The following is a 144,179-nucleotide window of genomic DNA, read 5'->3' on the forward strand; positions in this document are numbered from 1 at the left end:
TCTAGATCTAATATTTTTAAATATACCAGAAATTTTATAGATAAGTGTAATCGATGATTTCTTGAAGCTTGCGGATCGCGGTTATAAAAGAATCCTGATTTTTTTTCCGGAGCACTATCACCTCTGCATGGTCAGTGAATCTCTGACCCTACCCAGAAGAAATAAACACTTTATACAATTCAAAATTTTCCTGTTATGTGATCCCAGAGTAACGGCACTCCAAGAGACCTGGAAAATATATCAATGCAAGAGAAGTTCAATAAATGGTTTGTAATCTACTCAGTGACTTTACATTTTGGAGAAATCTTACAAAATTACATATTTGTAAAATTACATATAAACTGCAGGAAATTCTTGGTTTGCAGTTTTTGGGAAAACTTAATTTCTTGCAAGATCTGTGCTATCTTCTTGCTGTTACACCTGTCTTTTTATGTGTTATAAGCAAGTTCGCACCATTTTGTTAATATGCAGTGATATTTACAGAAGTCACAGTAATTTGTTTTTAATATGCAGAATACATAAGATAAAAGAACACGTGTATCAATTTTTAAAATAACTAAAATGCAAAAAGAGATTGGTCTTGTGGGAAAGAAGAAATTTTTCTTAATTTAAAACAAAGAAACAAAATTGAAAACACTTTATTATGGAAAGACAAAATTTAGAAATCTTGAATTTTAACAAGATTGCGTCAAGCTTCTGTAAATAAGAAAAGTAATTTATAACAAAATAGTTCTTTATTTTGTTACTTCATCCTGCTATGTGATTAAAGAATAGGAAGATCTACTTTTGTCACCATTTTATGTGCATCTCAGGAGAATTAACACAATAGAAATTTTTTTGTAGTTAATGGAGAAGAAATTCAAGGTAAGCCTTCCAATTAAAGTTTCGACAGAGGAGAAGTGAGTACAAAATTATTAATTATCATAAAAGCATTGAAGGGAGTATTGTGAATAATGAATAGGATTTTTTTTTTAAGAACTAAATATGGACTTTTTTTTTGCATCGATGCATCAAACCATAAGGTGTGCAAAAGTTTTTAGCAGAATTGTTTACAAAATACTGTTTTCTTCACAATGAAGACAAATATTTTTTATAGATTTTGAGATGAACGTTAAATAAACTTTTTGCTGAGAAATACAGAAGACTTTCTGACTATCCTGATACTGAAAAATGTTTGAATCGACCGTTTGTATAACTCGTCAATCGTATGCTGCCAATCCCCTGTTATCTGCGTTGTAAAGATTATGGAGAAATTATGCGTAGAACTCTAGAGGTAACGGCAAAAGCTAATAGTTCAGAATTAGGAGTCGAAGTTGAAAAATGTGTGCAGCCCAAGGTTTAACTTTTCACCTTTATATTATTAAAGAGTAAGTACCAGGGGTGATTGTGAGTCCAAGTCAAAATTCCGGAAAATTTCCTGAATTTGAAAAAAAAAAGTTTAAATTGAAAAGAATTTAAACAAGGTTTTTTTTCTCCTTTTTCTCAATATTTCTTAGTTTACTAAAATTATATTTAAAATTTTACACATACTTATACCATTTACACATACCTATGATGACTTGGAGAACTAATTAAAATTTACAAATATGTCTTTTTTTTTTTTGAGTTTATGATTATAACAACTATTTAGTGATAAAAAAATGAATATTAATCATGAATATAAGCTTATAAAGTATCTCTGTAGCTCTCCCTTACAAACAAATTAAATAAACTGTGTTTTTAAGTTCCACCTTTAAAAATTTTATTTCCGGAAACTTAAGTGATCAATGATTTTTTGAAACGTCTGGACTTTCGATCTCCGGAAACTTCCGGATCACTGTTAGCGAAAAATCCGGAAATCAGGATTTTTTCCGGAGCACAATCAGCCCTGAAGTACTTTTGTTTCATTATACTTTGTTTTTGCAGTAATCATCTTAAAATATGTGACATGTTTTTTTTCTTTAAGTTATATAGGTTTAATTTCCAGTTTTTTTGTTATTCGACTTACTCATTAGACCAGATAGTCGTGAGTCTACTGTTTCGGGAAATTATTAAAATTATAAATGATGTATTATAATAAATGTATGAGGCAAAAAAGGCTTTTGCTATAAATTGAAGCAAAATCTAATAAATCTAAAAAAAATTATACTAATTTCATTAAGCAAGTTTCTTCTACATTTTCCGATGAATAAAACAGGCTTTTTACCCTATTCTATGACTATCCTGCATTTCTATTTCATTGTTTTTTGAGAATGTTTAATCAAAAGTTGATAAAAATCAATAATAGACTGGAGATATAAGATGACAGTGACTTTACTTACATCAACATGATCGAAAGAATTAATCTAGTCACTTTTACTTGCAACAATTTTGAAGTGACTTGTTCTAAATACATGCAAACAATTGAACATTTTTAGTGTCTCTTTATACTTCAGCAGAACAAGAGTAAAAAACTTGTGGTGCATCATTATCATACAATAAACCCTTCATTTAAAATTTCAAAATAAAATGACGGATGAATGTGTCAAACTAAAAAACTGACTTCCAAATCAATAAAAGTGAGACAAGCAAAACATATATTTTTTTAACAATTTAGTTCTTAAACACTACAAAAATGATAATTAGTGAAGCAGGAAAAAATCAATAGCCTTACAAAAATGATAATCATTTTAAAAACCTGAGTAGCACATGATTCAATAAAAAACAAATTATAAACAACATTAACAAAATAAGCATTTAGCACCAGTCATTCAAAACACATAAACAATAACTTTTGCAAATTAACATTAAAAAAATTACTATATACAATAAATATTTAGTTCAAATTACTGTAAACTAAAATTTATAATTTTCATAGTTCACATTTTATTAAAACTAAAGCAGAACAGTTCTAGTAAATTTCTAATTCTTAGTCAAATATACTGAAAATAAAAACTTAATATTCAGTAGTTGAAGCAATTCTTTAAGAATGTAAGCATTAACAGCCATCAGGTCATTGCAAAAGTTTGTGTCTGATTTTAAAAAATGTTAATATGGGTAATGTCGATCCTTTGCTTAGCTAGGTTGCTTTTACTTGAAGATGTATTTTATTCCAGTAACATAGAATACTGATAAAATAGATCAATTTATGGGTAAAACTAATATTTAAAAATGAACATAGAAGAAAACTGAGAAAGTTCAAGGTGAAGTTCATCCTAGTTGTTACATGATTGGTGGGACTCTGCTTTGTTCATTTTGAGCTAATATAACCTGGTGAAACAATCCAAGGCAGCTATTCAAGAGAAACGCCTGGTCCTGGCAGTGTAACCTTCAGTTATGCAAAACTACATGTTACAACAGATGCTAAGAAAAATGCATTAGTTGAAATGGGAAATTTTTCAACACACACCATCTTCAGGTCAATCTTTTATTTTTTAAAAGTGGTAAAAATTTAAAACCTTAAGATGAACAGAAGCAAGTCAGGACTTAGTCCGTAGAAAAGACATGTTTCCTTTTCAAAAATGCGAGATATATTCTTGAATAGTTAAGTTATATTGTTTAAATTTTGTAAGTTTGAAAACTATTGATAGATCAGGCATGAACTTAATACAATGACTTGATACTTTTACAAAGTTACTTACATCTAACAAACTTCTCATTTGTAAAAAAAAATGAAAATAAAAAGAAATATATTCCTTTACCGAAACGGAACATATTAAATCCCTGTTTGATCATTCCAATCAACCAAACATACACCATGTTGTGCATAGGAACAAAAACGCAATTGCTAAGCTCTGGTAAAAATAATGCAACAGCATTTACTGCATTACAATGAAATAAATAAATCACCGGTGAAATAAATTTACATAAATTACAGGTATGTGATGAATAAAATGAAACATTTCAAAATAACCACTGATGGAAAGCTAAATGCTAACATAAAGGATAAGAATAATAATTTTATTATTGGTCTAATTTAATATCTTAACTTACAATCATTTTTAGCCTTCTGGCAACATTAGAGTGATCCAAAGAAAATTAAGTAAAGATTTTCCAGTGAAATAATGATTTTTTCAGTAATTTAACATTACTTTAAACATTATTAAAAATTCTAATGGTTTATTTTGTTGAATATAACCCTCAAAGTATCATTAAAGTACTTATATACTCGTTACTAAGAAAGTCTCATTTTCTGTAGATAACAATAACATTTTACCAGAAAAAAATACACGTCAGAAGGGCCTTTATTGATGCTGGCTTAATTAAATATAATTCATCAAAAATTAACAGGAGAAAACAAATAATTATTGATATAGGTGGATGTTGAAAAAGTCTTTTTTAACAAAATTTTTAAAGCTTATAAAAACTATGATAAATATTTAAAACATTTAAAAAAAATTATGTTTCAGTTTTGTATTTAGAAATGGGCCACGTCACTGTTTCGATAACCAAGCTTAGTTCTCTCCCCCTTTCTACTTTAGGCCTTGGTCAAAAAATCTATAGTTTGAAACCTACACAAATCAGAAATTTGTCATTATTTGCTTCAGAAAATTTCTTTAGCACTTGCATTATACCATACTTATCAGGTCTTTTATAGAGGGTGTACTTTAACTGCCCATAATATGTATTCTTAAAATTTTTGTGAAAAATAAAGTTGAACATATGCGCATAAATTATATGCTTATAGTTAAATAAGGATAAACCAAAAAGCACCATCAAAATCTAATGAATTACTGCACAGGAATGCCAGACTGAAACCTGTTAGATGAATCTAAGAGGTGTTGAAAAGCAATCATTACATACACTTACAAGTTTAATCACATAAACAAGCTGGTCTTGATATTTTTCTGCGTACCTTCCTTACTGCACAAGCGATTGAACAGATAACATTATTGGTTTGTGAGATAAACTACAAACCACTTTCTTAATACATAGAACAGTAAAATTTTAAGAGCTCTGTAATGAATGACAATACAAGTGTCAACCTATGTCTCGTCACTACAAATCGAATGTGTAGCCATTTTATAGTCAAATAGAATTAATCGTCAATTTCTATTCCAACTAGCTAGGTAATTAAATTTTAACTGTTATAGCAGTTACTGTTAAACAATTAGCTATTGCTTTAAAAACAAATTTTTACTAGACTAAAGTATTTTATTATAACTGCTTTTTCTAGGAAGAGGGTTCAGATGAAAACAACCAAACAATGTTCAACAATGCTTAAGAAAAAAACCGTGGCAGAGAGTTTTTTTTTTAAAACATAAAAAATCATTTGCAAAAGAAATTTTCTATTAGAAAATTAGCAGACATAACCAATAACAAGAATCAATATAAAAAAAACCTAACAAATAATGTAAACACGCATCCTTATTGAAATAAATATATTTCCAAATTGGAGCAGAATGATGTATCTAATGGTTTGCGTTCTTTGGTGTTAAATGTAAATTATTTAACAATATTTTACGGAAAGGGGATGAAGGCGTTCATAGCCAGAGTTATGGGGGTTTTTTTTTGGAACTCTAGAGATTTTAGAATGTTGTGGCTATTTGTAATATGTTAACAAAACATAAGTATTTAGAAAATATAGGTATCACTTTTAACCACTCTGTTCATAACGATTCCATCATAAATTCATATTGTTGATTCTTCGTTATTTATTTATTTTTAAGATTTCAAATTTCGATATTACTAATATGATATTCTTACGGCACACAAACTTCCAATTAGGGGTAATACTTCTTGAAGCGCTTGAAAAGAAAAAGAAGTTTTGCGATTTCATGACTGGTAGACACCCTAGTGTATCTATATAAAGCTGTTGGAACTAACTTCAGGTGTCTGCTCATGCATATTTAATCACGACATAAACTGCATACACCAGATGACATCAAAACTTAGATAATTCTGCTAGTTTAAGTAAGATACCCATCATCTAGAACTACGGACTTTTCAAACTCTTGAGCAGTCCAGACTTTTGATGATGGAATAATATAATTAAAATTCAATGTTCTTACCTATTTTAAAAAATACTATTAATATTTTAAGGAAGATTTATAATTTAGAACTACTTTATTGAAGATAAATGATATTTAAAAATTTACACAGATTCTTCGAACATTTTGAAATTTGTTTTAACACTAGAATGACTGATATTTTTAGCTACCTATAACGACCATTGCAGTAATTTTGATCGCAATAAGAAAAAAAGCATAAGTAATTTATTTTCAGTTCAAATACCATTATAAAAAGTTAGGTTATTTTTAATAATTTTAACATTACACAGTATATTTAAAGATATTTTCAATAAATAAAAAATTACATTCGATTCAGGAAAAATAATAACACTATTATAAAGTTACATACCATTTTAGATATTAACAAATGATTTGAAATAAAAGTTATTAATTAAAATTTCTTAGCACATCCTGACAAATAAGTTTTAGAAAAGTCGGGAAGGCAAAGCTCAATTTAGAAATGACAAAGCTCAAAATAAAGGACTTTGCAGGAACTTGTGAAAAGTTACATGCTTTTTAAAAATTGGCAAACTTGAGAAAATTAAAGTTGACAAAACGAAAATCAGCTTTATTCTAGATATCTTTTGTGCTGTTTACAATCGGCTTATTTGTATAGTACATATCCATGCTAAAAACTTATGCGCTAAGAAAATTGACCTTTTCAGGGAGACTTAGGTATATAAATTTTGTTAACTTTTATGGTTGCGTGATTTTTTTTTATTTACAATGATACATAATAATTTTTTGATCCAGTACTAAAATTAAAGCTGAAGGTTTGCTACTTGGTGGGATTTCTCTATCATTTACCCGTATTGAAAGTACTTTTGCCCATAAAGAGTGAACAAGTCTTTAGGATGTAAAAAAATTTCTGTTGTGGCATATCTTTCGTACAAACGGACAGCGTATTTACCAACCTACATCTGAAGTTGTCTTTTTCTAGATATATCAAATTGTACAAAAAATATTTGGTCTTAAGTTCCATAGCCAGCCAGAAATTTAATTCAAATTTTAGTCTTATTCCCAAGTACTGAATAAACTTTTAATGGCAAGAGCTGCTTATTGAAACCAATTAGTTATCCCTGTTATAAAAAAATTAGAACTTTTCACAAAAATTTACTCTCTCTCAGACAAGTAAAGTCATTTCTAAGCAGTTTGCAAGCTTATATCTCTCACAGAAATCTGAATAGAAATATTTGCCAAACGTGTAAACAATTGGAGGGGTTGGAGAGCAGCAGCAAGTTAACGAGGGGTTTCTTTTGTAAAAAAAATCATAAAATGAAGATCTATTCAGCTAGTTCTTGAATGAAATAAAGATAAGCAATGGAGGAGAAACATTGTACTAAATCCACATAATACACTTAACTCTTTCCATTGCGGTCCTTTTGATCACAAATGGTTGTTCTAGATATATATATTATCACTTTTTGTGCTCATTCTATATTTACCAAAATTTTATTTTATTGCTTTTGAAGATCTCAAAAGGTTAGGAAAAGTCACAAGTCAAGTAAGCTGGTATCATTATTTTAGGATATAGTTGGCCAAAGTTAGGCCCTACCTTGTATCAAGTCTTTAAAAAAAAAAAACTTAGAATTATTCAGTAGACTTAGTAGGAACCGTTTAAGTAGCTCAAAACTAATAAAATATCTAAATTTAGTACTTCAAAGTAGAAAAAGGTTTGTCTGATATCAAGCTGTTAAATTACACTTAATTGCTGTCTTTTACTATGAGCACAAACAGGATTTTATAAACCCCCTTAAACTTAAAAGCTAAATTACTGAACTTTTTGATGTGACTTATTACTGTTTTACCTTAAACCACTTCAAAAATAATTTTTTTTAAGTCCCGAAGAAAAATATAATTTTATTAGTCGATTTATCTGCTTTTAAAATACCTGTTTTTTTTTTATATGCTGTGACCTTATTACATTGAAAGACCATTATTATAAAAGGATATTTCCTCTAGAAATGTATAAATACTAAAATTGAGTAATTTTTAAATTATAAAAAAAAAAAATGAATGCAGTAAATGATCAAAGCATATGTTTGTATAAATAATTTGCCCAAAGAGTTTAAAAAAAACATTTTTTGATTTACCCTTAGTTATTACCATTTACCAAGCCTATATAAGGGATGATAAATAAAATTTCACCATACCCATGGACAGGAATATATTTACAGCAAAACAACAGTAAGTAGAAAACTCTTATGCGTAAAAGTAACTTGTTACCAAAACTTGTTACCAATTTTAAATATGGCAATAGTTTGAAGTCTAATAGGGGGAAAAGATCTTGAGTTTTCATTTAATAATAGATAAAGAAGAAGTAATTTTGATATTCAAAATTAAAATATATAAAGGTTATAGAATATTTAAATTGAATACAAATAGCATGTAATATCATTTGCACAAAACTTCATTAAGTCACACTTTTACACAAACCACCTATTATTTAACATGATTATTAAATAAATATCACATCAATAGAATGTCATTTCATTATATCCATAGATACTGTATGCAGGCCTGCCAACTTTTCTTGTTCCAAGAATGAATATTTCAAGCGCTATTGAAAAGATAATAGAAATACAACTTTACATAAAAATATTTTTATTAATTTGCCCCGACTTTAACATTTAACATACTATTATTTGAATAACTTGCATCAGTATAAATGATTTATTTATTTATGCGTAGTGGCGATCAAATTAATTTTAAATAGATTTAAATATTCAATAACTATAATGAAATTTATAAACTGTATTACAACTTTGAATATAAAAATGAAATATTACAGAATTTGTTGGCAGCTCTGTATTTATACGAAATATATCCTTAAACAAAGGTGTAAAGTTCTATGAGTGACAGATAATGCAGTTCAGATAATAGACAGATAATGGACATGATGCAGTTCAGTAATTGAAATTTCACAACATGCTTAAAATAATGCATGTCAAATTTATGAATCATACACTGGTAAAAGGTTACATTTTTCGTATTTTTAAATTTTGTTAATATTTTTTAATCATAAAATTATCCATCATACATGTTTAGATAATGATTATGCAAATTAATAGCCATTTTCAATTAATTTACCAACATTATTATGATTCTCTATTATGTCACATACCTAAAAACAATTTTAGCTGTCTGTGGACACATTAATCATTTTCCTAAATAATTAAAAATATTTGTCAAAAATTAAATAAATATCAATCTTTCTATTTAAACAAACCAGTTACAGAAATTTTAAATACTTAGTTTAAAAAAATTACAAATGCCATAACAGAAGTAGTCTACTATTTTACAATTGAAGAATTTCTCTGGGTAATGTAAAATAATATTAGAAAATAACTTAAGAAAATAGAATTAACAAAATACTTTACAGTAGAATCTTACGAAGTTTGGCATATAACTTGACTTAATCATATGTATTTTGGGTTAACAGCTAATTTAAAAGAACAACAGCCAGTGCAAATCAGGTGAAAAATGAAAACCATATGCTAGAATTTATAAAAAAGTTATACATAAAACTAATTTTATACAGGAGAACCTTGAATTGTGTTTAACCAGCTGAGCAAAATTTTTCTGGAGTATTTTCACCACATGTGACTGTACACCACTACAATTTGCGCATGCGGGAGCAGTTAACCATACAGTTTCTAAACCTTTGCACGTGCAGTACGAATGCTCCTTTAAGAATAAATGAGCTATTTTATTTGCCTGATATATGTTTTAAACTGTGGGATGTTATTAAAAAAAATAACCAGTCACAAGGTAAATCTATATTTTGATTTTAAATTAATTATTCCACATGAATAACAAATAAGTTATCTACATTTCAAAAGGGAAAATTCACTTTATATTGAACTACACAAATATTTCTAGAATAGATCATGCATCCAAGATTCTTCTACGTTTTCATGTAACGAATCACTTGATACTCAAAAATTTGTTTTGAAAAATTCAAACATGAAAGAAGATGGCACAGGAATGAGATACTTTATGAAGGGGACAGTTGTTGTATCTCTAAATACAATCATTAGACTTTTTACTGACAAAAAGTATCTCGACTTGTCTGGAAACTCTACACCATTTTCTTTTTAAAAAAATGAGGTACAAAAGTAATGTTTTAAGATTGCTGTTAAACAGAAAGATAACTAATATACTATATGTTTTATACTGTTCCACTGTACCTAATGCTACACACAGTTCAGATAATCAAGTATTCAATTTGTGCTCTTAAAATTTTAATTATACGAAATGGCAAGCAAACAGAACTAAAATGTGCTTTATGTATCCATGGGACACTTAGATCTCATTTGCTCTGTCCAAATATTTAAAAATAATAACATGACTATAAAATTAATTCTTTGACACTTGGAAGAAAAATCACATGTATTAAGTGATCTTTTTGTCTTATCAAATCAAATTTCTCAATCAAATCTGAAATGAAAGATATTTCTAATATGATTATCTTCTTAATATTTACTTCAAAGTTTTTCTTCTTTTTTTAAATGGATTAAACCCTGACTGCATCAAAGAAATTAATGCATTGTTTAAAACAATTGTGTAAGTGTTTGTGATAAAATTAAGGTGGCAGACCAAATTCTGAGACTAGAATATGAATTTCTTAGTTTTGAAACTTTTGATTTTGTTTATGCACTAAGGCATTAAATCTATTTCCTTAGAGGGTTATTAAAGGGTTGCACAATCTTTCGAGTTTAGAGCCACTTGCACAGCAGGTTGACTAACGAAGAAGGGTTGCACACAAATTTAGAAACAGTGATAACAAATATGGTAATTTTTAGTTAAACAATAGTGCACTAAGTGCTAATTTCTTTTATCAGTAAACTAAGTAATATATTTGTAGAGAATTAAATACTTTTATTAGAATTTATTTAAAAATGAAAAAAACTGATAATTTTTTTAAAAAAATTTCTTTTTATCAAAAATAGATTTATTAAAAAATAGAAACAATGCGGAAAAGAAATGGGTTACTTTTTTATCACATCAAACAATGCAAAAGTTCATTTAAAAATAAACTCTCAACAACAAAAAAACTGCTACACTCACAGTATGAAAGTATATAAGAAAAATTAATCACATATTTCAATGAGTAATGAAAATTCACATTAAATATTTCATTTGAAGAAATTTATGCAGTTCAAACAAAAACCAAACATTTTAATAAAACTATTATAGTACAAAATAAGATTCAATATTGATTTGGTATTATTTGGTGATTAAGGATCGTCAAAATTACATGGAAAAGCACAGAAATTGCAAAAAAAAGTTTATAATGAAACAGTTAAATTTATCCTCAAATCAGCATGAATAAAGTGCATTAATAAGTAATTATTTAAAATTTGCATGTTGTAATAAAAATATCAGTATTTTTAAAACCATGTGGAAATTCACAACAATAACTACTCAAAAAATGGTTGAAAAACAACTCGGATTTAAAATGAAATTGGCACAAATAAAGTTTGTCAAAAAGTGATTATTTAAATGTGCAGATTGAAACACTTGTGCCGTCATATCACAGTAAAAATGGGGAATTTTCAAATCCAAATGGAAAACTGTAGAAATAACTGCATAAAAAATCATTTAGATTTTTGATAAAATCGGCACAAAGAAAGTGTGTTAAACAGTGGTCAATTAAATGGCTGATTCATAACTTACAAGTGGAAATAAGGTATTAAATGTATCAGACAGCATAAATTTCAGTAGCAAAGCTTGTTAGTACTAAAAAATATCAGAGGTGTAGAATATTTTCAGAGCATAATGTTTCCCTAAATCAATTTATTCGATTTTAAATTTCCACAATAATTATAGTGCATTTTTTTAGTTACAATAAATGTTCCAAAATAGTTTTTCGAAAGTAAAGTCTGTAGATTGTTAAAAATTTTGTATAATAATTTCTTTTTTTAACTGTAAAATACAATTCTTGAATTAACTGGAAAAATTTTATAAAGGTATACATTATTTATTTACAACAAAAAAACTTTTTTGCAATTTTATTATTTAATTAGACTGATGATTTCCCTTGGCTGCCTGAGTTTCGTCCGAACCAAGTTTGCGCAATCGGACATATTCTGCACCTCTGAAAAATACTATTAGCAAAATCAGAATTCATACAAGCTTTTTAAAGCAGTATCACAACATATTTTGTGATGCAGAAAATTCAACATAATCATTGCTATGTAACTTGTGTTGATCATTGAATAATAAATATTAAATTTTTATAGCTTTATAAAAGTTTAAATACTCAAATACACAATTCTGGTAGTAATATTATCATAGTTAAAATATTGAGGGAAATAATAATAATCTTTTCCATGTGTTTACAAGCTCCTGTGGGCCAAACATCAGGCTGTGCATCCCTAAAGTAAATAAATGTGCAGTTGAACTTCTCTTTCATTCAAATCTTAAAGTAAGTGTCTTAAAAGATAACCTTTTTTTTTAAAATAAAAATTTATAAATTTGTTACAAATTTTTATCAGTTTGATTTGTTTACTAAAGTAGAGTTTCTAAATAATTAATTTAGGAAACATTATGCATTTCATTTACTGTTAATTATTAGACAGTTTAAGGATACTGCTCCATATTATTTAAAAATTAGAATAAAAAATAGTAATTAAATTATTTTAATTTGACTTTAAAGTAGTTTTATCAGTTAGCGCTAGCTATTTTTTGGCACATGCATTGAGAAGCAAAATTTTTAATAATCAGGACCAACATATTTCATATGATGTACTTAAAAAAAAGAAGAAATGAAAAATTGTGCTATGCGAATTATGCAACATTGCATGAAGGTCAAGGCTAGTAAAATCTTAAATTTTTGTGTGCTTAAACATCTTTAATAAAAACCTATGAATGTAAAAACAAAACATCTATTAAAAAGCTATGAATCATCTATAATTCATTTTGGGAAAAAATGACACTAATAACATATCTACAATAACACTGATATTTTAAGTATAAATCAAAAGAATTAAGTATTCTTAACAATGATGTATTGAGTGTTATTGTATTGTTCATTGACTATTTTGCATGAATTAGCATTGACTGAGTAAATGCAGAGTTATAAATTTAACAAAGGATATTATCAGAAGTATTTATTTTTTTATGGAACAGAAAATGGGGTGCTTTATTTTAAAAGAAAAATAAGAAAAACTAGGAAAGTAAAAAAAAAAAAAGCTACTTTTGTTTGATGAATTCTTTTTCATTGTTATATTACATAACATTAAAATCTTTTCCCTTTCTTCCTCTACCCTTTTGAGTCCTATCTGGCATTTTCATGTTTCTGTTAAAACAGGAGGTGCTAAATTGATATTTACATGCCTGGCCAAGCACGTAATGGTAAAAAAAGCATGCGACAATTTTTTACATGACACATGCAATATGATTTTCAGGCTCCGATAAAAACTACATGTATCTTTAAATTATCAATAATAATGTTTCTTTTAATTAAGAAACAAAATTCAAATAGTTTAGGGTTAACAACAAAGCTTGACAATAAACAAAGTTTGACAATTTATTTAAAATTAGTCTATAGAAGGTATTATGCCACCATAAAAAATAAACTGAATATAACGGCAATGTAAGTTTGATGACATAAGAAATTTAGTAAATCAGTTACTACAGATAATAAATAAATGAAACAAAAGCACTGAGCTGTCATTTTAAAGCACTGGAGTTCTATTCCATGTGGTGGCCTGACATTCATCCAGCTTCAAATCAATGGATACCAGCTTGTATGAGAAGTAATGGCGATTACTGCTCACAACATTGTCGCCCTCATGCAACTGGTAGCAAAATTGTGGAGCCTCAAGACATTACTTGCTCATAACTGGCTGTTGTGGGAATTTTTTTTTTTCAAAGTATGAAATTAAATGGAAAAAGGTTGTTATAATTACAAAGATCAGGAAAAAAATTATATTACATAGTATCTTTTTGATTATTTACACAATTATTAGATTGATATATAATGGATTAAACTTGCATTTTGAAATATTATATATTATATATAAAGACAGAGTAATTTCTTAAGCTTAATGGATTAATACATTTGTGTAAATAAATATATGAGGTATGATGTGTAAAAAAAAAAAAAGCAATATTACATAATTACACAAACAAGAATAAATTTTCTTAAAAAATGTTCTACTCATCTCCTTCATTTTAAAATTAGTTACAGATTTACAGCACACAAGGTTAAAAATATTATTCAAATTAAAGTGATCCAGACGTTCTATAAATAAGAACTAGAATCTAAGCAACTTTAAAAAACTTATTAATCCGATAAAAAATTATAAAATTTCGAGACCATTTATAGTTAAAAGCACTGATTTTTTGGCAAATAAATTTTTTAATTATAACATGCAGTTTAAAACCAATTCTAACAATAAGAATAATTATCATACAACAAAATTCCTTATAGTACATTTTAAATATACAAACAATCTTTAAAATTTTTTTTTATATAAAATGCAAAAGTTTTCAAGTGTCTCATAAAAAACAGTGTTACAATTTTACTATACACTCATGTATGGGCACACCTCAATGAAAAATGGATAATTTATACAGGTATGAAAATGCCAAAATGAAATGTTTAAGAGAGATTGGAGACTATCACTCCAGGTCGAGATTGAATGAGAGGAGCTTTTTTTATTATATGATGTTGAAATGAAATCATAGAAGTTTGATCTGGTTTGTGATTTAACATTATTTGACTTTCATTGACTAAGTCCAATAATTCTGGTGTAGGGTCATCTCTAAACATGTGATCCCCTTCTACATGTCTAATTGCTTCAACTATTGTTTCAAGATTCTGCCTAGATGTGCTAACTTTGTAAGATGTTTGTTGTGAGGCAATATTAAAGTCTACAGGAAAAGATTCTATGCTAATATCACTAGATGATAGTACAAGTCCTGGAATGGTATTATCCGAAATTGATAACTCATCTACACTTGGAAGTAGAACTGAGCTACTTTTGCCTGAAAGATCTTCTGGAACATCTAAATTGGATAATTCAGGACTTGAGCCTCTTGGAGACATTTCGTGAGAACTCTCAACATCCTGACTTGATATTGGACTGCCAAGTCCACTCTCCTGACCAAAGTTCAAACATTTGTCAATATCCTGAAATAAAAAGATCAGTTTGAGACAAATAAAGTAATTGGAATCAGGAATTTTATGACTTAATATACAGCTGATCATTTTGTCAAAAGTTTCGGCAAGATTGATCACAGCATAGTGTTGAAGAAAATCATGAGGATTTTCATGTTTTTAAATGGCTTAAGGAATAAAAAGCATGCTTGAAGTTTTGTATATTAATTAGATTATAAAACATTTCAACATGAAAATTGATAAAATAAGTACCTCAGTCACACTATGGTACTGTTCAGCTGCTTCATTATCAGTAGAATAAAGTCTAGATTCTAAGTTCCGAAGTTGTTGTTCCACAAGCACCCTCAATGTTCTCTCATGCTCAAGTTGAAGTCTCAATTCCATTATTTCTCTTTTCATATCATCACCTCCATTCTCACTTCTAGAAGGGCTAGAACTACCAATTCCTTCATCAATGCAATCTGCTATAAAAAAAAACATCAACTTTGTTGTAAGAAATGTAATATTACAAATGAAGGAGCTATCTGAATAGTTTTAGGAGAGCATCTTAAATATGCTTATACAGGGTATCTACTAGGTTCCCGGAAAAAAATCAGGACCCCTCAAAACATTTTCATGACTTTTTTAATAGCATTTTACTTCTTTACCAATGTTTCTTTATTTATAGAAATATCTATAGAGTACTAACCAGAAATACTGCAACTTTTATTGAGTGAAATGTTTACAACAGGCTTTTCTGAAGCACTCTACATTATTCAATTGTTATAAGGATAATAGAGTGCTAAGAAAGTTTCAAAACTGTATTATCCTTAGTTTTATGTAGTGGTCAAGCAAAAAATAAAAACGCTGAATAACTTTTGATCTCATGATTGGATCTTCACATTTTAGGACTCAATTTTAATGGTTCGAGAGGTTGGCCTCAAATATGCTAATTAATTGATGCAGAAGATATTAAGTTACAAAATCTGACACAAAAATGTACTTTCCTATACCTTAAATATGGGGGGTAGCCACAATCTGGAAAATATGGTCTCAATAGTTTAATCAGGAGAGCTGTACAAAGTTTGGACCCCTTAGTGTTAATTTTACCTTTTTGCGTCTTTCACTATATCTCAAGAAGTTTTTAAGCGAAATGAAAATTTTTTGCATACAATTATACAATTATTTAGAATTATAAAATTCTCCTAGGATAATTTCACGCAAAATATTACTTTTAGTAAATACTTATTTTTTATTATTTTATTTAAAAATAGTCAAAAAAATTTTGACTCGTAAGGTATGCAATTTTAAATGGCAATATACAAAATTTGAGGGCAATCGGTCGAATAGTTATTGAAAAATGTAATAGCAAAAACCGATTTAGATTCTAAATATCCGGTATCCGGCCAAATTAAAATCCGTTGCATCACTCATTTAGAATATTATCTAACTATTTAAAATTTTCCTCTTTACTTAAGACCATCTTATAATTAAAAGATGTCACGAGAAGACGAATAAAATTTTTTATAACTTGCATTATAAAAAATTTTTCCTTCCAAAACAAATCTGAACCATTATTTATAAAAACGTGTCTTTTTTTCCCTTTCAAATTCCGATAATTTTAGTATAATGTTTATACAATTGTCGGATTTCAAATTTGTGTAATTATGTTTTGGCACATTGAGTTCTCAACGATTCCATCGTACATACACCAGCAAATTTTAATTTCAGTTATCCATTTTAGACGTGCTTAGTTCGCAACAATTCTATTAAGAACTACGTTGTTTGATCATCGAATTGCCCCCCAACCATATCCAGTGTTATTTTTCCCTTCTAAATTTCGATATTATAAATATAATTATAATTTGCGAACTTTAGTTCATATAGTTTTTTTTCTTCTTCAAATTACGATGTTTTTAATAAGTTGTTATAAGTGCACGCAAGTTTCAAATATGAGAAACCCTTTTTTGATGCCCTCTATTCACACCATACATCCATGCTGTTTTTGAATAACTTTTTCTACAGTTCCATTTTGTTTTTTCCTCAATTTCCACAATTTTTCTGATTTTGATGCGTTCAATATATCATGATGCCTGAATTTTGAAGTCAGTTTTACGAGCTACGCTTTCAGCGAGACAGTCATAAAAACACATTTTTTCGATTGTTCTTCGGTGATTTCTACATGGTTTTTCAAATTTTGACATAATTAATGAAATATTGGCTGGAACATCAAAAAATCTATACTAAAATACAGAGGCAAAACAGCCCCGATATGAATAAATGTCGTTGTTCAATGTCCTCAAAATATAAACAAACATTTTTATCATCATGCACTAGAACCAATAAAAAATTTTACTCACAGCATTTCAGATAAGTTTACACTCTTTTATTCTTCTAAAAGGCAAGAAGATTAAGTTTCAGAATAGCTTGCTGGAAAAGGAAAAATGAAATTTCTTTGCTTTTTTCTAAAACATCTTCTTTCAATCAAATTGGTTGTATTTTATTCGTTGTATTTAAAAATCTTTAAAGAGTAGAAAAAATTTTAAATAAATTATGGAAATTCTAAAAACCATTATTTTTATTACAGTAGGGAACCGATTATCCGGAACGGTCGGGACCATCGCTATTCCGGATAACTGATTTTTCCGGTTTTCTGAATCGCTACAAAAAACCGTTTTTTTATTGTTAAACCCAACTAAAAAAAAAAAAAATTTGGAAATAATCTTAAAAATAAGAAAAAACGATAAAGTAATACACTAATGATTATTTCCAAAATGATGGTAAGGTAAACATCTTTAAAAAAAGAAAGAAAAATCGTAAAAACTTATGAGGAAAATTTTTTTTTTTTTAAAAATGGCGAGAAAATTTATCGAATTTCGTTCCGGTTTCTTGGTTTTCCGGTTTTCTGATTTCCGGATAACGGGTTCTGTACTGTACTTAGCTAATCATAATCTTGACTATGAAATCATAATAGTTGGCACCTCTGCTGTATATGTTTTGGAAAGGAGGAATGAGCATCTAACAGTCGCAAAAATGTGGTTATAAATGGTTAAGAACACACACTTGGCAATTTACATGTGACCTCATAAGGCCATGTGTAAACATTCCCTATACATACATACAAGTAAATAAAATAGTAAACAAAAACTTGCCAGGCTCTCGTTTTTTCCTTTTTGGTAAAGGAGATCCAGAACAACTACCATCACTGTCTTGAATATTAGATGGAGAGTGAAGCAATCTTCGTGAAAACTGGCTGTTTTGTTCTAAGAGTCTAGCCTTCTCTTGTTCCAATTGAAATACATAATCAGCTGTACTCTGAAGTATTGCTGCCTGAAATAACAGTTTAATCCACAAAATATTACAATTAAATAAAATAACTCTTAAGACATAAAAGATTTCTCAATTATTTTTAAATTATCTGTATGACAAATGAAACCCTTTTCCCTCAGCTGTACGGTGTGAAGAAAAAAAGCAAACCTTAATAACTTTTGATCTAATGATCATATTTTCATTACTAGAACTAAATCTTAATTGTTAGATGGTCTAACCTTAAATATGCAAATTAATTTGTGCAAACAATATTTTAAGTAACAAAATCAGGCATAAACACGTACTTTCTCTAAATCAACATACCTACCCCCCCCCTTTTTTTTACTGATTTCGATCCTTAACTGTAATAAGGAAATAATGGTTACAATAGCTGAGACAGGAGAGTGATGATAAATTAAGGTCCATTATTGTTAATTTTTCTTTTTGCGTATTTCACCAAATCTCTGGAACTAATGAAGCAAATCAAGGCATTTTTACACACAAGTAAAACTTGTTTATCCACATAATTTCATGTAAAAAATTATTTTTTATAATTTTTATTGTTTAATTCATTAATGATCAAAAAATTTTGAATTTTAAAGTAAAAGTTTACACCAATTTAATCTACATAATTTTAAATGATAAATTCTATAATTTGGAGTGAATCACTCTAAAAGTTAAAAATAGGATTTCATTGAGGATTGTGTGCTAGTGAAATTAACATTAGAGGCTCAGAATCTCAACCCCTCTCCTGCTTAAACTATAATAATCAAACTTGCTTATAACAATAACTAAGGGACCATAATATTTGCTCATTATAACCAAGTGGTTGTAAAGAATGGGAATAGGGGGGAAAAAATTCTAAAATACTTTATAAATTCTATATATTATACTTAGTTAATTTGCTATGAACTGTTTTTGTCTTCTTATTGCGCTATTGTTCTTCGGATAAGACTTCATTTGACACAGAAAAACAGCATTTGCACCCTTGCTTTTGAAAAGGATTCTTGTGTTCACTGGATATATATCACAATACTAATCTTCAGTTGTCTTACAAATATTAAAGAAATTTTTTAAGTGGTAAGGTGGGCTAGAGATATGGAAATAAGTATAAATTTTAAGAATCACAAAAATAAAGTTTGCTAAAACTGGGGTTTGCATGTTAAAAGCAAGATAAACTCCAATAGACTTAAAATTGTAATAACCAAATATTTTCTCCTTCATTGAAACTGGGTTCTCATTAAATCAGGGCTTGACTGTATGACCATATTTTCCAGATGCTGTAACATCTATTTTGAGGGTTAAAAATACATATACATCCAACAAGTTACATTTGTTTAGAGAAAGAAAGTTTTTGTGTCTGATTTTGTAACTGAAAATATTGTCTTAACTAATTAATTAGCGTATTTAAGGTTAGACCTTTAAACCATAATCCTCTAACATGAAAATAATGATCATTAAATCAAAATTTATTAAAAGTGAGTTTCTTACTCTACACAAAATTATACTAATCCGAGTATGGCATAAAAAAATATTTTCATGGCAAATAAAAAAAAAAAGTAAATTACAATGTGTTAAATTTAGAATTTTAATAATAAAATATTTATAACTATGACAGTGAAGTGTTTTCGAATTCTCCATCTAATTCATTATAAATCAGTAAGAAAAACTACCAACAGAAACAAACAACAATGACTGAGGACACAGGATAATATATTGTTTAGAATGACATCAAAGGCAATAATGATTAGCAAACATTTTTTTCTTTTGCTGAAAACAACACTATGCCAATTCAAAAGGAGTTTTAAATGTGAGTAACTTAATTTAATTGGAATTTTATATTCATTCAAAATGGTTTCATTTCAAAATAATTTTGAAAATGAAGTATATTGTTAACATGCATTCAGAGAATTGTAAAACAAAATCATAAAGGAAGTTAATACAACATTTTTCTTAACTTGAAAACAAATGAAAACCAGTTACTAGCATTTCACAAATGGGAGAATAAATTTTTCGAACAAGAAAAGTGTGATTCATAAATTTATCAAATCCCTTGAAAAGAATGTTTATGAGACTACATTACTTTAAACCGAACTAATTCATATGGTACAAATAAAGGTTTATTTCTGAATTAAAAAATCATTTTCCAATTCTTTTTTTTTTTTTTTTTTTAATCTAGCACATTTGATTTGACGCAACTTGATTTTTGTTTTATTTTCAGACAGGGCCCAAAAAAAATAAGCTATATTGCATAATTTTGTTATCACACGTGTTGGTGACATTTTGTGGGTATGAGAACACCCGACACTATTAATTAAGTTTTACTTTGCGTAATTGAACTCCAGAAAAATATAAACAATAGTTTGAAAATTAAATGAATAATATATATCCTAAAATTGACTATATTGCACTTACTGTATAACATATAATAATAAATATTTACCGATAAATGTAAATTATTAAATAAAAGCATTGAGAACTAAAGAATTTTTATACCATATCCACATTGTTAAATATGTAAAAAGGCCGGAAGAATTTTATAGAAGGGAGTTGCAATAAATAATTCTATAGTTAAGTACAAATACAATTTTTAAAAAATCAATTTGTCAATATGTTCACTTTTATTATTATTTTAACGATTTTTTATCAATCTTCCACTAATCTGATTTTGAGCAAAGTTCTGGCGATTTTTTGTAATTAGCCAATTTTTTCCTGAATTTCGTCATTTGCTGCTTGGAAATCAATCTTTTTCCATCTTTCCTGATTTTTTTTTTTTTTAATGTGAATAACTATTTTTTCTATAGCATTCCTTTGTTTAAATCTCCAATGCTTTAGGATTAAAGATTTACCCATATTTATATTTTTTTACAAATTTTCTATTTTTAAATTCATTTATGATTTTGGCAAGTTAAGAGTTGATTTTTTAGGTCAAATCTATCTAAAAGATCTACATGAGATGTATTTGTGAAAGATTTATTTAATTAAAAGCAAGCCATATTTATTAAATTAAATCAAATAGAATAAATAACTAAAAAATAATGCTTTTTATCAACAGACAAGCAAAAGTAAAAAGATAAATAAACAAACGACAAAAACGTTTAATTAAATTATCCTAAAATATAATACACAGCTGCCCGATAACGAAAAATGGAGGGAGAACTTCATAAAATAAAAGAACAACTTTTCAAAAACTAAGTCATCCTAAAAAAAATTTAAAAAATACATTAATAAAAATATTATACAAATAATCTGCATTTAATTAAATTTAAATCAACAGAAAAACGTTTAAAAATAGAATCATAAATAGATAGATAAATAAATAGAAAAATTTAAAGGACAATGGTAAAACGTGAAATCAATAAAAAAAATATCAAAAAGAATTATTGTAGTCAGCCAAATTATAATAAATTAGATAAAACCAAATTATAATTAACTGAAGATAACTTAAAATCACCCAAATTAACTAATATAAAACAAATTAATGATTAAAAAAAGCAATATATTTCCTACCTACTTAAAGAGAAAAATAGAAAACTGTGAAATACAATAACCTATTAATCAAATTAAATAAAAACAGAATTACCATTTCCAGACAGAAACGAAATGCTAACTTAAATTTAGAAACCAGGAGCCGCAGATATGTGATCAACTGAATTAATAATTATTAAAAAAAAAAATATTATGAAATTCATGAATAGGAAGAATTAATTTAGCTAGTACGAAATGTATTGCAAACGGAAAAAAAAGAGGAGAAAAAAACGAACTCAAAACGAAGTGGAATCAGAAATGTATCACTTGTAAAATAAGAAAGCTAAAAATACTGCCTGCTTTCAGTAATAAATAATTAATCTAATGCTTATGTATAAGCATTCTACTTTTATTTTTTTTACCAAATAAAAAAAAATATTATAAAAGCAGACGATTTCTAACGAAAGCAGATGTGATTCACATCAGGCAAAAGACTTGCTAATGATACCACCACCTCTGAGGAATCAGAATTCATTCAATTAAAAAAAAAATAGTGTTTCTCTGATCGATATAAAATAAATAAACATAGTAGATGATAAAAAAAAAACGTTTTGTTTCTAATAATTAATGTATTATTCAAAATTATAAAACACTAATTTGTCATAACAACTAAGGGATAATGAAAATTGAGAAGCATAAGTGTATTAGAAAAAAATCTTGCATGTCAATACTTTCAAGGAAGAAGTTTCAAGTTACTTAACTGGGATATCCAATTGACAACACTTCAGAAACGGTTAAGAATAACAGAATCTTGTTATTACACTTTAAGATGATCAGACCGGAAAAAAAAGTCTGTTTTTTTTTTTTAAATCCTCTACTGCACAAGCTCAAATTACGGTTGTAAACAGAAAAGTGAAATCTTGCAATTAGATAGGGTGTAAAATTCCCTAACAATTCCCAGTTTTGGGATAAAATGACGTTTTTTCCCGACAATTCTCTGAATTTTTTTCTTATCTTGTTTAAATGTGTGGTAGCAGAAACCCTAAAGTACGGCAATGGTTGCTGTTGATTACTACAGCATTTTTTCCCCTTTAACTATGTTGGGATTTATCCCATTTTTTTTTTATTATCATTGTATGAATTCAACTTAAATTTAAAGAAAATTTTTATGCGTAATATTCAAGGACCTTATGTTTGCCAATTTTTTTACTTGTTAGATTACGCAGAATTTTTAAAATTTGTCTGAGTGTGTTTAGATCACAGATAAATTTGGATTTACGAAGATAGTGTTGCAGATTCACTCCGTGAATTCTACTACTGGGGTAAAATGTTTTTTAAAGGAAAAAACTATTAAATAACAAAATGATTTTTGAAATAAAGAACTTGCCTTGCTTAGTTTTTCACCTTCACGATGAGGCAGTAAAGCACGAAGAGATTGAAAGCCCGCATTTATACTTTGCATTCTGCGTCTTTCATTACTGTTAGCAATTTCTCTTCTTATCCTCTTCTCCTGTTCTAATAAACTTTTAGGAGAAATTGGTCTGTTTCCTAACCTATAAAAATAACATACATATTTATGTATTTGGATAAAATTCAAATCAATCACTTAAAAAAGAGCGTTTCTTGAACTGAAATTATTTAAGTAATGACCAAGGATTCATAGAAAAAATACATGTCTTAATAAAAACACACAAACCAGGTGAATTACAAGACATCATGATGACATCAGCAACTAGTCTGGGTGATCGAAAGTTGATAATTATTGCACAAACCTTACACTTTTAGAGCTTATTTATAAAACTAGTTTACAAAAATTTGCAAACCATAACGTGTATATAATTTTGGATTGCCCTGGAGATAGTAAATCAATCTTAAAGATAGTTTTAAAAGATACAAAAAAATAAGAAATAACCGAATTTCAAAATAGTGTGGAAAATAATGGTCTGCGGTTCATGTAGATTGTAATCTTACATAGTGTAAATTATTCTTCTTTCAAACCAGTATCATAAGACAGGGTTCATACTTAATTTACGAAAAAAAAATTTTTTTTATTATTCAAAAGGACAATTTTAAAAAAATAAGTTACACAGCTACATCAGTTTAAAAAAAGTATTGATGAATAAAAAACTTCAACAAAATCTAAAAAGCGTGAAAAATTAAGATATGATTTTGATTCTAATCAGAATTCGACAGTACACATCTAGATGCATATTTTACACATCAGATTTCTGTTTCGCAATTGGAGAGAATTTTACTAGGAGAAAAAATACTCCATAAGTTTTTTTTTCCTCCGTAAAATTGTTAGTTATTTTATAATGTTAAAAGAGTCAATCGCTTTGAAAATCAGTAAGCATGTTTTTTCTTCATCCATCCATATTTGGTATTTTTGGCAATCCTTCCATGTTTGGCATTGTTGGGATACCGTTTACGTTAGACATATCCCTTTCCTATTCAACCCAACATTATCCTACTCAAGGAAATTTTCATAATTCAGTTGTGATATTAATTTTGAATATACTGTAAAATTGTTAAAATATATTATAAAAAAACATAAAAAAAATAATGTATTTTATTGATCTTCTAGAAACTCGTTCAACTTTTCCTGAAAATAGAACAAAAAAAATTGTAAATAACGCGCAAACTAATTTTTTGGATTAAATATTCAATCAATAAATTTAAGGCATTTATTTTGTACAATTAATGTTTGTTTTAATATAATTCGTGTTAGAAAACGGCAGTAATCAACAATCTGTTTTGAAGTTCACTCCTTTATATTAAAATTCACTCCTCAAAAATTTATAAAAGACTGAAATTACTGTCTAGACATTACTGTCTAGACATTACTGTCTAGTAGAGCTGCTGTCTATTAAAACAATTACCCAACATTATTCGGCCTATCGCCCCTCTGGATGCTGATAGCCACTTATCGTCCCCTTCCTAAATGTTGACTGCCACCTATCGCCCCCTTTCTCTTTTTTTTTTTTTTTTTTTTTGCTCAAAAAACCGCAAGTTGTCACTATAAGCATTGATTTAAAAAAAAATAAAGTTATCTTTTAACGTTTTTCGTTTCTTTAATTTTCCAAAAAGAACAGATATCTGAAGGAAAATAATTAAATCATGAGAAGATATATTTTTTAATTGGAATCTGGGAGAATTGAAAGCATTGATAATTAAAGTTTGAAAACTCTATTGTTCATCTTTACAATGACTACCTTTTGCTTTCAGTTAAATTTAAAGCATTAATGTTCATCAGAGGTTTGCTTTTAAGCAAATGTTCAACCTTTTCTTTATTATGAAAGGATCGGGAAAATAGATGATTTTTATTTATTTATTTATTTTGTTATTTATTTATTTTGTTATTTATTTATTTTTTAAATTCATAATTCTTCGTCTGAAATCAAAACGATTGGTTACGTATACATTTTCAATTTCGATATTCGCTAGCATTTTATCATTGTTTCTCGTCAGAGTACGTAACCTAAAAAAAGTCATGATTCTCCTGCTAATATTTTTACTAAACTATATTAAATAAAATGCAATAAAAATGTTTAGTTGTCCATTGAAAAAATGAATAGGCGCCATAAAAATTCTTCAACTTTGACAATAAATAACTCATAAACTAATGTTCTCTTATTTGAATAACATTAGGGGCATGGCCCTTTTCTCACTATTGCTCGCCAACCCTAGAAACTGCTATGTATATAATATCATCTATGTATAGTGTCCTAATTTTTCGAAAAATGTTCAGATTTTTTTCTTCTTTTGCCTACTAAAAAGCCTGATTTATGCAGAAAATATTATTTATACAGTACGGGATAATCAATGTGCCCTGTAGCAGAATTTTTTTGAGCTATCTGCGTCAATTCTCACTAATACCATTCTGAAAGATACTTTTAATAGTGAAAAATATAACTAAATTTAAGTAACAAAAGCGCTTAGTGTTCACAAAAACGTTAACAATAAATCATTGATATCAAACTTCATTGATAATAAATGTTTCATTAATAGAATGAAATGATAAATTAAGGAACGAAATATCTATTTTTTTAGAGCTTAAATAAAGATTACAATGTAACTTTTGAATTATAACTTTTTCATTATTCGTTTAATATCATTTTAATATTTTAATAATAATTAGTATATTTAAAATAATAATTACTATCAGTAAATATATTTCTGTTACACCCAGTTAATTTCACACATATTTATTTAAATACAAGGAATTCTAAAATTTATTATGTATCTAGCTTGTTCAGATAAAAATAATTTAAGTGGATCTGTCTTTACAATTCCTTAAGGTTTTGAGTTAGATAAAAAAAAAAAAACTTTCATATATTAAATTAGTTTCCAATAATAAATAATGATATTAACTTTTTTATTGCTAGTGGTATGAAGGGTGCATTGAAGTTAGATTCTACTTTACTCGTTCCCTATATTAAACAATGGAGATATGATTCTTAGATTACTCTTTATTTAGTCACTAATTAATATTTTGGACTGATTTTTTTTCCCCCGCTTCATTTCACGCTTTGAAATGTGCAATATTAAGCTTAGTTACAAAACTTTTAGTTTAAAAATTTTAAGCATTTTTAAAACTTTTTAAAGCTAACATGTTCTTTAAAAGATTGAAATTTAGAAGATAAATTTTAATTACAAGTTTATTTTAAGCATTTTTGGCTAAATTTTAGGAGGGATTAAAAATTTCAAGTAACTTTCTTTAACCTAAGATTAATATTTTAATTCATGGTGACTATATATTACGTAAATAGTAAAATAGTTTCACTTTGAGAAAAAATTAGTTTTTAAAATTTTAAGTCAAATATTTCATCAGAGTGGTATTTAGTTACAAGGTTCAAAATTTTATTCAAATCGCATAACTCCTTCATAACATCCCCGATCGACAGTGTATTAACAGTCTCCGTTTTACGTGTTTGGTAAACATGTGTGTGTGACACTTTCAGTGTGTTTTCAAAATAAATTTACAAAGCTACTAATTTTTCTACTGTTTTAAATTTTATTTTTAACTGAAACTAAATAGTACATAAAAAGAACTATAAACAGGAATACAGAAGTTGAAAATTACACTTGTAATGCTTATAAAAAAATTTCAATGCTTTATCAAAAATTTTTTAATCCTTTATTAAAATAGATGAAAACTTTCAACTAACATTTTTATGTTTTATTACGTTTATGTGTAAAGTTAAAGGATTAGTATACCGAAGAGCTCAATATTACACACACACAAACACAGGGGTCTGTCTAGATTTTTTTTAAAGATACTAATTTTGTGAAAATTTAGTCATAATTTGTGAAAATTAAAAATTATAGTAAAAAATCAACACAAAAATATGGTCATGTAAGAAAATATTTTCAAAAATTGACACTACATATAAAAATCTTTTTTGACCATTAAATTTCTATATATTTCCCCCCATATATATTCAAAAACAATTCTGCTATTGTAAAATTTTGGGTTGAAAATTGTATCCAAATTTCAAAATTCATAAAAATCATTGTCCATGTTTAAATTTCAACTTGAATTTAATAAAAACATGCCTATAACAGTACTAGTATTAAAAGTTATTTTAATTATGAGAACATTTTCATCTGGGTCATACAGAAAAAAGTTTCAAAGAAAAAAAAAAGGATCATAAAAAAAATGTCTGTTACATTAAATTTACAATAATGTTTAAGATTATGTTCGAATTTCGTCTTACTGTAAAGTTTATAGAGGGAGAGTCTCGTCGTTTCATTTTAAAAACACTCAGCAGGACAGGGAAAAAAAAAAAGCACGCTTTGATATGGCAGTAAGTGACCGGCTAGACTTACCACGTTGCACTATCTGACCAAACACGTGCTACCTTTTCGTAAAAGACAGCTGGCAGAAAAGCTCCTCTTTTCCATAGATTGCAACGAGAACGTGGTTTGCATGAGAACTCTTTTTTATTTGTGCAACTACTGCTAAACGGTAGTAAAATTTACCCTTGTGATATATATTGATAAAGCATGATATTAGTAAATAAAAACTAGGGATGTAACGAATTGAGTAGGTCGAATAGCAACATTCTTTCTGAAAAATATTTATAAATAATTTTTATATGAATATAAGTTTAGTCATTATTAAAAAATAATTAAAATTTAGCTGTATTCAGATGAAAAAAACTGACTAACAGCTATTAAAAAATAAAGTAGAAATAGAAAAAAAATTACCTCTTAATTCCCAAAACAAAACTTTAACGCTAAAAATAATATTATCCGGTAAAAAAAATTGTCTATAAAACATTAAAAGAGATAATGTTCATCAGAAACGCTTTTAAAAATGCAGCGTTATCATAAAAACGCCTATTAAAAAAAAACACAAAGATTATATACAAAAGTAAAACAAAAATCTATCTGAATTTTTGAAAGAAAATTTTAAAGCTAAACATTTCAGAATTGAATTCTAATAGAAACTATTTTAATTGCCGCGTCATAATAAAAACAAAAATCGTTCTTAATTTTTAAAGGAAAGACTCAACACTAAAAATCTTAACTTTAACTTTTTCACATTGCCGTATTTTAAGAAAAAAGTAACCGTAAAAGATTAACGCTCCTCTAAAAAATGCTGTCATAAAAAATAAAAAACGCCAATTGAAAGAAAAATAAATAAAAAAATCAGAAGAGTATCAGAAAAAAAATTATTCTTTGTTCTAAAATATAACTTTAACGTTAAGAATCAGTTTTCTTAGTTACTAGTTATCTGTCTTACCATACAAGAAATAAGAGACGGTGAAATAAAGTACATTTGAAACGTTGCGTTATAATGCATTGCTTTAGTTAAAACAGAAAAACAAGGGTGCGAAGCTAGATTTTTCAACAAAAATTAAGCACCTTGAGTACTTTTTAAGCACTCAAAAAATATTTTTAATCACTTTACGAAAAAAAAAATCATAATTAGGATCTGCGCAGCAATAAAAATTGTTTTTTTCTATCGTTTAAAGTTCTTAATTTATGAACATAAAATCAATAAAATTCAAAAACATTCACAAACTTCACATAATCAAGATAAAATAACTAGTTTCTGATAAATATGGCAGAGAAAATTGTGAAAATCATACATTTTTGAAATTTTGAACTACAATCGACACGGCAAAGAAAAAATCTCCTTCAAAAAGATAGAAAATTAAGAACTTTTTACAAACCCAGTATAAAATAAAGCACTTTTAAGAACTTTTAAAAACGCTACGCACCCTGAACAAGCAAAAATGAAACAAAACAAAAAAAAAGTTCTCAATTTTTAAAACATAAAGTGATAAAAAAAAACGATGAAGTAGACTTGTCTGAATATAATTAAAAAACAAGAAAAAAATCAGCACAGCAAAACTCATGGTTCAGTGTAAAGTAATCTAGTTTCAGTTCTTCAAATATTGCTTTTCCATGTGTCTTTCAGAAGTTAAGTTAACAAGTTTTAGAGCTTAATAAATATGTGTAAAAACTATTTCTAATAATGTAAAGAAAAAAAATAAGATTTCAGATTAAAATCCCCCCCCCCAAAAAAACTTCGTCGTAAAATAATTTTCCAAATAATACTTAACCGAATAGTCAGCAAAAGGGTCGAAACTAGAATAATTCATAACATTTCTGAAAACCAAGTTTTATTTTAAGAAGTTTCAGTCAAACTTCGGCAACTTAAAACATGAAAATATCTTATAAATCAAAATGCTTTATATAATTTGTAGTAGATAGTCACTGTTTTCGTCACTTTAACTGCAATATATTTTTTGCACTTAGCAGTATTAGACACCAGATGTGAATCATAATAACATAATAAATTTCAGCCGTATCTTTTTTTTTTTTTTTTAATAATGTATAGAAATTTTTTAAATTTCTAAAAATTTCAAAGAAAAGAAAAAATTTCAAACAGAAATAACGAATTCAGACTGTAAAATATAAAAAAAGTTTTTGAATATTCTAATCTTTATTTTGACTGTTGAAGAAATTAAGTAATATAGTTTATTTTTATCATAAGGTAAGGTTATAATACTTCTATAGTAACGAAATTTTTTTTCTTCACATCATCGAATATTAATAAATATATCTCATAATTTTTTTTCTTAAATAAATTCAGACATGTTCAGTAGAAAAGTAGTTAGAATATAGTAAAGGGGAAAAAATTTAAAGTAAAATACATATTATCTGAATTTATTAAACAAATTGTCGAAAGATTTCCTTAAAAATATTCAATTATTTGTTCATTATTATTATTTGCGAGTAAATTTAAAATTTTCAAATCGACCGTATTTCAATTTGAAACGTTCGTAGTAAGCGAGATTAAATTTGAAAAAAATTAAATTCATTTAACGAATTGCCATGAAAAAAATAATGATAACTCTGGGATTTAAACAGGTATTTCCTAAGGTGTATTTTATTAAAAAGATTATTATATGAAACACTTTCCAAACCAAATACTGAAGATAGAAAAATTATAAACAATCAATCCAACACATTTTTCTTAGCGAAAGAAGCCGGTTATGAACAAAACTTATTCACGCAGCCTGAGGTTGTTAGGCTATTGGCACGACGCCAAATTTCCCAGTATCTCTCAACTGAATTCGACTCGTGTTCAACATTTAGATATTACAGCATTATATCAAGCACCATAGGCGTAGCGTCGGGGGATGGGCACGTGTCTTCTCAATAATTTTCATAACTTCAGTATTTATTTGATTGCTGTTAAAAAAAAAAAAAAAACCCGAGAAAAACCTATTTTTATTTGATGAAAAAATTTAATAGTTTTAGATTATTAATATATAGTTTAATCAGAGCCGGCGGAAGACGTTTTCACGTCCCAGGCGATATTGCGACCGGCGCCTTTAACTCAGTTTTGGAAAGGAATCTGAATTAAAAAATATAGATATATTTTTCCCTTTGAATTGTTTCGGTGGTGTAGTCATAATGCTGTATAAAATTGCTTATTATATTTTAAATTATAATAATTCTAACAGAAAATTATAAAATCCATAAATCAACCCTAAATGTTGATTTAAGAAACAAATGTAAAAGATAAATAATGAATTCAATGTTAAAAGAAGTTTAATTGTTGAGAATATCACCTCAAGTATTCAAGAATCTATTATAAGAATAAATTTAATGAGCATAATCTTTTATGAGATAAAAACAGGGTCTTGCCGGGGCGAATCGGGCGTGATAAATAATAATATAAATTTTATGATGATTGTGTTGCATAATGTATTACATAAATATTTTATATAAAGGGAATTTTATGGTCATCAAAATAGAAAAACTGCAATATTTTCCAGTTATGATTGACATTAAATATGACTCATAATTTTGAACTAGTAATAAGCATTTCATTAATCAAAGATATTTAAAAGATTTTTTAATCAATTTAAAAAGGGAATTCTGCATAAAGTGAACATTTTAGAACAAAACTGATTTCTATAAATGAGGTTCGCTTTATTATGTACTAGTATTACTTATTTAAATATTCAAGCAAACGAAGCAAAAATTCTATTTCCATAGGGATTTTTTTAGGAAACTTACTAAATGTTAGGGAATTTTTTTAAATGTACAAAAACCAGGAGAAACTGGCAAAATCCAGTAGAGTTGGCAGCTATGTATACTATATCATTTTTTGTTCAAAACCTTGCCTGTAAATCAATGTCATGTGCCTGATCCAAACAGGAAAATACTATATATATTTTATTGATTTTACTACGAAATCAATAAATTACATTTATTTTTTCAATTGGCAGAAAATAAAATTTTATTAATTGTTTAATTTTATTACTCACCATTTTAATTAGTTGAAATTTAAGATATCATTTTAAAGATCATATTTATTTATTGTAGCAAAGCCACTGAGAGAATTTTGTATTAAATGGAATATGGGATATGATATATGGAATATTTTATGCGTAACATATGGAAGGACTAATTTTTTAAAAGAAAATTTATTTTGCTTTTAAAAATTAATCCATTTAAGAAATAACTTTATAAAAAATTAATGAAATAAACAATATTAGTTATTTTTTTTAATATCTGCTAGTTTTTATTAGTTAGGTATGGATATAAAATGGATATGGATATTAAAACTGTGATTTTTATTTATTACTTTTATTATTATTTTGATTTCATTGTTATGTATTTTAATTTTAGTTGTATATTTTATTTTTTATTAATTCAATTTTAAGTATTTTTATTCTTAATTATTGTTTTATAAGATTTTAATGGGAAGAACCAAGAGTGAAATGTTTATCCACTTAACACAAAGTAAATAAATTATTACTAAAAGTGGAATATCATTAGTAGTATTGACCTATTAATTTCACTGACGTATGCATATGCAAGTGGACATATTTTTTTCACAAAATTCATAAAATATACCAGTAATTTTAAAATATTTGTAAACACAGTGTAACTAGTGAGGAAAACAAAATAACAGTTAAATTAATAAAAAAACAGTTTGACTGCCTGATTAAACTTGTTTTCTAACAGTTGTCATTAATTTTCTATTTCCACCGGCAATCAAACAAGTTTTGTTATTTTCACCCACACCTTTTTCCGTAGTTATTCTACAGAGATTTTGTATTTTACTTGATTAAATATTAGTTTAGTTTAAAATATGTATTAGGGAATATCTCTTATTTGTTATTGTTTGTTGACTTATTACTAAGTATTCTATAATTCTGATCTAATTACTGACCAGGGCATGAGTAAAAGACACTGAAAAATGTTTGTTTGCAAGAGGTAACAGAGAGGTGTTGAAAGACGAATTTAAGAAATATCTCCAATCTCCATCAGGCAATCAAACTGGCTATGAGGATTTTTATACGGTCCTTTCCACTAGTGATTCGACAGAATTCGAAAGGATTTTATTTTCCTTTCCCTTAAAAATCAATTTGCGATCACTTACTTGTATACTTTTTATTCATTTTTGACAAAAATACAATTAGTACATGATGAACATAAACACCCCATGTATAAAAAACTTAACTTTTTTTTCACAAATTTTTTCTTCTTTGTTTTAGGGGTTTTTTTTTTTTCGAAACTTGAGTTTATACTCAGTCTTTAGAATCTTCAGAAACTATGATGTCTCAAGAAAAGCGCCATCTTATTTGTACAAACCTATGAAACAGCTGTCTTATTACGTTAATTTGTCAATATTAATAATTAATTTCGAAAGATAAAGTTTCAGGAATTACTAGTTATATGATATAGTTGTTAATAAACTTCACTTTGACTTTCATTTTGTTTTAATATAATTTTAGTGTGTGATGTGATTAATGTTAATCAAAATCAAATAATTGATTTTGCAGAGTTAAATATTTTTTTTATTTTAACAAATATCGAAGAAAAGAAACGCGATATATTTTCGCACTAAATATATTGTTCAATAATTTTTTTTTTAAAGTTATGAACACACTTTTAACATATGAAACACTTTACATTCCATTTTTAGATATCGGCTTCAATACTACATCTAGACCTGTGGATACCAACTGGAGGGCCAGCAAAGCCTTTTTTTTTTGTTACCCGCGAACTAAAATATATTAGTTGTCATTTTTTGAGGGGGGGGGGAGACAATTTTTGCAAAAAAATATATGTGGGTTTAAAATACTTTTCTTTCGTTAAAAAACCTAATTTCTTCATTTTTTTTAAAAAATTTAACAATATCAATATCTTAAAAATTTGATATCTGTTGCACATTAAAGTTATTGTAGCCATAATTCTTTAATATGTGATTAAATATTTTTAAAAATCTACTTCTTATTTTAATTTGTAATTCAATACTTATGTTTTGTACTACTTGTTAAAAATCTGACAGTAATATTTAATGCTCCTTCAAACATAAAAGAGTCCTATATAAAATTTTGATAAAGTTGCGGCCAGCCATTTGACTGGTGTTTTTAATTACGGCCCCCGGCCTCGTGTTAGTAGGAAACCCCTGATCTAGACAAATTAGGTACAGTTTCCGATGACTTTTTTTTTCTAAGTAATTGATCGGACTACTAATTTAAAAGTTAAGGTTTCGTGTACAAAAAGTACTGTTTTATATTTATCTGATTATGAATCTGCTATTGTTGTCTAAGTAAGTGAGATATAGTTTTCTATATTATTTTACCACGCCAAATCGGATGAGACCAAAATAAAGTCGATAGGATTAACTAAAAGTTATATAATTTTATGAAGAAAAAAAAAAGAGTATAATTTTGTAAGTATGCTTATTCACGCCACTGGCATTGCTAGAGAGACACGTAAGACATAGTTTCTTATTTTTTGTTTACGTTAACGTAAAGAAGGAACGAAACCTAATGTGGTCTTTGAAAGCTATTACAAACGCGTAATGGGTATAAATTAAAAATTGTACTTTGTACATACGAAATCTTTATAACGCCTAAACAATCATTTCTATCTTACTACTCACTTCACTCACCCACTCAAAATTGTTTTTCATAATATCACAATAACTTTTAATCCTTAAAAATGAACCGATTATTACATTCCGTTGTTATAAATTCTTTAAATATTTTTCGACAGATTATTTAGCAATAATGCGAAAAGTTAATACTTAATTATGATTTAGAATTTTTAGCAGCTATTTTGTACTAATTATTTTAGTTGCATATGTTCATTATACACAGGTTTATAACAATGTTAATGAAATTAATTGAACAATTTAGAATTACTTTTTAAAATGCAAGCGCCATTAAAACGGTAGATAAATGACTTCGTCATAAAATTCTGCTTAATAAAGTAATATTATGCAATTGCTTTATAATGAAAGAACAACAATTTTAGTTTTTAACTTTTTGAAGGGAAAAAAAAAAAGAATGAACTTTTTTCGCCTGTTTTTGGAGTTAGCGATTGAAGAATTTTTTATCTCATAAATATTAAGCCAATATTTTCCCCTTATAAATAAAAATCTATTTTGCGCCGAAAAGTATGACTTGAATTCAGTCACGTTTTTGGATTTTATCAATAGAAATTCCCTAAGTTTTACAGCAAAAACTTTTAAACTCTTTATCAAACTTTCCTTATTATTATTTTGAAAATAGTAAAAATAAATTACTATTAAAAGTAGGGAAGTAATTGAAGAAGGTCAAAGTTAAGGCATTAAAATCAATATTCCAAAAATGAAAAAAAAAACGCCCTGAAAATAATTTGTTATTTAATGATCGGATGTTCACGTTCTAGGACTCAATTTTAATGGCGCAAGAGGGTGACCTCAAATATGCTAATTAATTATAGCAGATGATATTTTAAGTTACGAAATCAGACACTAAAACGCACTTACTCTGAATAAACATACCTTTTTTTTTTTCCGGACAGATTCAGATTTTTTTATCCCCAGTATATAAAGGGCAGTTGCGAATTGGGCCAATAGTTTGATCAGGAGAGCGGTCCAAAGTTTGGACTCCCTTAATTTTAATTTCATTATTTTATTTTAATTAATTCTCTTAATATTATTTTTTGCCTATTCGAGAACTTTTAAGTGAATTGAAAACATTTTGCACACAATGTTTTAATGTGTTATTGTTGCTTTAGTTTAGAACTTCTTCGATTCCTTACAACTACGTATTGTTAGAGAGATTAACTTTTCACCTTACTAATAAAATTAAAAAGTTTAGAATTCTTAGCGAGTTCTTTATAAAAGCATTCAGTCAAAGAGGTTGTGTTTTAATTTATATCTTATTTAGAAAATATTATTTCTAAATAAGATATAAATTATTTTTTATTTTTACTTATTTAAACTTAAGTTCATATTATTCGATTCATATACAAATAAGAATCATTCAAAAATAAAAGTAATTTAACATTAAACAATAAGAGCTTATAATAATAAATCAAATAATCACTGTTTACTTTAATTAGAAAAAATTCTAATTATGTTCTGATAACTTACTTCTATTGACCGCTTTCCAGTGGAACAAAAAGTAATAGAACTGAACTGAATAGAAATGAACAATCTTAATAGAACTGAATTGACTTTTGTTCTGTTCAGGGTTGGCAGGTTTTTGACATGTGACAGTTTTTGACAGTTTAAACCATGGTTTAAACCGTCACGTCAAAAACCTCACTGTCAAAAATGTCAAAAACCTATATCCATATGTGAAATTTAATTAATACATAAAATGTATATATTTTTTATAAAGGATAGTGTTTCTAAATATGTTCTAGAAAAAATAAATTTGAAATTTTGAAGAAACACTTATATTTTGAATAGTAACCAAAATCTTGTACTTTTAAAAGCTCACATCTTTTGTAATATTATGTATTCATTTTCATGTGTTATTGAAAATCTGCAGTGATATTATTAAGAAATTTATTTATAACCAAATTTAGTGTATAGTATAGATTATACTAAAACTTAGACATTTTTAAAGATAAACATTAGCAGTTTTGTACATTAGACATCTTCTTTTAAAGAAAAATATTTTTAACATTCTTTTAAATCTTCTTAATAATCTTTTTAACATAAGACAATACAAATTTAAGTGCTTTCTGTTAAATATACAGAGTAGTTAGTGTCGATTTACAGTATAGCCTATTCATTTACTATGCTGAAAATTTAGTTTATCCAAATACTTGTGAATTTCATTTTGCTGAATACGATATAGTTTTGTTGAATATCTAAATATTCAGCTGTTGAATAATTACTTCTTGCTTTCAAGATATGCATTATTTGTATTCTTAATACAAGTGGAGAAAAAAAAATTAAGAGATAAAAATTGTTTTAAAATGATAAGTGTAATAATTATAAATAAATATAATAAACAATATGAATTATATTTATCATTATTCATAAATATAACTACTTTTAAATTCAAATTAACATACTGGATAATAAAGATATTCGGTATAACATTAAAATTTTTTTTTATACACTTGTATCAAGTTTGTATTTATACAACATAACTTGTAAGTTCCTTATAAATATTAGGTATATGTTCCTTATATGTCAAAAATGCATAGTAATAAACTTTTAATTTTCTTAAGTATCAAAAAGAAAAAAAAATTTTTTTTAAATATAAATATTTAAACAATTTTTGTGCAAAATTTTTCTGCACATGCATTTGAATATAAATTTCTTAGATTTTAAATCTATTATTTTACCTTAATTTTAATTAAAAAATATTTTAAAACCTGCTGATTACCTATAGTATAATTAAATTTCAATATAATGCATGGCAACTGTTGGTAGTTTTGAAGTTTATATATTTTCTTGGCAAACTTCAGTTTTTGACATTTTTGACGGTTTAAACCAGTATTATACCCTTGTCATGTCAAAAACCACTTTTGGACGTCAAAAACCCAACCCTGGTTCTGTTCAATTAAGGTATATTAATTAAGGTTCAATTAAAATGTATTTCATTTTTACTTCAAGTAGCAAATAACAAAACTCAGTCAAATTTTCAAGACAGAGTACAAGATAATATAAATAAATTCTTCAATGCAAATGAAATTTTTGTTTCAAATACTTTCAAAGTTAAAAATAATTTTTAATGTGCAGATTATTTTTAAGGACAAAATAGCCTGAATATTGGATAAAATTTTGTGTCTCTTTATAAAAATGAAAACTATATCGATAATCATCTTTCTTTTCTCCAATTAATTGAAATAAAAAATAATCTCAGCTAGAATCAGATCGAAAATTTAAAAAAGCTTATAGAGAAATTTAATCACTTCTGTAGTCAAAATCCTCGTTAACGTGTTTTCGATTCTCCGTCTACTTGTTTGTATACGGATATAAAGCCTTAAAGCACTCTTAATGTAAAATATCTTAAGGTGAACTCGAATTTCATTATTCATTGAAAAATTTTACTTTTAAGGTGAACAGAAAGTATCAGACATTCTATGATAACTGGTTCTAAGTGCATGGCTAAAATGTAATCAATCACAAAATTTACTTAGGATTTTTTTTTTCTTGTGTGGCAACATTAGCATGAATAAAACTAAACTGTATTTGTTGAAAAGATTACGAAATGAGCATATGCTATTTAGATAATATTTTTGAATTTTTTTTCTTCTTTTTTTCACTTTGCTTTCAAAAGACTAAAAATATATTCATGGTAAATACTATAAACTATTCTTTAATCTATTATGTATATATATATTATTAAAAACTATTATATAATTCATCATGTATATTCATAGAATAAAACCATTTTTTCATTAATAAATATTTCAGATTTATTCTTTAATACGTCTTATTATTTTTAAAAAGTACAACTTTTTAAAATAACGCATATATTTTATTGAACTAAAATTGAAAATTTTGTACAAGAGTACTTGCATTTGGATAGATCATTAATTATACTTGCTTTTAAGTCGTAACTAATTAGCAGAAAGAAATCAAATTTTCACGGACGAAAAAGTGACGTTTGCAAATTAATTAATTGAATTTCAGAAAAGTTCCTTTTAATTTGTAGCAATATGACTTAAGTTACAACTTTACCACTACGTGACTGAAAAGTCACTACTTTTATCTTTGCTTTGGCGCGTCAATAGTGTGCGCTTGATTTTTGTCGACAGGGAACGGTGTTTTTCGACTTTTGTCCGGTGCGCTTTGCCGTTACGTATGAATCGTTGACCGTGTAAAGCTATGCGCAGATGGCGCTGGGTGTTAAAATTTGTCGTAAGACTTCCGGGTTACTACTTCCGATTAATTTTTACGCCTGAAAAAAACGCGCCATCCAATATCATTATACTTGTAGCGTTTTCAAAATTTTTTTTAACGGCCGGCACTGAACTTATCTTTCTTCTCTATGGAAGGTGCCGGAGGTGTTGCTCATTTTGAGTTGCCTGGTGAGCAACTTGTGACCAAAGTGGCGGGCGCGAGCAACATTACCCACGCCACTGTCTCAGATACCTGTTCATTGAGTGGGCCACGTTCAAACACAAAGAGAAACATCCATGCCTTGAGCGGGATTCGAACCCCAGTCATTGGCTTCGCAGTCAGAATATTTTTTAAAACGATTGCGAAGCAAAGTTATGGTTAAGGCACTTTTAACTTAAAACAGCCAGTTGAAAGAAAAATGTGGCCAATGATCACCAGATAAATTTCCATGTCTTGCCCTTTAGCATTATTTTTAAAGCTTTTTTTAAAAAAAGAAATAACAGTAATCAATGTGATTTATAGGTTAATATTTAATCTAATAAATTCTATATTTTTCAAGGGTAAGGTTGATGAGTAAATGCAAACACTTTTAGGAATTTCCTACAATAGAAATTTTTTGTAAATTAATAATTTTTAGCTTTTCTACAAAAGAACTATTTCTACAACAGAACTTGTAATTTAATAATTCTTAGTTTTCAAAGGCACCTTGCGTTCAGAAACTTTTTTTGCCCATGCTAAAATGAGACAGCTATTTGAAAATTAATGTTGTCCAATTTTTAACCACCATCAGATGCTCACTAATTAAAATCTTTATTATGCCTTATTAAAAATAAATTCAGTTTCTTTTTGTATTAAAAAACTGTTTAACTCAAACTTTTAATACATAAATTCTTCCAGTTTAAATGTAAAAAAATAAAAAGAGATGAAGTTTTCGTACAATTCTTAGTTTTATTGCCAATGGGAATCTGTATTATTTCAAATATACACAAAACTGCTATTTTTAAATGTTTATAAAGAAATAATTTTCCACAAAAATATCTATGTTAAACAGAGCTGGCGTTCTGTTCGAAAGAAAGCTATTTCTTCCAGGGCAGAGGAAGAAACTGGACAAAATGGAAGAAACTAAAAATGACCATCAATAAAAGAGTCGGTTTGAGCATTCATACACTATTTGGTTATAAAAATACAGAAAAACTAGTTATTAGTTTTTTAGAGATTCTTAAAAAAAATTCCAGAATTTTTTCTGATTTTTAGTTCGTACTTATTTAAAAATGATATATTAAATAGCTCAAAAACGGTTAGCACTGAAACTTACTTTTATATTTATGCAGCAAATTTTTCTTTTTCATTTCATCATTCTATGAATTTTAAATATTTTTTAAATTGAAAAAATATATTGCATAGAATAACTAAGGCTCATTTATAATAAAATATCTATTGATTCAATAAATATAAAACAAATGTTTAATTTAGAACAATTAATTTATAAATACTAAATTGTATACTGCTTAATAAGGGCATAAATGTATATAATTATGAATAACAGCATTTTTTTATATACTAACGATGAATTTTTACATACATGCACTATTAAAAATACTATTACTTAGGTATTAAATGTTTATTTAGTTGTTAAGTGGAGTTGTAATAAGTATTCAAGATCTTTAGTTATTATATATTTTTTTTATCATTTTCACATATTTATGAGCAAAAGTGAATATTTTTGTATTCTTTATCAAAATATTAATCAATAGCTAAAAAGATCACTGGAAAAAAACTTTTTATTAGTTAAATTACTTTAAATGTGGGGCCTTAAATGTTATTTAACTTTTTATTTTGCTTAAACCAAAAACTAGTTTTTCCGGCTTATTTTTATTAATCCGGCTTCCTTTTTATTAAAAAAAAAATTCCAACACTTTAGTTACTAATGTAAAGATGAATTTAATGTCCCATGTGAAAAAGCATTTTAAGCTCAGAAATTTTAAAAGCCACTGCATAGCACAAAATAAGCTAAACAATAATAAAGATTAAAAATACCTCATCATTCACATATTTTTTAAATAAAATTGATTCAAACATTTTTTACCCCCAAAAAATTACTAAGAATTTAATAATGAATTATTTTAAAATGGGAGTGACTAATTTGGCATCTTTTAAAAATGTAATATGAATGTTACTGAAACTCTTTCTGGATTGCTGTTCCCAGTTAACAAATTTTCCTACGCTTGTTTTAACTAATAAGAACAAAATTAAGTCAAAACTTTAGTTAAATGGCTATAGATTCTCTCACTGGTTGCAACGCTATGAAGGAGAGTTAATGTAGAATTGCCAACTTTCTTAAGTAGCTACAAGTAATTTAAAGTACTCCGCAAAAAAAGAAAGAAAAAAAAAAAAAAAAGACATCACTCTCAATAACTTTTGCTTGAACGCTTAATAACTTTTGCTACTAAGTGTCAATCTCCGTGGATAGCGGTTAGCGAAAAAACCGGAAATTCGGACTTTTTGCAGAGCACAATCATCTCTAGATATTTGAATTACTGACACTCAAAATAGGGGGGTTAGAAAAAAATGTATCATAAATTGGGAGGATAGGAAGCTATATATATTTGGAGATAGTCCCAAAAAGCTGTCAAGCAATGGCGCTTTTGTAAATGGATTAAGTTAAGATAACCATAAAGTAATTCAAAAGAACAATAAATAATTTTTTCGTTGCCCAGCAACCAAGTTGAGACAATAAAAAAGAACGAAATAAAAACTGAAAGCTTTTCTTGCACATTTTATGATAGCTCAGAAAAATATCTCGAAGTTTCCAGGCAACAGACATTTTTTCTCTTTTTTACGGATTTCTAACTAAAACGTGAAAATTGTATTGTTTTAAAACTCCTTTAAAAATATTTAAATCGGTTGATAAATTGTTCATGATTTTCCAAGAAACTTTTATGTTACTTTATTTATGTTTTATATGTTATATGATGTTACTTATATGAGGATTCTTTCTTGAAGATCATTCATTCATTTATATGCGGATTTCATACTAAAATTAAATTTACCGTAACTCATTATAATTATATACAAAATAGTAAAACAAATCTTTTTTACAGCTTTGATCAAATATTCGTGGCAAAAAGTTCCAAGAAACAAAAAAAAAAATGTAGGTAGGGTATGGAAGAGATTATGATTATTGTGCATATTCACAAGGTTTTATATATAAATTACGATATTTCTTTTTTCTAACTATGACTGAAGAAATTTGTTGTTTTTACTCACGTCCCACTAGAGCTGCACAAAGGGCTATTAGCAATGGCCTGGGACACATCCCTGAAGATGATCTGAAAACACAACATCACAATTTTGATTTTCCGCAGAGGGGACGGCATGCCCTGCTTCGGTAGTCCGATTGGTGTACAAAGTAAAGCACTTTATGGTAGAACAGTTTATACAGAATTAATAGCACACACCGTCTGTCACTTTTGCAGTGGTCACACACACACACGCAGTCAGAGGTGCTTTACTTCGTTGTTCTAATGGCCATGTCTTAACGATCAGTCCACTACGGTACTTGTGAATGTTAGGTTTCATTTTAAAAACATTGATATATGTATGTTTAATAATAGTAATAATATAGTTAAGAAGTCGTAATAACATGATAATTAACATGTTGTAATAATATGCTGAGCATGGTATGATTTATTATTTTAAAAAATCATTCAGTTAAATATTTAAGTTAATGGTTTTCCATCCATAAAAATTATTTGCAAATAGCAGTTAATCAGTTTTACAGCTGTCATCGAGTGTTCGAGGCAAGAAAGTTTAAGGAAACGGGAAACTGAAAAAATAGTTATTCTAATGTGCATTCAAAAGGAAAAGGTTTTATATAATTTGCGATAATTCTTTTTTTTCTCCTTTTTTCTAGGACTGAAGAAGTTGGAGAATGTTAAGTGGCATTTTAAACATTAAAATATGTATGTTCAATAACAATATGCAGCATATTGTAGGATTTATTGTTTAAAAAATCACTTCATTCTGCTAATATTTAAGAATTTTCTTTGGATAAAGAAGATTTGCAAACAGCATCCAGATGTTTTGATATTAAAAACTTATTTTCACTAATTCATCATAAATTATTGCTCAACATGTTCTTCAATTACAATTAGCTACATTCCCCACCAACTATCGCTTCCATGATTTCTTTGTTTTTTCTTTAATTTCAAACTTGTTTTACAATTCTCATCATCACTACATATATCTGATACAATACTCTCCTGCAAACAGAGTTTGTAAGGTCTTTAAGAAACTCAAATGGTAACAGCAAAACTAAGAAAATGAAATGCATTTTAACTACAATGTTCAATTTAATTAATTCTAAATATCTGTTTTCAAAATTCTTCTATTTTTGAATTTAAAGATAACTTTTAAATCACAATATGGTGATACAATTCTCTATGCTAAACTCTGCCCCACGCTGCACTGCAGACTGTGACAGGACACAAAAAATCAATGTGGCAGTTATCAGTGATGAATTCATTCCCAAACTACAACCCTTTACAAGGAAATAAATTTAAATTGGACTTCAAAAACAACGAATTGCACTTAAGTTCAGAAGACATTGCAGTGTTTAAAACAAGAAATCCTATCAGTTCAGGAATTCTTTCTGAACAGGCTTCTTATCATGCCGGCTTTTCCAGGAACAACTTGTTAATAATAAAGCGAAAGTTCTAAGGGAAGGTGAAGTGTTGGCGACCTGTATTAACCAAAGCTATTGTTACAGCGAGAGTAGAGGTGAGTGGCAAGTGCAATGTTGTGAGATGTTAAGTGAAGACAGTTAACTAGTATTAAATTTAATCAATGCTTAATGTATACTGATAGCTCCGTAACATTATCAAACATAAAATAAGCCTTCTGAAACATTCATGAGTGAACTTCTTCAGGGTACAGAGTTAAATGGTGAACAGGAGAGTGTCGCAGAAAGATAATTAACTCAATTTAAAGACCTCTTTTCTATCTAAAGAAACAGGCAATTACACGGGGGACACCAGAAATTTTTATTAGATATTTAATTAATGATAAGCTAGGTGGGCTGAAGATTAGGACCCAAAGAACTGCAGGACCTGCTAAAATCTTAATACACTTTTCTTTTTTTTTCTGGTCAAAAACTGCAATATACATACACACACACAATGAAACCTCCAGGAAAGCCCACTTCTGCGTAGCGGCCTCCTCTATTTACTACCAGTTTTAGGAGACACAGAATTCTTTCCATAGACTTAGTGATGAAGAAAACCTTTAGGAGAGACCATTAAATCCTCCTCTAGTGACCGCACAAACCTTTGCACTAAATGCAGAAAAATGTCAAATATGGAAACACGAAAAAATATTTAAAAAAAAAAAAAATTGATTCGAAAGTATTCAAGATGTTTGCAGGGTTCATACTCTTTCTAAGAAAGTAAATTTCAGGAGTTTCTAAGGAGTTTTTCAGGAGTACAATACAATAAATTCAGGAGGTGCGAGGGAAAATTATATACTTTGTATAATTTTAATATAGCTATTTATAAAATTAAATTTACAACATTACAAAAAAAACCACAAAATAGTAAATTAATAAAAAAAGGATCTTAAAATATTATTTATTTTAAACACTTTTTAAAGACATACATGTCTTATTCAGTTCTTCACATATTTTAAGCTTAGATATTTTTTCTTTAGCATGACGCCTTAAGGCATTTGCTTTTGAAATTAATGAGAGATCACATTTTTTTCTGCCTGATCAGAATAATCATCAGAAGTTTTATTAAGTTCTTGTATATCATCCTCTAAATGTTTCTTTTTTCACCCTTAGCTTTATTATTTGTAATTACTTTCTCTTTTTCCAAATGTGCAAGATATCTTTGAAGTGCAACTGTAACTGAAACAATGAGTTCTTTTGAAATAATGACTTTTTCAAGTCCACCAACAAATCGTAGATGGTCATCAATTATTCTTTTAGCCACAATTGTTTGGTTTGCCAGATTTTCAACCGATTGACCGAAAACCCTCTCTCACCAGTTGCCTGGCCATGAGAAAGCAGAAGTAGAGGTTTAATTACGTTCCACAAATTGGGATATTGTGAACTTGACAAGAACTCACAGTATAACACATCTAGTCGATCTACGCTAGGATCAAAATTATCGCCAATGCAGTGCCTAAATTTTGTTCTAGTATCCATGCAGTTAAAATCTTCAACAAATTGAACATATTCCTTCAGAATGCTATCACAATCTTCTTCTTTTACTCTACCTGCACTGGTCAAATGAAATAATATTTTTCAAAGCTTGTTTAAATTTGCTTCTTTATTAACATGCATTGTACAAGGATCAATGCTCGATACATTTCGCACTAAAGAGAAATTCAGTGGTCACTTTTCAATTAGCTTTTTTGACAACTTCAATAAAAATTGCCTGCAATTCTAATAAAATTCCATTGTTTTCTCTTCATCCTTCAAAATTTTCGTCTTTATCAACTCTTTTCTGGCAACAAAGCCAACATCAATTTTGGTTGCCTCTTTACAAATTTCTTTATCTTCGAGATTTATACTTAACACATTGTATTAAGTATAAATCTATTATGATGCTGGAAGCTTTTCTTCTTTTATAAATCTGTTCAGCACATCTTTTAATAGCAAGTAGAGATCACCATTTAAAAATGGTAACGCGGGCTTATCAGTTTGTTACAATTTTAAGAAAGATTCAACATCTTTCACAACAGGTAAAATGAAATTACATTTGGCAATAAATAGTTCATCTTTAATCACGTTCTGTAAGATTGTATACGATTTAATGTTTGGCCGAGAAAACTTTTTGTTTTCTATCTCCTTCAAATAAGTTTTAACATCAGGTAAAATTTCTAAAAGTCGAACTAAAACTTTTTTATTCTCCACCCACCTGTGCTTGCAAAATTTTGAAGGGAACTTTACAAATTCAGGATTTACAGATTCAAAATCTTCTCTTCGAGCAGGAGAGTCTTTAAAAAATTGGTAAACAGATGATGCAGCATGCTCTACTTTTGGAAAAGCAATAGAGCAACCACCCTTAAAGGTATTATGCACTATGTGCAGTCCACATGAACTTACATTCAAGAAACTCACATTCTTCATTTTTTCCATCATTATGTCTAGCACTTTTAGGTTGACATTCGGGCCATCCATAGATAATTGCAGTAAACTTTTAGTATTTAGGCAAAGCATTTCTCAGTTATTTTTTCAAATAAAAGTTCAGATGTGGCATGGTTCAGATGTGGCAAAGTCTGAAGAATAGTAGCGCATATTTATGTGGTTACCATTCCAAAATCTTACATGACAATACAGTTTTTGAATTGATTAACATCATTTAGACTTTCATCAAAAAGCAGTACATAATTGGTTTCCTCTTTCACTCTTGACTTAAGTAGAGACAAAAAATATGGCGCTATACTAAAAACTGAGAGGTAGGCAGTTTTTTTCTCACCACAACTGAAATTGCTTGCTATCTCGCTATCAGAAAACATAGCTTTAAAAAGAAAATTTGCATTTTCACAAGATTTGTAGGAATAATGTGAGCTTAACACCTTAAAAGTCCATAAAATTTCAGCCTTTGTAGTGAGGCTATTCAAATGAATTGCTCGATTCAAATTATAAACCGGCACAGTAACAACACTTAGCAGGCAATCTTTATACAGTTCATTTGCTAGCCAGGGACAAAAGAGATGGGAAGACGGAAGGGATGATTAATTATTTTCTCCGTATAAGAATAGTTTTTTATTTTTGTAAAAAATTTTTCAGGAGATAAAACTTAATTTTCAGGAGTTAAGACACCAATTTCAGGAGTTATAAGGGCCCTTAGAAAAAAAAAGCTAATTTCAGGAGTTTTTCAGGAATTTCAGGAGGAGTATGAACCCTGTGTTTGTAAATAACTCTAACTTAACCAGTTTCTTTTTTTTTTTTTTACAATCTCTAAGAAATAGAACAACACCATGTTGCAGTCTAAGTGCACTAAAGATAAAAAGTTAAATTAGAAAAAAGAAGTTTTTTAAGAAATAAACACCTTAAACAAACCTTTTCTCTTTTTTTTAAGTTAAACCAATTTTAATAAAGTAAAACTAAATGCAACCTAACCAAAAACATATTTATTCATTTATTTAAAATATTTCTATTTATTTTCAGTGATCCCATCTTCACGACGCCAACAAAAGTGCATATCACCAAGAAATTGATTTTGAATCACTAAAACAGTATCATTACTTAAGCTTTGATCTCTTCTAAAAATAATTATCAACTGAATTCAATATTTTTAAAAAAAATCATCAGTGAATTTTGTTTTTCAGACAAAGTCGTTGGTCTAGGTATGACCCAGAGTTTAAAGAGAAGAGGGAAAATCATACCCTCCAACTGCTACGGAATTTCCGTAGTTTCAGAAATCTTCTTTTCAGACGGTAGCAAAATTAATGTCTTAATATTTAAAAAAAATTAATTTTAGCGTAACTTGTCCACTATTACTTATAAAAGTGCATGCCATATGGCTAGATTCTTAAGTTCTGATAAAAGTTTTATGAGAGATCCATTTGCTTTAAAAATTTCTACTTTGGTTCGCTACCACTAGAAAGAATTATTTTCAAAATCCTCATAAGTTGGAGGGTATGGAAAATAAAAACAATTTTTCTTTTTCATTGATAAGCAAAGACTATACATAGAAATAGAATTACGTTTGTGAAAAATCCGTTTAGAAAAGTTACACTATTTAAAGAAAAATCTATTACAATATCCAATACACTACCATTCTTCGGTATCTATCCTTCTTAAGGAAAAGCTGAATGTTTTAGTTTTCTTACACTTTCTCAACATCTAGTCTATTTTGTTCATACGATGCTGACCAAAGTGGGTTCTACAATACTCGAAGATGACATTTCTCTTCATTCAGCTTAATATTGTCATGATAAGTGCCTGTTTTTCTTTTGTGTTGAAGGAAGTTAATGTTTACAAGTGTTTCATAGTAGGAAATAGAGATTTTTTAACATAAGTTTACTAAATTTCTGTTCTCTAATTGTTCATTTTATACAAAATATTCATAATGAGTGGAAAGAAATGCAAGATCGATAGAGAAAATAGAGCTTTCAATGATCATTGGGAGATGAATCATTTAGAAAATTGGGAGGGGAATTATTATGAGAAGAATAATAAGTTTCTTTTTGTGCTGACACTTCTGCTATCCAAAAGCTCGAAAAAAATTCTGACACAGTGACCCAGTGGCAAAATTTTCAATTTTTTTTTCTCTAAAATTATATTTAAAAGATGCCTTTTTCATGCATCGGAAGTGAAAGAAATGTTTGAGATTTTTCTATTCTTATTTGAGAAGAATGAAAAATAAAGAAAATAAAAAATTTCTTTTCTGCAGAAATGTCTGAAGGATTTTTTTTCTCTATAATTATATTCAAAAGATCCCTTTTTCACGCATCAGAGAGAAAATAAATGGTTGTAATTTTTCTATTCTTATTTGGAAATAATGAAAAGTAAAGAAGTAGAAAAAAATTTGTTTTCTTTTCTGCACAGATTTTCAGAAGATTTTTATTCTCAAGAATTATTGAATAACAACTTATATTATATAATAAAACTTATACTTCATTTTACAAAAGATTCCTTTCCCACGCATCAGAGATAAAAGAAATGTTCGCGATTGTTTAATACGGTTATTTATTACAATAACCAAATCTCAAAACAAAACACATTCGTGTAATCTTTTTTCAGTATTCACTGCTACAGATTTAACTATTCTTTAATTTGTATTTATTTTTTCGAAGTGATGATGATTTACGAAATGCGAAAAAGGAAATTAGTGTGTTTTTTTCCAACAAAATGTGAGAATATCGCCCATGTTATTAGAATGGAAGAAAAATACATATTCATTTAAAAAGAAATTATATAAACCTTATTTTATCCTAATAAGATTTTTTTTGTAAACACAACGTTTCTGTTACTTTAAATTAAGCCCAAAATAATTCTGCAATGGGGTTAAAGACATCAAGCACTTTTTAGTTCATATCTTTATAATATAATCTTTAGTTCATATAATCTAGTTTATGTAATCTATTAAAATATCAACTGAGTTACATTAGGTTTCAAATACAATAATAATTATCTATAATTAGATTACACTATAATTCAATAATATTAACTTTAATAGATTCGGAAATAAAATGAAATTATAATTGCTAAAATATTACATTATCATTAAATATATAATAGGCAATTCATATAACTGCTAAACAGAGTACTCAGTGAAAAAATGTGAAGGATTTAAGTTTGATCCGAAATAGAGTGAGGTATCAGCAATGATAAGATTTTCCCCACTAACAAGAATTTCACTAAATATAAAGATTATGTATGCAAAAAAATAAAAAACGAGACACATTAAAATTATAATGCAATCTCAAACAATATATTGCTTGGTGGAAAAATACCTATTGCGTTCATGCAAAAAAAGGTATTTAACAGAAACTTTTTTTTGTTGTTAATTTAAATTAATTGTACTCAGAATATTCTTATCAAATATTTCTTGGTGAAAATGTCAACAGAGATAAAAGCTACATTCACCGTAAATCAATGTATTTTAAACACAAAAGAGTACCAAAATACTTCAATTTTATCAGCTACAGGAAAAATTTATTTTTAAACTTGAGCTATTAATTTAATTGAAAGAGATATATAATAAACTTTTAGGTATTTTGATACAGTAAAACTATATTCAAAAATGCAGTCTAATCATCAAGTTTTATTTCATATCTAATTGACCAAAATAAATATTTGCAAAACAATACAATAGCTAATGAAATATTAAAAGGATTTTACGAAGTGGAACATTAAATCTCATAACTGTCAGCTTTTGCGATTTTGGTAAAGATTTTCATTAGTTGTAGTTGAATAACAAGGGGATATTCCCATATCCCCTTGTTTTTCTATTACAACTACCCGATTAATAGTAGCATCCATCACGTCAACTAAAATCACAAGGCGTTAAATAAATTTTAAAACTTGCAATTTAAAATGAAAAAAAAAACGAGTTAAACTTTTCTGGTTGGTCTCTCCAGTGATTTTTTTCTTTTTCAGTTTTTCGTGGACCGCTATAAACAAAGGCAAAATTTTCAAACTTTTTTGTATAATTTTTTTTCAGTTCTTATTGTTGTGGAGATTAAAATGATTTCAAATCAAAATTTACGAACTCAGAGCTATATATGAAAGAGTGAAACCGGCTACCACTAGAAAATGACGTTTGTATAAATCGTATAAGTTGGCAGTCAGTGTGGCAAAAGGATCATTGTTTTAATCATTAAATGATCTGAAAAATGCAAAAACAAACACATATCTCAAACTGCATAATTAAAAAAATTTTGAGTTTATTTTTTCATCTTTTAAATTAATCAAAGAAAATTTTGGCAGCATCTATCAATTAAATGTTTGGCGCGCACCCTTGTCTTATATCAATTAGAACACCTGAGGGGACACACCTCCCTGTCCACACGTGCCAATCGAAACTTTTTTTCTTTTATCATATTTGGCATCGGTTGCTCTTTGAAATTAGAGACATAAAATCAAATGAAATCAATGAAAAGCAAGCGTAAACATTATGACCAGCTGATAGCACGCTTTTACAACTCTACTACAAGGAATAAAGAAAAAGGCGCAGCAACATACCTGCACAGGCTGCCGACAACTTCCTCTTCTTCCCGCCGATAATCATGACGCTGCTTTCTTTCATTATTCCGATGATAAAACGCCATTTTACACAAAGTTCTGGACAAACTCTGCGCTAAGAATTGTTTGTTTTTTTTCACATCTAACACAAATCGCGATTAATAGTAACACAAATATCACACCTTGATTCACATCCAAGCGCTGCGCCTATCGTACTTTTGCGCGGGAAACATTCACTGACGGAGTACATTGATTCATCCGCGCACGTGTTGAATATTTTTTAAATTTTTAAAACGCAATTTTGATAGCATAATGATAAAAAGTAGTCAGTATTTATATTTGTTTGCCTTTATTGTGAATTAAAGGTAAGATCTGCTTAAATGAAATGAAAATGAGCAGGAACTATTTTTTTATCGTATTACAACTTACACAGCTGCGAAATCAGCTGTCAGGGTTGGTCCAACATAGGAAAAGAATCTCTTTCTTCCGCGTAAAGATAGAGTAGTAGATGCGTCAGCTGCCGTTATTTATCAAAAAGATCTGTTTTTCGTGTCATTCCACTGGCGTACTTTTTATTCTTCGCTCGCGCGTTTCTTCTTTTTTAATTGAAATTAAACGATATAATATGAGGCAAATAATCATTTTTGTTTCAAATATGCTAATTAATTAATGCAGAAACCAAACACGAAAACGTACTTCCTATGAATAAACATACCTTCTTTTGACGGATTTCGATTTCTAACCTTCAAAATATGGATGAGGGGGTTAGCCCCTATCTGGGAAATACGGTCCCAAGCGAATCAGAAACTTTCTGCACACAATTATAAAATCGTTTATCCAAAGATAATTCCATGCTCAAAATAATTTTTAATAATTATTTATTCAATAATAGTAGAAAAGTTTTGAATTGCAAGGTAAACAAATTTTAAAGATTGTAATTATAAATGGTAAAGTATAAAATTTAAAAGTTCTCGAGATATGGCCTAATTTTCGACAGCTTTCCTGACTAAACCATTGGGACCATATCTCCCCCTTCTCCTATTGTGAGGGTCTGTAATCCAAAAAATAAATCAACAAAAAAGAAAGATAAGTTTACTCTGAGAAAGTACGGTTTTGCGTCTGGTTTCATAATTTAAGCGATTGGAAGAAAACTTTGCCCAAAATTTATCCGAATGTGATTTACGTAAAAAATAATTCTAATAATTATTTATTTTTTTTATTTAATAAATAAATGTTTCATTTAACAAAAGTTTTTGAAATGTAAGATAAACAATTTCTGACAATTTAAAATTGCGTAATTTTAAAAGGTAAAATCCAAAATTTAAACGAAATAGAAAATTGTGAAATTAAGATAGGAAATTTCAAGAAAGCTCTATTTTTAAATTTTTATTTCTCAAAAAATTTTGTTCAAATTGTGAATTTTGTAATTTAAACATGATGAAAGAACTTGTATGCTTTACAATTCAAAATTTCTACGACCCTTATTAAATAAAATGATATAATGTTATTTTTATAGTTATGCTCTTTTAAACAGAAAATGCCTAAAAATTGACTTTTAGTATTATACCCACTCTCATTTAAACATACTAATCAAAAAGAATAACATTATGTGTCATTTTAAAAGCAATGTATCAAAAATGAGTATATGTTGTTTCAATTTTGAACATGTTTTACTATATTGAATACATGGGGTTCGACTATATTTATTTCGGAACAATTTTGAGTAAGTGACATTATTAAAAATGACATTTTTGCTCAAAGAAAAAAAAACTTATAAATGGCACTTTTTTCTAATATATCAAAAGAAAATTTGAAGCACCATATCGAAGCTAAGAAATAGACCTTTCAAGTTATAGGTCTTTCTGAAGTCAAACCTAAAAAGTGTCCTGATTAGACCTTTGACCTAAAATATCTCAAAATTTACAAATATATATATATATATATATATATATATATATATATATATATATATATATATATATTGCAACATTTTTCTACACATGTACAAATTTGTGGCCTTGAGGAACAAGAAGGGTATGAAGAATTAACAAAAGTGGCATGATAAAAAAAGATATCACCCTGAATAAAACTCGTTCTAATGATCGGATTTTCACGAACTAAGAGTCTATCTTAATGGTTTCTGGGGGTGACCTCTAATATGCTAATTAATTAGTGCCTGCAATTAATTAAGTTACGAAATCAGACACATAAATGTACTTTCTCTGAATGAACTATTTAAATTTAATAGTTTATCTTCGAATACGCTATTTATATTTGGCGATAGTCCCAAAAACGGTCAAGAAATCTTACTTCCACCGAATGGAGTAGATTAAGATAACCATAAATTAATTTAAGAGAGCAATACCTAATTTTTCTCCGTTGCTATGCAACCAAGTTGAGACAACAGAAACGAAAAAGAAAAACTGAAGGCTTTTTCATTCAAAATTTTGTGACAGAGCGCGGAAAGATCTATTTATTGATAGTTTTATTAATAGTTAATAGAAAAATTTCTTGAAGTTACTAGGTAAGACATTGTTGAACTGATTTCTGACCAAAGATTGATTTCTTTTTAATCTCTTTGAAAATTCATGATTTTAGAATTATATGACAAGAATTTTTTTATCTCATTATATTTGTGCGTTTCACGTTGTTTTTATTTCATTTATATCAGGATTTATTTCTGAAATCAAATTTACATAACTTATTGTTTTTGAAATTGCAGTGTTAATAATTTTTAAGGCTTTGAGCGAGTCTTCTACGCAAGAAAGTTTAAAGAGAAAAAAAAAATGCAGAAGGTTTGGAAAAGATTACAATTATAATGCACTTTCACAAGATTTTATAAAAATTATGATATTTCTTTTTCTATAACTGAAGAAATGTAAGAATTTCAAGTGGCATTTTAAAAACATTGAAATATATATGCTTAAAAATAATGTTGGATATTGTATATTTCATTGACTAAACAATAATTTCATTATGCCAAACATTTAAGTTGAATGGTTTTCTTTTGGTAAAGATGATTCGCAGGCAGCATCCTGATGTTTCTATACATTCTTAAAACCTTATTTTCGCAAACTCACCATAAAATGTCGCGCAACTCAATTGTGATCAGCTTCATTTACCACCAAATATCACTACTATGATTTCTTCGATTTTTTCCTCAATTTAAAAACTCGTTTTATGGTTCTCATCATCACTATATATACTACTGTACAATAATGGAAGAGACAATTTCAGTTTTTGATATTTTTTTTAATTTCTCAAGAAATACTTAGAGGACTAGTTTGTAATTTTAAAAGAGTTTGGTTCATGCAAGCTTTCATACTTTGTGATAAAGCTTAAAGTTTTCAGGGACCGACAATAAATTACAAAAAAACAAGTATTATTGAACACTCTATTTAAAAAAATCAACCAATTAGCTTGTAACATGTATCGATTACTTTCTTATTTGTAATGACTGCATATAATTTCGTAAATTTAGCTCAAATGTTAATAGAGATCTAAACATTTTTAGAAAAAAAAGAAATTTATGACATTAAAAATACTCAGTAAAATTAAACAAAATTTTTGGAGCATTTCAAAATAAATTACAAAATTATTGTTTTAAAATTTGAATTTTTTTTTTTTGAAAAATACGCAGGATATGAGTATTTAAAATAGTTCTTCTATCCTGCGCATCAGCTGAAAAAAGTTATTATTTTTTTCACAATTCTATAGTGAATCGTATTTGGCAACTAATGGAAAAAATTTGATTTAAATATCTTTAAAAAAAAAAAAAAAAGCTTCAAGCAATTTTCATAGGAAAAATTTAAAAAAAAAAACAGTTCAGTTTTTAAATTTTTTGAAAAACTATTCAGAACTATAAGGGATTTACCACCTTTTTAATTTTTTTTCTGCTGTCCAGTCATGATAGGGTAGTATAATTTGCAATATTATATAATAAAATTTGTGAAAGACCCCTGATTATTTTGAGCTTTCTTTTAAAAAGTTTAAAAACTACTTAGAAAATTGATTGAAACTTTTTGCATTTTTAAGATATTTAAACAAGATTTTTTCCATTACTTTCCAAATACGTTTCACTACAAAATTATGAAAAAGAAATTTAAAATTTTTTCCACGCATACGCAGTAAAAAAGAACTAATTTAACCACTCATATGTTGTGCCTTTTTTAACAAATTATTTCAAGTTTTAAAACAATAATTTTGTAATTAATTTAAAATTGCTCCAAAAATTTTGTTTGATTTTACTGAATATTTTTATAGCAAAAATATATAAGGCAAAAATTAGTTTTTCTTACTTATATCTGCAGAAAATATTTAAACTAGCCTAACGAAATTTTATGCAGTCATTGCACATAATAACCAAAGTAATCAATACAAGTTACAGGCTTATTGATTGATTTCCTAGTATAGAGTGTTCAAAAATATTTGTTTTCCTTCATATATATATATATATATATATATATATATATATATATATATATATATATATATATATATATATATATATATATATATATATATATATATATATATATATATATATATATATATATATATATACGTATATATATATATATATATATATACAGGGTGGTCCTAAAATATATGTAAAAAATGTAAAGGTAGGTAGAGGGGACTTAAATAAGCATATTTCGTATAGGATTGTGTGTGCGATAATGCCGCCTTGAGCCGGTAGGGAGCGCTGATGACTGCGGCGTATAACAGCGCTTGCTAGCTGGATTCCCGCACGGATCTCAAACAGCATGCATCGTTTCACCAATGTGGAGCTTGCCGACGTGCATTTCATGTAAGGGGCTGCACAAGGAAACGAATTAGCTGCTCAGAGGATGTACAGGGAGCGTCAGAAATTACCTGGACGCTGTCTACGGCCAGCATTAGATAGGACGGGGTGGTCCAGTTCCCTGGCCATCGCGTTCTCCTGATTTAACCTGCTTGGATTTTTTCTTTTGGGGTCATGTCAAAAGCCTGGTGTTCGAGAGTCCCATCAAGAAGATCTTATTGCCCGCTTGTCTGTTGCTGCTTTACATGTGTTCGACGTGCCTAACGTCTTTTCTACGCCGATCCATGCGCCGTCGCTGTGAATCTTGTATCGATGTTGGTGGCTGCTCTTTCGAGCACCTCTTGTAAACTGTTGATAAATTTTTATTTTATTTTGTCTTTACTTGTCTTTTCAGTTTCCTCTGATTCATACTGCTTTACAAGCTAGTGCTTTAATGTGCCTTTACCGCAACCACATTCCTATCCGAAATATGCTTATTTATGTCCCCTCTACCTACCTTTACATTTTTGACACATATTTTAGAACCACCCTGCATATATATATAGAGAGATAGATAGATAGATTGATAGATAGATAGATAGATAGATAGATAGATAGATAGATAGATAGATAGATATAGATATAGATATAATGACATATATGATATATATATGATAATTTCCTTCGATATAGTACTATAGTATGTTATAATATAATAGCTGATTGAGTTTGAATATTATAGGTTAAAATTAAGGGGAGATATACGACCATGCATATATGCAGTATATGAGCAGCAATTTCTCCATTTTAACGCTTTAAAACGCAATTAGAAACATTTGTTAATACTTTCATATTAGGAAACTTTGTGGGCTCCCTAATTTGTCTACATAAAATTTCTTTGGTATGGTACTATATTATAGTACCTGACGAAGTTATTATAGTTTAATAAAGGGAGATGTAGGACCATACAGTATATAAGATGAATGCAGTATATAAGCAACAATATTTTCATTTTAACGCTATTTTACGATTTTTGAAATACATACATACATAAGTATTGTCCCACATTGTAGGCCCCCTAATTTGTCTATAATAATTTCCTTTTGTATGGTAATATAGTATGTTATTATATTATATACTATGATAGTATTGTTATAAAAAGGGGAATTCATTAACTATTGCCTCTCTGGGCCTTAATTTGTTTGATAAGTTAAAAATGCTAAAACTGAGAAGATATCAATTTAATTATCTTTAAAATAAAGGTAATTATAAAAAGTATAATTTGCATTTTATTAAATCATAGTACAATAAGTATAATTATTGAAACTGAACAATTTTAGAACTGCCTAAGTGTCCTAATTTTGCTAAATATGAAATTGGAAAAACTTAAAAGTTTTTTTTATCGGAATATCTTTCCCATTTTTGAATAATATGCTTTATTTTCTAGAAAAGTTTCAGAAAAAAATTTGCTCAATTATAGAATATTTTATTTTAAAAATCGATGAAAAGATGAATGAGATCTAAAGATTTAGACAAAACGCATAAGAATTTTAAAAAAAAGCATAAAACATTTAAAAGGAAGACCAGAATGCAAAGAATCCATGATCACAAAATAAATCTTTATTTAATTAATTTTTTTACAACCATAAGCAAAGCGACAAGATAAACAATTTGTTCCTCCTCTTCATATCGCATTGCTAGATTGTAGTAGTTCTAAAAGGGCAATTATCCGGGAAGGAAATAGATGGAACCTCTTCAAGCAAAGATAGATCTTTGGTGATGACCAGAGGATAGAGAAATGTGAAAACCATGGGGTGTCCCAGTCTAGCCTAGACTAGTTATTCAGTTGTAAAATGCTTTTAAAGCTTCAATTTAATCAGTGGTTAAAATATCTTTAAGAAACATTTTCCGAATCTGTTGAATAGTGGCGAATCTGTTGGCCACTCATGATGAGAATCGCCTCCACAAAAGTGTGAAATACTAAAAATAGGAGGTGCCTCTGCCTTGCTCGACAACTAATTTGAACCAATAAAACGATTTGACAATGGATACACCTCACTATTTTGAAAAATAAAGATAGACGTAAGTGTAAGTTGTTAGGTGCTAATGCTCAAAACCAGTTTGAATGACATGACAAGACAAGCTCACTCTCATATACAAAAAAGTTTTTTTTAGACAATTTACAAAATTATAAACGACCTTTATGATTGTGCGCAAATTTTTTTCACTCCGCTTGAAAAGCTCTGCAGTTATTTCCAAGAATTTCGGCTACTCCCCATATTTTGGAGTTTAGAAACCCGAATCCGTGGAAAAAATGGCAGTTTATTCAGAGAAAGTATGTTTTAGTGCCCCATCAGGTAACTTACAATATCGCCCCTGCACTTATTAATTAGCATATTTGAAGTCACCTCTTCGAACCATTAAGAATGAGTCATAGAACGTGAAAATCTGATCATTGGATCAAAAGTTATCAGGGTGGGGCATTTAGTTATTTATTTATTTTTGCGCACTGAAAGTCTAAAAATTTATAATTCAAATCGGCTTAATTTTTTGCTTTATCCATTAATTCCATTATGATGCGAAGAGGATTTTTCATAATTTGATTTTATTAAATAGACCAGAATCTATTTCTTTACTTTTTGCCTTTTTTTTTACTGTTAGCAAATTAATTATTCCGAGATATTCCTAAAATAATACGCCAACTTCCTCTAATTTATTTCTCATTAAAGAGTGTATTTTTGTCACTATTTAGTCCAGAGTTTTGTATGTCCATCATGCCGAATGCAGTTTCTTGATTGTTAACTTTGTCATCTAGCTGCAAAAAATTCATATTCTTGCTGACTGTAGGGCGAAATTCAGCTAAATTTTCGCAATTACGATGGCTCACTTAAGCCAATCAGAAACCTGTATTTTTGTAAACACTTCGCATTTTGTGATATGTAAAAATGCAGGCTTCTGATTGGCTAAATTTGTCCATCGAAATTGCGAAAATTTTGCTGAATTCCGCACTAGAAAGCCATGGACTTACGAAATATAGATTTTTTGTTTTTATACGATAGATTAATGAAGAAGTTAACATAAAATTGACGCATTTTACACTGTACTGATATTTTGTTCCAAAAAAGTTCATTTAAAAAAGGAAACCTAAAATAAACTTTTTATTCAATTTGGGGCCCCCCTCTGGTGTGGGGCCCGGAGCAACTGCCCCATGTGCCCCTGCCTTTGTCAGGCTCTGGTTATGGTAAGCATTGTATAGATTTCCTATCACCACCGCACTTAAACTCTTTCGGTTGGAAGATAGAGAAAAATGAAGCTGTTTACAAAATTTTATCAAACAGATTGTTTCTAAATTTAGGATTAATTTTCTAATACACGAAAAAAAAAACGACCAAGTTAAATGAGATTTTTGTTTTAGATTCTGTTGTCTCGAGACCAGAAGGGTGATCAAACTCACTCGTCCAATACCTAGCATTGAAGAGGAATTTTATAAATTTTGCCATTGAACAAAATTTAATAAAAATTTTCTTAAGCATTGAAGAAAATCTCTTAAGAATTTTCATAGAAGCTTTTCAAATTACATAACTTTTAAGCGAAAAATTAAACAGATGAAATTCACGAAACCTAGCCAATTTTTTTGATCCACATAAATTGCTCTTTGTAACATAATGCTCTAAAAAAGTCTTATTGTCTGCTTATTCTTATTGACCAGAAAATCATTTTGAATGGTTTCTTAAGATTCAGATTGTCAAGAGCATAATTTAAAAAAATTGTAAATTCCTTGTTTATTGTGTATCAACATATCCTTTCTTAGTGGTGTTTCGAAATGCTATGCGCTTGAACACTTAGCTAAAGTTATGTTCCTTTATTATAGAGTAATTTTATATTAACATACTACGAAACATTTTATAAATATTTAAAACTATACTTAGATAACATATTTACAATTATTAAACAGACAATTTATTTCTTTTTTAGTTTTTCAATTAGTTTTGCATTTAAAGCGATTTGTAAAATTTGTTGAATTAGTTTTGCCAGACTGCACACTACGCCGGAAAAGGTTAACCAAACGAAAATTACGTGAATTTTTTTTTAAATAGAGTCTAGATGCTTAAAAATAGGTAGTATAAAGTAGAAATAGGACTGTTACTTGATAATATCCTTAAACTGCAGCAATAGAAAAGTTATAGCATTGTAATTAAGGTGTTTTGATGAAAGTCCATAAGTAGCGTACAAGAAATAGATTAAAGTTATTTAAATTAATTTATCAAAATCCTGATTCACGAAATTTAAAAATTTAATGAAACTTGTTTCATTAGAAATTAAATTATTTATTTTATAGTTACTAGGACTTTTTGAACGGCTACGAAGCTGAAGAGATTAGAGAATGAACTTTTTTCTATCTTTTAACTTTATAATATTTTAACTTTAATTTATCTTATAACTTTTTTCTCTTGATATAAAAATTGCTGATATAAAAGAATGAAAGAAAACTTACCTGTTAAAATTGAACAGATACAGATGGTTTGTCCCACACATTTGACTTTGTACAAACTTAAATGAGTGATCCAAGCACGAGCGTGTGTTACCCTTTTTATATGAGAGGATGGATGCTTGCCCTTACGAAAATTTAAGGTATATTTGAGGTTGTTTTGAGATATATATGAGGTATATTTGACGTTGCTGAGAAAACAACCATGAAAATTTTACATCGTATAGGTTGTAATAGAGGTGTACAAGGTTGTTTCGCATACACTTCTGCTCATTTTGCGGTTATTTAATATTCACTTCAAATCAACTACGCTGATGAGGTGATTTTCAAGGTTGTTTTTCTGACACTGATATAATTTTATTTAATTTTCTGTATTGCTGCGAAGCAGTAAAACACAGAATAGTTTTATTATGTCATTCCATGCATTATTTACTTAGCAGTACAGAAATACTAAATAAAATTATATTAGCGAATACTGCTACCATCCATTTTTCTCCCTCTTACTCCAAAGTATATCTGATGTTCAGCTGATTTTTTTGGATATTTCAAATTTAATTAAGAAATACTATATCGCAACTTTTATTGATATTTTTCTCTTTTCTTCATACAATGGGTTTTCAGACGAATTTTATATAATTAATAATTTCCAAGACTTTGAATTTAAAATGTATTCTTCTTCTTTTTTCTTCAAAAATGAGCCTATTTTATCAAAATTTCAATTGAATTTGTTAGTTCGTAAAACATGCTTTATAAAAGTCGTAACTTAAGCAATTTGTAATTTCACAATTATCATTCAATATTTGTATTCTGAAATTATATAATAAAAACCACACAACGAAATTGCTAAGTTAAATTTACATTTGAATTGAGTTGAAATTTTATATTAAACACTTTTTTTCTCCTTAAAATATAGCTATATGTCTTAACTACATGTCATTCATATTAAAATAAAATTATATCTCGAATTTTTTAAATTGCTCTTTTTTGTAATAACTGAGACAATAAAGAAAATTTCAAAATATTAAAATTACTTACTTGCATAAAATTCTGGCATAATTTCTTTCACTTCTTTTTTCACTGTTATTTAATGGAGAAATACTTACATAACGCTATCCTTTTAAAATCTGAAATTTTACTTAGCAAACAAAGCACTAGAAACAAAATACAAAGGCACCCGTAGAAATATTTTCAAGGAGTGAACCAGGAAAGCCTTAATGAATTTTAATTAAAGAATTTGCCCATAATTTTTCCTAATGCAAAAATAATTTTACATTGGCATATCAGAAATTTTTCACGATTCGATAATTAGTTAAAGATACTATGTACTAACCAACAATTTTAGCCAAAAAATTTAGGTAACATTTAAATTTCGAAACTGAAAAAAAGTAGTAAATATTGTAATTTATCAAAATAAAATTTGCGCAAACATTTAATTGGATACAAAAATGAGACGAAAAAAAAACATAACATCCTTTTAACTATAAGTTGCCTTTAGTATTAATGATCCAAACTTGACTACCATCAGTTACTTTTACGAAAATACTGCTACCACAAAATGTTTGTTCAAAATCAATCAAGTTCATTGCTTGAATTTCGCTGTTAAGAGATTATGCATTACGAACATAGTAAAAACCAACATAACATTATATGTAAATGTCTAAAACGGGACTTATTTTAAAAAAGGAAGATGGCTTTGTGCATCATGTTTTCACAAAGAATATACAAGACCTTTCAGATAAAAGTTAAAAGCAATATTCTTTTCTACATTGATTGGGAATTTTTATCATAATGTAAATATTATTAAGCTTAAAGTTAAGTTTACGATTATAATTATTTTACAATTATATTATTTCAAACATAATCATGTAAAAATTTAAAATATTTGAATAAACACAATGCTGATAATAAAAATACTCACAAGTTTGAGATAGACTATAAAGAGTGCTAAAGGAAAATTGCTTCCGATATCATACTGAAAGATTAAAAATAATCAAATTTTAAATATATTTAACTGTTTTTATGACACTTAAGCACTGTCTACTAGAAAAATTTTATAACGTTATATTTTATAAAATTTTATCAGTGCAAATATTATACCTGGCTAATTAAAGATTTTAAATAGCAACTTTATTTATACTTTTAAGAAGCTCCTCATTTATACCTCAAAAATATCTCAATTTTTTACGCAAGGGAATCTGTCGATGTTTAACACATCATACTCAAATGTCCACTTTTGGATCAACAGCACTCCGTACTCCGCACACACTTTGGCATCGGGGCTCTGTTTTTTTCATCACTCATGTGGATACTTCAGATAGTCACAGTCCCGCAGTGGACTAATCGTTAAGACACGGTTCCCAACAGATCACCGAAGTCAAGCTTCACTGGCTGCGGTCAGTGTGCGGGTGGGTGACCACTTGGATCAGCCTGCGTAGGGACCGAGGGTGTGCGGTACTGGTCCTCGTTAAACTGTTCTACCGTAAAGTGCTCGACTTCGCGCGCAGATCGTCGGGCTACCGAAGCGAGGGAGCCATCCCCTCCGCAGAGGATCAAAATTGTGATAGATTTGTTGTGTCTTCGGATCATCTTCAGGGATGTTTCCCTGACCGTCGCCAATAGCCCATTGTGCAGCTCTAGTGCGACGTAAATTAACAACAGCAACAACAATCAGATAGTCACAGTCTTCAATCATTTCTTCAATTGGAGATCGAAATGTGCTGCAGGTGGCGTAGAGCAGAACTTTCTACTTATGGAAACACTTCGAATGCTTTCACCATTAGCGTGTGGAGAGTCATAGGGGAAGGAAGTACATTAGTTTTTGTACGTTATGAAACTATATGGAACTGAAAACTAAATTGATCATAGTTCCACAAGAAAGCTTCATGGAAACTTAAAAAAATATTTGTGATAATTAAATAGAAAAAATAACAAGAAAGGGGAAAATGTAGTAGTACATTTCTATACAACTAAAAAGAGGGAAGGGGGAAAGGTCAAGCCATGGAACCGGTCTTCTCTCTATATAGCGTATTCGATCGCTGCGATCGCTAACTCACTCCAGGTAATTGATAAGTGAGCTATAAGCAAAATACTGCAAAGAGTTCCAAATATGCCCGTCAATCACTATCATCAATAGAAACTCAGCCACTATCATCAATGTTGTGACGGCGGATAAAGTGAATCTAGTTGAAGATAAGTATGTCAGTCATGCTGAGAGTAAGTTATGTAGTTAGGTTTTCTGTATTAAAAAGCATTATCTAAAAATATTTAAACATTGATATGGTTTGAAAAGTGGAAAAGAAAAGGGAAACTGTAACACTGTTCAATATTGTATTAATTCACATAAGTGCAGATTGAACTGATAACAGAATTTCGTGAAACAAAATTTTTTTTATTACAAATTAAAGTCTACAAGAAAAGAGCAACATCTCTCATCTCGTTAACAATATAATATCGGGCATAAAGGTAGAGTTCAACGAAAGGACTTATAAAAATAACTCGGGTTTCGTGTTGTCAGTAATTTTACACTTTCTAGCGATGAGACCAAAGGGGTCTTCATATTTGCGGGTGCATGATCCAGAGATAATACATTACATTACAGGGATGCACAACCAGCAACCCCTTAGCTTTTGATGTATGGCTGGCCCTAACATAACAATATTAAAAAACTATTAAAATTTTTTTAAAAATTTTTTTTTTTAAAATTAAGTTTTGAAAGCGCCTGTCAAGTTTTCGATCATATTATTTGGTGGTTATCACTATAAATATCCACATTATTTAAAATCCCAATATTTTTAAAAAAACAAAATTATGATGCATGAATTTCGAATTTTAGTAATCACTTTTTGAAGCTCTTTATTTGTGTCCATTTCATAGTTAATCTAAGTGACTTTACGATAGTGTTGTATTTGTATAAATTTTATCGTAAATCCAAGCTATTTTTCTATAGTTTTTTTGGTAATACATATTTCTACATGGTTTTAAAAATTCCGATGTTTTTAATATGTATATACAATACTAGAATCGTACATTTCAATGTGGGCTGATTTTGTCACAAATCTAAACGATTTTTTCATTGGTTTTTTAAATTCTTTCAACACTTATAACTATGCATTTCCACGAGGCTTCGAAAATCCAGTTAATTTTAAACCAGGGCTATTACGACTTGCGATTTTAAAATCAGGCTTTTTAATCATCACCTTTAAAGTACTCTATTTGTATTGATTTCATTGTCAATCCATGTAGTTTTTGAATGTTTTTATTTTATTTTTAAAATGGCAATATCTTTGATACAATACTACTATAACACGCGAAATTTGGTTTGGTTTTTTAATATGTTCACTATTTTTAAACTTTGTAATTTTTTGTAGCTTGAAAAAGAGCTTGAAAAACCATTTTAGGAATGGTTCATAAAATTATAAAATCTCTCATAATTCACTAAATATAAATGTTCTAAAGTTAAAAATATAATGAAGTGAATCCCAACTAAATGTTGAATCTTATTTTGAGCTATATTGCATTTGCTTTATTTTAAATCATTTTAAACCCCATATAATTTCTTTGTTTAAAATATTTAATTTGCATTTATGTTGCTCAATAAAATAGTTTCACCTTTTTTTTATTTTAATCCAAGAACATTTCAGTTAATTTATTTCAAAATGCTTTTTTGTATTATTGGATGTGATAAAGAACCATTACTTTTTTTCCATCTTTAGATTTTTTTCAATGAAACTATTTTTTGATGAATAGAAAATTTATTTATTTTGAAAAGTATTAGTCTTGAATGAATTTTAATATTTAAAGTAATGTAATTTTATGCAAATGTATTATTAGGTTGACTGATAAAAAGAAATGTGCCTGATGTTTACATAAAAATTATAATTGCCATCAACATGTCTAAATACTTGGGAAGGCAGCCTTTCATTGAAATAGGTTGTACGCCCTTAATAAATTGCAATAATATTTTTTTTCAATTTATAAATTTTTTTAATTCACTTACAATAAAAAAAAAAACAAAAAAAAAAACGCTTGACTAAAATTTGAATTTGATTATTGTAAGATAGTGAGTTATTTTCTCATATTTTTAAGATTTATTTTATTTCACTGTGGTAAGTCAGTAAGTATATTCAATGTTCCCATTTAGTAATTTTTCTAAATACCGCCTTTCTATCGCAATTATTATTTCTTTATTAATTAATATTAATTTAAACTAATATTAAAATAATTTAAATTATATATAAATTAAAATAAAATGAAATCTGTAAATACAAAAATCAAATAAAAGCTGAGTTGTAGAGGGAATTTGTAATCTAAATTAACTAAAAAAAATAAATAGACTAAACAATAACTTTTGTCTAACATTTCAATAAGTTCTGCATTCAAAAATTCAAAATAATTAGCCTGTGGAATCTGAATTGTAGAGAAATTAGCTCAACTCCGATTATGAAAATGAATTAGATAAATGTTTATAATCATGAAGATAAAAATATTACTTGTATTATTCTTACTACAATCCTTTAAATTATTAATTATTTTAAAATTAATTTTTACACAATTTTGAGCATACTTTTTTAATAGAATATAAAGAACACATAAAACTATTGAAACGGAGAGAAAGTCAAGCTTTTGATTTTCTGGAAAGAGAAAAAGCGTTTTGATTAAATGAAAATAAATAATTTTAATAACGAGCCTATATTTGTGGAATCCAATTCCAAATTTATTCAAGCTCTCATAAGATACATGCACTTCATTATATTTTATTGTCAACTCTATTAAATATTATGTCATTCCTCCTGGAATTAAAATGTGTACTTCTTTGCTAGATGCCAAGTATAATTGTGGAAGAAAATCAGAGGGTAGATTCTGATCTAATAATAGGGCAGTCTTCATCAAAAATAGTGGACACATTAAAATCCACACAAGACATCATAAAGATGGAAAAGATATTTTTCCAATCAGTTAAAAATTATTTCAAAACAGTTTGTGACTTTACGATTTACAAATTTCCTTCAATAAATGCTGAAATGTTAAATGAGATTGAAAGTGCTTCCTTTTCTAGCATAAAGCTTTTCTGTGACAGATTTCCTGTTTTGACAATACTTTTTAAGTATTAAAATTCTGATGCTCTCTTAGATGAATTGGAAATTCAGTTTTGCTTTCTTCAACTGGAAGATTTGCCCAATGGTGTACTTGCTGAAAGTAGAATGGATATTAAGTAGGTAAAAGTGAACAATTGCTCTAATAGAAATATAAGCTGTTGAGTGAATTTATGCTTGAATTTTCATCTTGCCACATAACAATGGAAGTTGCGAAAGGGTTTTTCTCTTGTCACGAAGAGACTCTCAGTTATCAAGTAAACATTTGGAGAACTTATTGACTGTAAAATCGATATTTTGAGTTTCTTGCTTTGAATTTTTCACTTTGAATTCTCTTAAACAGCTGAGAGTTCTTGATAATGATTCTAAATATAGTTTTATAAAGATTTATGTGTTTTTTCTTATATTTACTAGATTTATATGTTTTTATTAATGTTATGGATTAAACTTGGTTAATATTATAAAAAATTGTTTTATGAATATACAGTCGGACCTCTATTTAACGAAGTCGCTAAATCCTGAAAAAAAGTTCGTTATTTGGAAAATTCGTTAAATAGAAAATCATCTTTTGAAATACTTACACAACGTAGAATAGGTTTTAAATTCATGGATACTAGAAATAATTAAAATTGCAATTGATGCACCTTTATCTTGTAATTTTTTTCTTTAATAGTCAGGCACTTTCGCTTCGACATTTTGCAGCCGTAAGAAAAGCAACAAGCAGCACTCTGATCAGCAATCTTAAAACAGGAGCTCTACCGAGTGAACAACGAGAAAGTTGAAAGTTTTTCTAGAAAGGAAGTGAACAGTGGGGGTGGAGATAATAGGACATGTCACTAAGGGACCAGGGACCACACACTTTGATGACCCATTCCTTTTATCTTCTCTGCTCATTTCCTATTCAAGGAATTTGACCCTTTCCCCCCTTTTCTAGTGGGATTGCATTTCCTGTATGAAATGCAAACAAAAAGGGAAAGGAATTTTACTGCTTTCTCTAAAAGTTAAGGGGATGCGAAAATCAGTTCAAGGTTATTTCCTCATAAAATGCGTTAACTAGTTAATAATTTTCTCAAATATTTTGGGAAATGGGGAAAGTAGATCTAAAAAAAAAAATTCGTTAAATAGAAAATTCACTTCGCTATTTAGAAGTTATTTAACGAAGAAATTTCCAAAATGTTCTTGGTTCCACGAAAAAATTCGCAAAATAGAGAAATTCGTAAAATGGAAGTTCGTTAAATAGAAGTCCGACTGTATATATTATTTTAAACCAATTTTAATTAGCACCTATAAGTTATTAAATTTGGCTAAACATATATGTATTGAAGTGAGAAATTTTCATCTATTACACTATGCCATGGTTCATAAAAAATATCCTGCTTTTAATTTTGGAGTCTGCATCTCAGACTTGTCACTTGAGTCTTCTTTTGTTTGTTTTAATTTGTCCTTTTTGAAATTTGCTTTTCTACTCACAATGCATGGTTTTAAATATAAAAATTATTCTTTGATTTAATTGATGTGCATTCTTTACTGATTTTTTTTAATTTCCTCTTTTCAGTAAGTAACTGCTTAACTTAAATGAATAATAGATTTACTGTTAGCTGCGGTTTTTTTTATTGTTGGTAAACTTATTATTGGGAGTACAAATTAGTTCGGTCCGTTTTTTTGTGGTCAAAAATGTATTTATTTAAGAACAAAATGAATGAACAGATTAATCAAAGTATTGTCCATAGCTGGCTACTACTTTTTCCCACCACTCAGGCAATTTTTGAATTCCATCTCGAAGAAATGTCTCATCTTTTGAGGCGATCCAAATTAGGAGCCAATTTTTGATTTCTTCAAAAGAAGTGAACCGGTGACCTGCCAAATAATGGTGCATCCGTCCGAACAACCAGTAATCAGAAGGAGCAATGTCCGGCAAATACGGCGGGTGCAGTAAAATATATACCACTTGAGCGTTTTCAAATAATTTTTGCGACATGAGACCGACTGTTATCATGCAGAAGAATAACTTTGTCATGTCACTTCTCATATTCCGGCCGTTTTTCTCGTAATGCACTGTTCAAACGAATCAATTGTAGCCTATACCAATCGACCGTAATGGAATCGCCAGGTTGTAGCAGTTCATAGTATGCAACACTATTCTTCATTCACTAGTCGCCATTCTTGAAACGTCGAAACCATTCCCTACATGATTTATCAGTTGGACCATTGTAACCATAAACTTCTACAATCATTCGATGCGCTTCAGCTGCACTTTTCTTCCAATTAAAGAAGAAACATTAAACTTCCCTCAAATGCTGCTTTGTTACCACAGAATTTGACATATTCAACAAAGTGAAAAACAGGGTTTTTGTATGAAATTCAAAGCAATATAAACTGAATACTACTGACAGATGTCTAACCTCTCTGAAACCACCGAAACCAGTTGTCCCTATGAAACATTCATAACAGCCAGAGCCATCTTTTGAGGATGGGCCGAACTAATTTGTACTCCGAATATACTAATTAATTAATTTTAGTAATTAAGTAACTGATTTTGATTAATTTATTAAAGAATTTAAGCTTTTGTTATGTTAGGAAAATTAGAGAAACAGGTTGGATTGACACTTTGTAGCTTATCTATTAGCATATATCTTCTGCAATATTTGTCAGGAGCGCACAATTGGTATATATTTATCTTTCCTATTGATTTAATAGTTAATATTAAGCATTTAGTTGTTGGCATCAATCTTATGTAAATCAGATTAAAGGATAAATATGGATAGGTTACTGATACTCGTGCACTTTACTTTTCACTTGAGAACTTCATTCGCTAACATGATATTATTATTTTGTAAAGATGGTCGACAGCAACCTAGCATTGTGATGGAACCAGCTGGTATCAGATCATGCTGACTAATATGCCCTAGTCGCCACGGATGCTGTCGGAGGTTCCCACTAGATGTGAGAAACCATAATATGTAAAGAGCTCTATCTATTGTATGTCTGTAGCAGTTGATGGCAGTCGTTAACAAATGTCTTAGTTGATGTCAAATAACTATCTACTATTTAGATAAATGCTTAAACTGTAAGTAAAGTTTCTTGTTTTTCTACTATTTCTTGTGCAGTTATATGTGTTAGCCAAACATGAGGTACTGCATTGGCTTACAAGGTGTTACAAGTATTAGCAATTTCTGAATTTATATGTCTTTCTCCTAATTGAACACTTCTTTTAGCAAATATATTTTAACTGCCTAAAAGTGTCCCTTTTTACCAAAATTTTCTTAAAAATTTTGCGCTAGAATAAAATATGTCCTACCTTGACTAATTATTTCAGCTTCATTGTCTTATATTCAAACTGATGGAGTATATGGGTTTGCAAAACTACAATTATTTTCATGTATAGTTTTAAGGTTACTATAAATCAGAATATGGTGACATCAAACATGGATGAGTGTTACCCTTTTCTGGAAAAATTGTAAGGGTCTGTCTTGAGACTAAGAATCAGGAGACATGTAATTCATGACAGTTGAAATAAATAATGATATTGCTGTACTAATTTATTATATTTATCTTAAAAATTATGTCATTTGATTTATTTTATTATAATTTGAGCAAAAATTTTCTACTCTATTACCATTTCCCATATATGTGAAAATATATAATATAGTAGTTGTTATATTTAAAACTTAGTTTTTTTTTTTAAAATCTATTTCTAACATTTTGAGGATAATAACAAACAAAATGAAAGAGATTTTTTCCCTCCATTTTTGGCATGTTTTTCTCAAATATATTTCACAGACAAAGAGTTAAAAACACTTTTCTAAAACACATAAAATTAGCATAATTTTTTTTTCTTTTTAAATTTTCTAAATTAAAGACCAAAAAAACTAAGGTTCCATTCCAGACCATGATTTTTATTCCATTAAAATAAACATTACCTGAAAGATATATATATTATTTTACAAGAGTTTAAGATAAAAATTGTCTTTTTGAATAAAAAGGTTCAGGGTTTCTATACATGCCACTTCCTGTTTCTAATCAATTTTGTGTAATAAGAAATGTAACAGTTTTACTCTTAATATATTCTAGGAACTGAAATGCAGCTCTGTCAAATAGCATCAACATTTCTTTCTCATCTGCATTCACTTCTGACGGTATACTTGACAGTCTAATTATTCCAAGCTAGAGGGGAAAAATAATTGCAATTGTTAGTAGTAATACGGACATATTAGCTTCTGAGGTACATTTAAAATTATTATTATTTTTTATTATTGTTATTATAATGATTTCTAATGTATAATCTTTCTTTTTTAGTTTTGTTCTTGTTCTTGATATTTAGTTGAAAATAAATCTTTAAATATTATAAATGTATGTATTAGCTTTTCCCAATGTACATTGATAATGCAATAGATAGGAACAAACTAGAGAGGCAACCATGCACTCCAGATCTAATTGAACTATAAATTTTTACGTGAAAAAAATGTAATTTGTCATGTTTTATTGTACTTGCATGCAATAGTAAAGTTTTCTCAAAGAATTTTACAAAAACTACAGTAAGTAATAAAGTAGGAAAACAATAACTAACTTAAGTAAAAAAATTCTGCAATTTTTTACATATTCCTAAGCAAATTTAATTATAAACTTTTTGTACCCTAAAATTTATTTAAATAATTCTGAAATAATATTTTTTGATTTTAAATTTTTTAAATTTTTTTGCTATTTTTATCAATAGTTCGTAATTTTAGAATGTAAATGAACTCTTATATATATTTTTTTGATATTCGAAAACATCTGATTAGAATAATGTGCAATTAAAAAAAAAATTATGTAATTCTCACTATTAAGAATATAAATGCTGTTCAATTTTCCTATTCCCAATCACTGTCTAAGGAAATTTTAGTTGAAATTTCCAAAAAAATAAAGGAACCGTCTTATTTTTTAATACACTTATTTGTTGGTTAAAAAAAAAAGGAAAATAATAACAGTCCCTCCAGATGTTTTCTGCATTCCTGATTGCATTGTGTAAAAAATATGATTCATTAAATAAATAATCAAAAAAGAATCTTGTTTTAAATAAATTTTATTGTTGGTAAATAATGAATAAATACTGAATAAAAAATAAAAAAGATCTTCAGTGGCTGCTAAATGCTGAAATCAAAAATTTTGTTTAAAAAAATGTATTGGTCAAATGAATCGATTTTAGAATGTAGGACTTTTTATATTTTGTAGGGAAAAAAGGAATATAAGTCTGTTACAATCAGGGCTCAGCGTGAGTAAATTTTTTTTTATTTGCATTTCGCAATTTTTCTCCCTTTTCCTTTAAAAGAAAGATTTCACATTTGGTAATGCGCTAGTAATGAACGACTCACCTAAGTAGGTGGGGCATAGAAGAAGATTGAATATGTAATGAAAAATAGGAACTATCACTTTCAAATGAATACCTGTTGAAATGTAGCAATGCCAAGGAATGATTTTATTTATCATCTATCTTAACTTTCGTTTTCTTATCTGCTGTGGAGCTGCCCAGAGCATGAAATTTTGTGTATTTCTCCTGAATCGAATTTTCTTTTTCAATAGGGTTCATGCGCACCTTAAAAGTGCTCTATAAAGCTTAATTTTGCTGCATAAAAATTAAGCACTCTTAAAAGTTCTTACTTATTCTTTAAAAGAAAAAGTGTGAATAAAATATTAACTTTTTTACTATGCTATTTTTTTTCTTTTCAAAAATCCGATATTTTTAAAATAAGATGTTATTTTGTCATACGAATTTAAGTTATCACTTTTTGTCATGTAATTTTACGATGTTGGATGTTTTTTGTGATGTTTGATGTTGGTAGTTATTTGGAATTTTTTCAGCCCTTGATTTTTAATGATTTTTTACTATTGATGTTACTTCACGCGAATTTAAAATTTAAGTTACCATTTTTAACACATTTGATTTTGTCGTATATATACTTAGTTTTACAATTGTTTTGTGATTCATGTTTGCATGTTTTTTTTTAATTCCAATATTTTTAAATATGCGATGTTATTTTATCACATGAACTTAAGTAATGTTAACGATTTATTTGAAACTCACTCTTTATTCCAAAATGACTTTGATTCTAATAGAACTTACCATTCAACTGTGCTTAAATTGAATTCTGTCTTTATTATTTTTCACAATTTTAATTATTCGAAGAAATATTTGTTTAATTGCATACAGTATAAGCATTTGCTAGCATAATCAAAACAAAATACTGCCTACAGTTATAGTATTTAATATAAACTTATACTTTTAAAAACTTAATGCCAATAATACTTTTTCTATTTTTTTGCCATCAGTGCTTTTTTTTAAACAATTCAGTTAACTGCATTATTGTTTTCTATTTACTGATCAGCCATTTCTTTAAGTTTTTAAAATATTTGGCAAATAAGCGCATTTGAAAACTAATGTAGCTATATGTATTGAGACTAATAAAATTAATCATAAATGTATCAAATAGATATAAAAAGAAAATTATAAGCTTACTTGTTTAATGGCAAAATTTTAGTAAAATTCACAATTTGTGATAAAATTTGCAATATTTTTAAAGTGTCTAAATCTTGTATAAATTATTTATTATCCGTAATCTAAATAATTTTTAATAGTAACTTAGATTCTAATCATAGGGTGTAGTGTGAGAGGGGGCACACTTTATTTCAAGAAAACTGTTTATTTTAAATTTTATGAATATATGCATATTTATTTCGTTTATGTATGTCTATTTATATATAAATGTATGAAACTTAAAATAAACAAGCAGTTTTCTAAAAACATAAAGTGTGTTCTCCTCATGCTAGGCCTAATTTTTTTAGTACATTGAACTGTTTGAATTTTACTCTAGATAACCTGAAAACTTTTGAGAATTCTGTTTCGTTCAATATCTTCTTTTGAAAAAACTGAGCTTTTTCTATGCCAGATATGAATAACTGTATTCTTAGTAGAATTTATTCCTTTAATTTCACGCAACAATCCCATGTTTTATCTGTTACAATTTGAAGCAGATGTGCATCAAGCCTCTTACATTTTCCACCTTCAATGTAAATATGTTTGATTACTTCATGCAGTGTTTCTAAACACATGTTTGTATTTATGCCTGCATTACACTTAGAAGTTGGGCAGCTCCAAAGAGCAGGGCACATCGACCAGAGGTCTATTGTATCCAAACCCTAAATCATGATTAGCAAGAAAGCTTTATAGCTGAAATAAAGTTCAGCAAACACCTGACAGGAATATCTTGCTGTTCCCAGACTTTAATGTAATTTTGCCTTAAATGCTCAAATATTTGAGCAGAATAGACCTCACAAACGCAAAGTATATGTCGTGAAGTCTCCTCCTCAAGATGCCAACCTCTACAAAGAGGATTAGATATTACACCCATTATGTATAGGTGTCGCCTGAGGGTGCAGTGTCCAGTGAAAAGACTAATGATCTTTCTCAATCTGTTCTTGTTAAGCTTAAGAAGCTCTTTTTGACACACGCTCTTTTTGACTGTCCGATTGCTGAGCTATTGCTCTTGGGCAAGTTTGTCATAGGGTTTGAATATAGATGCTCTGAAGGATGTGGGAGAAATTCCTAAAGCTTGTTTAGGGCTCCAGTAAATTGCATGGAGCTAGCCTGTGCTAATTCATCGGCCAGCTCATTAGCATACCCATATATCCAGACACCCAGGGTAGGTATACCTTGTTACGAGTAGGAGGGTCACAAAGGACCAAGAAGCTCTTCCACACTAGAGAATAGGTCTATTTACACCTTGTTAGTGATGGAAGAGCAGCCTGACTGTGAGAGCAAATGTAGATAGTTATATTTAGATAACCCATGTCTAAGCTTTGATGATAGTCTCAACAGAGACTGTCAAAAGCACCTTCAATATCAATAAATACCATCAGAGCAATCTCTTTATCTGAGAGTGTTTTCTCAAAGATGAAGGAGGGCTCATATAGAGCAGAGTCTGTTGACTTGCCAAGTTGATAAGCATGCTGTGAGGAGGACAGTGGCTTATTAATGAGTAGAGAGTCTAAAATATCTGTCAATAAACTTTTCAATGGCTTTCAACAGACAAGAGGTGAGGCTGATTGGTCTAAATGATTTAGCCTCAAAGTAATTTTCCTTACCTGATTTTGGGATTAAAATTACCCTGGTATTCCTCCAAAAATGAAGTGTATACCCAAAGGCTATTCAGGTTCAAAAGATCCTACATAGAGTAGGGGCTAGTATGTCAATCCCCTTAATAAAAATTACAGGCATGATGTCATCCATTCCTAGTGACTTATAGAGCTCTAAGATTTAATAGCCCATAGGCTATAACATTTTCATAGGAGATCATTTTGACGGCCTCCCAGTCATTTTTACTGCAAGTAGTTGTATGATTATTGTAAAGATATTCATTTTCTACAGGATGAGATCCAGGGAAGTGAGCTTCAAATTATTTACCTAGAGCCTCTTTCCCTGACTCACTATATTTTCCATTTGTAAGACAGATAGCATTAAGATTGCAACTATAGTCTTTTGTAAGAATTTTTGCAATCTTTGCGGTTGGCAGGAATTGTGTTAATACCATTGCCGAAAGTCTGCCAAAAGCGACATTTAGCAGCTCTAATAGCCTTATTATAGGTAGTTAGAGCGTTTCGGTGGGACCGCCATTCACCTGATTTCTATGCCCTGTTAAATAACTTCCTAGATTTCTTAAGATTTTACTAAGCTCGGAAGACCACTAAGGAACACGCCTTGGGGAGCTAGTGGAGATAACATTACTATGATATAAATCGAGTATGATCTGTTGCACTTGGTCAACAGTTCACTTGACATCATCTACATCAGTGTTCCCCAACCTTTTTATCACTGCGGAACTGTCAATGTTTGATAATTTTACCACGGCCCACTGAGGGGGGGGGCATTGATTGTTTATATATTTTAGATTATTTTGATTTTATAATTTTAATTTAATTGTATTTAAACATACCTTTAAAATAAAATACAGTTACACCAAAAAATAAAGTGATTTAACATTTTAACTTACTTGAATGTTACATTAATGAGAACCCTGAGCTTGTTTCTTTGCAATAAGACAGTTCCATCTGGGGGTAATCGGAGACAATGACACCCAAAGTGTGTTGCTTATCTCCAGTTTATTCCGTTGCTTTGTTTTGGTTGCTGTTACTGCAGAAAATCCCGATCACACAAATAGGTTATTAGAAATGGCAATAGGGATTTAAGTGCTGTGGTGGCAATCTCGGGGTAATCTGCCAAGACTTTAATCCAGAACACCGGCAGAGTTGTTGTTTCGAACGTAGTTTTAAGGCCGCCGTCATTTGCAATCTCCAACAGTTGATCTTCTTCTTGCATTGACCAGCTAGATTCACCCGATTTGTTGGCAAATGGGTCGCGGATCCATTCCTTACCAGTTCGTGGGTCTTTTGTGGTTGGGAAGTAGCGCTCGAACTCTTTCAAAAGCAAAGACAAGTGATCGTGAACAAACTGGGAGAATGAATATTCAGGCTCTGTCTCGACTAAAATACCCGCTAATGTCTGAAACATGTCGAAAATGCCTCTATTCACGCGTCGTCCCCATAACTCCAGCTTGGCTTTAAAGGCAGCTACTTTGTCAGCCAACTTGAAAACAGTTGTCATTTTCCCCTGAAGGCACAGATTGAGTTCATTTAGCAGGTTGAATATGTCACACAGGTAAGACAGTTTGGTGACCCATACCTTGTCACTGAAATGTGTTGCCAGCGGTGACTTCTTTTCTAAGAGAAATCTTTGCAATGGCTCTTGCAATTCAAATACTCTCAGTAGCGATTTTCCTCTGGATAACCATCTTACTTCTGTGTATAACAGAAGGCATCTGTACTCTGCGTCCTTCTCCTCACAAAGCTGCTCAAACAGGGGCGAGTTAAGGGCGTGTGCTTTGATGTAGTTAATAACTTTAACGACATCAGTCAATATGCTGTTAAATTCTGGTGATATTTTTCGGCTTGCTAGCACTTCCCTGTGAATGAGACAATGTGTAGCTTCACTCTCAGGTGCAACTTCCTTAATCCGAGCAGTTAAACCAGATAGACGTCCGGTCATAGCAGCAGCTCCGTCTATGCATAAGCCTACACAAAAGGACCATTTTAGTTGTCTTGATATATAACCATCCAGTGACTTGAACAGTTCTGCTCCTGTGGTGTTGGCTGGCAAAGATAGTGCACATAACAAATCCTCATGCACATCTTCCTGATATTGATATCACACATAAACAAGTAGTATTGCCTTGCTGTCACAGGGTGCATAGCGTTTGTAAAAAGTACTTAAAGGTGCTTTTTTGGGGATTTCGTTTTTAAAAGCTTTTAAAGGTGCATTTTTCAGCTGGCGTTTTTAAAAAGTGCTTTTTTCCCTCGAATAATTTCATGTCGTACCCACGTTATGACTTGCGCATGCACGCATTCTTCGAACCGAAACCCGAGTGCTTCAATTCGGATGGAGAATATCAGATCCTTATGAAATGTTTTTCTTTTTAATTTATTTTAATTTTATTATTGTTTATTTTATTTTACTTCTAACACTTTTTTTACGTAGGGGGTATGGGTACTTTTGTTCTGAGTTCAGGGTCAAGTTGAATTCACTCGATGATTTGGGAAAGTAATGATTGTTTCGATTTACGTCTGTTTCTGTTTGGGGTTTTTTTAAAGCTAAAACTGTTGATAAAAAGTTTTTGTTTTCAATGATATCACTGATTGAATATGAATTTTTTGAGTGCTTGAAAATTTTTGTAAAGTGCTTGAAAAGTTTTTAAAAAGTGCTTATTTTTGATTCAAAGATTTGGCTACGCACCCTGTGTCAATATCTGTAGATTTGTCAACCTGGAGTGCGTACCACGGTGCTGCATTAATCCTTTCCAACAATTGCTTTTCAATGTCTTCGGCTATTTCCTCAATGCGCCTAGTCACAGTGCTAGCCGACAAAGGCACATGTGCTATCTTTTCCACAGCAGCTTCTCCTAGTATTTCACTGCAAATGTCTTTAGTGGCAGGCAAGATTAATTCTTCACCAATATTAAATGGCTTTTTAGCTTTAGCAATGCGGTTAGCTACCAAATATGATGCTCTTAGTGCACTCTCCTTTATTGATGTGGTGGCCATCATAAATTTTTTTGTCCTTCGTGTTCCCGTTTTTTTCTTTCAAAATACTCCAGGGACTTGTCTTTTAATCCAGAGTGCTTGACGTTCAAGCGGCGAAGCAGTTTTGAAGGTTTCATTGCGTCATTAGAGAGTTGATCGCCGCAAACTATGCAGAGCGGTTTTGGTTTGTGTGAATCGCCTGTCCCGACAAAACCATACTTCAAGTAGGACTCATGGTATTGTCTGTTAAAAGTTGCATGTTTCTTTGATGTTGAAGGCCCTTCGGTCTCTTCACTGAGCCTTTTCTTTTTTCCAAGGAAAATTTCTGAGGACGTCTGTTTTGTATTCATTTTTGCTAACTTGTGAGTTAAATTTGTGCAGACGCAATACAGACGTACACCAAGCACTGTTAAACCTGTGAAACTACCGGTGAACAGAGAGAGGAGTGATAGACACTTTATTTTTACAAAAAACGAACAAAACCGCATAAAGCACTCAAAACAGTAGAGAGGAACCATGGTCACGTGGTCTTTGGGCGACTAAATGGCAGACGAGCCAGCTTCTCTTTTATAGCCTTACTATACATTCTCGCTGTGTGAGGCCTCTGAATCGAGAGAAAAGACGAAGTTCTTTATTAGTTCCAATGCAAATGTCGCGTCGTGCTTTCGTTTTTTATTTATGATATTTACAGTTACGATGATTGTTTTTTTTTTAATTAAAACTAATTGAATGAGAAAATAGTTGCAGAAGATTTTTTTTTTTACTTTTTAGAACATTAAAAAATTTATGTTACTACACTAGGGAACCGATTATCCGGAACGATCGGGACCATCGCTATTCCGGATAACTGATTTTTCCGGTTTTCTGAATCGCTACAAAAAGCCGTTTTTTTTATTGTTAAACTCAACTAAAAAAAATAACATTTGGAAACAATCTTAAAAAGAAGAAAAAACGAAGTAATACACTAATGATTATTTTCAAAATGATGGTAAGGTAAGCATTTTTCAAAAAAGAACGAAAAATCCTAAAATCTTATGAATTTTTGTTTTTAAAAATGGCGGGAAAATTTATCAAAATTCGTTCCGGTTTTTTGGTTTTCTGGTTTTCTGATTTACGAATAACGGGTTCCGTACTGTACCTTCGGGGGCATCTTTTTTTTAAATAAATAAAATTTTAATGGAGCACAGATATTTTTAATTTGGGGTATAAACCTAGGAATTTAAATTCAGTTTCAATGAAATGGGCGGCCCGGTACCATTTGATCCACGGACCGGGGGTTGGGGACCACTGATCTAGATTGTTATACTTACCAGAGAGGTTTATACTTACCCAGAGATGCCAACTACTCCGGACACGCCGAAATAATTAAAGAAACGGTAAATAATTACAAAGTAAATTTTGCGAATATTTGACTATTTTTGCTGGCTTTTTGAAAGGCATAGCATGTCATAAGTACTTCAAAGTTGTGAATGATATAAGCCTACGAATTATTTAAATATAGCGGTGGATAAAAATCTACTAAATTGAATTTATTAAACCAAGAATCACAGTTGATAGTCTACCACTTTAAAATACATATTTGCTGTCCGGAGCAAGTTGGCATCTCTGCTTACCAGATAGGTTAACTGACCAGCTGTTCCAGGGTTCCTCCTTATGACCTTTAATCCAGTGAGGCCTTTAATAGAAAAGGTAAATAGTTGGTGATCTGAAACAGTAACTGCATCAGATACCTTCCAATCAGTCATCTAATATACAGGAATAGAGTTTCATAAAGTAAGGTCAATGACTTCCATTCTGTTATGCGTAGCAAAGATGGGTTCATTGCCTTGTTCATTGGACTTATAAGTTATAAAATAAAATATGTTCCATTAATACATCCCCTCCCGCTGGTTACAATCACTACTACCCACACTGTGTTGTGAGCATTTGCATTACAGTCAAAGATAAGTCTGCAGTAACTAAAACAGTAACAAAACAGTAAACAGTAAAGTAACAGCAACTAAATCCCTGTGGAGAAAGTTGATAAGGTTAAGGGCATTTAGATTAGACTTAGCCAAGATGCAGGCCCTGAGAGGATCACAATGGATATCATAAAAAATATTAAAACCCTTAACATTGAGGGCTATAATTTTACCCTTACAGGTCCAGGGGCTCTTGCATAACAGCAATGTCTAATTCTCCATTCAGCCTTTTAGCCAAGAGACTAGAGGCAGCAATGCTATGATGGAGATTAATCTGACCAACCTTGATTGTTTCTGTTGCCATGAATGATTAAAGGAAAAGAAACAAGAATGGCAACTGCCTATACTGGTGGGATTTAGCAGGAAGATCCCCTTTAACAGTTCTATGGCTTTGTCAATTCTAAGCATAGATGCTAGTAAATCAGGTTGTGGAGTTAAATCCGACCCAGAGCCGACCCCAGCTCTGAAATATCAAGATCATCGATTGAACTTACCTTAGAATCAGGAGAATTGGCCTTCCAGGGTTCCTCATCCTGATCAATTTCCCCCAGCTCTTGGCCTTCAGATGTGACAGAGGGGACATCCAATGTTGTTGGAACCTCTGCTGCCCTTTTCTTATTTGGATCATTGATGATTTTAAAGGTTACACAATCCACACCAGTGAAAGCACCATAATCGGCTTTCACTATGTCCTCAACATCTTCAGGATCAACCTCAAAGATCCATCTAGAAGTGCCCGGTCTCACTGCATTTTGCAGAACTCTCCACCTTATGGACTTCTACCCCAGGTTGAGTCGCAGCAGACGTTTGAGGAAGGTAGTCTGATCAGAGAACTTTCCTTTGATCTTGAAGGCTACCTTCACAGGCTTGGGCAACTCATCAGCACTAAGAATTTTCAGTGTGATGTCACCCAAGGATTTCTCATTAAAGTGGCTCCTGATCTAATCCACTGTGTTCAGGAAAGAAAATGGGCCAAGTTTTAGACTCAATATTTATAAAAATGTGCACTATATTATAATTTATTTTGAAGAAAACTTCCGATGAGTTTTAGTTGCACCATTTTTCCTAGCCGCCTTAATGGAGAAGGTGGAAAAAGGAAAGGACTCCGTTGAACGAAGACGCGACAACAGAAAAAACACAAAAATCGAATGTACCGTGCGAAGCGCAGGCAGCCCCTTAAATTGCAAAATGCTATAAACAAGTTACAGTTAGAAAAAATTAGAAGTTGCGGTTAAATAAGCTGCAAAAAGGTAAAAGTTAAAGTTTTAAATATATTTGATAGATACAGTTAAGAAACAACAAAAAATGGTGAAGTAAAAGATCTCGTGTGGATAGATAAAAAAAATAGGCGATGCACCTGCTATTCTACAAATTTGAGAGGAGCAACATTCCAGTCCACTTTCATAAGGGAAAGTGTAAAAATTACCAAATTAATTCAAGAGACTATATAAATGTTTAGATCTAAATATAGTGAGTGACTCCATGTCACATATTATTTTACCTGTAAATATATATAGATATTTTTTTTCAGTAAATTTCCCCTTAATAAAATTCAATCTTTCATATTGACAATCTAAATGGGCCATAAGTTAATAGTGATAGCTTTCACCATTAACATATGAATAGTCATAGGCAGGGGTTGAAAGAATTTGAAAAATGTGAGTAACCAGTAAAATTATTAGTACTTCCTCTATTTCTGGTTTCGTTTTTTCCAAATTTGAAATTTTGGTGAATAAATCCATGCACAAAAATAAAGTACTACTTACATTTCAAATGCTTAATAATGACAACAGAATGAAAATATTTATTACAACATAATAAAATATTTTAAATTTTTAAAAGAAATGTCAAAATAGTAGAAATCCATGTGTGATTTCAAACTATTATACTTTTGCTTTTATAATTACACAAGTATTACTAGGTTAACTTTATCTGCTACAAAAATACACAAATTAGAAATAAGAGTAGCAATGTTTCAAGTGCCCAAAATTATGTGCCCATTTTCAAGACTTGCCAGACATTAACGAAAAGAAACCAAAGTGAAAAAGATACAAATTCCAATTTTGTTAACATAATGTTATTATAAAACTAGAATTTAGAAATTTGAGGACTATGTGACAGCATGAATATAAATAAGATTTTTCTCCAAAAACTGTTGAAAACAAGACAAGAATGGGGAAAAAATATTGAGTTCAATTCTTTGAAAATTTTTCTTTTCATATATATTAAAAAAAAAATGTCAGATCACCCTTGAAAAGATAAAAATACAGTAGCCACTTAAGATTTGTTGGTTGCCAATGCTGATTGTACTTCATTAGCCCTGAACATATTAGTTGAAAATACATTAGTTTCTTGATATTCAAACTAATTAAATATGTTGAAACTATTATTGCTAAAGCAAGCTTTGTGGAAACTTTAAGATGCATTTTTGATAATCTTAACTTAAAAAGTATTTTAAAAGGGATAAACATTGTAGTACATTTATTCCTATGTATTTAAACTGAGGGAGGACTCCAGACATGGTGTATTTGAACATTGCAATTGCAAATGGTTAACAGTTTTTTCTAAATTTTGTGCTAATATAAATATTATAAACTGCATTTTATGAATACAATGCAAATTATGAAAATTACTTCTTTGTTTAACACTTTACACACAAATAGCCTAATTATCTTTAATGCTTATTGTAAAATCAAATATTTGTTAGGCAATAGAAAATAAAACATTTAAATAAGATTATACTATTAAAATTATTTTTAATGCAAAATATATATTATGAACATGAGTAACACTTGCTAATTCACTCTTCACTAATGTACTCAAGATATATCAGTTCATTTTCATTGCCAACATTATAAGAAGTGACATAGATTTTATCATTCTCTATGACTTAATTTGTTGATGGGCAGCAATTTCTGCTTCTACAACTTCTTTCTGATTTTGATGCTCTAGACCGAGAATCTTTTGATTACAAGGAAAGTAAAGTTTTTTGCTGCCATTTGCAAAAGAAATTGAAGCCCTGGAATAGTAAAATGACCTGAGTTGAACCTCAATTGCCTCTTTCCATTGTAATAAACCTGGGTGAAATAAAAAAAAACATAATTTAACCTTCACTGTTTATTAGGATACTACTACAATATTACATATTCAATAAATTCAAAATAGATATACAAACTCATTAATTCAGGACCAATTATTACCATGAAAAAAATATTTGAACAAACAAATGTACAAAATGACAGATTTAATGCTAGATGCAACTTAAAATAATCTAAATCAAATCACTGCAACTTAATAATATAAATAAAGCTTTATATGACTGACACTTCAAATTGAAACACATAATAGTTTTTTTTAAAAAACTTCTCACTTCAATCTTAATCCAATCTTAGTAGCTGTTCTATAGGTTTACAAAAATAAAAATCTATTTTTTTTTTTGCAGCACATACCTCATCATTGTAGTTAAACAGCTTATCCATGCACAACAGACTTACAACTCTTAATGTTTAATACCCTAATATAGTAATCAACTAACAAATGTAATAGAAATTACTGTTTTTGAAATGTATCGTAATATAAGTTATAACAGTTACTACATTACATAACAATAGCAACATAATGCAAATTAAAACTTTATACTACTTATAAACTTACTTGTAATAGAACTCTTTTCTTTTACATCTATGATGTTATGAAATTTTGATAAATGGCTCCTTAATAATATCTGAGTTGTGAAACACACCTCGCAACCATTTACTGTACATTTCAAACTTCCAGTTGTTTCATCTGCTTTATAAACGTTCCTTCGATGCTCGTACAAATTTTTATAAATTTTTTCGCAATATTTGCTAATCATTTTATTCATTATTAAACATAAATAATAACAAGTTAATAAATAATAATAGGAAGCACTAATAACACGTGTAAACAGAGCAAGTGTGAAAACTAAATATCAAATCTGTTGCAAAGGATTTCTTTTTTGACTTTATGGAAAAAAAAATTTGTTAATGTTGTTGATAGTAAAAATCACTTTCAGAAAATGAAAGTCTTGATATATTGAAGGGGCTAATAACTTCCAAAGTAGATTTATTTCTAAATATAATTCACGAATGTCCTCAGTAGACGATTAAAATTGTGATGGTATGTCTTTGGATCATCCCTAGGGATGTTTCCCAAACTGTCGCCAATAGCCCATTGTTATATGTTGATACTTCAATAAGTTTTTTCCACTTACCCTTTTCTTTTGTTTCTCACTGTAATTATGTCTTTGCATAACGTTATTTTTACAATACCTGAAATTTCTTAATTAAAATATCTGCAACTAAATCTAGAGAACGAAATACTATGTTGGTACATGTATACTAAAAGGGAAGGAAAATATTTTATGAATGCTTTAATGTTTGTGTTCAATTTCTTTAAACATAACATAGGTTGTAATTCAGTTCTTGAAAGCTTTCCTGAAAACATTATAGTAAGAGAAAATTTATTTAAATTGTGACTGCTGTTCTTAATTAAAACATTTTTTTCTTTTTCATATAGTTTTCTACAAGTTTAGTAGCAAAATTTTCCAGAAGGAAGCAGTTATAAAGGTAATGTGAAAGCAAGCTGATCCGAATATTATCATCCAAGGAATTCCAGTTCTCCATCCAGGACTCTAGCAAAGCTCCAAGCTCGAGTAACAAAAGCCACTCCAGTAAACCTTTGAGTGATCATGACAACAGCCACTCCAGCAAAGCTTAATGTTTCATATGTTTCACAAAGCTTAATGTTTGTGACATATTCCAAGCAACAGAGACTTTGGCCATACATTTCAAGGCCCCCCAAAAAAGAAAGAAAATCATCGACCAACGTTTACTGTCGCGTGCCTTAGATCCAATGGATACCCATCACGAATGGTTACATTTTTCATTCAATGGATGGACCCATTCGTTCACAAGTGTTGCTGGAACAATTATTCAAGATGAAGATGGCCTTTATGATTTTAACAGATGCCATGACAAAAGGAAAATGACTAGTTGTCACAGACAATTTACCGGAATACCATCTGGCTAAAGAAATTAAAACTGATTTTGAAACCTGTGAAATATTTGGGACGATGCGATGTGTATATTGTTCACGTGAGGACTGTTACAAGAGGATTGCTGGCAGAGGAGGCATCTCCCAATTTCTTCATTTGCCCATGGAACCCATCGATCATGTGTAAGCCATTTTGTAATTTTTTTAAATAGTCATTTTGTAAATCATTTCGTAAATAGCCTTGTACATATTGCATGCAATAAAAACGTTAGTATAAAAAAAATTTGTATTTATTTCACAATGTTTAAAAAAATGTTACGGGTTCCCCTATTTGGGAGACCAGTCCCATTTTTTTGAAACACTCGCCATGCCGACATTAAATAACTTCATTTTTTGCACTTGCCAGCACGAGTGCTTCTGGTATTCGAAATATGTCCATATATGAATGATTTTACTTTTTCAACTCGTGAAACTTTATTACATTCACCTTGTATCAATTGGCTCTTAATAAGTGCCAAAAACAAAATGATTCAATGTTGGCATCTCGAGTGTCTTAAAAAAATGGGATAGGTTCCCAATTCGGGGGACTTATCCCATTTAGAGCTCCCCCATAGATCTTGGAGCATCACAAATCCTGATGGATCATGGAGCATCACTAACCTCAATGGATCTTGGAGCATTGGCGTGGATCTCATGGAGCATCACTTGCATCACTAACCCCAATGGATCTTGGAGCATTAGCGTGAATCTCATGGAGCATCACAAACCCCATGGATCTAGGAGCATCCTGATGGAAACTCCTCCTAGGATACATTGAAACTGTTTACGGACAACTCACATCCATTAAAATTTAAGGTTGCATGTTTCTTCGAGTCTCTCACTCCTTGTTCCTGTGCTGCATTTTTACGTTTTAGTGTTTCATTTTCGTATTTTGTAGCTCTTGTGTGTTTCCTCAAGTCCCGGACTTCTTGTTCCAGTGCTGCTCTCTTGTTCAGCGCTGCGTTGAATTTAAGCATTTCTACACCTAGTTTATTGGTCATGTGCTCTAAAATGCCCAGCTGAAACGTTTTCACTCGACCACATTCAAATACTCACACAACCCGTGAGTTTTGAACCATGTTGAAAAAGCACATCATCATGAAGCGGGCTGTGAATATCTTTTTCTGGTCCTGTCGTTGTGTCGCTGAAACTTTCAGAGCATTCTCTGAAGCATTCGGAGCATCACAAACCCCATGGATTTTAAAGCATCATCATCCCAACTGATCTCGGAGAATCACAAACCCCATGTATCTCGGAGCAACCAATATAATTTTAGAGCAACGCTATCCGGATGGATTTCAAAGCATCACAAATCCCTCGGAGCATCAGAATAGTTATGAGAGCATCTCAATTGAGTTTGGAACATTCCAATAGTGTTCAGAGCATCTCATGGATTCTGGAGCAGTCCAAAGAAACAATGTAATATGAATGTTCTTCAGAGCAACCCAATGCAGTTCAAAGCCTTACTGTGTAATGTGCTGGGCAGAAACGTTTCCCCTCGACCACAATCAAATGTCTCACAGCATTATCATGAATGTAATATATTAATAATTTAAGCATCGAGGAGCAAATGTTTGTTCTGTATTTTGAGGCTTCTGGTTTGGTTTTGTGGGTATGATAATGCCTTTTCTGAAAATTCCTTCACAGTAAGAGGAGTATATTTTGTCTTTTGGTATATGGGGAAGTACTAGCACTGCCCCAGCATCTACTTGTGGTTTTAATACAATTTTCTCATTTCCCTCTACAGATAATTATGACTCAATTTGTCCTTGGTATCCTGAGGGAAATTGAGTATTGAGTACTTTTACACAGCTCAAATGGGGAAACAGTGTAGCAGTTTCATTGGGTAATAATCCAGTTTAACAGGTACAATTTCTCCACGACGTAAAATTATTTACCTATTTGGTATTGGCATACACAATGATTCTTAGTAAAATCAACATATACAATGTGTTTCTTTGTCGGGAGTGTGGTTCTCTGCTTCACCCTTGTCACTTGGTCGGGAGTGAGACTCTCTGCTTCACTCTCTTTTTCATTTGTCATTTGGTCACTGTTGAACATTTTCAATATCACAGAAATTATAATGAAGTTCAACAAATAATAAGTTTGTGAGCTTCCAACCAATGCTTACAATCGCTTAAAAAAATTTTTTTTAATGAATATCTTTTGCCTCAGGTATCAGAATATTTTCCTCAACCCGATTCATGATGATTTCAAATTCTACACATGCTTCACTACTAACGTGTTGTGTGACATTTGATTGTGGTCGAGTGAAAACGTTGCAGCTCAGCACGTAAATCAGTTATGCTATGAATTGCATTGGGTTGCTTTGAACAACATTCATATTGCAATGCTTCTTTGGACTGCTCTGAAAACTATTCATATGCCCCATGACGTGAGTCTGAAATTAATAGGGATGCACGGGTTGTGTGAGTATCTGAATATGGTCGAGTGAAAACGATTCAACCGGGCATTATAGAGCACATGACCAAGAAATTGGGTGTAGAGATGCGTAAACTCAACGCAGAAATCACACAATCATAGGGATCCTGCATTCGGTAGTTTTGAACAACATTCGTATTGCAATGCTCCTGAATGTGATGCCCCATGATGTTCCTCTGAAATTCATTGTGATGCTCTTGAATCCATTAGACTGCTCCATGGGATTGTGATGCTTCGAAATCTATTGTGATGTTCCAAGATCCATTGGGGTTTGTGATGCTCCAAGATCTATGGTAATGCTCCAAGGTCCTTGAGAGTGCTCTAAATGTTTTAGCGAATACTCTGAATGTCTAGGTGGTACAAGTACAGGACCAGAATTTTTTTTTGCTGAAGTTTAGAAAAACATGTTGATTAGTGTGAGCTTCCACTGTAATGCTCTTGAATCTATTAGGATGACCCATGGGACTTGTGATGCTCCATTGGGATGGTGATACTTTGAAATCCATTGAAATAGCGTTGCTCTGATATTCATAGGGATGCTCCGAAATCCATGGATTTTTGATTCTATATGGGATTTGTGATGCTCCAAGATCTACTGGAATGGTGACACTTTGAAGGTTTCTGAGAATGATTTGAATTTGAATGATACGCAAGGACAGGAACAGAAAAACGTTTGACTGAGGGAAAAAAATTCCGAAGCCCGAGACGAAAGTAACATACAACACAACAATGTAAAATTTTTTTACAGTGTTATAAATATGAAGATCTTCAAACTGCAGAATATTTCCCTTCCTGAATCATGATACTGCTCATCTGAAGAATTTTTCCAGCCGTCCCTGGTCAAAAGTTGTTTAAAAGTTTCACAAATCAACATATAATCTTTCATAGCTCTAGAATAATCGATTCTTGTCTCCTTTGATGAGCAAGCACAATCATTTGATGATTAAAAGCAATTATTTCTGCTTTTTCCCAAAATGATACGCTTGGGATGACGTCACTTCCGGTTATTTTTTCAGTTTTCAGTCTGCTGGGAAATTTGGCTGAGCAAGAATTTTTCCGTGTTGAGGATTTTAAATAGCGTCAAGTTGGCATTCTTTAACAAAGCATTTACATTTTTGCATCAAAATGGGATTTTGACAAACCATAATGGCTTCTAGATGATGGAATTTATTGTAAACTGGCAATAATTTGATGAATTCGTGTCATAGTGGGTTAGGAGTAGCTTTCGAATTTCATGGATGCTCAGAGATTCATGTTTCGTGATGCTGCATGGGATTTGTGATGCTACAAGATCCATTGGGATGGGAATTGAATGCTTCTGAGAATGCACAAAAACATTTCATTCACTGAACCCCTCATGGAAAATTGTTTTTCGATTTTCAAGTTTGGACAAGGGATTTAAAATTTTCCGATGATGGAGGTTTCAATAACACTGCTGAATGTGTCGCTTTGCGTTTGTGAGTTTTTACACCTGGCTGCGGCGTCAAAATTTCGTCGTTAGAGCATGCGCATTCCATGCAGCTGGTGTACGAGGAGACACCAGTTGCTGTACCATAAGCAACAGCTTCATCCCTTTAAAAAGTACTTTACGAGCGGATTTGGCTCTTAGCTCATATAGAAGGAGGCTGAGAAATCATGCGAAATAAATATTGTACTGTATTGTACGATATTTATTGTTCTTTACAAATAATTACAAAACGATACTTAATTTTGATTTTTTGACTTTTTAAGCAAATTTCAACAATTTTGGCTTTTTAAACTTTTTTTTTCTCCAGAATTTTATCCCTAAATTAGCTTCTTATTAAATCAATTAACTAACAGGAATTAAATGATGAAATCTCGTTATCGATGGTTGCCCAACAATATCGTCAACTGGATGTCTCAAATGCCTTCCATATTCTTCGGCGTTTACAATGTCGATCAATATTACCGTGCTACTTGGGTATAACATAATCCAAACGGAGGGATACACCAGAAGTTTCCTGATTTTTTTTCAGTTTCAGGTAGCTAGTCATTGTTTATATTCAGTCAACCATCAATACCACGTATTTTATCTCTAAAATAAACCGCCTGTTATAACACTTCACGAAAAGAGTAAAAATAGCTTTTCGGACGAGAAAGATGTGATTAATGAGTTTATTGAAACCTTTAAAAATAAAATTACTAAGGTTATGACTGCATACAAGAGATTCCAATTCCTTGGAGAGGATTCAGTATACACTTCTAATTTACAACAATGTAAGTAATCGATATTTCACCATCTGTTTGATCATAGATAATGCCAAGGACCACCTAGGATAAAAGTTGGTGATTCTGTTATTCTTTCTTAATTCATAGAAAATTCAAGATGTTTCACCGTTATTGAGCGTTATCAACAAACGTAAAAGTGTCTTGAATCATTTCCTGGAGACTTTTGCGATTCATTGTCAATGGAAAAATTTTGTTTAAGAAGCTCACAACTGTTTAACGTTGGTTTTGGAGTGATTTTCTTGAAATCGAAAAAAAATTTTTTAAAACTAAATTTCGCTCGCTTTAATGAAATGAACAACTCAATTCGGACATTCTAATTGGAGTTAAAATAATATTGCGTTTATGAATTAGCAAACAGGACTTCATGTATGGGTCGTTGTAAGGGAAGGGTGGCAATAATGGGGGGGGGGGTCGTGCTAAAGACAGCAGACTATATGAGCATTTTAAAATAGTCACCTAGCAGATAGTTTACGAATTTTTTATGACGTTTTGTACACATTTCAAACCGCTTCAACAAAGAATGAGTATCGTATTTTCCATAAATGCCTTTATATGTTTGAAAATATATGTAGAACATCATTAGTATATTTTTTAAATAATTTTGTTCTAAGTACGCAATTGGAAAGCATGGTTAGCACCCTGGTAACAGTAACCCTTCAGTACGGCAGCGAGAGCTGCAGATTATTACAATATCTACGGATTATTTTCCACCTCAGATTTTTTTAAAAAGCAAATGAAGTAAAATTGCCTGCAGGAAATAAATATATAAATAATAAAAAAAATCTTAGAATAAGGCAAAATTAGAAGGATTTTTTTTCCGTCTTCATTTATGGAAATTTCTCTTTTTTTTTGATAAAATTGATATTAAAAAGAGACATTTAATGTTTATTTTTCTGGTTGTTGTATTATCTGTTTGCAAAGTACCTGTGATGGTATGGTAATGAATTCCATTTAAAGAAATTTTAATGAGGTACAAGTCATATCACAATAAATTTCAATTCTCTTTAATTTCTTCCTTTAAAATGAAAACATTTAATTTTGATATTATTAACTGTAAGCTCATCCTTTCTTTTTGATTTCTTTATTGGTCTTAAGCATTTGTTTTTTCTCTTTTAGGGTAAAGTTAAGGTATGAATGTATTAAATTCAAATTAAATTTAAAAACATAAACTTCTTGTAGATAACTTATTTAATAGTTGTGTTAAATAAATGTTAGATTAAGCTTAACTTTTACAATAATAATCTCTGCTTAACTGCATTGAAGTCACGGAGAAATTTGAATATTTGAAGATAGTGTTGAGTTTGATTCTGTAAATACTGCTATTCAATTTTATAAATTACGTAATTTATAAAATTTAGTTAGAATGAGGTGGAAAATGCTGAATTGTTGAAATAGTTTTTTCCCTTTCTCCCAATCAAGTTTGCTTTATTTTGATAATAGAGTCTGATTATTTTATATTCCGAGACAAAATCTTTCAAAATTTTGAATTTTTTTCTTATAATTTATTTACCTGGCTCATATGAAAAAATGGGTGTCATGTCTTCTGAATATAACCATATATGTCTAAAAATATTTATACAGTATTTTTTAAAGTTAATTTAGTCTAGAACACGTAAAAATGCAGGCACAGGTGGTGTAAACATCACCATTTACAAATTTTGTATTGAAACGAGAGAAAAATGCTGTGTAATTTTAATGTTTTGCTATGTTTGTTTCAGCTTTGTTAAGAGTATAGAGATGTATTCTTTGAGCAAAATGTCTTTTTATAGGGAATCAATTAGTTCCTTTCAATTGTCGATTACGATTCGATTAAATTGTCACATAGACTTCATAATATCGAGGATTTTCTTAAAGATATTCCCCGAGTGAATTAGCCGGACGGTTCTTCAGACCGATTGAGAATGTTTGGAACTACTTACGCAAACAAGCTGCTACTCATACATGGTTGTTATATTTGAGTTGGGAACATGCAGTCTGGTCATCATTTCAGTATTTGATAAGTTCATTGGTCATGCGTTGTAGTTAGAGGTACTTATTAGCACCCCTTTTGAAATGCTTCCATGACTATTTTCCATCAATTAATTCTGTTCATTTAAATATCCTCTGACAGACGATTTGCCATCTTTTTGCATAAATTTTTACACCGTAAGATTAATTTGAAATTAATTACATGAAATGCGTGTCATATTTTAAAAAATACTCTATATATGTCTAGAAATAATTATAAAATATTTCTTAAAAAATTAATTCTGCGCAAAATACGCAAATTCGAAAGCATAGGAGGCGTTAGTGTATTCATAAAGTATGTTGTGACGATGGTGGAAAATGCTATGTCCCAGTTCAGGACTAAAACAACGAAAATGTTATTCTTATTTCCTTGCCAAATGTTTTAAAGTTTCTAAAAGTATCTGATTATTGAAAACATTTTCAGGACATATTGAATTTATTATAATTTTTATCATCGCAAGATTCATCTGCAACTAGTATTAAATTAGAAAATACTAGTTGCAATTACTCTATAATTAGAATACTCTATATTTTGAATTTTTCTATAATTTTTGAGTTTATTAAATAAATATTCGTTACATAGGGCCCAGTTAGGAAAATATAGGTTTATAATTGGAGCTAATACAATTAACTTTGTATGCAAATAAGGTGACTATAGACTTTTTTTTTTTAAGAAAAAAGTTAATTAAAAAATTATTATTATTTTTTTTATCAATTCAACTGCCAAACTCTCTTTTCTGCTACTTCTGTTACATTTTAGGTTTTTTGTTTTACATTTTTAGAAAAAAGAAATTTTTCTCTGCGAGAAACCGCAAGACGTATTTTAAAATTTAGAAATTACGAACTCTCAAGCCTATTTTCTACTATGATATGCTTGCTAGCGAATTGACTTGAAGTATTTTAAGAAGTATAGTACTAAAATGAACTTTTGTAGTAGTTTATTAAATTCAAAATTAAAAAAATAATGTTTGGATCGTCTTGAAATTCGAACATGGTATGTTTCTCGACTCTCGCGGTACATTTTATCACTAGCCTTATTATCATTATGCTTTAAAAAAATAAAAAAATACTCAAGATTTATAATGCCTAGGGTGTTAAAAGTGGATATTTAGGGCTAATAAAGGAGAAAATTTGATTTAATATGCAAATAAATAAGGTGAAAGTATAAGAAAACCAATTTTTCATTTATGATGTTTTTGAAAAAAAAAGTATTGTTTGAAAATTTATTTATTACTAATCGCATTTGTGTTAAATGATTTTCTATTACTTTTTTAAGTAAATCAAAATTTTTGACAATTTAATCTAAAAATTGAAGCTTCTATTATGCAGGGTGTTCCATAAACACCGCTTACAATATGTATTTTAATATGTTCATCATTAAAAACTGAAACAAAAAGTATACGCATTGGGGGTGGCAAATTATTGCTCAAACGAGGAAAAAACAAAAACAAATCACAGTGTAAGAAGGTAGGCTTAATAAACAAGAAGATTGGTTTCATTGCCATAAGAAACAGTGAGGAATTGAAAACTCTAATTAAACCGGTATTGATGTTAATTACATTCGCTTTCTTTTACAGATTTGACAGATTTTGATAGCGTTCTTTGTTTTTCTTCGCTTTTTTATTAATTTTCGACCCTAGTAAGTACATTTTGTTCTCAATTTTGAACAGAATTAAAAGAAATACATATTAAGGTTGGTCTTTGCAGAACACCTTGTATAATGCTATTTTTATGTGCTAATACCTGTAATAATGTAAAAGTACCTCAAATAAGGTAGTTTGCTTTCCTTCATAATTTTTAACTGTTGAGACCAGATTCGAACCTGGTATTCTTCCCCACATTCCATCTCTAGGCAATGCCTGTTAAAGAAACGTAAAATATCTTATCATCTTTACTTTAAAAAAAAAATATATATATATATCATTAGAGTTTGACCCTTTATAGGCTTAATTGCTCTATAATTATGAAATTTGATGTGAGGCAACTAAATTACGAAATTTTCGATTTTGGTAATTAATTGCATTTTTTTAAAATAAAAATAATAAGTCATATTATTGAAAATTAATATTTTAAGAAGAAATATAGCGTGAAAACTCTCTGTCAGCTACAGCTATTATTTAGAATTAATTTCTAGAATAACGAGCACATCCTTCTCTAACTAATGTAGAAATATCTCATTTTAATATAAAATAATGTTTTGTTTGAATAAAATATTTTTCGATGCGGAATATTTCGTTTTAAATAATTATGTAATGGTAATTATGATATCTATAAAAGATATCAATAATAATAAAGGCTCTTAAAACAAATGAGACGGTAAAACTTTCTGCAAACTACAATCACAATTAAGAATTATAAAGGTAATTTCTAACATAAATCAAACGATTTTCGCCAACTCCGGTTTTCGGGAAAAGGAAGACTCGTACAGGTTGGGGGAAATGTTTCCCCTCTTCCTAACTGACTAATATCCAATCAGAGAAGTCTAAGCAAAAGTTGCGTCAAGCATCTTCGGGTACCTCCCTCTTCCCTTTAAAAGGAACATCCCTGGCTCCAAACTTCACATTTCTATCTTCTCATGATTTATATCCTCCGAAGAAAAGATATTCCAAAGATATCAGGATGAAGCTTATTCTATCGATAACACTAACCCTTTTCGGGATCCTTATGATTTTGCACTTTGTGATTTCGAAAAAGAACGCTAAATATCGCCCACCAGGTAAGTTTGAATTTATAAATTTTCATCTTTTTTGAGTGAAATTTATAATATATTATGGTATATATTATGAAATATATTATATATTTAATTTTTTTTGAAGTATTTAATCGAGATAAAGTGTTATATGTTGTATAATATTATGCTATATAATTAGGCATTGAAGGTACATAAATGCTTACGTAAAATTAATGTAAAAGTTTGCATAATTTCCTTTTTTTGCATGAATGTTCTGAACAATTTTCAGTAAAAAAATACTTGAACCACTTAAATTTAAAACAGGAAATTTTGAAAAGCTGTCCTTCTATAATTTTGAACAATAGGAAAAACATTTTAAACGTTATTTTCATAATTTATCAATATTAGATTAAAAATACGACAATATGTGTCCCCAATATTCATAATATGTTCAATAATGCAATAATTTATTAATCAATAACGATAAAAAGTGAAAAAAAAGGGGTTGATTACTGATTAAAAGTGTAACATGCAGCTTCTTGTTTTAACCATAAATTGAACCCCTTTTTCTAATATAAACGAGCATAAAAATATGGAAAATTCGGCTTATCAAGGCTACGCAATCAATCCTTTACTTGTCTGTCTTACAATAAGTAACAATGAGAAGGAAGAAAAGTGGTTTGATAATTCTGTGTTCAATATTTTTATGTTATGTTTATAGTTTTTGTTCTTCATGTTAAATACCAGCATTTTCGTGTTATGTTTTTTTTATAACCTAGAATAATTTGCTTAGAAAAATAATATTACTTGTGTTAAAATTAAGTGACTATTTAATGCATTTACTTACCAATTTGGTTTAAAAATATAACGTGATTTCGAAACCAAATATAGATTTTAAAGTATAAATATTGATGATATAAATGACTTGTTTATGGAAGAGAAATACTAAAAATAAAATTGTTGAGTTGCCACCTTCTCACAGGTTTCAAAAATAGAACATTGGTTTTTAATCGGTTAGTATTTTGTGTTGAGTATGACTACGAGAAAAATGTTTTTATTTTACAAAAATGTATATTTTGAAAAACGCATTTCAAATATCACATAAGTCAGTCTGCATTGTATTCGAAGAGAAGCACAATTTCAATCCTTGCACTTCCAAAATTATTCAGACATATTGAAGACCAAAAGTTTCAAAATTCACAATGTGATTCAAAATTTTCCCAAGCTATACCCAGAAGTTAAACATTTGGTATATGACAGAAGTTCTAAAAATATTTGTTTTTATGAGGAATAAATTATTTAAATATAACTTCGAAACAGAGGGCAATATTTACGCAATATACATATTTAACCTTTTGCTTATGGTTGGTACTATAAATGGACCGGAATGACCACCATGCTATGCTCCGAAATCAAAGGGTTTGCGTAAATATATGCTTATCAGTTGACAAAGATGCCATTCACTCAAAAATATATATATTTTTTCAATCAGGAAACAAACGTTTCTTCAAATTACAGTTTATACAAATTTCGCTTAATAGTAAATGATACAATTATAAAAATACTTTTAAAATATCTTAGTTTTGATATATAGTCAAACCCCGCTATAGTGAACCTTCAAGGGACCGAAATTTCGGTTCACTATAACCGGGAGTTCACTATATCCGTTACGCAAGTAATTTAACTAATGGTTCCCTAACTCCTCCCTTTTATTACACATTATTAAAATAAATGACTGAAAAATAATATGTAGTAGTAAAAAACGTGTTATTTTTCATTACTCTTCGTCTTGCGTGCATAAAAAAATTAGTAGTTTTTAGCTGATGAGCAATTAGCAACATCTGATAAGGAAACACTTCCCGACTCTCAGATAATTTTTCCTGAATTTCCGCTATTCCGCTTTTTAAACCTGTCTAACCTGCCATTCGAGCACATATAAGTAGTCTCATAAAATCGCGTAGCAAATTCATCGACATTTGTCCAGATACTGGAAGATTGGGGCTTCATCGAATGGTGATCCCCGTCAGTAATGCTTCTTCAACATCCTTGTGATCTGCTTTTCTCAACGTTTTTCTGTCATCTAATTTTCTTCATGAGCAGAAATTATTAATTACTTATTTTTCCATATTTTACAAACTGCAGATCTGGATAGTTAATATTCCCTGCAAATATCAACTTGATTGCATCCATATTCAATTTTTTTGATTATGCCTATTTTATCATCAATGGAGAAAGTTTTGCGTTTACTGGTCGCCATTGTTAAATTTGAAACACTTGTTTACGGACTTTTTTTAACTGAACTGAGAGCAAAAAGGAGTTGAAATGAGGGCCTTATCAACACATATAAGTGTCCAACCTTTTTAACAATAATGAATAATTACTCATTCCCTCTGACAGAATATTGATCCCACTGACACCTTACAGGTGCATCATCTGCCTGGGTTGGAAATATCTGCTTGGTTTGCTTAGGGATTGGAAAGTGAGATAAAAGAAGCAAACACGAAAAAATCCTTATCGCCACATTCCCCGCTATAGAGGGTTTAAAACATTGGTATATGTATTTATTTTGAATTTCAGAAATTTCAAAATTATTACAAAAAAAATGAAGAAAATAATCAGTCGAAGACTGAAAAAAGTTCATTATATTCAACTTCCTCACCTTTTTGGTTCACTATATCCACAAAAAATAACATTATATGTGTATAGCAAGGCACGGAACCGAACATTTCGTTCACTATATCCGGGAGTTCACTATAAACCGTGTTCAATATAACGGGATTTGACTGTATAAAATTTTTCTGTGAAATTGCATGAATCGCAGTTTTAGTAGGATTACATTGCATACTAAATTTTTGATTCAATGTATGTATTAATGTGTTTCTTTGATAAAATCTCTTGCTATAATAGATTTCTCAAAAATTCCTTCCTACTACGAGAGCAAAGACAGCGAAAATTTGTATTTATTATACTCTTTTAAACAGGAGTCGGAATCGATGAAAATCTTACATTTGCTCGATTCCAGTTAACAAGAAAAGAAATCCCTTGAACTAATATTCATTATTATATGAACAAAAATATTATTCAAATGAATCAATTTTAACTTATCACAAACTAATGTTGTCACATTTGAGCACTTTCGAGCATATGATTGATACAATAAAAAAAAAGATGCGGCAACCAGAATAAAAATATTACTATAACCCTTTAACATGACACGCTTTTACTTGTAAAAAGTATAATTGTACTTGCGATTAAATAACTTCAGCAAAAAATTATGCTGCATTTATTTTAAATTATGTTTAAACAAACTAAGTGGAAATTCCTTGTCTTAACTACCATCTTAATTAAAAATAAAAATAAAACACAGCTGCTTCAATGCAAATATAAATACTATTGATTCTAAATTTAATAATTAATTGTAATGGGCATATTTAATCCTTCGTTTCCAACATAAAATGCTATTATCGAAATATAACTTTCATATCGTGTTTTTACGTTTTCAGCTTTTTATACTTAGTAAATGATATTTAATTTTTCTTTTTAAATTTATCGAGCAGAATTTAGTCTTAAGGATTTAAAGTAATTAATCTATAGTGTAATGCTACATGAAATAACAACTTCTTAAGAAAGGAAATCAATTATTGGAAATAAGATGTTCTCGAGATCGAAAATTTGAATTTTTTTTCCATACAAAATGTGTTAATTTCACTGGTAAATATATTTCAATATTTTTAATATTGCATTTAGGAAAATGGAAACTCAAAAGTTTATATTTCTTCTGCTCAAAACAAATTTACACTTTCTTGCAATTTTTTTAAAAAAATTATTATTCTATTTTTATTAATTTAATCATTATTCATGTTTTTATTTTCTATTAATATTAAACAAATATTGCGAATGCTGTTACATATTAATTATGCATCTTCATTGAACTAGATAAAATTTAAAATTTTTCATTGCAATTTTACTCAAATTGAAAGTTTGTGTAAGAAATGATCAATTTAAAAAAAAAAATCAGAAACATCCCATTTATTTTATTGTTATTTATTCATTTTATAATTCATTCATTCGTCCATAGTGTTTCTGAGCACGATTGTCAAATTTGAATTTGCTACAGCGTAATAGCTATTTAATTTCATTCAGATTTCTTTTCACTAACAGCAGATTACTTATATATTTTTTTAAATTATAAAATGCGATGTTTCTTTTTAAGTTGTCTGAACATTTATTCGTAATTTAGTAAAGAGATATGATTAAAACATTATATTCAACGAATGTCGAGATTTACAAAAGAATATTTCTGATAGAATGTAATTACACATCAGCTATTTAAAATTTTATTTTATAGTTGGTTTTTTCAATAATTGATACGATTTCAAAAGTTGATACAATTTCAATAACATACACACGTATGCATAGATTTAGAATGATGTATTTACCGATATCTTCAATATATACTTTTTAATCATTAAGCAAATGAATCTTAAATGAAGATATAAGTTTTATAAAAGGCAACGTTATATTTTCTTGAATAAAATTGTAATTTCAACCATGATTATCTGAAATCGTGTTTTAATATTTCTTCTCACTAAAAAGAGAATACAGTTGCCTAACATGTAGCCTAGCCAATATTTTTAAACATCTTAAAATTGCTCAACATCTTATACATCGTCTTTAACGTTGTCTTAATCTCAAAATAAATTTTTTGATTATCTGGCCACGCGTGTTCAGCGGAAAATTTTTTTACTTAATTATATTTTTGCAATTTTCAAAAACTTATTCCTTACGCTACCACATAGATTATTTTTTTAATAATATTCTAATCAATTTTTTAGCACTTTAATTTAGGTTTTTCTTTAAAGTAAACGTTCGTTTTTAAATTACTATCAAATTCTTAGTAAAAGAAGGCTTAGAATAAGCTTAGAAAGCTTAGCTTTGTCCGCTAACTGAGAATTAAATCTTGTTAAGAAATTAGAAACATTTTATTGGTTTAAAACTACTCGATGCAAAACAGCTGACTATTTACTAAGCATACTATTTTTTGAAAAATGAAGATAAATTATTTATTTTCTTTTTTATTGATTTTTATTTAAGTACTGAAAAGTAAATGCATATATGTACGATGCAAAAAAAAAAAAAAATGCAACAGTTGCTTTGTTTTTTTAAGTAGAAGAAAAAAATTATGGAGCTGCAATTTTATTTTGACGTTCAAACTCGATCGCTACGTTTAAGAATGTTGCCTTTTTGAAGAAGATAGTATTGTTGAAGAAATTTGCTTAAAAAGTTGTTAAAATTAATTTCCAATTTTAGCACATTTCACAAAATATTGTTAAATCTGAAAAATGCTCTATATATCTTATTTTGTTAAACAGTCAATACTAAAAATAGAAAATGCAACAAGATTCCCAAAACCGTGCTACTTTTAGAATCATCATCTCAAAAAATTGTTCTTTTCAAAACTTAAGGTTTTTTTTAAATCCTAAAATAAGGTATATTAAGACATTTTTGGATTGTAAACTATTGTACTTAGCATGTTTATCAAATAATTTTAATGTACATTGTTTTTCAAAAATTATGAATGGAAATTATTCTTACATTCTGCCGTTAAGAGACAACAATGTTAATGTTTTATTGATGCTCAATTGAAACCTTCATTAACCTCAGAATTGAAATCGGTTTGGATGAAACATTTTATTGCTTGAACCAGTTAGATACAATTAAACTTATTAGAAACTAAACTTCCTTTATTTTGTCCAGAGCGGCAGGAAGGAATAGCAGTGAAAAGCCCCGTTTACCATCATACTATTCATGCATTATTCATATAACTTGAGGTCGTCGGGCTATCGACGCGGGGGTGCCATCCCCTCTGCAGAGGATCAAAATTGTGATGGCATGTCTTCAGATCATCCTCAAGGATGTTTCCCAGACCGTCGCCAATAGCCCATTGTGCAGCTCTAGTGCGACGTAAATGAACTACTACACTACTACTACTACTACTCATATAACTTGAGCTATTTTAAGCAAAAAAAAAAAATAAATAAATAAAAAAAGAAAATAAGGGGTGTAAAATGTAAACTATCGAAATATGCCATGAGTATACCCTAAAACAAATTTAGAATAAATTTTGGATCGACGAATAAAAAATATATTTTCAAAAAATTTCGAATAGGGTTGAGACGTTAGTTAGTTCGATATGATTTAACTCTCGCAGATGATTTAACTCAAAGAACTCACGTTCATTTGCTCTAAGATGCCGGAAGTGTTGACCCTTAACGTTACCCGGTTGTCACCTGTGAACCTTAGTTACGGAGGCGAGCAACATACCCACGCCGCACTGCCACAGATACCCGTCCATAGGGTGGCCACATTCACACATCACAGGACAAGAGAGGATTCGAACCCTCAACCATTGGCTTGCAGTCAGTCACGTTATCCCCTCGACCACCTGGATGGCATATTTTAAATATTAAATTTATTAAAGAAATTTTTCACCACATTTTCTAGAAAAAAATATTATCAAAAGGAATAAAATTTACCAGTTGAGCAATTTTTTTTTCACAATTCACTTTGAAGTTCAAATGAATAAACATTATGAACTCTAATTATAAATCTTCTTTTTTAATAGCAATCTTACTCGTATTTAAATTATGTCAAAACACTTCAAATGCTATAAAAAATTAACCATTAACAGTTTATTTTTCATTAAATCAATTAGTTGAATTCATCAGTTCCATTTTTTATATCGATTGAAAATAAATTTTTTCACACAAAATTCAAACTGAACAAATTGGAATTTGTTACTTTGAATAAAATTTCGCAGGTTTTTAGTAAACAGCTTTTTAAACAAAATAGCTTACAAGATAATGTAAACAGTTATACAATATTTATATACAGAAGAGTTAAAAAATTCAAACAGTAAAAATAACAATCTAAAAATGCCCACCGTGACTGCACCATAATCATCTAGAATAATTGATGACACCCACTCAACATGCAGGAAGAATTTTAATACTTAGACCAATCTGCACAATCCATATATAAAAAGAATATATATCTTTATTTTCGCAGAAATGTACTGAATTGTATCGATTCTAGTTCCCCTCTTGTATTTTGAATGTATCTTGAAATTTCAAACAGTACCAATAACTTATATAAGGACAGAACCATCAGCAAATAAATAAATTTGAGAAAAAATAATTTTTTAACCACCAGTAGATTATATTCATGCACTGCTGATTGTCAGTTGTCTTAATCGTAAAAGTATTCTTGTTTTTTGCACACTGTAGCGGTAAATTTTTCTGTGGCTGTAACGCTAAAAATGTAAAAAAATTATGTATAGATTTTTTTAAAGACAACATGTAGAAATGTAAAACGAACTTTGTTTTAAACTGTATAAGGTTTAATGTTTTCTTCAATATAACTGTTTAAATTAAAGTTTTTATTAAGTTCACTTAAACATTGAGTTAAATTAGAAGTTTAAAAATTTTTTATCTGCATATAAGTATGCAGAGATTAGAAAAAAGAATTTTAATTTTGAAAAACTAACTTCTTGTCTAAAATATAGTTACAGAGAAATTCTATTATGACATTATCAGAAATCGAAGCCTATTATAAAAATTATTAAAAACATGTAACCATTTTATGTACATTTTTCGTTTTGAAAACAATATGCAGAGTAGTATTTGACAAATTTTTGTTTTAAACTGTATACTGTAACTGAGTTAAATTAGAAGCTTACCAATTTTTTATCTGCATAGAAGTATGCAGGGATAAAAAAGTTTTGATAATTTATAAATACTTATTTTGTGTCTATGTTATTATAATAAACGTTATCGTACAAAAATTTAAAAAACGGCATTCAATTTACTAAGTATCAGACCTAAAGTTATAAGCTAGATCTACTTGCACTGACCACAGTGCTGACATAAAATATCCTCAGAGGTAGACGAATCATGGGTTAGAGACCCCTTGCCGTCAGACTAACCGTGGGAGGTTTTCATTGGTTTTCTTTTCCATGTAACGCAAACGCGGATTAGTTCCACCAAAAAGACCTCCGCGAAGGCAAATTTCTCACAATACTTGATCCAGGAGTTCCTTTGTCTTCTAGGTTGGGTTCAAAATTACAATGCTTCGAAGTTGAACATTAGCGGTCGTGAACCTTAAAAATTGGGTCGGCTGTTCAACGACGGTTATATATATATAAAAAAAAGTTTGCATCACTGAAACATTAACAAAATGCTAGTTTCTGACATTTTGTTCACAACGAATATTAATAAACCGGTTATTTAAATTTTTCAGTCTCGATAGCAAAAAGGTTTTGGTTACGTGGATATTTACATCATTAATTAAAACAAAAAACTTGTTAAAATATCATTTACAATTTAATGTAATAAAAGCAACGTTAATTACCGGTTCACTTAATATATAAGCAAAAAATGTACATAATTAATTACTGAAACTTTAAAATTAAATATTAATATAAATTTAATGCTAAAAAATAAAGTAAGAGCTTGACCCACAGAACTTTAAAATTTTTATTGGATATTAGAAAAAAATAAAAACAGTGATATAATTTTTAGTTAGTTAATATTAAAGAAACTTTAAAATTATTATTAATATTTAAAAAAAAAAAGCTGCAAGAAAGCGAAAATAAACGAACTAAAATATAAATGTAACTATTAAATTTAGGAAAGGAAAAACTAAAAAAGGCAATACTTTAAACTATTTTTTCTTCATATATTTAAAAGTATCATATATTTAAGATTACTATTTATCGAGAAGAGAGGTAACAAGTAATGTTATAAGTCTAAATTTTGTTCAACTTAGACATAACTTTAAGTTTAATATTGAGAAATTTACATAAAAGGAGAACTGAAGTATTAAAAATATAGAAACATATAAAAATTTGAAAATCCACATTAAATGAATGAAATGGCAATATACGGAAAAGAGCTTGGACATCTTTAAAACAACACCCTCAGTAGACTGCTACGAAGTAGATTTAAATTAACCTCAAAACAACTTGAAGTGTAGAAAAAAAATAACATGGACACCTTAAACAACCTTCCTCGGCAATCTCAAAACAACTTGAAGTGTAAAAAAACACCTGAACACCTTTCTCAGCAGGTTGCTACGAAGTTGATTTATTTCAACCTCAAAACACCTTAAATGTGAATAGTGCGTGTCGGTATACCTCTTTTAACACAGGAGACAATATTAGATGATATCTATTAAAATGTGCTATAGACAAAAGTTTAAAAAAAATTTAGAATTATAAAAAAAAAATTGTGATAAGAGATTGTGATTGCGATTATTATACATTCATTAATATTAATACATTTTTATTGATAAAGTTCATTAAAATATATCATGTTGGGAAAAATATAATAATGTAGATGACTAAACTTTTCAGACAAATTAAAAAATTCATTCCATGCACTGAGAAAAAAAAAATTCTCGCAAAATTACCGTACTGTAGAGTAATGCCACTTTATGTAAAACAGACCCCATAATTCTGGTAATAAAATTAAAATATACGGTATTTAAACCATTCATTTGGTAATTTTTCCGTTCACATGGTAACGGTTTTCAAAATCATAGTTGTAATTAAAACACATTTAGTTATAAAATGGAAAACTGAAAAGTTAATTTAACCGAATAAATGATTTTTATGCATGCTCTAAGTAGAGTTGAGTACTGAATCGATGATCCGAATCAGTGATTCGAATCACTTAATTGATTCGGTGATTCGTATAACCAACTTGCAAACGATTCCAATCAATTGATTCGAATCAGTTATTCGAACCAATTGTGATTTGAAACATGATTTGATTAAGTTGATTTTTTAGGTTTTTAAAGACTGGGTTTGGGATAATGTGAGCATTATAAACTCACAAATTTTCAAAAAATTAATGTGAGAAGAATCACACGGGAAGGTATCTTAATGTAGTGATTTTGCAACTGAAAACATACAAAGAATGCAAATAAAAGGAAATAAATATTTTAACAACATTGAGTATCAAAGAAACATAGCTACTTAAGAAAATCGGTTCATATAACAAAAATAAAAATAAATAAAGCTATATAAACGATCATGGTAAATATTTTAAAAGACGTTTCTGCAAATCTTCCCCTGAAAAATCCAGGACTATAAGATGGAAATTCGCTAAACATTTACTTTCCTTCGAATTTAAAGAACATATATTTATGAACTAACAATATTTTATCATAGTATTGTATTTTGTTAAAAAATGTCTTCTTTCTTTATACGGTATAAAAAAAATCAGATGGTACTACGCTTTTGGACGTGTTTAGATATGAAGTGCAACAACTATAACAATACACTTCATGCAAAGAAATAAAACATGTTTTTCGAAAAATAAACATCTGAATATCTAGGCGCAAAATATTTTTTTACATCTTTAGATGTAACATTATTTCTGATTAAGAACAAATTATGTTCATGCTTTAGCTTTTGAAATGAATTTTTTAAATGTATTTTTTAAAAAACGTGCTTTTTTGAAGAATGATTATTTTTTACCTGGTAAATAAATTAATGATGAAAGTATATAAGAGTCATTATTAATAATAATAGCCTTAGTGCAGTGGATCTCAAAAGATTTCCCCGCAGGGTTCTAAGAGTTCGGATTTTTTTTCGAATAATTATAGTAGTATCCAATTGATAATCCACAATTTATTTATATTTCGTTTGTTTACATGAACTTATTCATTTAAAATGCTATTGGAAAAAAAAGAAGCCTAGCAAAATTTAAAAAAGGAGAACAAAAAAAACATTTATAATTTTTTCAATAACACTATATTGAAGAAATTATGGAAATTATATAAATTTATAAAAAGTTTATTAAGTATTTCTCATCGAGCTTTTCAGTTCAAAATAAAATAACTAAATTCAAGAAGTTTCTCAGATAACTGTTCCCTACGTTTATAAAGCTCTTTTTTGAAAACTATGATTCACTTTCAACCTATGCATACACGAAGAACAAATTTATAATATTAAATATTTCATTTTTCACATTAGATGTTTTCAATGTAATTACCTAGTAGTTCTTTTTTCTTTTTGTTAGTATATTCGACTGCTTATGAGTTTTGTTTATAATGCCGGGGTTTTGTCAGAAGAAACGCAATGCTATAGGGTTCCCTGCCAGATAAAATTGGGAACTACTTCCATCGGTTTTTACGAATAATAGATAACAGAGGAACTTGTTTGAAATTTAGTATGGGTTTTTAACTTTAGACAACTAAACATAATTTAAATGGTTTCTCGATAGTATTGTAAATGAGGGATATTCTCGTGAAACATTAATTAATCGCAAATTCTGAAATTATTTGTATTTTAATAAAAATTAAAAAATATTTCCCTCTTTTACGTTAATTTGTTTAACACAAAATAAAACTACACATAAAAAAATTGAAGTCGGTAAAAAAAAACTTAACTTGGGTTGAAGGTTTCTTAGGTATGGCATTACCAATTTGTGTTCAAACTAAATTGGGTCTTAATCCATGCCTGTTTTGAATATAGCTGTGTACCCATTTTGGAAGAAAATAACCTAAATTGGGTAAAAAAAAATCCAATTTGGGTTGAAAGATTGTTAGGTATGAGGTTACCCAATTTGGGTTCATACTAAATCGGATCAAAGTCCATGCCTGTTTTAGTTATCATTATGTACTCATTTTGGATGCTACTGGGAGTCCATTTTTGGCAGTGTTTAATATCCAATTTGGATATCGTAACACCCAATCTTAGAATTTAATTTGGATAATATACATTTTAGCTATGCTAAAACTAGCTTTGCATAACATATTTTTCTTGACACATTAATTTGGGTACCTTCAAAAAGCTGTTTTAGGATGAATTTGGATCTTTCTTGGCCTATTTGTATTTATGAATTTATTATAACTATTGACTAACTGACAGTTTCATTTACTTATTGCTCTTATTAAAACATTACAATAAAATTGGTCCAAAAATTTTTCATGCTTAAAAATATTCCAAATCCTAACCGAAAATAAATTCAATAATTTTTTTCAGTAATATTTGGAGTTTTTTCTATCATATTTAGACTGCTGGGGATCTTGATTTGGAGAAAAATACCTTCATTTCTTACAAAATTGCTTGGGAATTTATCTTCCACTTTACATGGCAAAATTAATTGTGAACATTTTATTATCCTTGATAATTTTTATTTTTATTAAAAATAAAATTTTAAAAGCACAATACAGTTGAAAACATAAACTTTTTAGTAAGGAATTATCGGTTAATTTTATTAGAACCTGAAAGAAGGCCACACACAGCATTTTAAAATTAATTTATGCAGAAATGAGTAAGAAATAGAGAAAAAGGTAGAATTTTCATTAGTGAAGCACATTTAGGGATTTTCTTTAAATAAAAACGTTGTACAAGGACATACATAAAAGAAAAGGCATATAATGTCTCAATTAATTTTTATTGAAATTTGTATATGATTTCAGTTGTTTAAGCAATCCAACAGCTGCAATACAGTTTTGCAAATTCTTAGCAGAAAACTTTTTTTTCTGCAACACACTGATTAATAACAAGAGCGAAGAAAATTATGTATTGAAAAGCCGCCCTGATTAAAATTACAACTTCATTCTTTGTAAACATGGGGACACATAGTAGAAACTTGAATTCTCTTCATCGCTATTAATCTTGGTAGCAATTGTGGAATTGTCTTCTAAATGATAGTATTTTCCTATGAAAAGGAATAATATTAAACGTCTTATTACTGTTAATCAGCCTCATAGATTAAAGAAATGGAATATGTGAAATAAGTACAGTAGAAGATCTTTATATAACACAAGACTAAAAATTAATTTGTCCTTATATAAATCATTTCACACATCATTTAAACTAAACATGACGAAACAAGCTTTGAAAATATTAAGACCAATACAAAAATATGAGGTATGATTCACAGAAAAAAAAGAAGCACTAATTTACTATCTAATTGGTTATCAGTATCAAAACATTAATTGCTATTATCATACTAATTTCGCAGTAATAATCACAATTTAAATGTGATTAAATAATCTCAAATTTAGTCTCCTTGGGAAAGCTATTTTTTCCCAATAAAAGAGTTTCTGAAATCTATAATTTCATAAAACTACTAGGCTATATAAAATAGATATTTTTTTACGATTGCAAATAAACAATTAAAGAGTTAAAAAAAGGATGTTAAAGGAATTGTTAGCAACGAGTTTTCGGAGATTACCTTTAAAATTAGTAGCAAATATTTAACTTTTTCTTTTGTCTGATTGTAGCAAATATGGCAATTTTTACAGTACTTTTGTGGTTAGGAAATCTATAAAAGCAAAAGTCAACAAAGCAATGCAAATAAATCAAAACATTGTAGTTGTGCACTTTACATAGTTTAGATTTCAAAAGTTATGTTAACAACAGACTAATTTATGAATAATGGAAATCGCAGCTCACAAGTACATGGGGGGGGGGGAGGAGAATTGTAAAAGTTTTTAAATTGAACCCTATTTTAGCTAAAATATTTTACTGATCACGAAAATGGTATTCATTTTTGTTATGTATCGAAATAAAGTAAAATTTCAGAAGTTTACATGTAAAATATTGCATGTCATTATTCAGGCTAGAAATGAAATCTGTCTTCGATTTTTTTACTAATATTTAGTCAAAAGAGTAATTAAAAATGACAAAACATATCAGTAGCATGTTTGCTGAAAACATAGTTCTCTGCTTCAGCCAGATAAATAACCAAACATCGCACAAAGTTTGCCATCTATCATTCATTTGTTATCTCTATGAGCTGTGCAATTTCCCAGAGAAACTAAAAAAAAAGTCAGCAAGGATTAATAAAATCTAAGACAGCCTGAATTTATGCAGGAAATAATTTTCGGCTAGAGAAAATTACACTTCTTGTGTCGACTAGAGAAAGCTTTTTCTTCTGTCTATTGTGTTAGCCCTAGAGTGAAGTGAAATGAGCACCCGAAATATTGTTTAGAGCATTCGATTCCTTTTCTTTTCACTTTTTCAAAAGTTTCTGTTTCGGAGAAGTTTTTCAAAAAATTATTCTTTTGGTAAGTTTTTTTATTTTATTTTTCATCCCTTTTATCTTAAAAGATGCCTTTTTAATTTAGTAAAGGTGAAACTTTAAAATCACAAACACGTAAAATTATGCACAATGCGTTTGAATTTTTTGCTGATGAAGCTAAGGGAAAAATCGTTTCTCTCCAACAACCGTCACAACGAGCAAATTTTATAAAATTGTTTCAAGCAGTACATTCGGATTCGAATCCCAGTGATGGCTGGTCGATACGAGTTCCTCATCCGGCTTGCACCGACCACAGTGCTGACATAAAATATACTCAGTGTTAGACGGATCATGGGTTAGAGTCCTCTTGCCGCCAGGCTAACCGTGGGAAGTTCTCATGGTCTTCCTCTTCATATAACGCAAATGCGGGTTAGTTCCATCAAAAAGTCCTCCACGTAAGCAAATTTCTCCCAATACTTGATTCAGGAGTTCCCTTGTCTTCTGGATTAGGTTCAAAATTACAAGGTTATGGAGCTGAGCCCAAAATTGGATCGGCTGCTAAACGACGGTTATAAAATGAAACATAAGAAAGCAGTGCGATGTATGCCTTTTATTAATAAATAATTCATTTGTAAATTCTCTATGCATTGTAAATTGATTTTTAAGAAAGAAAAAAAAGTAAAAATAAATTTGCTAATAAAAATAGTTAGATTTATTTTTGCAATAAATGGTGAGAAAAACTATACTGGCTATATTAAAGTAAAAATAAGAAAATGTAATTAAAAAATTAGATAGCTGCAGATGGTTTGATAAGTGTTGATAAAAATTATCTTGATAGTTTTAGATTTTATCCTAGTTGAGGTATCTTATATTCCACTATAGAAAAAAAAATAAAAGGCGTTATAACTTATTACCAATTTATTCTATTTTATTTATTTATTTTACATATTATTAACGCTAAAAACAATAAATAAAATAAAAACATGAATCTTCTAGCCAAAAAAAAAAAAAAAAAAAATTCTTTGAAGGAAAGGAAAAAAAAAAAAGAAAATGTAGTTGTTAACATTTATATTGACTAAATAAGTTATTTAAACTGAATATTATCGATTAAAATACCTACACATACGAATGCACATCATCAACATGAACAAAGAGTTTAAAAAAAATATAATTAATCAATTAAACCGTTGAAAATTTCTCAGGTATAGATAACTTGAACTGTTTCTATCTTTAACAAACCTTTTATCACCTTTTAAAATTAAGTTTCATAAGTTTAAGCATTTCACTTTTACCTGAAAATTCAACTAATAAAAAAAATGCTTTAAAAAATGTGTAAGTTTACTAATTATACCATCTGAAAATCAATGAACATTCATTATAAAGAGAGTAACTAGTGAGAAACTAGCGTAAAATGAAAAAGTAACAAAAAAAAAAAAAAGAAAAGCTGCATTGCCCTTAATATCAAAATATTCTTTCCATATGTTTAATATTCTTTTTCTTTTTTCCTCCTTATTTCTTTTCTTTCTTTTTTTCTATTTAAAAAAATAGCAATCGATTATGTAAAGAGCATTATTTTAAGTAAAGAAAGAAATATCCATTTGAATATCAATTCAGTTCTTGAATCATATTAAATAAGTCTCCGACTGAATCAGTCCAATCTGGCAAATTTTCTATCATCAAAGCTTCTCGCCCTAACATACGCTATTCTTGTTTCCATAGCAGTAGACGGCCTTAGACTTTGTGGCGAGGGTAGTTCTTACTGTAGACAAACTATATATTACACAGTAACAGCGTATATAAATACGTATTGGAGTTTGGAAAGCTAATATAGGTGTTATTCTATTTTGGGTAACATACTAAAATCGGTTTTATTTCTTACTAAGTAAGCACATTTTTAATTTGAAGCCTCTTAGTTGATTGATCAGCAACATTTAATTCCGATTAACACCATTTAAAATTTCATTGGATATTCAGAAAGCAATATTTTTTGAAATATGCTCATTGCTGTAAAAATTAGCGAGCCTAGAAAGATTTGCCAGACTAAATCGAAATTTCACAAACTGAAGTACAACGTTGATGTAATTAAGTGATTACGAAAAATCAAAGCAAAATAATCATTTATTGCAAGAAAAATACAAATGAATGGGGGGTTTCAGTATCTTCTTCTTGTCCTGAGGCATCTCGTTTCATAGTTGCTTTAAAAACACCACTAATTCGACTGTCTAACTTGCCGTCCCAAGTAGTCCCAGATATGCTTATTCGGGGACAAATCTGGGGATCGAGCTGGCTCGGGAAGGGTGATTATATAGTGAAGGCTTTCCTGTGCCATCCTTGCTGTGTGTGGTAGAGCATTATTCGTTGGCCAAGCATTGCATGGCTTGCAGCTCCTGGGAACCCAGCCATGGATGTCACGAACGCATTGCTGGGTTGGCATGGCACTATGGATCATTTATTATCGGCAATCGTGAATCATCTTCGATGACACCCCATACCACCATACCAGCTGTAAAAGCGGTATACTGCTGTACAGTTTAGGCAGGATTGAGGTGCTCACCACGATGCTCCAAACTCGTTAACGATGGTCTTTACTGTCCAAATTAAATCCGGATTCATCACTGAGGATGACCTGGTTCTGTTCGCTTGCAGTCTAATTCCGTCTAGAGCAACACCACTCCAAACAGAGGCAACGGTGGTGGGTGTCATTCAGAGTTGTACAGCAGCACACCACTTTTACAGCTGGTGTAATGGATGATGTAAGGTGTCATCGCATATGACTCACGATCACTTTTAAAACTGATTCACGGCAACTGTGACAGCCATCGGAATGTACATGACATCCTTCAGCCAGATGTGCTGCTACTCATAGCAGGACTCACAGGACTCATTTTCCCACTAACTAATGCTCGGCCACACACAGCAAGTGTTCCATGAGTAGGCCTGTGTCATATTATCCCCCTTCTCTGGCCTGCCCCAGATTTATTACCGAACGAGCATATCTGGGACCACTTTTGATGGCAAGTTAGACAGCCTCCGAGTTTAGCATTCAAACCGAGTCTCATCCGAGGGAATTTAGTATTGTTTTTACAGGAAACGTGATGGAACGAAATACCGCAAGGCATCATAAGAGACTTGTATGCTCGACAGTATCGCATTCGCACTTGTGGTGGACCAAGACAGTACTACAACTTCCATTTATTCGTATTTTTCCAGCAATAAATAATATTTTTATTTTTTTAATCACTTGCTCATATCAACGTTGTACTTATGTTAGTAAAATTTTGTTTCATTCTAACAACTCTTTCCAGATGTGCTAATCTTTAGGGCAATAAAACGTACAACGGATTTTCATGTATTTTTTATTGCGTTTATTTCACAATTGAAGGGCCCGTGGAGATATAATTATAAACAAAATTTTCAATATTCTAGATGCAATTTTCGAGAGAGTGTGCTTGGTGAAAAACACAATTACTATGTAGGCAATATGGTGTGTATTTGAATACTGCTGTTAACCTGTGAAAATTTGAAAAACTTGTAAAGCATCTACCCGAAAACAACCCTAAGGAGCAGTTTGATGCAAAAATTTCCTCATCACTTCCAAATTTGTCGCTGTTAAGAGTATTCATCTTCTGACCAGCCTCTACGATTGCTTTACAACCAATTTTATTTGCTGTTGATTGTAAATTTTAAATTATTCATTGAAAATAAGACAGACTTCAAAAATTATTCATCATAAAATTTAAATTCATCAGTCATGAATTTGCTTATACTATCGGTCTTCTAAATCAGTTTGATAAAAATTTTAGATAAAATCAGAATTTAAACCAATACAGCTCTGTTATCATAACACGTTGTTCTTAATAAGATTCTAAGATTATAATATAATTATTGCGCAAATTCTTTTTTATTTTTGGTTATTTTAAAAATGTTTTTCGTTTAAGAGATTATTCAATTATAATGGACAAATTTATATTTCTTTAAAATACTTATTTTATAATAATTGATTTTGGTTGAGAGCAGTTTTTATAAATATTTATTGAAATGTAAATATTTATGAAGCTTTTTCTGAATCATACAATATTTTCAACAGTATAATAACTGCAAAAGGTGGCTCAAAATTATGTACCATAAAATGCGCGTTTATCTGGTCATAATATTTATAAGGGCATATCACGGGATAACTTAATAATATAAAATACGAATTTTAGATAAAAGTTTTTAAAATGAATAATTATCAAAATATAAATCTTAAATATAATAGAGAATAATATTAAAGTAAAGTAAACAAATAATTTATTACTAAATAATTTTTGTTTACTTTTATTCTGATGACAGGCAAATATTATTTGTTTATTAATAGTTTTGTCATAATTTTCTTTCACTGAGCTTTTAATGATCTTGAAAAAACTTTGTAAAATATTGAAAATAATATTCTGTTCATCACTTTTTTCAGAAATCATCTTCAGAAATCCCAAAATGTTTAGAAAAATTAACTTTTTCTTTTGACATTAGATTTTTTATAGACACTCAATCACTTTGAAGACTTCCTTTTAAGTTCAAATTTTTGTAATATCAGCGTGTAGAATTTATTATTATATTATTAATAAAATTGGTTTCATGTATAAAGTTTATGCATTAAAATATGCTGTATAAATGTTAATTTCAAATATATTCTCTACTATACACTAATGTGGGAAATTGTGCAGAAGTTAAAGACAGGAAAATATAATGTAAGTCTTATTGTTGAGGTATATTATCCACAACACAATGTCTTTGCGCATTGCTTTCCTTTACTTTTCCTAATGCACTCAATAGAAGTACGTTAAAGAATAGGATATATCCTTCCTCCTTTGCTGATTTTTTCAAACAGAACATAGCCAAAACAAGCAGGTTTATTCAGTGAAGATCAGAATTCTTATGTTTAAAGTCTTTTTTTAAAAAGGATTAATTAGAAACAATAGCAGTTCTCATTTTCAATTCTTGAAAGCTCATTTTTTTCTCTTTTGCATTTTTAACTATAGACAATTAATTTAGAATAAAATAAGTTTGTCAGTGCTTAGTTATAAACTTATCGATTAAAAATTGTGCAATTAATGACACAAGAAAATTATAAGGTTCAAATGATCCAAAACAAATCAATAGAAACAAATCATAATAAGATGATAAAAACAAATCAATAATTTTTTCATCACGGTGAGAAAAATTCGGGTGAGATGACCATACTTGTATGGTGATGACATTGATAATAAAACCAAAACATACGGTATTGAAACCATTCATTTGATAATTTTTTTCGTTCTTATAATAACGATTTGTTAAAAATTTTGGTTTTCAAAATAATAGTTTTTATTACCACACGTTTAGTAAAAATACAAAACTTAAAATTAATTTTAACCGAATAAATGGTTTTTATGCCATGCTCTAAGGAATTATGATAAAATTACCAAACAACAGCATGGTAATAAAATCATATTTCATTGCTAATTTTAACAAAAATACTCCGGTGAAAGCTTCCTTCACTTTTTGGTGTTCCTCTAGAAGCATGGTAAACTTTACCATATGTTGGTAGTTTTAACTATACCTTTTTTTTCACTGATAAAAATAAGATCACTACTAAAAACTAGATTTTTAGAGCCTCGTTTCAAAATGAGGTAAGCTAACAAACGTTGATTCGTTTCTGTTTTATTTTAAAATTATTATTTAATGAATCAATTTTGTAGAACTTCATAAAACGCAATGGATATGAATATAAATAAAACTTATTGCTATAACGAATTGAAACCACAAGTTTTTATTAATTTACGCTTACTTCCTTCTAATCTAATATTTATTTAAAACAATTTTGACAATGTAACATTTGCTGGAGTTAAGAATAAATGAGCTAAATTAGTTTTAGCGTCTTAGTTTATCTAATTAGAGAAAAGTTTCTAATTGTATCCTCCAAAATTAGTTTCTTGATGGACTAGATCAGTTTTCTGTTTTCACCAAATGCGAAGATCACAGACCTGTCAACCTCTCTGCCTGAGATTTAGCAACGTGTTTAAAGTGGTAGCAACATTTATTTAACATCTGATTTAAAATGACTCGAACCATTATTTATTTGAATAAATTATATTTTTAAGGTAAATAAAATACATTTTCAGAAATTAATTCTTGAATTATTAATTTCGTGTAGTCAGAATTTTCCTAAATTTTCAGAATTTCTTGCGTTTTAAATGCATTTTCTGAAAAATTTTGAAAAACTTTCTCTACCTTAACTCACATTTCAGGTAAAGTTGTTTATAGAATTCTTTTGTATGTAGATTTCAGGGCCGGTTTTAAGCTTGGTGGGGCCCTAAGCTACTGAAAATGATGGGGCCCTTATAAGTTTAATTCCATTTCTATACACCTAAAGTAAACTGTCACTATTTTTTATTGTTGAGCATTAACATTATATTATTAAAAAATTTGATAATATTGCTTTATTGTTAAATATATTAATTGTGATGAGACTATTATGTAGAACCTTTTTTTTATTGCACATATTTTTTGAGCGAGGGGAAAAAGTTACAAAAGAAACACATTTTGAGCACAGAGTAAAAATTTGGCGTGCTGGGCCACTATATATTTAACAGAGTTTTTTTTTTTAGATTCATTTTGAATATATTTTATTTGCAATTTTAAATGATTTTTTTCGCGAATTCTTTTCTTAACTGTTTTTTCTTTACGTTACAATATCTATAAGACTTAGAAACATGAAATTTTGAATGTGCTTAGAAAATATGCAAAGAGTTAGAAAGAAAACAAGAAAATACGATTTGATTATTAGTTTTATTTTTTTATAACCGCCGTTGAACAACCGACTCAATTTTGAGTTTACGCCCTAACAACCAGGCTATCCCGGACAAATTTATTAGTTTATTTTATAATAGTCATTGCACAGTCGACCCAATTTCGAGTTTACGACTACCAATATTCAACTCCGTAGCCTTGTCATTTTGAACCCTATCCAGAAGACAAGGGAACTGTTAGATTAGTATCCAGCATTCAACGTATCAATGGAACACACTAAAGCTTTATATCAATTAGCAATTAGTTTTAGATAATTACAATTGTAGAATAATTATCTTATTATAGAATGAAATGTTTTAAAAGACAAATATCTGTTAATGTTTAACTTTTAATCAACGAAAAAACAGAACCAGTATTGAAATCTAACGAATTTATTATTTTTAATTACTGATGAAATTTGTGACCGAAAAAAAAATTAAAGCTTGATAGATTTCAGAATTTTAGAAACACCTTCCAGTTATACTATTCAATCAAATAGATTTCGATGTCTTTCATCCCGGTCTCATTAGTGATTCAGCATATTTCGATATCATTTTCGTTTCGTTCTAACTTAATATTAATTTGTTTGCGACAGTTAATTTGTATACCTCTTTTACTACATTTTCGAGGAGTTTAGAAATATAATTTTGAGGATTTTAACTGAAATGAAATTTGCTTTTTTTGTATGCCTCTTTTATTAAGTCGTCATCACATCCACACGCAACTGTCTACTCTAAATAATGCTATATAGAATGAGATAGCAAAACAAACGTGTGCAGTTATTTAAATTCTTATTCAAAAGTATTAGTTAATTTTTTTTTGAACTGACAATTTCTGTCCTTTTTTAGATATTTTAAAGTGCTATTTAAAACTGCTGCATATCACATGAAAGCATTAAGTATATCGTTTGTACAATTTTAAAGTAAAATAAAAGGGAATTCTGATCCTTAGAAACAGATATTAAATAGTCTGATGATCGAATGATGGGGCAAAAAGAAAAAAAAAAACTTTTTTACCTTTTAAACTAAAAAATTGCTTACTTATAAATAATTTATTAATACTCAAATTGCTTGAAAGATGATATGTTCCCTACTAATGACAACGAAGTTTTTTGTTTTATTCAGTCATTTATTTATATTTATTATGTCCCTCAATGTAAAAAAGAAAAAAAAAAGCTTTTTGGGCTTCTGAGGGCCCCAGCTCCGAATAAAACTTTAAAAAAAGAGTGGGGAAAGTAGGATATGGGGACCCTTGTCATCTCGGGGCCCCAAGCTACAGCTTATTTAGCTTATACAAAAATCCGGCTTTGGTAGATTTTGAACTGATTGCTAAGGTCTAAGTGCAAATTTGTTATCAAGTTTAAAGTTAGAATATTTAGAATTTTACTGTCCTGCAGTGGACTAATCGTAAAGACACGGTTCCCAGTAGAACACTGAAGTTAAGCATCACCGGCTGTGGTCAGTAAGCACAGTGGGTGGTGACCACTTTGATCAGCCTGTGAAGGGACCGGGGGTGCGCGGTATCGGTTCTCGTTAAATTGTACTACCTTGAAGTGCTCGACTTCGCTCTCAGATCGTTGGATTTTTCCAAACGAGGGGAGCCATTCCCTCCACAGAGGATTAAAATTGCGATGGCATGTCTTTGGATCATCCTCAGGGATGTTTCTCAGACTGTCGCCAAATGCCCATTGAGAAGCTCTAGTGAGACATAAATACAGTGCCTACCTACCTAGACTTTTACTAAAAATTCATTATTGAACTAGATACTGAATTCTGTTTCATTGTCGTTTTGTAATTTTTTAAAAAGTTTTTGGTTCAAAACACCGGCAATCACAATATTGATCTAGAAAAAAATTATATTGTTACTGATGCATGACAGTTTTTTTTTCAGAGCTGTTTGTGCAACATGAAGCATTTGTAGTTTTTAAGCTCTAATTTTCCTTTATTTTCAAAAATATTTTGTAAATTTTTTAAACTTTACTTAAATTTATAATTTTAGAAGTCCTGAAACATTTAATCAAAATTTTAATTAAAAAAAAATGTGTTGAAAGCAGTTGGATTCTTTAAAAGGCGTTTATTGGCACTGCAACTATTGCTTTTCCCTAAATTCCTCCTAAAAACTTGAAATTTTTTTTGCTTTGTCTATAAAAATTTGAAATATTCTTTAAAATTGTTACGGTTACAGTTAAATTATGAAACTCATAATAAAAATTAAAAGAAAAACTATCATTTGACTTCAATGCAGTAAAAATTGGAAGAAATTAAAACAAAACATTAAATTGTACTTTTTTACGATTGATTTAATATAATTGTTCGATATTTTATAATATATATTATAATTCTTGTAAATCAATCCATAAATTATGTGACCAAATTTTAAATTGGAATTGTTTTAGTTTTTTAATATTGGTGGGGATAGCATTCAAATAGTAGTCAAAACTATTCACAAATGGCTCTATGTATTCTCTTAAATATTTAAAATTTTTTAAATAATTCATATTTCTAGTATTCATATAACTGGAAATTCTCCGGTTCATAATCAGTTTTTTGAAATTTATTTTGAATAAAAATGTCCATACTTTGTTTGCAGCATTTTCTCTATATCAGCAATCTTTATTAGCCCTCAGCAGCAATAATAAAAATTTCATAGTTCTCGTTTCGTTACTCTGTTCATTTCATGATTTCTTAAAAAATGCATAAAATAAAAACTAGAAATGTTTTTTGAATTAACTGAACACAAATTTGAGCAAAATATATACATTAAAAACTTTGATGTAGTTATTTTTAATGGAATTTGAGATATATCGCTTTGAAGTTGGTAGAAACATGAAAAAACGTGATCATTGTGAAATTAGTTTTCAAAGTTTTAGTATAATTTGAAATACAATGTGGGGAAAAACCAAAACCAACTCGAGTTATGATAGAAATATTAAGATCTTGAATAAAAATATCCATACTTTGTTTGCTCCATTTTCCCGTGTTAGTATTTAAAAAAATTATTAAAATTTCAAACATTTATTCCATTGTTATTTTTAAAAAAACATAGAATTAAAGCTATGTTGCAAATAATAAATTATATAAATAATAAATTATATAAACAATAAACTATATAAGTAATAAATTGTATAAATGATAAATTATATATTAAATTTTGTATTTTTCTTGAATTTTTGTTCAAATTGTGCTTTTTTTAATTTTTGTTTTAGTTTGTATTTTCTTGCATTTCTGAGTTTTTAGCTTGTTAAGTTTTATTTTCGTATCGATTTATTTTCTTTTTTTTTGGTGTTCTTCACACTATTGTATTAATATAGTTTACTTTGGTTTTATTAATACAACATTAGAAAGCAGAAATTAGAAAATTATTACAACATTAGAAAAAATTTGCGGATGTAATCATGTTAACTGATGACTAGATTATATTCTTTCGTTGCAGTGTTTTCGGGGTTTTTAAAATCTTCTTTAAAATTTTTAATTTTTTAAAATTTTATTTGTTTTAAATATTTTGTAAATAATTTCTTTTTTTCTTGAAAAAAATGTTTCTCCTTCTTTTAATAGTTTTTCCTTGTTTTCCTTGTAGTTTTATCTTATTATATGGGTTCTACGTACCTGCAGTTTATGCGCAGTTATTAAAACTTATTAATTCCAACTTTTCCTTTTCTTCAATTCTTTATTGTCTGTTTATGTTTGAGATATATCATTTGATGTTTTGAGATATATAGTTTGAGATATATCATATGAAAGTTGGGAGAAAGAAAAAAACATGAAAAAAATGATCATAGAGAAAACAGCCTTCAAAGTTTTTGTATAATTTAAAGTACAATTTAGGAAAAAAATCAAGTTGAGTTCTAATTGAGATGAAAAGTAACTAAATAAATAATTGAGATAAAAGTAAAAAATACTATTTGACAGAGAATTAATTGCCTTTTTGAAGTAATAAAAAAAACTCTTGGTTTTAAAGATTTCTCCGTCCTTTCATTAATCTAATGATTTTATACAGAAAATTTTAGATTACTTATTTAACCAGATTGATTTGGTTTATTGAATTACAAATCCAATTAAATAAATCATTAGTTTATAAATCCCATCTTATAAGTATGGTTGCAAAATAATTTAATTTTGCCTTTCATTTACTAATTAGAATAGCTTTCACAATTAACATACGCTTTTATAAATAGATTCATCAGACAGTATTTGATTAAAACACCATGAACTTCTCTGTATGTATTTACCAAAACATATTTCATTCCAAAATAATTAGAAGCTCAACTCTATCTGGATCATTCTTGACAAGTATTGCCTATGTTGTTATTATTCTTTACTTAAAGGATTTGAATTAGAATGCAACATCATAATTCCGTTCCACATGCCTTTGATAAACTATCTGTCATTTTGATTCATTTAGCCAATATTGTATAAGTTAGGATCTTCTATGCTGCTTCTTGTCATTCAACGGTAGCCAATTTAGAATTGATGACACGTGTTTTCGTCCCTTTTTTCGATATAATAGAAGAGTATGAATGGATGTTTATTTAACATATTCATCTTTTTCAGAAGTATCACTGAGTTGTTAAGATTTACATATTAAATTAATTTTTCTGTTTTATTGATATTTTTTATATGATACGAAAACAAACTGTAAGGCAAGTATAAATTAAAAGTTCACATGTTTTGGAAAATAGCATAATTGGATGCCTGATATAAAAGTAAGCAAGTACAGTTTTTATCATAAATGAAGTCATTGGACTCATACAATGGGTTATATTAATGTAATATTATATATTGTGTACATGTATCTCTGTTGACGTAATTTGTTACTTTTCAAAATAAAAATATCTCTAAAAGACTTTTTTTTAGTTTGGTGCTTTCAACTAAAGCTCTCCAGTTAATTAGTATTAATAATATTTGTAGGATTATTTGTAAAATATTTGCTAATAAATAGATAATTTATATATAAAATATTGCGTGCGAATCAGAAACGAACTGTTTTTAGATTAAATTTTAATACTGCATATAACTGTTACGAACTTGTATACTCATAACTTTTTCATGCCGTAATTTGTTATTTATTTATTTTCTTTCTTTAAAAAAAGGAGAAAAAGTGTAAATTTTATTAAATTTCTTATAGTTTAAGAAGAAAATGTTAACTTAAAATTAATGAAATTAGGTTGAACACCAAACTACTTTTTTGTTTGCGAAATCTTCCAATGTATCGTATATGGCACTTTAGGTTAAGTAAAATCGAAATATATATTTTTAAAATATCCTTCATAAGCCCTTTCATGTAAAATAATAATACTATTTTTAAAAATAAATAAATAATGTAATAAAATTTATTATCATAATACTAATTAATAAATTACATTTACAATGATATTTAAGTTAACTTAAAATTTTACCAATTTTAGATTTTTTTATTACTCTTGACCGTAAAGCATAATTGCAATAAGGAAGAAAATCTAATTAAAAATTGGAAAAAACTATAAGCAGGGTTATATTTTAATATTTAATGCGACAACAATGAATTCACATACTTTAACTTTCGCAATCATTTTTTGAGTACATTTTTCATTAATTACTAAGTTTATTCTCTTAATAAATAATTGTTGAAATACCATCAGTTATTATTTTTTAATTATTTGCAGTTAAATTCAGCTGTATGGAATTACTATTTCCTTTAATTATGATTGGCACGGTCAATTTAATTTATATCAATTATTGAGGTTAATTGAGTCAACTAAAATATTCTGGTTGTAGAATTAATGTAACGAACAAAAAATAAAATTACGATTTATTCTTAACAACAACATAGAAAAATTATGATTTAATTGATTGAAAGTTGGGATTAAAAGCGATGCAACACAAAATTACGGAATATGTTAAATTTATTTATTTATATTTGATTTTACTACAAGCGCAGATATAAATTGTATTAAATTATCAGTTCGCATTAAAATTGTATCAAATATCTTTTTGAAAGGGCAACCTTTAATATTTCTAAGATAAACAATTCGAAGAAAATGTCGCAATTATTTAGAAAAAAAAAAGATTATTTTTTTGGCTGAACATAAAAATAATTGCTAAATAATAAAAAATAGTTCCGACTATTTTTAAAGTATATTTACGAAATAAATTGCTTTCCAACATTCGAATATACGTCAAACCATCTTAAAATAGTTTTAAAGTTCTTTGTATTTGAAGTGAAAAGAAAACCTAGTAACATATAAACTATTTTCGGGTATTTTGGAAATATAAATTCTTTGCAAGACAAAAAATTCACCAAAAATATATTGTACTCGATATTAAAGTTTGTTTCAATTTGTGTGTGTGTATATAGATATAAGTTCAAAAAGAAGATAAAACAAAGGAAAATTATAGACATGTGAAAAAAAAAGGGGGGGGGGGAATAATAATGAAAAAAAAAAAAAAACAAACAACTGGAAAAAAAAGAAGAAAAAAAGAAATTTTTTTAAAAAATCCGGAAAATAAAAGATATAATCTTTTCATCAGCCCACACGATCATATCCGCAAAAAAGAATGCTTTTGATATTGTATCAATATAGCCAAAGCAAAATATATTAATACAATAGTGTGAGGAGCACTCAAAAAAAAAATTTTTTTTTTCAAAAATTGCAACAAATAAAATAGAATACAATAAATAAAAATAACACGTAAAAACAGAAAATAAAATAAAAGAAAATGAAAAAACAGTATAAAACAAAATCTATAAAGCGAGTAGCGAAATCAGATGTACTTACATGAACGGGAAATTTTTCAAGAATGATTTAAAAATATTTTCGCAACATGATTGGCAGATTACAAAATATGAAATCAAAAGCGCAAATTGAGTGTAACTAGAGGAGTTTTGTTTTAAAGTGCCGTTCTTACTGCATTGCTGAAGTGATTTGTTATGCTGTGCATTGAGTTGTTAGCTACCAAGGATGGGCTCGAAATGGATGTGCGCAAGGTAATATTATAGTGGATAATTTAAAAAAGTTGACCATAAATAATTTTAGAAAATAAATATTTATTTAAGAAAAAATATAAAATAGAAAAGAGAAGCATAAATTGCCTGTTTTGCGAATAATTTTACCCACGGATTTGGCCGAAATGGATTTGCACATGGAAAAATTATATAAATTATAAAAGAAAAAAAAATTTTAGTAGCTAATTTTAACACGGATTTGCACATGGAAAAACTGTATAAATTAATAAGAAAATTTTTAGTAAATCATTTTACCCACGGATTTGCCCGAAATGGATTTGCACATGGGAAAATTATAAAAATTAACAAAGGAAAAAAAATTTTTTAGTAGATAATTTAACTACGGATTAGCCCGAAATCGATTTGCACATGGAAAAATTATATAAATTAACAAAAGAAATTTTTCAGTAAAGGAATTTTTTAGTAAATAATTTTGACCACGGATTTGCCCGAAATGTATTTGATCATGGAAAAATTATAAAAATTAACAAAGGAAATTTTTTAGTAAATAATTTTGACCACGGATTTGCCCGAAATGTATTTGCACATGGAAAAATTATACAAATTAACAAAGAAATTACTTAGTAAATAATTTTGGCCTCTGATTTACCCGAAATGAATTTGCACATTATATAAATTAACGAAGAAAATGTTTAGTAAATATATCCGCAAAAATATACGATTAATTCAATGATTTAATATAAAATTTTATTACTTTAGTTGGGTATCCATTGTTTTTTATCAAATTTTGAAAGAGTTTATCGATTTGTTTTTTGGATAAATAAATATTACTACATATTCTTCTAATTCTGTTCATTTCATTAAAAGTGGTATTTAAATAGATGCTCCTAGAAACATTAGAATTCCAAGTAATTAGTTTATTAATATTAAAATTAAAATCATTTCTATTATCGTATAAATCAACAAAGCAGATATTTTCAACTTTTATAATACCCAAATCCAAAAATTTGAAATTAATATTATCATCATGATTACGAAGCAAGATTAATTCCTCGGGGTAAATATCATTTAATAAAATAGTATAATCTTAAAAATTAAAGATAATTAAGTCATCAATATATCTAAAAACAAATTTAATACTAAGAGTATAATTTTTTTCATAATAATGCAAAAATAAGTTAGCTAAGAGAGATGAATAATTAGATCCTTGTGGTATTCCATCAATTTTCTTCTTCGTGTTTTTTCTTGTATTTATTTATTTATTGTTATATATATATATATATATATATATATATATATATATATATATATATATACATACTTACTTCAAAAAGTTTTTCAAAGTGAGTAGGTTTTTATGTTGTCATTTTCCTGTCTTCTTGGAATCATTAATAACATAAACTTCTCAGATTCACCTGAGTTATTTCAAGAAATTCTGCTGTTTTCTGCGGAATGTAAACATCTGAGGCCGAAATGTTAAATTGAAGTAAAGTTAAGTGCTATATAATGGCAAATTGTCATTATACTGGCTGTCATTTTTCTGGCTTATGAATGCCAGGGCATTGAAACAGTTACCAGATAATTTTTTAAAAAGTTGAATATGAAGAGAGAAAGCGAATATGAACCTAATACCAAGTTTATGTAAGATTGTAATATGATTGAATGTAATCAAAGTTATTTTTTTTAATTTAATGATTAATTATTATATACAATTTTATTCTAATTATTTTATAGACTTTAAATTTGAAGAAATTTTTTATTTCAAATTGTCATGTTCCATTTTGTCCAAATTTGACGTAAAAGTCTAGTTTGATAAAGTTTACGTCGAGATAAATTTTCTTTAGCAAAGGGTTCATTAGTGAAAATTTCTGCAAAATGCACAGGATAGCAATTAATTTCCTGTCCAGGGAATAAAAATTGGGCTAGTGGTAGATGGTAGTAGAGATGGTTTATTTAATTCATTGCTTGTATATGTAAGAGGTCTATGGTTCAATACATTCTTTTCTGCACATTCAATGCATTCTATTGTCAATACATTATTTTTTTATTCAATTTGATTTCTGCTAGAATGGTCGTCATTTTGTCAAAGCTAAGAAAAGATGCATCGAGAGTTTTTCTTAAAGGTTCTTTAATACTTTTCATAAGTCTTTCATAAAATTCTCCTCACCAGGAAGTATGAGAGGGGATAAACTGCCATGTTATATCATGCTAAGCCACAAATGTTTTCAACTCTGAATTTTGGAAAAACCTTTCAAAATGTTTCCTGCATTTTTGAATCAAAACAACCTACCCCAACTCAAACCATTTTTTTATTCATGCTGCAAACGAATTTTTTATTTAAACAAACCCTGGTTTTCTATTCCACGCCGATGCATCAACTTTCTGTCAATAAAACTAACTCAATCTTTCAAATTGACGAAATGAATTGTTACTTTCGCACACATTTATTCGGACACAACAAAAACATATTAGCACAGACACTCAATAGATTTCACAAACATGAATGACTTAGGGGGTGCTGCTTGAGCTCTTCTGGTGGGGAATATTCTCAACAGCTCATGAGGAAGCGATACTTGTTGTGCATTGAAGAAGGTTTGTGCAGTCTTGGAAACAAGCGCATCCTGCTGAAATATAGGTCCAGAATGGATCGAAGAATGGGAAGGACCCCTAACTCCAGAATTTCCTTGATGTAGCAATCACTGTTAAGGTTTCCCCAATTTGCAGTAGATTTGATCTACAATTATGCTCAATAGCTTTCCACACCCCAATGCCAGGCTTTAGCACGGTATGATGCTGGATAATACTCTGTGGGAACAGACGTTCTCCTCTGTAACGTCTAAACCGGACTCTTCCATTATTACTCCCAATTATAGCAAAATTCGCATGAGAAGAACACTTATTGCCACTGGGCATTTAACGGACTGAGTTGTTCATGGTGGAGTGCTTGATTCAGAGACAGAGGAATAATGCGTGGAGAAATTCTTACACGCTTTTGACACTGCAACAGACGACGACGAATCTTTGAGCTAGACAAAGAAACATATGTACCCGTGTTCCAATGTTGTGTTAACACACGAGAGGACGCTATACGGTCCGCCGCAGTCATACGGATGAGGTGTTGTCGCCCCGGACAGTTACGCTATTGCGTGCACCACTGCTAAGTGTTTTGCCTATCTTTTTGTCTTGTTTGTTTCTCCTGTGTCCAATTTTTACAAACACGCATCGCTATTATGGCAATACACATCGTACGGGTTACAATTACTTGATATGAAAAGCCATACTCTCACATACTGCCGATGCGGTCTGGTATGAACTCCGCCAGTTGTTATTACGGCACTTTCCATATATATATATGTATCCCCAAAACTCATGGCACATATTTTACGGGGTGATAGAAGGCAACTAGACGAGCACAAATCAACATACAATCCATGGTCCGAACGTAAGTCGTAACGATCGAGCTACAGGGCACTGGTTTTTCTTCTGGGCCTGGACTTATAATTTCGTGTCTGTGGATTTTTCCTTCTGGGGTCATATAAACAACCTCATCAACGACGATGATCTCATAGGTGAGCCATGATGGCTCAGGTGATAGAGCGTTTGCCTTCCGATAAGAGCAACCAGGGTTCGAATCCCAGAGATGGCTGATCGATACGAATTTCGCATCCGGCTTGCACTGACCACCGCGCTGACGTAAAATATCCTCAGTGGTAGAGGAATCATGCATTAGAGTCCCCTTGCCATCAGGCTAACTGTTGGAGTTTTTAGTGGTTTTCTTACCCATGTAACGCAAATGCGAGTTAGTTCCATCAAAACGTCCTCCACGAAGGCTTCTTCCAATACTTGATCCTGGAGTTCCCTTCTCTTCTGGATTGAGTTCAAAATTACGAAACTTCGGAGCTGAACGATAGTAGTCGTAAACCCAAAAAATTGGGTCAGCTGTTCAATGACGGTTATAATATAAAATTTTTTTAAAAAAAAAACAGAAAAAAACATTACACTTGTTAATGACGCTTTCAATAAATACTTTGTCTTTATTTTCGTCTCTAATTTTTTGTGTTTGCGCCTGAACGCGTCTCTTGCGCCCATACATCCCTGTACAATAAATCATTGTTACAATGTCCTTCACCTACACTTTAAGTTTGTACCATGAATTCATGACCACCCTGTATTATAATTACAAATATATTATATTATGTTTGGAATCTAATATATTTTGATTATAATTAAAATTATAATGTTTTATATTTTGAAAATCCACTATGTTTGTAATCTAATATATTTCCTTCAAAAAAGGAGAAAAACCGCTTAAAGTAAATAATTAATGATTGAAAGCTTCAAAACAATTTTTTCCTAAATGTAAATTAAAAATGAAAAAACATTTTTTCCTAGACCCCCTTAAATTGCATTTATTCTAAATTAAATTTAATTCATGCCAAGATCTATTATAGATAAATTGAAATTTATTTAAACGTTCTTCCCAGTTTTAAGGTATGATGAATGTATTTTTTTCTTATCAGCTTTACTGTCAAACTCCGAATAATGCTGCATTTTTCGTTTGTTTGAAAATATTCTCAGAAAAACTTGTTCAATATTGAACCAATTAATAATTTGCTGAAATCTCAAAAAAGGGAAGCATGTTTTGCTTTCAATTTGAACGGCACAATCAGGAAACGCAAAACGGATCAACAATGCATCATAATAACAAGTTTTAATGATATTATGATTTAACACGCTCTAAAATTTCTAGCATGGTATATAGGGCCGGAATAGCCTGTTTGGTAGGGCGCTGGGCCAATGTCCAAGAGTTCGTGGGTTTGATCCCCCCCCGGCCGAAGACTCCTCGTGTAACCCAATTTTATAGTAAATAGTGACTGATGCATGTTAAATCTGTCGAGTCGCAAAGTCCTCCATGCTCCCATAACACATCAATACCTCTGGTGGTACTGATCCAGGAGTCTTCTGGATTGATTCAAAATTACATGGTTACAGAGTTGAACATTAGTAGTCGTAAATCCAAAATTGGGTCGTCTGTTCAACGACGGACATGACATAGTATATACATTTACTGCTGGTTATAACCAATCATCATACATGCTTATTTGAAATTTTTTATTATAATATTTTATGAATTTAATTTCTTGGATTTTTTTGTCTTTTTCATGAATCTTTTTTAACATATTTTAGTGAATTGTGAGGCGGGAATTGTGTGAGTAAGGCGGAAATTTCCGCTATGATTCGCATGAATTATTATTTTGTTTCCATGAATCTGCGAGTGCTTCGCGCTGAAATTGTTTAAAAATTGAAATTTTTTGGTTTCTTAATTTATTATTTGCATTCTAATGTCAATTAGATTTCTTCTGAAGCTTTAAAACTGATAATGTATAATTGATGAAACATTCCATAACAAAATGGCACTTATAAGAGTATTTGGAGATAAACGAACCAACGAATTTAATGCTATAATGGATAATCTTTTTTGAAATAAAATAATGTGTTTAGCGAAGAAGGACGAAACACATAAAAATGAATAATTAAACAATGTATATTATTGTACTTTGACTTAAAATTCTGTTTGAATAAAAATATTCATCTTATATAAAATTATAAAATATTTTTTTCTCCTTGCGATTTTCGCACTTTTTCCCAAATTTGCAACCCTAATTATGAGTTATGATCCTAAATATGAGAAACTCGAAATCCAGTGGAAAATTTTATTTTGATTACGTTTGAATGATGTTAGTAAATTGTGATATGATCTATGCACTGATTTGCTCTCTTCTTTCAAATATAGCAAAACAATTGAAACCATTTTAAAGTAATGCTTTTTAGATGTTTCAAAATGAAGGAAATATTTTTCAATTGATGGAGTAAAATGGAATTTAAAGAGTAGATAAATATATAAAAAAGGAACTTTCGAGAAATTTTACAAAAAATTTTATAAATATTTTTTAACTACTTATCAGTATCTGTGTAATCATTTATATGGTTTGGACAGAAGTATCGTTTTTAACTACTTATCTTAAATATAACGTTAAATGTACATAAATATTTTTATCATTTTTTAATTACAGTGTCTAAGTAATCATTTAACTGCTTATTAGAATCTGATCTGTGTAATCATTTGTATGGTTTGGATAGAAATATTATTTTTTAATTACATATCAGTGTCTGTGTAATCAATTGTATGGTTTTAGTAGAAATATTTATGTAAGTTTAACGTTTTAGAGAGGTTTAATTTGAAATAATTGTCATTAAAATAGCTTTATAATTAAAATTAGTTCGTAAGAAGCTATCAAATATCCGAATGAGAATTAGTCTCTGAATAATCAAAATTTAAAAATATTTCTGTCTATATAACTGTTTAATTTAAAGAATAGGCGAAGAAACTTGAAACCCTCTTAAAATATTTGGTTGCCCATTCCTTTTATTCCTCCTCTTTATAAGTTGAAATATGATGTTTATAATCTGCTATTGTGTCGCAGCATAATCTTCAAACTAAACTTATTAAAAGTCTTTGCAATGACTTACCTTCAACCATTAGTTAAAGTTATTGCGCTGATTAGTTTTTAAAATGTTTGACCTACCCTTTTCTAATCTGCAAAGATTGGAGGGATTATGTCAGCGCGTTTGACATGCATTTTAATTGATCCTACCATTTTAATTCCTCGAATTGAAAATTGTAGCACTTTGTAAAGAGAACCAGTTTATGATACACTCATTTATGTATAATAATCTTGATTAAAGATTGATTCTCATAAAAGTTTGGAAGCTTAAATAAATGTCGGGTTCTTTGGGAGACTTAAAGGAGCAACAGGATTCGAACGAACATCCGAGAGACCAAGAATTCAAGCATGTAGAAACCACGTGATAAGAATTTTTTGATTTCAACATGAATTGCGAGAAAATATTGTAACCTATGGATCACAAGATCTGTTAAAATGGTTCGCAAAAATCTGACAGCAAGCAAACTCAATTTCTCAAAGTCTTGAATATTTTTTGTGTTATCGCGAAATAAACCAAGTTAAATCAATTCCATGATTATACTCTTTAGAAATTTTGGATTATAATGTCGTTCAACTATTAAATTGAACCGTATCATAAATTGAACCATACCATATCATATATATTTGATATTATGGTTTAATTTAAGCAAAATCATGGTCAAGTTTAACACCTTATAAGGTTGCAAAGTTGCTCCGTATTATGGTTCAATGATGTTAAACCAATATTTCCTGTGCGTAGATTATTTCTAATGAACGCTTTTATATTTTGGACATAATACTTCTGTTTAACTGTTCATTTGTCAAATGGTTTTAGAAATTTTGAAAGCTCAATTTCTTGTTACATTTTGCGTAACAATGAATTGAACAATGTTACCTTCAAAATAAATTCTTGAATCACGAAGCCGATATGGTCGTTTATTTTGAGTCGTGGATCGAAATGAGTCTCGGAATTTCAATAGTTGCCGCCGAAGATTTTTTTTTGAATGGTAAAATGAAAGTTAACTTTTTATAACTCAACTTTAATTAACCGCTTGCTTGATTGAACCAAGTTATCTCGGGTTTGAATATATCGTTCGTCAAAGATTTATTTATTTATTTTTTGAGTAGTAAAAAAAAAGTTAACTTTTTATAACTCTTTCACCATTCCTCTGATTAAGTCTTGGGTTATTGCAGTTGTATCGGATATTGTTAGTATGATTTTTTTTAATTTTTTTTTTATAACCGGTGTAGAACAGCCGACCCAATTTTTAGGTTTACGACTTCTAATGTTCAACTCCGTAGCCTTGTAATTTTCAATCCAATCCAGAAGACAAGGGAACTCCTGAATCAATTATTGGGAGAAATTTTCCTTCGTGGAGGACTTTTTGTTGGAACTAACCCGCATTTGCGTTATATGGAGAGGAAGACCACCAGAACCTCCCACGGTTAGTCTGATGGCAAAGGGACTTCAACCAATGATCCGTCTACCACTGAGGATATTTCACGTCAGCACTGTGGTTGGTGCAAGCCGGATGCGGATTCGTATCAACCAGCCATCGCTGGGATTCAAACCCGGTTTACCTCATTGGAAGGCAAATGTGGCTCTGTTAGTATGATTTGCCCATTCCTACTCACAAAGGAAGTCTCGAAAATTCCTATTCAAGCAAAGTTAAATTAAGGAGAATGGAAGAAAAACTCGGTATCGCCAGATCTGCTCTGGGGTAAACTTTGTTCCATTAAGGCTTATTTAATCTAAAAGATGGTTTTCCATTGATGGACCAACATAATTTTGATGGTAACCATCAATAATTCCATTATGAACCGTTATATTCTTGATGGTATCTAGCATAAGTAACCATCACCCCAATGTAGGAATTTGGTCTGATTTATGATGGTCCAACGTAAGAAGAGCAGCTTGTTTTGATGGTTTGTTAAACCATCATAAATTTCCAGCATAGTTTCTTAGAAATCAAATGTTGGAACGATCATGAACAACCGTCATCCCAATGTATGAACTCAGACTGATTCATGATGAGCCAACATAAAAAAATCAGAATTGTTTTGATATTATATTCCCGAGAACCAACAGGAATTCCCATTAAACCATCATGGAAATGTATAGTTGGAACCATCATGAACCATCACGGTTCATCATGGATTGTTGGTCTACGAGAATCAAACTTCTCTTGATGGATCACCAACATAATATTAAAGTAGAATTTTCCATCATGGAATGGTGGAAGTTTGCTGGCATATCAAAAACCATAAGCACATAGTGGAAAAAGTTGAATGATAGTGACAATCAAATGTTGCTGGGCCATCATGAATAGCACTAAAACCAGCATAAACAATCAAAATGATTTGATGAGATAATAAAGAGTTTTGATTTGGGAATAGAAACTTCTCAGCTGATGCGTTTTCGTGATGCCGTCTAACGCTTACCTGAGATGTCCGGAGTTTAAAACCCAGCGTGGACGATTGAAATTTATTTTTAATTTTCTTTCCTGAAAAAGTTGATAACTATTTAAGGTATGCAACTGGGTAAAAATCGGCAATTTTGATGAAACTTTTTTTATCATACAAATTTGAATTTATTAACTTTTCAAAAACCTTTAATATTTGATTTTTAGAAGTAGAGTTATCGTTGTGTTTTAGTAGGCTGACAAACAAAACATGAAGTAAACTCCCGAAACTACAATGTTTTTTGTTATGATTTGGGCGAGCATTTTAAACTTTTTTTTTATTTCAATAAATTATATATTTAAAACAAACAAAATTCATTTTTGGAAATTAATTTTTGAATTTTTACTTCATTATTTTCTTGTCAGACAGGTTATTGTATAATAAACTAATTTTGCAGAACTTCATAAAACATTATTATGAATTTGAATAAAAATAAGATTTATTTCTAAACGAATTGAAACGAGAAGTTTTCATTAATTTACGATTGCTTTCTTCCAATCTAGTATTTATTTAAAACAATTTTTAACTCTGTAATATTTGCTTGAGTTAAGAATAAATTAGCTTTAGCGTTTTAGTAACAATTATTTAACTTCTAATCTAAAGTGACTTAAGCGATTATTTATATGAATAAATTATGTTTTTAAGATAAATAAAATAAATTTTAATAAATTAATGCTTGAATTATTAATATAATTTTTTGTGGTCAGAATTTTTCACATTTCAGAATTTTCTTGCATACAATGTTAATTTAATTTTATTTCATAGAATTTAGAATTCTGAAATTTTGTATGCTGATTTTGTTTAATGTTTTAAACTGAATGCTATGGTCGAAGTATGAATTTGTTATTTTCATCAATCTTTGAGAAAGAATGTTTAAAATGTTAGTAGAAAATCAATATTGAACAATATATTAAGTTCTGTTTTATTGCTTTTTTTGTATTTTGTTCTAAAATTTCTGTTTAAAATACAGGTAATCACTTTTTTGATCTAGAAAAAAATTATCTTGAAATTAATGCATTAGAATTTGCTGTAGAACTATTTGCGCATTATAAAAAATTTGTCGTTTTTAGGCTCAAATATGCATATATTTGGAAAGTTGTTTTATAATTTTTTATATTTTACATTAAATTCATTCATTCCCCACTTAACAAACATGAAATTAAAATTTTAATTAAGTCTTTCTTTTAAAACAAAAATTTCGAAACCAGTCGGATACCTTAATATGCTTTATTCAAATTATAAATTATTATTTTTTAATTCAAATAAATTTAAGAACAAAATATTAGTACAGATTTATTTACTTTTTTGCATAAAATATTAGAATTATTTAAAAAAATACAAAATGTCAGTTTAAATTATAAATTACAATTTTTTTAAAATAATACATTAATTAAAAAATATTCAAAATTGAATATCTCTTAATTTAGGTAAACTTTAATGGATTAAAACTTTAAAAAAAATTTAAATTGAAGCAATAATTATTTATGAATCGAATAAAGCGTGTAAATAGCTATCAATCGTTCTGAAAAAGAAAATTAGAGATAAAATTCAATCGTTTCAGCTGGATTTTCAGGTCCAGGATTTTTCTGGAATAAGGTGAGCAGTCTTTTCATGACACCAAGTACAGATCATTTGAAAGTTTTTGTTAGTTTGAAAGTAAATGAACTGAAACTTTAATAGGGCATATTTAACCTTATGGGGAGATCTGGCTGCTAATTTAAGCTCTATCCAAGGTTTTCAGACTACTTAATTTAAGTTTAATTCTGTTTTTATAGGAATTTTCGCGATTGTAAATATTTTGTATAGTTATGTAGTTCGCCAAATTTTGCTTGAGATTTTCTGTGTTGGATGGACTGTTGCATAAAAAACTAAAAATTCAACTTAATCCTTTCAGGCATAAAGTATTTCTGATTTCAGTTCAACAATGCATAATAACTACGATCGCAGATGCATCAAACGTAAATACATTCATATATATATATATATATATATATATATATATATATATATATATATATATATATATATATATATATATATATACACCGAAGAGCCATTACATTATGATCACCCTCCATCTATAACAATGGGCTCGCACAGGTTTTCATGGTTTCTCGCCCAGGAACATTGTTTTCATGAGGCATATTAGAACCCATAATCCTCATAGAACAATCCCTGACGTCTGTAAGCTACTTGAACATAGTTCACCCATTCATGGCAACAGTTTTTCCTGCAGGGGATGGTGTTTACCAACAGGATAATGCACCATGTCATAAGGGTCGAATCGTCGAGGAACATTCCAGTGACTTTCAAGTCATGTCTTGAACCCTAAATTCACCTGACCTTAATCCAATAGAGCATTTGTGATCCTACTTGGAAAACCAAATTCGTGCTGCCACGCTACCTCCTCGCAATGTAAGGGAATTGCAGGATCAGTTGGTGAGCGCTTGGAAACCAGATACCTCAGACTACCTATTGGCACCTTGCGGAATCAATGCCACGGCGGGTGCCAGCAGTTTTGAGGGCTAAAGGTGGTCCTACATGTTATTAGCAAGGTGGTCATAATGTAATGGCTCTTCGGTGTATGAATATATATATATATATATATATATATATATATATATATATATATATATATATATATATATATATATATATATATATATATATATATATATATATATATATATATATATATATATATATATATATATATATATATATATATATATATATATATATATATATATATATATATATATATATATATATATATTATTAGTTGCCAAATGCGATTCCCTTCAAAATTATGAAAAAAGCTTTCTAAAATTTTTTCAGTGCATGCGCAGTATAAAAGAACTAGCTTAAATACTCATAACTTGCTCAGTTTTTAACGAATTTTTAAAAAAATTTAAATCGGCAATTTTGTTATTAATTTTAAATTACTCCAAATATTTTATTTAATTCCATTGGATATCTATATGAGAAAACATTAGGTAAAAAAAAAATTTTTTTTAATAAGAAAGTCTATATCCTCCATAAATATTTACTCTAGGTCCGCGAAACTTTATGCAGCTATTAAATATAACAACTGAAGCAATCGATACAAGTTACAAGCTCATTGCTTGATTTTCTAGCATTGGGTGTTCAAAAATACTTGTTTACTTTCGTAATTTATTGTGGGTCTCTCAAACATCCGAAAGCTTTAAAATTTAAATTTTATTGCTAGGCATGAAAAATCATCTCTAAAGTTACAAAAGTTAACATCTTAAAATTAAAGTAAAACATCTCTAAAGTTACAAAATAATCCTTTAAGTATTTTTGGAGAAATTTAAAATAATGTATGTATTTCTTTAGAAATCTCTCTCATGTATTATATATATTATATATATATGTATAAAGATGTTTTGATTCCTTAAGAGACTTTAGAACATCAGGAGAGAAGATATTGCGGTGTGTGATTTTTTTTTTTTAATTGTAAAAATTCATATTTATGAGTTGCTCGTAATTTACTCGTTCCGAAGTAAAAAATAAGCACAAATCTTAACTTTAAATGAAAAACAATGAAATAAACGTTTTGATATGGTTAATTATATATTCTCAGAGAATTCGTATCACTTGCATAAGTTTGTCAAAAAGCGCTCTTTGACAAACTTATGCAAGTACATACTAATTCTCTGACTACAAAAGAGAAATTTAACAACGCTAATAAGTTTTCATTTCAGAGACTTTTGGTGCTGCGAGAGCCATTTTATACTCTTTATGAATATAATATAATATAATATAATATAATATAATATAATATAATATAATATAATACAATACAATATAATATAATATAATATAATATAATATAATATAATATAATATAATATAATATAATATAATATAATATAATATAATATAATATAATATAATATAATATAATATAATATAATATAATATAATATAATATAATATAATATAATATAATATAATATAATATAATATAATATAATATAATATAATATAACATTAGATTAGTACACAAATCTGTTTTATGTAAATAAACTTGAAAAATATTATGTCTTTATTATTATCTTACTATTATTATTGTCTTTAGTAAAGTATTGTTTAGTATATCGGTAATTGTATTGTATTGTTAATGTGAGGAAGATATTTACCTGAGTGTCTGAACACTTGTTAATGATAAGGTAAATAATGAGGTTATAATGAGCGTTTTTTATATTCCTCGAAAAAAAATAATTACCGAAAAATCTTCTCAGGCTTTTAGAGAGACGAAACTTAACGAACACACAAGAAGAAAGGAAAAAAAAAAGAAAATAAGGATTTGCATCATCATTCATTTGAACTTCAAAGTACCAGAATGTTTTAATAAAATGACACATGGACTCACTGTTTCTTATGAATAGCAATAAGATTTCTATCTCCTATAAGTTCCTTGCAATTGAAAGTATAAGAGTTTTACTCATATCCTCAATACCATCTTCTATAAATTCATTCCAATTAAGAATTATAATAAAGTTTTTTAAGGGGGAGAATGATTGGGTAGGGGCCAGATAAATGCCATCGGATATGATTTCATTGCAAATAAGGGTTGCGTTTTCTATGGGTAGAAATAGGATCAGGATGAATGCCATCCTCTATGTATTCTTTGCAAAGTAATATGCAATAATTTTCTCATGGCTCCTGAATAGGGTTTCGGTGTCATGGAAATTCAATATTCCTTATGGGTAGCAATTAGGCTTAAGATAAACACCTTTGCTGTCAAAATTCACTGTGAAACCATCATACTTCTTAGCCTACATGCGGTGTATCTTTACTTTTTGAATAAGCCTCGCAGTTTGCAAATTATGTCGAGAAAGAAAGAGGTACATTTCAAGTAAATGAATTTTTAGAACTTGGAGAAACTTAATATAAATTATGTTGAATTAAATCAAATGTTTTCTGATCTTATTGAATTTTTGTCTTGTCACACAACAAGTGTCAAATGTATATTATATTTAAGTTAAAATTGTGGACTATTGCATTAAACTGCCGCAATTTTTTCAGTATAAATTTTTACAGCTTGAAATATTCGCATAACAATACATTCTTGTTATATGATGTCATATGTATAAAAAAATATTAACTAATTATAAAATTATTAGCAGTATTTACTCTTTAAATTATATCAAAGATACATTCACTATATATTGTTTTGCAGAAAATTATCCTATTAGGCGGTTATACATAGAAGTAAACGGGAGATATTTTTGGATGAACCGGTTTAGGTTAATTCTGATTTACAGTTTCAGAGAAAGTTGCATTAAGGGGCTTATCTCTCGGTTTTTGCCATTTGTTTTTCAAATTGTGGATATTCCCTACATTTTGATGGTTAAGAATTCGAATTCATTGAAAAAAGATATTCAGACAATAAGTTTTTGTGTTTGATTTCGAAATTTAAAAATATCATCAAGGCATACTTACCTCTTTATTTCCTACATTTTGATGGTTAAAAATTCGAATCCATCGAAAAAAAGATATTCAGAAAGTAAGTTTTTGAGTTTGATTTCGTAATTTAAAAATATCATCAGGGCATATTATCTCTTTAACCATTAAGATTGCGTCTTAGTAAGTGAAAATCCGATAGTCAGATCAAAAGTTAATGAGTTTTTTTTATTTTTCACACTGTAAACACTGATAAAATATTTATATAAAATTTATAATTCCTGAGTGAATAATATTTTTTTAAAATTCTTCATAGCAAATCGATTAATGGAGATAACAGCTTTTCTGTACCATTTCATATACTTCTACAAATGCTTTAATCCGAAATAATAAAAAAAATGGGAAATACTTCTCTTTTAGTGACATAAATGATTAAGATAAATGTGCTACCGGAAAAAGAGAAATAATCTCTTATGAATACTGTATCACATAGATCTAGTCTAAAAGCAAAATTCAATCAGTTTCAACGATTTTAAAGAAGTCAATGCGTACTAATCCTACTACAAAAAACAAACATTAGTACTACGAGTTTTTAAGATTTTATTCTGTTTTTTTTTATAAGTTAATCTTTTTTCACACCTCATGTGACTGAATGTTATAGTCAACAATAATCCGATGGAAAGCCTCTATCTTTTTTTACCATTAGAATTTTTTTTTGTGACTCTTTGCTTCTTTTTCTTCAAGTTGTGTTTCTACCATGCAAATTCATTAAATTAATTTTTTCTAACAGTGAATAATTTAATTGAAGTAACTTAATAAATGTTTAATTAAGGGTTTTCTTAGAGTAGACTTCTTAAACTATAGTCTGTTGTCTGTATAATATAAAGGGTTTTCTCCGAGATAGCATCGCCAGACAAGTTTCTTTGGAAATGTTAGAAAATTATTGCAAAATTTTCTTGTTTTCAACTAATTTTGGAAAATTGTAGATCTAAATTTTTTTTAGTGAAACATTATATAGTTCACTTTTCATGATATGATTTGTTTTGAATTGGAGCACGAAATTATTTACTGTACTTAATCAAAAATATTTTATGTTCTATTTAGTTATTTAAAACTGTGACCTTTAAATAAACAGCAAAGTTTGATCTCTCATTCGGGTAAAGTTTCGTTATATCCTTTTCTTTGGAAAGTCTTTTATGATTTTTGCTCATATTTAATTAATCTTCCTCTTAAATGCTACCCATTTTTAATATTTATATATTTGCAAACTTAAGGTAGTTTGACTTATTTTACCTCGCCAAGCTGATGAGCAATAATTTCATGCATTATATAGAATGCATGAATTATATAGAAATGTTTATCATTTTGAAAATTGCAAAAGGGCTCCTAAAACACAATAAGTAAAAAAGAAGAGAAATAAGAAAGACAACGGGAGAGTAAATTTAAGATTAAAGAAGGTGGTTAATTTCTCTATTTAATGATGGATTTAAACTTTTAAAAGTCATTTTGCAATGGTGTGTTAGTGCAATTATTATTAATCACGATTTTGTTACGTTTCTTTTTCTGTCAGAAACTAATAAAAAAACAATAGCAATTTCAACTTTTTTTTGTCCTTTGTAAGAGCTGTAAAAATGAATGTGGAATTAATCTGTCTTTCATAGCAATTTCTTTACATGTAGAAACAAAAAAAAAATGAAGATATAAAATAGAAAAAAAATAAAATCAAGTCTAATGAAAAGTTGTTTAAATACAAAAGAAATTCTATAAAACTAAAAGTAATTTGGTTTATAGCCACCAGCAAATATTTATTAATGTTGTTTCAATAACTAAATAAAATACCGAGAAAATAAAATACCTAGACTAGAAATGAAATAATTCGCTTGCATTGATTCGAGATAAAAAGAATTCCCAGAATTTCATTTAAGAAGAAAAGTACTGCAAATAATAATTATGATTCTATAAACATCAAGTAACGCATACAGTAAATAGGAAAATTTATAATCATAAATTCATATTTTTAGTTTTTTTTTTTAATTTTCATAAACAAAATTTATAAAAATACAAGATATACTCGACAATTACATGAACACATTTTTCATGAATCCAACTTCCACACAGCAAACAGTGCACCAGATCTTCAACTGAATGAGTCTCGCACACAAAGCCTCTCTCCATTCGCCAGGATTAATTTCAATGATTACATCATCATGTAAAGAAGTAGAAAAAAATAAATTAAAAAAACTTAATTAGCTTCAAAAATGCAGAAGGAAATAAGAAATGACATGTCTCAAGCGCTAAAAAGTAGGCGCCCATTCGCTAGACTTACCAGATACGAAAGGGAAGAAACCAAAGTAATTTGAAATATAAAGCGTAAAGTTGCATAAGGCATAATAAAGACAAGAAGAAAATATAAAGAAAAGGCATAATAAAGAAAAAGCGTAAAGCATGATAAAGACAAAGAGGATATAAAGAAAAAAAAAGGAAAAATACGAAGAAAATTAAGAAAATTCATAAATTTTATTTATTGCGCATAAGCTGAAAGTATATCGAACTCATAAAATAGGTTGAAAATATAGAGAAAACATTGAAAATAATAAAGATTAATGAAAAAAGAAGAAGAAAAAATATTAAAATAAAGCATTTTTAAAATAAATAAATAAATATAAAAAATACATATTAAAAAGCCGGAAAACAAGAAAAAACGAAGGGATATAATCTCCTCATCAGCTCACACGACTATATCTACAAAAAGGAGTGCTTTCCAATATTGTATCAATATAGACAGAGCAAAATATATCCATACAATAGCAAGAGCAGCACTAAAAAGAAATTAAAACAATGTAGAACACATTAAGTAAAAAATATATCATGAAAAAAACAGAAAATTATATGGCTTTATAGATTTCGGTTTGGTTTTGTACTGTATTTTCTTTACATTTCATTTCCCCCCTGTCACATCAGCTCAGCTTGATATCCGGGAATCTCGTTTAATTCATGTGAATGTCGGTTCCTTTGTTAACGATATTAGTTTATCATCATCTCTCCATAGCACGTGGAAGAGGATTTTGCCCAGATTTGCCCCTCTCGGCTTTTGCGGCTTTTCTATTTTTTTTTAAAAATCTTTATTTAATGTTTTATTTCTTATTTCACTTTGGATACTGTGGTTTTTCCAGCTTCATTTTTCATTGGCAACATCATATTTTCGGTTTCAAACCACTTTGGCTTTCTTGATTCAGGACTGGTTACAATGTTCGTTTATTTTTCTGCGCTCCATCCATCAAGTACATTGAATTGTATTTGGGTGTTGATCCTTTGGTGTACATTGTATTTGGGTGTTGATATTATTTTGATCAGAATCTTATGCTCGTAAAAGCGTAGTATATAGAAAAATATAATATATAGAAACATCAGGGGGACCGGGATAGCCTGGTTGGTAGGGCGTTGGATTCAAGTTCGCAGGAGCAGGAATTCGAATCCAGCCGGCTGAAGACTCCTCGTGTAGTAATTGGTGACTAATGCACGTTAAATATGTCGGGTCACAAAGTCCTGGCTCCATGTTCCCATAACAAATAAGAACAATCGCACCCCACTGCCGTAATGGCTTATGACAACAACAACAACAACAACAATAGATGCATAAAGGTGCTATATAAATGCAAATTATCTTTATCCAAAAAAAGCCACGTTACTTACATATTTGGCAGAAAGAGCAATTTTTCAAGTAATGAATTATACAATGTTCTTAAACATACACAAATCAATGTTTTTTAAAATGTGAACTAATATTCTCCAATTTCTTAACTATAGAAAAAAGAAATATCATGATATATGTAAACTTCGTGAATGTGTGTATACTAGTTGTATTCTCTTCCTAATCCAATATTCTACATTTTTCTCCGGAACTTTTTCTTTTGTCTTGAAACCTTCTTGCTAAGAAGATGAGATCAAAGGTGTAGAGATTATTTGCCCGACAACTCTGTTTATAAAAGAGTTAAAATGCATTTTGAAAATTCGGTTTTAATGTAAAATCTTCATACTTAAAAATGTTAAAAACAACGTAAAAAACACAAATAATGTCATATGAAAAGTTCTTTGTTCGAATTCTAAAATCTTGGAAAATCATCACTAATTTATTAATCTATTCAGATTCTATTTTCAAATGAGGAAAAAAAAAAGAAAACAATCTTTACGTTTTGGTCAGAAATCAGTTCAAAGATATGTCTGACTCTTAAAAATTTCGAGATATTTTTTTATTAACTATTTATATCAGTTCAAAGACTAAAATGAGCAGGGCCCCTAATTAGAATGAATTAATGACCGGGTCAGCAAGAAGATTTTCGACTCAAAACCATTTGGAGCCCGAAAAGGGGGAAGACCCAGGATCGAATGCCTAGAAAAAGTGTAAGAGTTCTCAAAATTACAAACTGGAAGAGTCTATCCAAGAAGTAAGCAGCTTAGAGCTTGCTTCTGAAGAAGGCCATGGCCCACCCTGGGCTGGCCTGCCATTGAGGAAGAAGTGAAAAAATAAACTTTCCCGAGCTAACTGAAAATCAATAATTGAAAAAGATTTAATTTTTATTTCATTATTTTTATTGTGTCTTTTGGTTGCAGATCAAAGGAGAAACATTCCTCTTGTCAATCACATAGTTCGTTTAAGGTTATTTTAAATTTCTACTCCTGCTGGGGCGATATTATACGGCTATTTTTTGGAGACTACGCGAAATATATATAGCTTCATAGCACCCAAAATTATGGTCCAATTTTAACCCCCTATAATTTGAGGTTCAGGAATCCAAACATGTAAAAAAATGTATATTTATTCAGAGAAAGTACGTTTTTGTGTCTGATTTTGTAACTTAATAAATAGTTAGCAATAAATAATTAGCATATTTGAGGTCACCCCCTTGAACCATTAAGATTGACACTTGTACGTGAAAATCGGATCATTAAAATGAAAGTTATTCCGGGTGATATCTTTTTTGTTTTGCGCGCACAATAACTTACATGTTCAGATAGCCTCTAGATAGCAATGTTAAAAGTGTACAGTCAGCAAAAAAAAAAAGATATCACCCTGAATAACTTTTGTTCTAATGATCGGATTTTCACGAACTAAGTGTCAATCTTAATGGTTCCTGGGGGTGACCTCAAATATGCTAATTAATTAGTGCTAACTATTAATTAAGTTACGAAATCAGACACAAAAACGTACTTTCTCTGAATAAACATGTATTTTTTTTTACATATTTGGAATCCTGACCCTTAAAATAGGGGGGGTAGACAAAATTTCGAAAAAAATGGGTTGTAAATTAGGTCGCAATAAGGATTTATATATCTGGCGATTTTTTAAAAATATGCCAAATTACCTCGCCATAGAAGGGGAAATAATTTATAACAACCATAAAGAAACTGAATGAATGACAAGATGGGAAAAGATAGTGCTTCTCGTTGCTAAGCAACCAAAAGAATTTTTCGCGTTGCTTTCTGGGCTTTTTTTTTTTTTTTTTTAATCTCCTTTAAAAAGAAAATTTAAATAAATTATTAAATTATTTTTGATTCTGCAAGATTATAGAATCTTTACCTTTTTATCTGACATTATTTATTTTTTTAAAGCTGTTTTAATGTAATTTGTATGACAGTTTTGAATTAAAAACAAATTTTTATAAGTTATCATAAATTTTTGAAGAGTTGTAGGGTTGAATGCTATTGCCCCTCACTTCGCAAGCAAAGGTGGACCTGATAAAAGATAGCTATTCTGATGCATAATCGCAAAATTTTATAGAAATCACGGTATTTATTTTCGATAAAATTGTAAAACTTAATAAATGTTATATGGCCAACGATTTTGTCCCTTTTTTTTGTTAGTTGAAACCAGCTTACTCATTCTTGTAATTTTTACATTTTATCTTTGAAATTTCAATCTCGAAAGACATGCATGAAGTGACGCCTAGTACAAAGAATCCAAGTTAAATAGTTGTAAGGCCGATTATTACGAAAACAATTAACTACTCTGGTTCAATGAAACAATTACAGTAAAACTTGTGTAAGTTGACCACTTCATGTGCATTGTTTTAGTGGCCAACGTAGACAAGTGGTCAACTTATAGAAGGGGTGGGACATTGTTTACTTTTTCGTTTCCCACATGTTGCTATATATTTAATTTTTTTTTTTACTTGACATTAAAATTTGATTTAGCAAATGGCTAAATGAATATCTCAAGAAATGTGTTTAAACCTAAACGAACTTCAATTTGTTACACAGAAATAATTTTAATATTTAACTAACTTTTAAAAAAAAATTATTTTGTTAGTTATGCATGTGAAGTGTTTAATAAAAATAATTTCTTAAAATATCAGAACAGCAAAACATTGAAAACTTTAACAAAACAAAATTATTTTAACACTTTAAAATTTATTCTGTTATTACTACACATACAAGCCTATTTGCTCACTATTGCAACTTGAAGAGCAACTTTTCAACTAACACACCTGTTTTCAATGAATGAATGAAAGAAATGGTCAAAAGCTGACTCCCTACAGTTTCCCCAGATGGTCAACTCACAAAAGGGTTTAGATTAGCTTTTTACACAATTTCACCAAACAAGTGAAATATTAACATACATTGCAAAATGACAGAAAATTTTCTGAATTTTTTTTTCTGGTCAACTTATGAGGGTTTTAGAATAGAATTTCATAATACTCCTAGACAAAATTAACTTATTTCAGTGGTCAACATACAAGATAGACAGGTGGTCAAGTTACAAAGGTTTTGCTTCTTTATTATGTAGGAAAATTTCCGTTCTTGATAATTGAGGTCAACTTATTCAGGTGTAAAACTTACAAGTGTGGTCAACTTGGCAGGTTTCACTGTATAAATAAATCATTAATATTTTTGTTTTTTTATTACGAAATATTAGGAGAAATTTGTATACATAATTTCTTCAAAACGTGTGTTAAAACTATGATTATAAGTTATTTAAGAAGAAAAAAGTCAAATGGAGTAAAAGAACAATTTTTGAGATGATGATTCTAAAAATAGCACGTTTTTCAAATCTTTTTAAAAAATTTTATTTTAGTAGTTGTTTAACAAAACAAGGCATATCGAACATTTTCCTGATATAGCAATATTTTTTTGAACTGTGCAAAAGTTGAGAAATCATACAAACAACTTTTAAAGAAAATATTTTCAACTTTTTAAGACAAAAGGGTAACTTAAAAAGGTTAGCGCACAAGATTAACTTTGAATGTTGAATTAAAATTGCATGCCCATAGTTTTTTGTTCATTTAAAAAACAAAACAATCTGTTAAATTTTTCCCCTGTGCGCACATACACATTTACTTTTCATTACTCGAATAAATAAGAAGCAATAAAAAAATAAAATTAACAATTTATCTTCATTTTTCGTAAACAATAGTATTTTTAGTAAATAGTCAGCTGTTCTGCTTCAAATAATATTGTGTGTGATTAGTAGAATATTTTTAATTTCTTAACAAGATTTAATTCTCAGATAGCTGGCAATAATTCTAAGTTTTCTTTCAATAAGAACTTAGCAATAATTTAAAAAGTAATTTTATTTTAAAGAAAAACATAAATTAAAGTACTTAAATGATTGATTAGTATATTATTGGAAAAAAATATACATAATAGAATTTAAAAAAAATTGCATTAAAATTCAATAAAAAAGTTAGAAAAATAATTCTGCGAAACACGCACAGACAGGTAATTTACAAATTTATTTTAAGATTAAGGCGATATATAAGATGTAAAGAAGTTTTAAAAAACTCTACTCTAAACTCAGCTGCACGACAGCCCATGGAGGGCCAAGGCCTACTGTGCCCACCTCAGTTTTCTGGACCTAGGGCTCTGGGGTGTAGGAGCAGATGTTCCGGTCAGGTGGTCAGCCGAACGCGGAACCCCCAGTGTTTAGTTCCCAATCATGCTTGGTACTTATTTATCGACCCACTGAAGGGATGAAAGGCTGAGTCAGCCTTGCCTTGCCCGAGGAACGACATCGCGAAGCGCTACCGCTCAGCCACCGGGCGAAGTTTTAAGATGATTAAAAATGTTGACTACGCATTCGTATTAATAATTATAAAATATATATTCAAGAAATTGATAAATATATTATTCCAAATCTATGCATTCGTATGCATATTATTGAAATTGTATCAGTTATTGAAAAAGAAAATCAAAAATTAAAAAATAATCACATTAAGTAAGCACAATCTGGTGCATAATCATATTCTATCAGATGCACGCCTTTATAAAACTAGACATTCGTTGAATAAAGTGTTTTTTATTCAAAATGTTTTATTCATAATTTCTTTACTGAATTACAAATAAATTATTAAATGACTAAAAAGAAACATCGTATTTTATAGTTTGAAAGAAATAAAAAGGAAAAGATAAGCAAACGATTATTAGCGAAAAAAATATGAATGAAATTTTACACTACGCGCGCGAAGTCAAGTTCCTCGCAAGTTTATCACATTTTAATATTAATCGCCCCATTTAATCATTTTTTTATTGTCGCCAAATTATTTTTTTAAAAATAATTAATTTTAATTTTTTTCAGATTCTAATAAATAAAAACAGTTGAAACTTTAGATTTTTCTATTGAAAAATATGTAGATTATTATGGTATAAAAAAATTCATACCTTATAATTCAATATTTTTTCATCCTCACTTTAATTAAATAATAAAAAATAATAAATAAATATTAAAAATTATTTTTTCATGAAATTATCTTTGGGTAAATGAGTTTTATGAGTGGGTGCAATTTTTTTTTGAATTGCTTCATTAGTTTTGAAAATATGACTGAAAACGCAAAAAGCGAAATTAACATTAAGGGGTACGAACTTTGGATCGCTCTCCTGACCAAACTATGGGGACCACATTTCCCAGATTGCGGCTACCCCCTATATTTTAAGGGTCAGAATTCCAAATATGTAAAAAAAAAATACATGTTTATTCAGAGAAAGTACGTTT

General features: G+C 29.1%; 3 protein-coding genes and 1 pseudogene across 6 annotated transcripts in view; 2 read left to right on the forward strand and 2 right to left on the reverse strand.

Annotated features, from left to right (window-relative positions):
• Positions 1–13,478: 13,478 nt before the first annotated feature.
• On the reverse strand, positions 13,479–50,422 carry crp (transcription factor cropped). Of its 4 annotated transcripts, none has more exons than XM_016057729.5 (5): positions 50,172–50,422; positions 23,243–23,408; positions 18,231–18,408; positions 15,352–15,560; positions 13,479–15,111 (listed from the first exon to the last, which is right to left on the reverse strand). In XM_016057729.5, the coding sequence occupies exons 1-5, from the start codon at positions 50,255–50,257 to the stop codon at positions 14,581–14,583; spliced, it is 1,170 nt and encodes a 389-aa protein (XP_015913215.1). In that variant the 5' UTR covers positions 50,258–50,422; the 3' UTR covers positions 13,479–14,580. The 4 variants fall into 4 exon arrangements, with proteins under 4 accessions (XP_015913215.1, XP_015913206.1, XP_071044314.1 ...); XM_016057720.5 differs by having other exon boundaries at positions 15,352–15,563; positions 50,172–50,419; XM_071188213.2 differs by having other exon boundaries at positions 18,231–18,404; positions 23,239–23,408; positions 50,172–50,419.
• Positions 50,423–62,155: 11,733 nt separating this feature from the next.
• Positions 62,156–83,901, forward strand: LOC107443768 (uncharacterized). Its single transcript, XM_087156078.1, has 6 exons — positions 62,156–62,249; positions 62,540–62,656; positions 65,573–65,654; positions 68,375–68,602; positions 69,607–69,757; positions 83,142–83,901. Exons 1-4 carry the CDS (start codon positions 62,156–62,158, stop codon positions 68,391–68,393), a joined length of 312 nt encoding a protein of 103 aa, XP_087012204.1. The 3' UTR covers positions 68,394–68,602; positions 69,607–69,757; positions 83,142–83,901.
• Positions 74,696–76,662, reverse strand: LOC147800938 (SCAN domain-containing protein 3 pseudogene; annotated as a pseudogene).
• A 9,019-nt stretch (positions 83,902–92,920) lies between the features above and the next one.
• Positions 92,921–144,179, forward strand: part of LOC122268952 (uncharacterized) — a 55,577-nt gene continuing 4,318 nt past the window's right edge. The window contains exon 1 of the mRNA XM_043040005.3: positions 92,921–93,072. Within this exon, the coding sequence (XP_042895939.3) occupies positions 92,976–93,072 (97 nt within the window). The 5' untranslated portion in view covers positions 92,921–92,975. The remainder of the gene's footprint in view (positions 93,073–144,179) is intronic.

Source organism: Parasteatoda tepidariorum, chromosome 12, assembly GCF_982258835.1.
Source record: "Parasteatoda tepidariorum strain Cologne lab strain chromosome 12, Ptep-v5.0, whole genome shotgun sequence".
Taxonomy (NCBI): Eukaryota; Metazoa; Arthropoda; class Arachnida; order Araneae; family Theridiidae; genus Parasteatoda; species Parasteatoda tepidariorum.

What these genes read in the sequence shown, in the direction of transcription:
- crp (XM_016057720.5), bottom strand. Translation starts at nt 50,257, where the DNA reads ATGGCGTTTTATCATCGGAATAATGAAAGAAAGCAGCGTCATGATTAT. An exon ending in AAGGTGAAAAACTAAGCAAG is followed by an intron (nt 18,409 to 23,242) that starts GCAAGTTCTTTA and finishes CTGTTATTTCAG; the next exon opens with GCAGCAATACTTCAGAGTAC. An exon ending in AAGGAAAAAACGAGAGCCTG is followed by an intron (nt 15,564 to 18,230) that starts GCAAGTTTTTGT and finishes TTTTTTTTATAG; the next exon opens with CAGATTGCATTGATGAAGGA.
- LOC107443768 (XM_087156078.1), top strand. Translation starts at nt 62,156, where the DNA reads ATGTGCTGCAGGTGGCGTAGAGCAGAACTTTCTACTTATGGAAACACT. An exon ending in GAGAGTCATAGGGGAAGGAA is followed by an intron (nt 62,250 to 62,539) that starts GTACATTAGTTT and finishes AATACTGCAAAG; the next exon opens with AGTTCCAAATATGCCCGTCA. An exon ending in GTATGTCAGTCATGCTGAGA is followed by an intron (nt 62,657 to 65,572) that starts GTAAGTTATGTA and finishes ATGCTCTCTTAG; the next exon opens with ATGAATTGGAAATTCAGTTT.